At 37.7% G+C, this 117523-nt stretch overlaps 5 protein-coding genes, 1 long non-coding RNA gene and 2 pseudogenes across 10 annotated transcripts; 5 read left to right on the top strand and 3 right to left on the bottom strand.

The window, feature by feature from the left end:
• The first annotated feature begins 6004 nt into the window (after positions 1-6004).
• On the top strand, positions 6005-11020 carry LOC140935475 (uncharacterized). The gene is made up of 3 exons (XR_012165212.1): positions 6005-6200; positions 9200-9332; positions 10909-11020. It is a non-coding gene; the product is annotated as an uncharacterized lncRNA (long non-coding RNA).
• Positions 11021-14787: 3767 nt separating this feature from the next.
• Positions 14788-25996, top strand: LOC140945826 (von Willebrand factor A domain-containing protein 7-like; annotated as a pseudogene).
• A 4080-nt stretch (positions 25997-30076) lies between these two features.
• On the bottom strand, positions 30077-46146 carry LOC140945810 (solute carrier family 2, facilitated glucose transporter member 3-like). Of its 2 annotated transcripts, none has more exons than XM_073394865.1 (12): positions 45877-46146; positions 41859-41989; positions 41618-41742; positions 40827-40960; positions 37625-37769; positions 36914-36969; positions 36035-36166; positions 34858-34962; positions 33771-33872; positions 33402-33474; positions 32334-32461; positions 30077-32262 (listed from the first exon to the last, which is right to left on the bottom strand). In XM_073394865.1, exons 1-12 carry the CDS (start codon positions 46066-46068, stop codon positions 32077-32079), a joined length of 1509 nt encoding a protein of 502 aa, XP_073250966.1. In that variant the 5' UTR covers positions 46069-46146; the 3' UTR covers positions 30077-32076. The 2 variants fall into 2 exon arrangements, with proteins under 2 accessions (XP_073250966.1, XP_073250973.1); XM_073394872.1 differs by having other exon boundaries at positions 32039-32258.
• A 91-nt stretch (positions 46147-46237) lies between these two features.
• LOC140945801 (F-box only protein 42-like) lies at positions 46238-50286 on the top strand. Its single transcript, XM_073394854.1, has 4 exons — positions 46238-46896; positions 48436-48532; positions 48836-48892; positions 49703-50286. The coding sequence occupies exons 1-4, from the start codon at positions 46310-46312 to the stop codon at positions 50156-50158; spliced, it is 1197 nt and encodes a 398-aa protein (XP_073250955.1). The 5' UTR covers positions 46238-46309; the 3' UTR covers positions 50159-50286.
• A 1234-nt stretch (positions 50287-51520) lies between these two features.
• LOC140952481 (transmembrane protein 26-like) lies at positions 51521-56580 on the bottom strand. Its single transcript, XM_073401935.1, has 5 exons — positions 56574-56580; positions 56213-56310; positions 55826-56011; positions 54260-54394; positions 51521-51991 (listed from the first exon to the last, which is right to left on the bottom strand). The coding sequence occupies exons 1-5, from the start codon at positions 56578-56580 to the stop codon at positions 51521-51523; spliced, it is 897 nt and encodes a 298-aa protein (XP_073258036.1).
• Positions 56581-63965: 7385 nt separating this feature from the next.
• Positions 63966-65556, top strand: LOC140945791 (tetraspanin-33 pseudogene; annotated as a pseudogene).
• Positions 65557-67629: 2073 nt separating this feature from the next.
• Positions 67630-98228, bottom strand: LOC140945759 (ubiquitin conjugation factor E4 B-like). 3 transcript variants are annotated; one of them, XM_073394806.1, is made up of 28 exons: positions 98097-98228; positions 94674-94979; positions 93243-93311; positions 92874-92949; positions 91005-91303; positions 90182-90282; positions 89914-90034; positions 86486-86569; positions 84436-84498; positions 83616-83735; positions 80127-80216; positions 79516-79629; positions 79296-79385; positions 77929-78034; positions 76842-77077; positions 75525-75652; positions 74597-74695; positions 74059-74176; positions 73530-73647; positions 72210-72336; positions 71471-71612; positions 71256-71390; positions 70716-70793; positions 69624-69737; positions 69468-69536; positions 68735-68840; positions 68397-68546; positions 67630-68207 (listed from the first exon to the last, which is right to left on the bottom strand). In XM_073394806.1, the coding sequence occupies exons 1-28, from the start codon at positions 98118-98120 to the stop codon at positions 68146-68148; spliced, it is 3345 nt and encodes a 1114-aa protein (XP_073250907.1). In that variant the 5' UTR covers positions 98121-98228; the 3' UTR covers positions 67630-68145. The 3 variants fall into 3 exon arrangements, with proteins under 3 accessions (XP_073250907.1, XP_073250922.1, XP_073250913.1); XM_073394821.1 differs by lacking the exon at positions 79296-79385; XM_073394812.1 differs by lacking the exon at positions 93243-93311.
• A 97-nt stretch (positions 98229-98325) lies between these two features.
• On the top strand, positions 98326-112015 carry LOC140945726 (serine/arginine-rich splicing factor 6-like). 2 transcript variants are annotated; one of them, XM_073394783.1, is made up of 8 exons: positions 98326-98504; positions 104039-104109; positions 105368-105481; positions 106198-106267; positions 109539-109612; positions 110382-110475; positions 110668-110720; positions 111298-112015. In XM_073394783.1, exons 1-8 carry the CDS (start codon positions 98370-98372, stop codon positions 111428-111430), a joined length of 744 nt encoding a protein of 247 aa, XP_073250884.1. In that variant the 5' UTR covers positions 98326-98369; the 3' UTR covers positions 111431-112015. The 2 variants fall into 2 exon arrangements, with proteins under 2 accessions (XP_073250884.1, XP_073250876.1); XM_073394775.1 differs by having other exon boundaries at positions 111295-112015.
• The last annotated feature ends 5508 nt before the right edge of the window (positions 112016-117523 follow it).

The following is a 117523-nucleotide window of genomic DNA, read 5'->3' as shown; positions in this document are numbered from 1 at the left end:
TCACCATGTGCGAAACCTTCAAATCGATTAAGCTGCTGGTGGTTGAATGTTAGAAGGATGGTCTACAGATTCCTGTAAAAATGTCTTTGGGCAAATGATTAATAGCGACGCGAGAGCTTTACAAAATCTGTTAAAAATCCAGGTATTTGACCTTCAGTGGTCAACTTTGAAGTTGCGAGTCGGACGTAAATTTAGTCCCTTCTCTTGTCTAAACCCACATTAAGTTAAAATAAGCAGATAGAAAGCCGTTTCGAAATGTTTTTACCTTATTATGAGCAGTAAAGAACCGGTCCAAAGATGATTTTAGCACCATTTTCCGGTCGTTCGTCGCTTGACCTCTGGTTTGTAACGTCTGCAATTTACACCTCACACCCGACACACCGCGTCAACTTTCGACGTCTTCAAAGGTCGAATACCAATCTTTGATCAGTTTTAGGCGAATTTTATCACGATTGCATCTTCTTCGACGGCTTAGCCGTTTTTTAAACAATGCTTTACACTGCAAGAAAGTATATATCTGACCGGTGCTACAACGGGCACAATAATGTCGACGCTGCTCGTCACGCAATACTGTCATGTGCATTTTCACGGGGGAGGAGTGGTGGTGCTTGAAAGTACATGTAGTACACCTGGAAACCCTTTATACACGACTAAAGAGTTTTTTTAAAGCCGATTTATCAACGAATACTACGCATTTGCACGATGGCGTTACTTTACTACTACGACCAGAATCCTTTTCGTTTTTTACTTTCATATATTTTTTTTAAATCTAGTAATCCCAGCAAGATCAAAAGTCCTGATTTGTACAAGAAAGCGAAACCCTGAGGATTCTGGTCGTAGCGGTAAATTGGTGTCATCGTGCCAATGGCCTTTTTCTTCTTTCTTGCTTGCTTCATATTTGCTAAAGTCTAGTTTCTACTGTAACCACTCTGGCACTCTACAATCTAGCGCTGTTGTTAGTTACGACATCATAATAAACATCGACAAAAAACTAAACCTGTTCGCACTGCGACAAAAAAAAGAGTTTGGCCTTTGCAAAAAATTGGAAAATTTTGACTTGAAAGATGCCTAGAGCTTTTTGTCAGGCGACAAAATCCTCTGTTCCTTTTATTTTGTCAGGTATCCTTCGTTGGGTCATCTTATTTCGCGAACGTTATAAATTAACGTTATTGGTTACACTAACAACTCGCGTGTCTCATTTGCGAACAGGGTTTCAAAAATGAAAAAGAAGCAAGAATCATTGTTGCAGGCGGTAATCAAAAGGGATATGCTGGTAGTTGCGACCTGTTGTACACGAATTTTTGTGAGCGTAATCAGTTCTTGTTTTGTATAAAAAGGTTATGAAAGTTTTCTGTACAGATTCTTCGAGACATGTGCCTTTTATTCGTTAAAACAGTGGTTGTTATAAAACAACTCTATAAACAAGAGTACCGAAGTCCCATTAAACACTTTACACAAATGTATAGTGATTGTGGCCCGGGAGGGTGGGGGGGGGGGGTAATCCCTTATATCTGCTATATAGGTGTGTGCAGCGCCAAAGAGTATGGTTTTTTTATCTTTTTTGGTCTAAAAAAGGGTATCAATTTCGACCAGTTTGGTCTGGGTATGTTTTTTTAGAAGAAGCTTCTTCTTCATAATTAGGCGATAAGACCATTTCCCTTTGGGTTTTAGGCCAACCGGGTACGTTCCGTAACAGTACAGTTTTGTACAGTTTTGTATCCTACTTAATCAAAGCGTATCAACATTGCCTTTAACATTGGTCTGACCTAGGGAACTGATTATAAGGCAGGTCTGAAATAGGGTATTGATTAAGGATCAGCTCTGAAATAGGGGAGGAAAAATCTCAGATTTTGGTCTGAAATAGGGTAAAGGTTTCAGGAGGCGTGCCGCACAACCCCGCCCAGTTTTTCTAGAAGTACCCCTCCCCCCGCCCCCCCACCCGCCGGGGATTGCGTGAATAGCGCGCGCACTGCAAAAGATGGTGACGTCACAGCTCATGCAAACCCGACTTTTGGATGGGCTGATTTAGCTACAGAACGCGAACGTCAGTTGACGACGGGAAAGCGCGCGGAAAGGACTAAACGCGACTTTCGTTGCTAATGTGCCGCTCTGTTGTTTGATTTGCGCGCGCCGTCGTCAACTGACGCTCCCTTTCTGTTGCTAAATCAGCCTAGAGTTGTGTTTGCAACAGAGTTTGTAGTAATGACGTCACGATCTTTCACGGGACGCGCGCTATTTACGTGCTATCACTTTGCTCTTTATCTTCGAGATTATCCTCGTCATCAATAAGCAGACCGTCCCATTCCTCTTGTATTCCTATTATTTAAAAAAGTTATGAGGAGTAGAGGGAGGGCGCTTATTCGATAGGGGCGCTTGTTTGATATTATGACCAACGGGGTGAGCGCTTATTCGGGGACAGGCGCTTATTAGAGCATGGGCCCTTACCGAGGAAATACGGTACACAGATACGTAATAGGTTAAATCAAAAAGAGTTAAAATGAACGCACAGGACAGGCCACCAAACGCGTTAAGATGTATTTATACAAAATAGAAATACCGTTTGTTGAAAGGAAAAGTTAACAAGTGCCTCCCTTATTAAGCGCCCTTCTTCCAGTATAAACACCTCTCCTTTTAGCCGAGCTTGGGCGCTTGTTCGAGGAAATACGGTAGTTACATAGCTTGCAAACTATAACGAAGTTTTAAAGAGCTGTCTCGTAACATCACCACTACTATGATTCTAAGAGAAGGGTTGGGAAATGACCTTAATGTCAGAGGTCCCTAGACTGTGACTGCATGCATGCTTATGTTAGAGTTTGTTCTACAGAATTGCAGCTGCAGACTTGTACTAAATTCTTTAACAACTCCAAGTACGGCTTCTATCGGCAGGTTATGGCGCTGATAACGGTCCTGATACCGTTTAATAAAGTCACCTAGTCTGGGAGCTGACGACCAAAATTGTGAATAAACAAAATGACCAGTATTTGGATCTTAACAGGGAAAGACCGTGTCTAAGGGTATCACTATCTTAAGCTATAGATTGTCTTCAGTCACTCCTATACCGGAGAGCTTTTGTGCAGGCACAAAAAGAAAGCATACCCGATAGGGCTTCTGTTCACGCAAAGAAGGGTGATTTCGGTCCGAAAAAGCCCCGGGGGGTTACTTGGGTCAATTTTTGCTAGGTATGTGCCGCTGGCCTCTCAGAGCCCCTACCCCATTGTGGCCAATTATAGACCCCATCTTAGTCACTTTTGAGCAAATATGTAATTTTCGCCATCCCAACTTTCACTTTCACTTTCTATTTTCATGAATTGACCCATTTTTTTAGATTGAATGAGACCACTTTACTTTCCGTCTGCAGTAAAAACATTCTGGTACGTTTGCTAACCGTAAATATGACGAACAGTCTTACCCCCAAAAATCCGAAAATGTGTGACCCCATTCTAGTAACTCTATTGAAAATGCGACCCCATTATGGTCAATCCAGTCGTAAAAATGCAACTCCATCCTGCGGCACATCCCCATTAGCCTCTTATAAGGCAGTACCTCCCCCCCTCCCCCCGGGGGAAACGCAAAGCTGCAACGCGCCGATCTCTAAACAGGAGAGTCACATACCGGATAGGTGTTCATACTTTACCGGATAGCTTTTTGTGTCTGCACGAAAAGTTATCCAGTATAGTGATCAGCCTTAATTATTGCTGTTGTTCTCGTTGTGGCTGTTTGCTACTTCACCCTTCTCCACCCCGCTAAATTGGATTGCGTGACTTACAAACGGCTGCCTGCAATTCAAGATGTGAGCACCGGCATTTCTGTGTCATTCTGTTGTAGCAGTCAGATGTAGTATCTGCGCGGTAATATTTTCAGATACTACATTCTAAGCAATGTTTAACAAATGATCGAGCCGTCGAAAAGATGAAGTCGTAATGAAAAGCCCCGAAAGTTGATCAAATAATTGTATTTGTCTTGTGAATACGTTGACAGTTGCGCGGTGTACAATTACACGTTACAAGACAAAGATCAAACGACTCAATAATCGGGCTAAAATGGCCTTTTGACTCGTCTTTTACAGCAGATTTTAAGGTAAGAACATTTCAAAAGGGTTTCCTATCCGTTTATTATAATCTACTGCGAGTTTAGACAAGTGACGGGACGAAATTTTGTCCGACTCGCAACTTCAAAGTTCGGCCACGGAAGGTCAAATATCTGCATTTTTAACAGATTTTGTAAAGCTCTCGCGTCGCTATTAATCATTTGCCCAAAGACATTTTTACAGGAATCTGTAGACCATCCTTCTAACATTCAACCACCAGCAGCTCAATCAATTTGAAGGTTTCGCACATGGTGAAAATTACGTTTTTTCACGAATTACTTTTACTGAAGTAAATTGTATGCCTTCGAAATTAAATTATATTGTATACAAAGAACAGAGCACTATCTCCCCAAATCATTTTAACAGATATTTAGAAGTTGTAAAAGAAGGCTGTGATGTTTTAAAGACGGTAGAGTAATCGGTTTTTGCACGCGAGGCTTTCAAACCCATGTAATAATTGAGCGACTCAAATGACGATTTTAACGGATTTTGCTTATTTGCATTTATCTCTGAAACAAAAGGATATTTCACCGAAAGAACTATACAGTGATTTTAGTAATACCCTAGCCTATGTAACATTAAAATATGAAAGAAATCGAATTTTCCACCCTTGCCGCGAAATTTTGAATTCGTCTGATTTTTACAGACAGGCGCTCTTAAAAACATAGACATATTTTTAAAAATGTAGAATCCGTTAGTAGCTGTATATTTTCTGCATGCTTAATGAGTAGTGAATTCCCACGCGAAAGCTAAGAGTAACGAAATTTCTACGTGCTCAGTTTTGTTACTCCAAAGTTGACTTCTTCAATTCATAGCAACTTTATTCCTTCAGAAATATTTCCATCTAAAAAAAAATACTGCGAAGTTGTACTCAAAAATACACTATTTATTATGCATGGGGAAATGCAGATTAGAATCACCCTTCATTCCTTTTTTAATAACCAATTCATTCAAAAAAGTCTGTGGGGGTAGGATTGGCCAGGAGTGACTTTAACAGAAAAAGAGATATTCAGTTTTACGGCAACAAGCAGTTTCAATTAAATGTTCGCGTTTGTTTTCCTTCTGCATTTGAAAAATATAAGCAGCAATTGACCTACAAACAAATTTAACAACCCTACTGAAAAAAGAAGAATAGTATTCTCTGAAACCTGTGTTATAGAAGTACCTATTTCGCCGTAGACTTTTCTCGCATGATTTTTTGTAATTAAAAACGAAATGAATTCGATTTAATTGATTTAAATGGCAACAAAACCAAACACTTCAGAAGATTCTCTAGGGTTTTGATTGACCTTTGCCAGTTTCAATACGTTTTGAATGTTCTCCAAAATCTTCTCCGAAATCTGTTTGTATAATTTTTACAAGAAAAGTGTACTTCATGGCATTAAAAAAATAACAAAATATTCTCAAAAATGAAAAGGGGCGTCAAAAAGGGCAAAGATTTGTTTAAAAATTTATTAACCATTTAAGCAATCGCAAATGGTTTTTTTATCATGTAACACCTGACATTCTAGCGAAAATTAGTACAAAGTTTTCTAACATAAAAATCCCAATCGGTCTGTAAAATGTCGATGAAACAGTTTCCCACTCTTTTCTACCGGAACAGTCAACATTAATCAGTTAAGTAATTTGAAAGCATATTATTTGTTGTATTTAGTTGAAGCTATGAGGCATCACATACAAAAATTCACGATAAAAATGTTTGCGAACCACTGTGCCGATAACGACGTCATGCCGTGCTGCCAACCAGGGGACCTGCAGACTTCCCCTAAAATCACTTCACCAACTGTTCAAACTCATCAATTTTTATTGTCATAGAGCAATATTTCCAATGAAATCAAAACAATAACCAAAACCTACAATTAACAGAAACCTCAGAAACTGATTCATCCGATCAGATTTAAACCTATCAGGTTGTTCATTTCTAGGCATTCCTTCCATCTTGGCATTGTAAGCAGAAGTCAAAAGGTATAGAAGATTTTAAGCGTGCACCCCAAAAAGTTGATAATCATGAAGGTAGTTATTGTATTCTTTGCAGTGTTAGTAGTATGTACTGCTTTCGATTTCAATTTTGAAGATTTTGATGACAAAGACGAATTTGAGGACTTGAATAGATGTGAGTAGAAAATTTGTATTTCTCGATTAGTTTTTGTTTTTGCACAGAGAAGAATATAACAAGGAGGAGGAGATTTAAGAGTTTATGGCAACAACAACATCGGACGTAAATTTCTTAGAGAATTTAGAAAGTCAAACATTAACTGGATTAAGAAAAACGGTCGATGGATACTATCGAGAGAAAAAAGTGTTCCTCACTGTAGCCAAATATACCTGGCAAGCACCTCTTCACTTGCAATCCTCTACTTCGAAATCTACCTAAATAATAAATGTCAAACCAAAAAATTGCACGCATGTTGCAAGAAAGACACACACTCAAACTGAAAAAGAAGAAAATGTAGACGTAAAGTAAGAAAATGTAGCTATCCTTGTACATAATTTGAAACAAAATTACGCAGATAAATCTGACCAAGTTACATAAGACAATATACAAATAAGATCAGGACTTTGCGCTTATGAGAAAAAAAGAGAAGAAAAAATGTTTTTCAGTTCCTTTTTTAAATGAAAAAAACCTGGTTACCTCGAGTGTCGATGTATTAGCAAGAAAGAACTAATTTTTTTCCGAAATGGTACAGCCGCAGTTCTACTTGGTCCGGCACCTGAAACACGAGAAGCTGGAGCCGTTTTGAGAGCAAAGGCGGTACCTTATTCAGTCAAGAACCTCAGTCATCAAGTATTGGTCCGCTCAAGGAATCCAACCCGGAACATTCCGCTCTTAACAGACCACCGCTGTACCAACTAAGCTAATAAACCTCTTAAGCTTTTTTTTCTTCTCAATGCAAATATTGTGATGATGCTCTAGAAAACTGTTTTTTTTTTCTTAATTTCGTCTTATTCACCCGAACATGTGTGCCTAATTTATATGAAAAAAAAAAAAAACATGAGGAGGAATTACTTGAGACTAATACATTAAAGAAACCAAAACATACAAGCCTAAGAGATCCACTATTCTGCTGCTCTTGAACATAAACTGACAGCCTGTATGGGTTGTTATTAGTGTGACTACAAATTGTAGAGAGGGTGTTTGCCAGGGCTAGTAATCCTTCATTTAAAATATTTCCAAGGTTTTTAACATCCTTACCTTCTCGTAGATTGTCTTCGAAACATTCGCTTGTTCCTCGGCAGCTGCAGAGTTTGAACAGATATGTTTTTCTTGCAGATACTCATCAAACAGCGGTTAAAATCTGTGGATACTTTCCACTTATTTCCTGCACGAACAAATATACAAACGTAATTATATAGACGTACTTTTTGGTAGAAGATTTCAGGGTCCAAAATTTGTCAGTTCACTAAATCGTAATTAATATGAAAAGTGCTGCTACTATTTCTCTTTTTAATTCTAGATTAAAAGCATTTCTCCTTAGCTGATTCTCCACATTTAGCGTTTTTTTGCTTGCTTTTTATCCTTACATTTATTTGAAAATGATTTCGCCGCTAATTTGTTGTATTTATACTGTGAAGTTGGGGAAGGGGGGGGGGGGAGCTCATAGTAATAACCCCTACGGTCCGTCAATTTGAGCTTCCTCGCCAGAAAAATATTTTTAATTCTTTTACTTACCTCATTAATGGAAATTAGATCGTCATGAAATTAATGCGAATTTTAAAAATTCCCAATTCTCGACACCTTTCTGGAATTCTTGACACCTAAGAAAGAGGAATATTTTATCGAGGGGAAGATCCACCAGTAATAGTGAAGTTGTGAAGAACCTTCAAAGTGGCCAGATTTGTTCGCCAGGAACTGGTACCACCAAAAAAGTTTGCATTTACTTCGGCTTATACCTTAAACTTTGTTCCTTTGTCTCAACAAGTTTTGTTTCTTTGGTTTCTTTGTGAAAGTCGCGTACATTTCCTCCATTTTAAAATTTTCCCCTCTCTGTCGCGACCTCTGTCCTTTGTTCGAAAGTCTTATTCTACTTTTAATAAACAATTATTGGATGAGGTTGAGCATGATATCATGAATTATCAAAACCGAGGTCTGTGTTATCTGCCGAAGCCGAAGGCTGAGGCAGATAATACAGACACGAGGTTTTGATAATTCATGATATCATGCGAAAACCGAATTCAATAATTGTTTTATTATACATTTTTTAAACAATAGGCAAAAGAAGACATTCAGCCATTCTGTTTCTGGAGGGCTTGGTAACCAGGCAGACGTTGAATTTGACATGATAAATGCAATATCTGCAGCAGATATTGCATTTATCATGTCAAGTTCACAAGCTATTGTGAATTGATTGAATGCTCTCGACCAAGATTTTTCATAGCGAGTCTGATGTATAATAATGGGGTTTCAAATTTGTTTAGCGCCAGCTGTTTATGAGGACTTGACCGAGAGATAAGGTCCATCAGAAATGAATACGTATTTTGAATTAATAATAATCCCTTTACTCTTTTGAAAAAATGTGTCTGATTTGCTTTAATCCCTTGGCTGATTTTTTATAACCAACTGACGCTCACAAAATTTGAACCATATCTGTAGTTATTCCATCACTGACGTGAGGCCACTAACGTCAGTGATGGTATAACTGCAAAGTATCTACGATTAACCTCACGTAATAGGCCATTTTACAGTTGTGAGCTTAATATCCTGGCTAGTTTTTGAGTGGACGAGAGGCTGAGGCTGACCTTGGTTTGATACAATCCTCTTTTAATTATTTTTCGTATGGAAATTACGCTTAAAAATTCGTAGTTCGCACAACAAAAACATCATTTACATAATAAAGCAGAAGGGTTGTGTCAAAACAAGGTCAGCTCAACCCTCGTTTTCACCTGTAACTTTAAAATGGGCTATTCTGCAACTGCTGAATAACAACCGAGGTAAACACTTTGAAGAGATTCTGCATGGAAGTGAAATTGTAATTTTTTTGTAATGTGGGTAGAATTGGCAGATCTCAGAGATTATTCACCTCGGCCTCAACCTCATCGACTTGTATAATTTCGTTCATAACATATTCAACCTCGTCATTAATATTATTAACCATTAACTTCCTTGTTCCACAGTAATTCGAGAAACCCGTTCCTGTCGCGGCAAACCTCTCCACAGAATCTGTTTCAAATTTACTAAATTTAGTAAATTGCCCCGGAGAAAAAGACTTTGCAATCTCTGCGAAAAATTTTGCGGGATGAAATGCTGGTAAGTAATAAATTAACAACGAAGTTGAAAGTCCAAGCTTTTTTAGTCCATGAATGGCACAATCTTCTTAATCATCGGATTTTTTATACTTAAGCGGTTAACCCTGACTCAGTAATCTGACGGTTAATACTGTTTGTTTGGGTTTTATTATTGGTTTGCACAAATTTACCATAGGACCTAATAATCTCATTCAAGTGATCACCTTTTTTAGCATTGTACCTTTTCAATAAGGTAAAAACAAGAAGGATATTTTGTTTATCGCACTTAATCCTAACAGGTTAAATTTGCTTAAGTTAACAATCCATTAAGAATTACAAGGAATTCAGAAAAGTTGCCATTAATGTTGAGAGGTCGCAAGAATTGACGCTATTTGCGTGACTGAGTTATTGTTAATAATTACATCAGACAATTTCTCCGTTCTCCCTTAAAGATTTTAGGAACAACAATGCTAAGCTCTCTCTTTTGAAGTCTCTCAATGTCACCTTACAGAAAACGGTGGTAATAAGTTGTGAAAAAATTCGCTAATGTATTTAATTTTTAATTTCCTACCTCCTTTCCTTTTCGTTTATTATCATTCTAAACAACCACGGGCCTAACTTAGTCCCCTGGGGTACGCCTGCCGGAATGTCTCCTAATGTTTTATTTTCACCGTTCGTTTACCATTGGTTAGGAAATCTAAAATCCGACGAATAATGGATTTAGGGAACCTTTAGTTGAAAGTTTCTCATCCACAATGTGGTGGTCTAAGGTGTTGCTACGAGGTCAACTCTAGCAAAACCTCCACCATCATCGGTGCGCTCTGACTAGGAAGCATGACTTAGGTAGCGTTCTAAATCGTCCATCATTAACCCTCTTCAATACAGCGGATTTTTAACATATCTTTTAACCACAAAATCCTCCGAGGCTTTAGATACTACTGCTGTACGAAAAATGCAAATGCAAATGCTCATTTAAAACATTAACTGGAAATGTTTTCGGTATGGGCAAAATGTCCGCCCTTTTCCAGGCCTGAGGAAGGCGACCTTCGCGGTAACAGAGGTTAAGATTTCGGCAGTTGGCCTAGCTAGTGAATCGGAGTCACGTGTGCTTTGTGGAAGTTTCTTGTACACTGACTTAATTGCGACGCTAGGTGGGAACTTAGTGGCGCAACTTTAAGTACGATCTTCCATTACATCAGCTGAAAGGGGATCAAAAAAACTTATGGGGGAGAGGAAGGCCTTATTTTGGAGAATCATTTGCTACTTCGATGTTTTTTAATGACTTGAAAATGCCTCGGCTTCCATGAAAATACCGCTTGTGTTATTTCGGTGTTAAGCTCCCCAGTGTCTCTTCATATAAATGCTATCGGTAAGGTCAGTCAATGGGTACACGAAGAGTCAAACTTATAAACTTCAGACCAGAAGACTCTCGCGTACGAGCTGGTATATTATTTTGTATAACGCTCGGACGTCTCACCTGATTCTTTCTTACGTACGGTAATCGTATATCACGTGACCTTATTGTCTCCTACTCAAGGTGTCTGAGATGTTGGTGATGTTATTGTGCACTCATTAAGGATTTTTTTAACCTTTTGCAGATACATGTCGAGAAGAACCTTATAATGACGATCAAGTTATCTTAATGCACTGAATATCAAATGTGCTTTTAACTTATTTGCCAGTTCTAGTAAACTATTATTACGTACTCAAGTTTGCTTGGCTTTTAAAAGACACTTTTGTAAGAGTAACATGTAAACAAATAGTGATGATCAGAAACGTCTCTCCTACACCCGATGCATATCCATATTAAAACGAATGTAAGGCCCGGGTTGTTTAAAGCAGGGATATGATAACCCAGGGATAAGGCAAAATTTGACCTCAGAACTGAATGTATTCAAAGCAAATTCCTGTAAATTTTATTAGCTTACAGTCTGATGTCTGAATGCCCTACAGAACTTGATAAAATAATTGAAAGTGGAATAAGTACAGAAAATGGTTTCGAACAAAGAAACGGCAACCTCGATTGAACTTTACCCCGGGTTACCTTCTTATTGTCTGATCTATCCTTTTTCTGTTATCATAACTGAATTTCGGAATAAACGATTAAAAAGACTAAAAAATTCCAAGTACATATCTGTAGACAAGAAAACAGGGCTTAAAATTTGGCATACCCCTAGATTAAATTTGACCATCTATCAGGGAACCGACAAGGCTACTATCTTCATGCGTTTTACTCCCATATGAAAGCGACAGGGATGCTCTTCTTCTGAGTTAGAAATTGCAGATTTTGGTCTCACTATAAAAAAACTTTCCAGGGCGGAAAGTCAATTTTTTTTATCCAGAAAAAAATCACTTATGGTTGAGGAACCAGCGCTGTCGGCATACTAGGTTTTGACCCGTTGCATGTGGCAAAATATGGTCTTTCATGAAAAAAAAATGCGGCAATGCTTGTCGCCTTTACATTAACCCGCCTAACGCAAAGCGGATACTGAAGGTGGTTTTCCACTGTCAGCAGGACTGTGGCGTGCGTGCGTACGTGCGTACGGGCGTGTGCGACACTTCATATATTGCTTCTGTTTTATTTACGTGCGTAGGCACGAAAAAATTGTTTTTAGCAATTTTTCCACTTGCTGGGAAGAGTCCCAGAAGTCTTTGCTACAGTTAACTCGACCCAGTTTCCTTCTCGTATCTAAAGTGGCGAATAGATGATATACGCTATCCATATAAAAGTCAATTAATTAACAATAAATGAATGAGGCTGAGTATCTTAAGGAGAATTATGGAGATCGAGGAGAATGTTACGGCCTCGACGGATAACACCCTCCGATATCTCTATAATTCTTCATATGATACAAAAGCCGAATTCAATAATTGTTTTATTATTCATTCAAAAGAATTCCCAGTTTAAAAAAATAGCTCAAACATGCTTACTTCCTTCGATGTTAAGTTCATCTTCTAAAGTGCACGTTTAGGGTTGTTCAGCGCCGCAAATATTCTCCAAATAGCAGATGTCGCCCTTCGAGTTGTCTTCTTGCTGTTCTTGCTATGTTTTTAGCTATTATTTCGCCCGGTCCTTACTCTTGAAACGAGTTAAATGTTCGCCATTTTTGTTTTCACAACCAAAACAACTCAACCTCGTCCCCAGGTCTTCTCGGTTAACGGTGCATTAACCTGCGCGGAAGCTGCACTTTTGACGTCATCGGTTGATTAATCGCAAAATTCTTCCAAATTTTGTCTTCATTAGCTAGGTTTGGTGAATTATGCGTGTGCTTTTAGCCAATCAGAATCGGGAAAATATTTTCAGTGAATAATAACAGCTATTACAATATGGTGTGATGTCATTGAACTTGGGTATACCAGGCAGACAATGCGAACAGCTGCATTGAGAATCCTCTGCAACCGATCTTGTTGGTGTTTTTGGATACTATAGAGCAGGGAGTTGCAGTAGCCGAGATTAGATGTCACAATGGCGTCTATGACGACCTTCTTGACTATACTGAATAGCTTTTGCACCGACACGAACACCATACCGGGCAGGGCTTCTGTTCACACACATAAAGGACGGTGATTCCGACCCAACTTCTGTAACGACATGAAGCAGCGCCGCGCCGATCTCTAAGGTGGAGTGTCACACATCGGAAGGTGTTCATACTTTAGCGGGTAGCTTTTCGTGCTGGTACGAAAAGCTGTCCGATTTAGTGTGAACATAGATACATCTTTTTAATGGAATACAGGACTACGTTCACCCGGACGCTTTTCTTCCCGAGGGCTTTGAAAGTGGTATAACTTTTGGCGATTTCTAAACGGCGGCTAAGGCATGAATGCAGCATTTCACTTTTCGCCAGTTTTCTCGAAAAAGAGAATTCTTTGGTAACTTTGACTGTGATTTTCGAAAATGTTTCACCAAACGGTTTTTTTCGGACTGAACATGAAGAATTTTGAAATTTCAGTTTTGACAACCACTTCTCGATATTTACAGACAGCCGCTCTCAATGTACCAGATTCGATAATTTACTATTCAGTGATATAAACCTGTTTCAAACCTGTTCCCTGGAGGCATTTAACGAGCAGAATGAAAAAGGTGAGTGCGTTGTAGGCAGGGCCACTAACTGAACAGCTAGAACTGGCTACAGTTAAACCTGTATTAGGTGTCAGGTGGAAACAAGTACATCCAAAAAACAATGATTCATATAATGTCACATGTCTGTAGTGGATATGAATTGAGTAAAAATAACAAGGGTCCTTCAATGACTGTCTTTAGGTGCAGCAAAACCTGCACAAAACCTGGAGCAAAATCCAAAATCTGGAGCAAAACCTTAAATAACAGAAACTGGCTTGTGTGACTAAGTACTAAAAAATTGCCGAGCATCTTAGGGACAGTCCTAAGATTGACTCCCTTGTATGGTGTGATCCAAATCATGCGCAGGTGTGGATCCTCAGGGTACCGGCGATGCAGGGAAGTCTGTCTGTCATCTGGTTCACTAGAAACTTATTATTTTCCCCTTTCAATAGGCCACTTTACTAATGACAGCTAACTAAATTCTTCGGTTTGTTATTTTCTTGGGGCGAAAACGGCGGCACTATACATATGCTGCCACAAAACCGTGGAAGGGCTTGTTGCGTAAATAATGAAAATGATAATAGTAATGATAATGATAATATGATAATAGTAATAATAATAATAATAATAATAATAATAATAATAATAATAATAATAATAATAATAATAATAATAATAATAATAATAATAACAATACTTATGATAACAGTCGCCGAGAAATACTATTTAAAAGTGGACAATGTAAAAGCACTTTGCCATGATAAATGTATTTGTTCTTTATGTATGGAACCAGTCTGAACTACAATGGTTCAGTTCATTAAATATATAAAAATATCACTGAACAATACCATTTCTAACATGATGGTGGAATTTTTTTTTCTCGTACTCTGAGACTAACTAGGCATTCTCAAGTGAATAAATTTATTGTAAAAGCTTTTTTTGCCAAGGGCAAGAAAAAAAAACGTAAATCATTCATGATACCCCTAATGAAAACAGAACTTAAGTGGGATCACTGACCAGTGTTTGGGCGGTCATAGAAAAAGATTTTTTCGCTTTAATTTCATCGCTAACAATGGGTTTTCAACAGGTGGTTGTAGAAGACATGAGATTTACATTGCAAACAAGAAATTCAAATCATACAAACATTGAGACTCAAGCTAGATTAATTGGGAAGGAGTGGTAAAGAATAGTGTACTGTAATGTAATATGGTTTTTAAGGATCATATGAAAGGATGCAAGAAAATAAATTCTGAAACAAATTTTAGAGGTTAGCGTCTTTTTAAGGCTTTGTTTTTACCACAGGATAATATCTTATTCAATTATAACTTGAACCCCACTGATCCTCATATCTTCAATAAAACCGTGTTACATTTCGTTTGTGCTTCACTACTCTTTACCAAATTACTTATTTATAGTTTATTTTCAGTTTCAGAAGCAATCGCTATAAATATTCAATTATCCTCTGGCGTTTTGGAGACAAAGAATTAAAAACAAAACACAATACAATCGTGTTGGATTTGTCATGTATCCTATTAACTCTGTGTACCCCAACAGCTGCCCCTTTTCTTAAACCTTGTTATCTCCAACGGCTCTTCACAAAACCTAACGCGTTACATGGCGCTTCATCGTGCGTTTGTGGTTTTCCTGTCGTTCTTTTGCTCTTCTGAAGCATTTTTGTCGTCTTCTCTGCTAACACTTGACAATGTAACTGCGCTTAAAACTCGCGACCATGGCATAATCACAACAATCGGCCTCTTACAAAGTACGGTAGAATATTTAAAGAAGAATCCCCAATATGTCGAACAAGGAAGTGAATCAGCATTGGGAGATTTCTCAGAGTTTTTAATCTCGGCCGATAAACCAACCCAGGTAGAAATGTTTTTTGGGCTAATGAAGTCAAGAATGCGTGTACAAAATGTCATTGCAGAGATACAAAGTTCAAATGTGGAAGTGAATTCAGCGCCTTTGAGGAACATCGCTGCCGTTCATTTTAGCGGAGAACAGTTTAAGGAAGGATCAAAGCGTCTCCAACAATTAAAATCAGGTGATTTTAACATTGTTAAAAGGCGTTAAGTTTGAACACGCTCGCCAGCTTGCTGGTCGATATTTGCACACTTTGCAAGATTTCTACAGTCACTCGAACTGGATCGAACTCGGATATCGTCTCAGCAGAGATAACAATATTCCTTTAGAATCAGTCACTTCTAACGGAAATGAAGCTACTTGTATTCCCTGTTCAATAGCGGCTATGGAATCAAACGATGACTGTAACGAGAGGTTGATAACAGAGAAACTTACAAGTGGATATCAGGAAGGACAAAACATTTTAAAGCCAGCAAACGCTAGCAAATGTGACCATGGTGGTTTTATAGACAGTAGAACCGCCACAAGGGGCGGAATAAATAAAGATACGGCGTCAAGGCTGTGGTCACCTCACTATAAGTAAGTAACGAAAAGTAATTTGATATGTTTTCAAATGTATTGAAACGGCGGTATATTTTTTACGAAAGAAAATTTTGACTTATAAATACAGTATTAAATTTACCTGTTTGATTCTCTTATTGTTCAAGGATATAGCAGCGTGAAATGTAAATAATAAACTTGCATTTTTTATTTACTAAAAACTAAGTCTTCTTAATCTATTTGCACACACTTCTCAATCGTGAATTAATATATTTACACTCCTCTCATTCCAAGACCAGTTGATACTTGATAGCCGCTCTGACTACTTAACATGATCAAAAGTGATAAAGAATCAAAAAAGCGAGGATCACCAACTTAGCTAATTCAGATAGCTAAGAGCACATTAATAATTAAGAACGAACGCTGCGTCTGCAATTTTACATCTCACCTTTTTCTCCGGACACAAAAATAAAAAAAATAAAAAAAAGGAGGGGAACACTGAAATTGCAAGTGAAATTTTCTTGACTCAAAAAATATTTTGTGACAGGACTTCAAGAAAAATCTGGAAACAAACAATATAATGGTCTATATTTTACACTTAATGTTTGTTTCTTGCGGCAATTATTTTTCTAGTAGGCTTCTACAGATGTATTGCAGCTGTAACAAGGGTATCTTACTATTATTTTACAAGAAAATTTTTGAACTGAGTCGATGACACTACTCGGAATAGCCCACGTTCGATACATTAAAATTCTAACACGACTCCGAGGCTTTCTGGTTTTTTTTTCTTATTATATTGGGATTAGTTTTCTTTGTGCTCAATTCTCTTCTGGGAATTGAGAGACAATGGAGTCGGTCAAAATTTGCAATTTTCACCCTAAAGCCTCATGTTAGAATTTTAATGCATCGAACGTGGGCTATTAATTATCCAATGCCTGCGGCGCTTTCTCAATCATGATTGAAAAAGCCCAAAGAATACATTAGCAATTCAAATTACAGAGATAAAACAACAATGTTTAAAAAAGTGAGCCGTAGGCTTATTTTCAAATGAATAAAATTAGATATTAAATTCATGTTAACATCGAATTATCCACGAAGGCAGCAAAATTTTGGAAGTGCAAATTTATGCTCTAAAACGAATAAACAATTGTGTCATTTGACAACTCCTATCAGTCATCACTTTGTAAACTCTGTATGTATCATTAAGTTGTTCTAAAGACCAGCCAAACTCATCAGTTAATTTTTAAAATTTATAAAGAGGGAAGTACTAAAAGTTGATTTAATTGCAAAAAAAAAAAAAATGATGATGATAATAATAATAATAATAATAATAATAATAATAATAATAATAATAATAATAATAATAATCATAATAATAACAAATTAAAGTAAAAAAAAGATGTATTTGATTGAGTAAACCTATCTTATTTTATAATTAAATTGCGTGATAACTTTGCGAACACCAATGCCACACTTACCTAGCCTGCGAGCAAGCTTTCCTAGGGACCCACCCCATGAAGGCTTGCTCGCCGGCTAACACTTTCCTTTCACTTTCCATTACCAGACTTCACGCGATTGCCGCAGAAGTTGCCATTGAAGCAACAAAGGTGTTCTTCGAAGATGTACGAAATGTGGTTGGTGACGAAATATTTGCACGCTTTTTAGATCTTCTGGCGGTACGAACATTGGTGCTTGTCATAGATGATACTGCCAGCATGGGAGGTATGTCTGTTAATTTACTATATTCACACTGCTTGATCAGTTGTAAAATGGTTGCAGTCAAAATGGTTTCAGTAACAAATAAATCTGTAACTAAATAACTAACCAAAAAGGAGAGAAAGAAAGAAAGAAATGTGGAAGAAGTGCTTCGAATGAGAATGATGTATCCATCTTAGAGATGCGTAGTTCGCTTTTCAAAACATGTAGTTAGCTTTCTTACAAACGAATTAGAAAGTAAGCCTGAAAGGAAAAAAAACTCACAATGTTTACGCTTTTTGTCACCAGAGGAGATCAAGTCAGTAAGGAAATTATCTACTGAGTTTGTGCGCAGCAGTAACAATTCTTCGTCCAATACTGGCTTTGTCTATATTCTCGTACCATTTAACGAGCCAGGTACGTAAAATGTTTCTCCCTTTTTTTCATATTGTAAGAAACTAAAAAATAAATAGTCTCAGTAACTTATACAGAGGAAAAAAAAGCCGCTCACTTGAAACTGTATACTAAGCGAGGTCTTGTCTTTGAAGAAGGGCCGGCCAGGAAGTTGTTTCTCGTTATATTAAAATTAAGTATTCTCATCTGACGTATTGAAATGTTGTTGATTGCTCTCATAGACGTGGGTCCAGTAACGGTAACTAGTGTCCCGGATGAAGTGATAGAAGCTGTCAATTCTCTCAAAACCAACAGAGGAGGAGACTGTCCTGAACTAGGCATGACCGGATTATACAAGGCACTTCTTCAAAGTCTCCACGATTCTGTGATATATTACTTCTCTGATGCTGATGCAAAAGATGTTAACTTGGCACCAGTCGTTCTGATATTGGCAAAACAAAAGAGAGTGAAATTGAATTTTATATTGACTGGACAGTGCTCGTTTAATCGTAAAAGAAGATCTACCGGTGACAGTCCTCAACTAGGGTCACAGGCTCTGTATACCAGCTTAGCTGCAGCCACTGGTGGACAAGTACTTAAGATTCAAAAGAGCAAGGTCAGGGTGTTTGTGGATATCATTGGATCGAAAATTTCAGACAGAGATTCTAACGATCTAATCGAGGTAAGAATTGTACTATTCTCTCTTGCTTTTTATTTTTCAGTGATGTACAGTCGACTCCCGATAACTCGAACCTTCGAGGGAAATCGAAAAAAAAGTCGAGTTATCAGAAGTTCGAAGCAAATAACCAGAAGTAAGAAAATAAGCGCGAGGTTTGAGTTATTGGGAGTCGACTGTACCACTCTACGATGCCTGGTCATTTGAGCTGTCTGTAAAGTTTTCGACATATCCTTCGAAGCTGAAGGCGAATTTGCTAGGAGTTTTTCTAGTTCTCCATAACATACGAAAGCAGAATTCAATAATTGTTATATTATTCGTTAAAATATTTCCAAGCTAAAACATCCATACCACTGCATAAAATGTCCTCGAAACATTTGCCAGTTTCTCAGAACTTTCAGAATATGATCAGATGTCCTCGTCTTACAAAGTATTCTTTAAAAGTCAGTTGTCATTCTTCAAGTGGCATACTTGTGTCGATTTGTGCAGTTTTGTAAACTTTTTTCTTGATGGATCACTTGTTAAGCCGCCGTGCCGAAAGGGTCGGTAACACTCTCCTTTCAGCATATTTTTGATATCATATCAGGGGTTATCCTATAATTTATAATCAAACAGATTGTGGAAGGTGTTTTCTGCGCGTTTCGCAAAGTCAATTACTGGAAAAGGTCACTAAAGGCTTGTGTCATAGTTTGATGCGAGATTTGTCTTTTGTAATCACTCATTTGAATCGTTTCAGGTAGTGTTACTGCATGCGAGTAGCGAGTCAAAAGAAGAAGTCCGAGGTATATCATATTTCATTGAGGTGGACGATACTTTAAAAGATATTCTTATAGTACTTTCTGCTGAAGGAGATCCCAGCGTAACACTGATCAACCCATCAGGTAAGATGACTCAGTACCCTCAGTGTAGTCATCAGTGAAATGTAATTATTACACCTCATCAAATCAACTCATGTTGAAGTGTGTGTCCCCAGTTTTAAACACGGTTGGTGATTCTTTCCTCAGTAGGGAGAACTTTTTTCTAACGACTTAGATTATTGCTTTGTCAGAGAATTGTTTCCTCTACGGCTGATCCAGCCATGATTCTGATGTGAAACTACAAAAGTTATGGAAGGAGCGCGTCCTTGCAGCGTACAAATTTTGCAGCTTATAATAAATAATATTACGCTGACTATATCTTTATCCCTGTACAAACTTGTACCATACAGATACAGCTTTAGAGAAAGGTAACTAAATCAGTACTTTCTTTAGTTGGGGAACATGGTGTAAACTAAACCGTAATCGCAAACCAACTCTTCACCTCTATGACTACCCGCCGGTAGTAACCAATATACCTAAAGAATGAATGATAAATCATGGAGGTATCATAAACCTGAAGTCTGAACACTATTTGAGAAATAAAACAGCACCAAAAATTGCAGCCATTTGACTAAAGAAGAGGCCAAAATAACAAGTTTGTTCCATCCAATAAAACCCGAAAGAGGAAAAAAGCGCAAACTAGAGAAAGCGAAAAGGGAAGGAGGGGAGAAGAAAAAAAAGCAACCCTTGCACTATCATTTTTGTTTAACGAAAAAACATACTTGACGGAAGAGGTCTATTTTGACGTTTTACTTAAAAAATTCAGCTAGTTCTCATTTGCTTAATTCATTTCCTCCTAAACGAAATACGACTGACGTCAAAAATAGGCTTACGTTGCTGCGAAACGAATACCATCGCATACTTTCATGAAACTCCAGGTTCTGATGTTACTTTCATGTCGGGCAGGACTCCACAGATCTGACAGATTAGTCTTTTTGTTGTTTCCTGGTAACCAATTAGTTTCAGCTTTATTTGTAAAAAAAGTCCAAAGTTTGAATAGTTGACAGTCGATTAGAGCTATCGGCAATCCTTGTGAGACAAGCTTTGTTCATGAATAAAATCGAACTTTTCTTCTAGCTGACCAGCCAATAAAAGTAAAGACGAATCCTTTCGAACGCGTGCATGTGACTGAAGTTGGAAGTTTTAAGGGCGGCCCCTTGGAGGTTCGTGTGCAGTGTACTGGGCCTTTTAGTCTACAAGTGACTGGCCGCAGTGCCCTGGACTTCAGTTATCAGCTGACCACGGTACATGACACAGATTAAGCCCAAACTAAGCGTCTACTTGGTAGCCCTGTAAAAGGTAACGCCCCGTCTTTGCCTTAAAATTGTCTTTGATTTGGTTACCTAACTTTTTTTTGTCTCAGTATCATTCGAGTTTTTGTTGCTGTGATATTGCTAAACCAGGCTTTCAGAGACTTGATGACAAAATTGATTGGATTGTTTTAGTGATACTTTGGCTTAGCTTTGATTCTGACTGTCATTTACTGATATAAACGCTATGAACTCCTCACTGACTTTACAGGACAATTATTTTGCAACAATCAAAGGGAAAAAAAGCGTAGTTATGTACCCTAAATGAATTCTTAATCGTTACTCAGTGCGCTGTGTGCTGAATTGTTTAAAGAAACGTAAACAAAAGCGGGATATATTCTCATTGTTTCTCTCTTTGGTTTGACTGGACTGAATTGTTTTTTTGCTGTGTACTTTACAGGTCAAACATTGCTGATTAACATGGCTTTTACACATCCAGAGCTTGTGAATGAAGTGAATTCGCTGTCATTAGTGAATGTGAATGGTACAGTTATGGAGACGTTTACTGTGAAGAAAGGTCAAGGAATGTACAGCGGTTCATTTTATGCTCTGTTCACTCCATCTGTTGAAAGATTTCGCTTCCAACTGACTGGAAGAACAACACATGGAAAATTACTGAAGAGAGTAAAACCAACTGAAATCAAAATAGAGACAGTTGAACTTGGCTTTGATGGCCTTCAACTGCTTGATAACTTGAGCAGAATTTACCCTGGCGTGAGAAGCAAAATTCCACTAAAGATAACAAACATAGGATCCGCCCAGAACTTTACTTTAAAGGCTGTTGATGACTTAGGATTTGTTAAGTCTCTGGTACCTAGTAATTGTCTTGTTCCTAAGAATGAGACAGTTGATTTTTCATTATTCGTGGAAGCACCAAGTAATGCTTCACAAGGAGAGACCAGTACTATTGCCATTTATGCAACACCAAAAAGCAGCCATCAGCCGTCCAACTACATCTTGTTTTATGTTGGTGTCACAGTTCAGGTGAGAAAGAGGCTAACCACGTCATATCTGTAGATAGAGCATGATATCGGGGGTTTCATAAGGATTCAAAAGATTGACTTTTGCTTTCTAGTTAAACAGAAGTCCAAGCTAAGACACAACAGAGCTAGAGTTCTCGATAAGTGCGTAATGTTGAGACAACATACGTGTACACCAACTCAAGCTATTGCCAATTACAATTTTAACCATCAATATCACAAGTTAGGTTCGTACAATGGTGATATACAGGGACCGCGGAGCAAGGTGAAAAGTGGCAGGGCTGACAATTGAAAATAATTTTTTCATATTGAAAATCGAAAAAACGAATAAAATCATAGTATTTGATTTGTTTCTGTCGCGTGACTTTGCATACTTTATCCAGTGTATTTGTTGCTCTTTATAGGTCGGCCAACTTACACGGTCAGTTCAGATTCAATGCAAGAAAAGACGCGATTACAATTTTAGTATAGAAAATACTACACTGAAGTGATCTGAAAAATTTCTAACTATGGCCGTTCACTGTTCAAGTAATGTTATTCTTCTTGCCATCGAATATTTCATTCGAAAGGAGAAACTGACAAAAGATAAAACTTTTATCAACTCAAAACAACTACTCACCTTCGTTTGGCTTGAAAAAGCTGGTAATTTTCTTCATTTCGTCTGATAAAACTGATAAAAAACTCTGCCGGAGCTGGAAATACAAAACACGCTGCCGAAAGAAGCGAAGGAGTGACCAAGGCATGGCGTTTGATCAAGGGGCAAGTCGGCCCCAGAGCACAATTACCGCGAAAAGCACAGGAGCCCCACAAAATGCCTGGCGTTTGAAATTAAAGAAAATACAGAGAATATAGCGGAATATAGACGGAAAAAAACTTGTTTCAAGTCTTTTTTTTATTTTAATTATTTTTCTTTTTAGCGCCAAAAGTGGGGGCGGGGACGCAAAAAAGTGGTGGGGCCGCGGCCCTACCAGCCCCTCCCCCTCCGCGGTCCCTGATATATCAAGCACTTGAGCAAAGAGGATGAAACAGCGATATGGAACATTACACGTCTCAGGTTGCTGGGCCGTTTACCGCTCCATGGGTAAAACAACAAAGAAGTCGTCAATGACGAAAGACAAATAGCCCGCGAGCCGAAGCTCTCGACGGGCAAAGAAAGAGGAGGGAAGTTCCTTCACCATTGCCCCCTCCGAGAGTTTGCACGCAGGTTACAAATCAGACACCGTCTCGTTTTTGTTTTTTCTTTTTTAGGAAAATGACATCTTTCCACCAATATGCGAAGTTGTAAGCCGAGAAGAAGAAAATTGTGATGCTATATACAGCCTATCAAATTGTTCAAGTAGGACTTGGAATGCATCCATAAAAGTTTCTGACACGGGAAAAGGATTACTCAAAGTAACGGCTAAGGGCTCCAACACTGGAAATTTAAACGGTATGGCTTTGAGTTTGTCTAAGAAAACATAGTAGTTGTCTGAAAAATACAAGTTGTGACATATACAGGGTGTCCCAAAAGTTCGTTCCTCTACTGTATAAGTCTGTAATGCCGTACGGTTGGACTTATTAAGCAAATCGTTTCAACAAAAGTTATGTGTCTTTCAATATAATGTATTATTTCATCCTTTTTGTACCATTTTTTAACTTGTATATACGATTTGTGTACTTTCGCGCCCAAGGCGCGCGTGCGCGAGTATATTTTCCTGCCGCATCTTTTTTTGTATTTTAAAGCGCGAATTTCTCGAACTCCCTCCTTGTTTTTTGCAAATATCATGAAAGACAAAACCCTCTTAACGCAAATACTTCACTCTAAGTCTGGAGCATGTTCATGAAAAGCGAAGGTTGGAGGCCCCTGAGATGGCAAATATAAAAACTGCTCACGAGGTTGAAAAGCTCATTTTCCATGACATTATCACTGCAGTAGTATTGGACAACATTTGCTTCCAATACATATCCATCACAAGACTGGCAAAATAAATTTTTCATTTCTTTGCCAACAGTTACACCATTTGAGGAGGGGAACCCCAACTCGTCTGTGACAGCAATCTATACGTCTACTTGTTGCCATCCCACAGCCAATATCATAGCAGTTGATGTAGTCGGTAACACAGGTTCGTGCAAATTAAGTGCAGTAACGCGGGTTTTAAAGATTCAAGCCCAGACCAAGTACACAGAACTAAACCTCATGCCAGGAGAAACAACCAGACTTGAGTTTAAAATTAAAAACTTAGGTACCAAAGGGTCTTTTACCACACGCGCGTCTGAAAGCAAACATTTTACTGGCTATGTTATTCCACTCAAGTTTGATAACTTAGATCATAAACAGGAAGCAAGAGGTGAAATTGTTATAACTGGTCAGAAAGACACAGGATCTAAGAAGGCAAGTCTTGTGATTAACGCTGAACCGCTGATAAAAACGACGAATGTTACACGCGTGCAGTTATTTGAAATTACTGTGATTGTGGGAGCAAAAGAAGAGAGAACGCCGCAATTCACACTGAACAAGGATGCTGTTCTCAAGAGCGTGGTACCTAACAGAAAGGTGAACATCAAGGCTGGAGCTAACGTGACAATCAACTTTACTGTTATAAATGAAGGTGCGGAGAATAATTTCACCCTCAAGGTAAGATCGATACTGAACCTTAAAACTACCGCCTTGAACCTCCATTAAATGGCCATCCTCAGGGTACCAGCAAGCGGCAACTAGTCAATCAATAAAGGGTCGTCATAAATAATAGTGATCTTTAGCAGAAACATCACTTTATTTTGAAACAAGCAAGAGACGGGAGCGGCATCACTGGTTCACAACCAGTCCTTACCTTCTATCTCGGACTTTATCTTGGTTACTCATGATATTTTAGTCATAAAGCTAAACTAAGGGCTTGTTTACATGGAGGTGGGGGATCCCAGGTAGGTGAGGGAACCCGCGACGAGTCACCCCACCTATCATGTAAATGTGATCAAATTAAAATAGTAGATTATATGGACAGGCGGGTTACCTCACCTACCTGAGGTCCTCCACCTCCATGTAACCAGGTCCTAAGTGTATCAAGCGCTCGGTGACCGCTTAACAGAAGCTAACAGAGATGACAACTATAGGAGAACTGTCTACAGGTCGGCCAAAAGGTGGCAGTGTTTAAAAGACGTTTCATTTACAATTCTTTCTTTCATCTTTTCCGGGACTTTGAGTTCCTGCCGCTTAATGTAGGCTCAAAAATAGATCAGTTAATACACCTTTAAAGGTACTTCAATCACAGCAAATGATTTCTTATTTGATACCAAGTATCGCAGCTTATATTGCAGGGCTGGTATATCGATTACACAACCACGAATAACAGTTTGAAACAAACACAAATTTTGGCGTTATATCCTTACTTCCAGGTTTCAAGTCATGTTTTCCTGAAATGTAACGTAACTCCAAAGTCAGCCTACTTACAGCAAAACCAGAGTATTTTAGGACATCTAACGGTCAAGGCGTTACTTTCTGCAGAGCCTCAGAGCAGCAGGCGAGTCACTGTGTCAGCGGTATCTTCAACAGAAAATACAGAAAAGGTTATATTCACTCTTGAAGTAACTATTCAAGAGAACAGAATTGTAGAAAATGAGAAGGAAAGAGAGAAGGAAATGGCGGAGGCGGAGAAGGAAATGGGATTTTTCCTAATAATTGGAATTGTACTCGGAGTTTTAATATTGCTTGCTTTGATTTTGTTCGTGATGTGTCTACGAAATAAGAGAAAACGAGGATCCTGGACTGTCTGGAAGTCAAAATCTACAGACTTGCAAAAAGAAAGGGTGAGAGTGGAGATCTCAAAGTCAGAAAAAAGTGTTGGTAAACCTGAAATAGTCTGAATTTTTCAATGAAGTACGTTAACTTACTGCTGCCGCCATGTTAAATCTGTTGATCAAACTGTCGTATCATCTTCAAATGGTCAAGCGTGAAGGCAATCCAACTGACACGAAGTAACTTCATTGGTTTAGCAAATGGAGGAAAAACAGCCGCACAGAGGTTGCTAAAGATACGACATGCAGCCAAAGCAAAAGTGAGCTGAAAAGCTATTGAGTGCTATCTTTTCGAGACCACACATTTTTTATCTGTGGCTAAATTGTTCAAACATCACAGCGATAGCCACCCCTATAGAGTTTCTAACCCTGAGAAAGCGAAGAGCTTATTTTGAGAGTCGTTTAACAAAAATACAGAAACTAACAGTCCGGCGAACACTCTCTCAAGATCCTGATTCGGAAGTGGCGTTGTCTGACTGCACAGTTAGCCGATATCGTCGTCCTTTCTTATATATTTTAGTTGTAATCTCATTTAAACATTTGTACAAGTAAAAAAAAGCTTTAAGTATTCTGGTTCAATTGTTCTAGTGCCCAATTATTTAGTATAACCATTTTTGGCTCTCGGAAGTGGTCCAGCCGAAAATCATGCTTTTAGGGCCGATCATATCAACAAACCTTATTTTGGCGTGTTGATAAGATTTTAAGGTGACATTTGGCAAGGAATGCAAACCACGTTGCAATGTTTAAGGAGCAAAAGGAACAGAGTTCAAACGGCCTATTTGTATGAATGATGTGATCCGGAGCCAGCCTGCAGGTGAACTGGCCTCATGCCTTGTTTCCTCATAAAACTTGCATTGTTTTTATATGAGAAGGCGGGCTGACCCGCTTGCCGAGATTTTTTTTGTTCGATCCTTTTTTCTCGCTCTCTGTTTTCCCTTTGCCTTTCTCTTTTTATATCCAGTTTTGGTGCCCATTCTATCGTCTTTCTTTCCCATGGAATTGTGGCTGGTTATTTTTTAGGAAAGGGACAAATTTAATCTGGTCGCAAAGGGTAGTAGGTGAATAGCGAAACTGGCAGTGGATTTTCCCCAAAAATGTTACTAGGTTTTGTGTGGGTAATTTTGTCGGGATTGGTCAGAATCGGCTCCACTAAAAAAAACGAGATATCGTTGCAAAGATCTCTTTGCTAACGTCGCTGCTTACCACGCTAATAGCTTAAACTGAAAGCTCAATGGGTTCAGGAAGGAAAATATACATTGTCATGGGAACAAAACGACGAAAGCGCTCTTCAAAGGGTTAATTGACACGTCAAGTGCTAATTGGTACTCCGAGCGGCGCGATCGCCTCTGCGAAAAAAGCTTTGATTTCAAAGCGAAGTACATTGAATACTACAGAAATTCAGTGTTTCTGAAACGATTTTCTTCACTTGCTTTCTTATTATCTTACCATCTATTACTGAAAGGCTGGAAGAATTTATTTACGCTGTTAAGGGCGTTGGTTAGTCGACTGAACAACTGGACGGAATGTATGTCCAGACAAGTGAAATGCGAAGTTTTGAATAACCTGGCTTGTGGTTCTTCTTCTGGTTTGAGTTTTTTGATATCCTTAGTTGTTTTACACAGTAACTGCCTCTTAGCACTCGACAGTGGTCATAGCTTCTAAAGCAGTTTTCTGTTTTAATAATGAGCTCTTCCTCCCTTTCTGTATAACTTCGTCGAAATTTCTTCAACTGTGAATAGTCTGTAACACTGGACGCTAAAATCACGTAGAAAAAACAAACACATCTCATAAAGTCAACTGGGGGGTAGGGGGGAGGAGTCTGTTCTCTAATCCATGTTAGATACTGAATGACTAGTTGAAAGTGTACGAAAAAGGCACCATATTAATATCACGACCAGGCTGCAGACAAGGGAGCCTACCTAGAAACATACTAAAAATCCGTTCGGTAGAACATGTCAAAATTAAGCGTTAAACATTTTGAGCTTTAACACAGGGCACCCACGTTAGTTGATATTATACATTCAAACAAAAAATGCACAAAATGTGTTTGTTACTTCTATGGAAAAGTGAAAGAAGAAAGAATAACTTTTTTCAAAAAGGATAAATATTAAACAGGTTTGGCTTTTGCACAGGAAGCCCATGCTTTATTCAAGGAACCCCAAAATAACAGGAGGCTTACAGAGTAATAGAATGAACTGTTGGCTGTAGATCAACAACAAACTTAGTCGTAAGGCTTTATATCTGAAAAATGAAAGCCGTTACTTAATCATTAGCTTTTAAAATAAATCCTTTTTTATCAGATTTCTGTTAGGCGCAAGGGGAAAAAATATGTATCAGAGCTGGATTTTTGAATAACGTTACAGCCAAAATAGAGCTCTCCCCTCAAACAGTTTTTTTCTTTTCTTTCAAAAAAACCAAGGAAGTCAACATAAAAACTAAGAGTGCAACCATTGCTTTTTTTCCCCTTCTCCTCCTTTCTTTCTCCTCCCTCTTTCTATTTTCCCTTTCCTCGTTCTTTTCTAGGAGGATTTTCGGGCTCATTTTGCCTTCGCTTTTGGTCTTTTTCCCAGTCAAAAGACTGCAAATTTCGTTCGGCACGTTTTCAAAAATCCGGCAAGATAGTGCTTTGGCTTTTACGGTTACCAATGTTTTACAGTTACCTATACTTCAATCTTCGTTAACGTACCGACGTCCTCAAATATATGTTTCACTTTTTTGAAGCTTTTCGTTTTCTCTTTTTGTTAAATTTGAATTGGAGAGGAGGGGAGCATAGTTTTACTAATTGTCTACGATGCACAACAATGCAGAGTTTTTGAGCAGGTTAAGCTCCAATGCCTATGAATTTGATAAGAGGGAATGCGTTTTCATTTAAGGAAAAGTGCTGTTACCTTCGCCCCCCCCCCCCCCCAAAAAAAAAAAAATTATATAGGTTAACGGAACATTCATCGCATAAGAACTTTGGTTCCAGCAAACGTTTGTTTCAACGAAACGAAATAGTATAATAGGGAATCGAAGCTGGTTTTTAAGGGAAAGATTAACTCTGATTAGCCAAACAATGCGTATGTAAAAATATCTTGTAAGAGTCTATGGAGTAATGGAAATTCCCCACGCAGAGCGTAATTCACACAACTCAGTCAGAAGGTTAACATGTAGTAAGGGACTGTGCAACAATTACCCGGAGGTGGGGCTGGGAAATGGGTGAAAAATGCTCCAAAACTAAGTCATACCCCCCCTCTCATTAAGCAAAAATTAATTTCAACCCCCCCCCCCCCAACATAATGGTAATATTAAGGCTTCCCCTTCCCACTTTGAAAAAAGTCTCCTCCCATTGATTCCCTCATACCTAGTTTACTTGTTGGATTTCTTCCTCCGGTACAAGCATCACTTCAAATGACTCTTCGACGTATGTTGAAGGGTCATTTGAAGATGAAGAGTCATCAGAATCACTGGAATCTGAGCTTGTGTCGTCTTCGCATGAATTGGGAGATTCCTCATCTTCTACAGCATCTCTGGCACTAAGGTTTCCGCGTGCGTCGGTGAGAACTCAGGAATTCCTGTCTGATGGAGCTTTTTTTGAAGCTCAATTTAATCATACTGTGTTTTATTTACCATACTTTAATTTTGTATTGCTATTAAAATTTCAACAGTTGGGTTTTTCATTCTGCTAAATTATGATGCCTTGTGTGCTAACATTGGCATCTTTCTTTTTCATTGAATAACATTATACTACTACGTTTACAACTTTTAATTAAAGTTTCCTGTTTTATTAAATCCTAGTGCAAATAAAGAAGCACTGTTTTAACATACATAACAGAGGCATTCCTTTCCCACTGCATGACAGATAGGAAAACAACAGTTCATAGATCAGAACACCTTAGAGTTGATAAATTTGTCAGTTTTATTCCAATTTTAGTATTCATATTTATTCTATCTAATAACTCTTCCATTACTTTTCCAGTTTGCAAAAAGAAATGAAAAAGTAATGCCCCCCTTTATGTATCAAATTTTATATCCAACCCCCCTTCTCTCTTAATGCATTTTCTCCTATACCCCCCCCCTCTAATTTTCCAACCAACCCCGCCCCCCTCCAGGTAATTATTGCACAGTCCCCAAGTTGAAGTGTTACACAACGCTCATCCGAAGAGAAACATAGGTTCCCCAAAAAGAGGTAAGCCATTAGACGCTAAGTCAGGCAAGCCCATTAATGTCGTACATATGTCCAGCACTTTCGCGCCTTCATTGACCACTGCAATTATTTTCAGACGTATACGATCCCATGATCGTTATAGAAAAAGAGGTCTTCATTTGCCAATGGACGACAAAAACTGGTCAAGGTTCAGGGTTGTTCTCAAAACGAAACGCAAGGAAGGAAAATAAACGCTTTTAGACCTCAAAGCGATTAATCTACTTATTCATCTTACCAAGAAACGAAGAGCTGCGACAGAAAATAGAAACTGAACACACAGATACAGTTAAATAAATCTGAGACTCGCTACAAGAAGAAGATAAAGAAGAGCTATCACGCTGCGCTTGGTTTTCTGGATTTCCCCTACAACAGATTAGGCCGCATGTAATGAAAAGCGCAGAGCGTCACGATCTAGCAAAAACCAAATAGACCGAGTCCTTAGCAGAATATTTATTCACTCACATTATAAAGTACGGTGTCATAATCCTAAGGGAGGCTGCACATGTCGCGAGAAAAAATAAGAATGCCTGATTTCCATCACACATATTGTGTCCAAGGTTTGAACATAACTACCTCACAAAACTCGATTACAGAATACGGGAGTAGGTTAAACAGTTTGTACTGATACAAAGCTATCGTCCGTTGCACACATTTAGTCGCACGTATCCTGCAGCATGGATGCAAATTTAGCAGGATATAAAAAATTACAAGCCCGTAAAACTGCTACAATTCTTACTACATTTCTGATATTGCGCAAAAAAATTAATTATTAATATTTTTAACACAGACTGACTAATAATTTCCCTTTAAATACCGTCATAGAAAAAAAAAATAAAGCTTGGAAAACAGAATGTGAAGACAGACGAGTGGCTGGGTAACCTGTGCAAAGCAGTCAAGGAGAAACACTGACCTACCTGTAGGTGTTTCTCACACATTTAGTCGGCGTTTTTAGCGATCGATGTTGTATCGAAAATTCTCGAGGAAGCAAAAAAAAAACAATTATCAGATGTTTTGTCTGAATTTGCGATCTTCCTGAAATTGCGTTTCCTGCGGTGAAAGTTGAAAATCTTTATTGCCAATTTATCTCATGTGTCACCGAACCGATTTTGGCGGATTTTTGGTATGTTGTTAAACAGCCATCCAACGATTAAAATGGCGTTGAAAAAAATCCTGTTGCAATTTGTTGATGCTAAACCACAATTTGACTGGACTATACCAATTGCTGACATTTATGTCGCAGTAATTTATTTAGGTCATCCTATTCGTTTACAATCACACATCATTCACTTTAACAATGATTATCATTAAGTTAAACTCTGTCATATAATTTCTTTTTTTTAAAAAAATACTATCCTAGTACATTCTTAAGAATTACTTAGCTAAGCCTTCTCACCCTTGATTTCCTAGGGATGGAAGTGTTTAAAGATAACATGTTTTTAACATATGCACCGATCACATGAACACAACATGCAAATAATTTATTACTACATGGCGAATACCATTCATAATTTATGATACCAACGACCACCTTAACATGCCTAGCTTTGGTAAATACCACAAAAAAATGGTCTTACTTGTTAGTAAACAATGGACGTTTTATCTGACTCAAGTAGAACTTTCATTTATGTCTTTATTCACTCGTTCGTTCATTCATTTATTCATTAATTCAAGAGTCTCAGTACAATGACAGAAATTTCACTTCTCACAAAACAAGTATTGGCATTACAGCTATTTTCTTCAGAATATGTAAGTAATGTATGCATTTTAGATAGTGTGACGGTTTGGAATTCTAACGTACAGAACTGTAGCAAGTACCACCAAAAAATATAGATATTTTCCACCATTAGCGGCAAAAGGTGACAAAATTGTCTGAAAATATCACTTAATTCAACTCTCAGCCAATTGAAGTATCGGAGTGTAGCTGCCGTAGTGACAGATGAAGGCAGCCATCTTCTTAGCACCTAGGAGGTCACCATGGCAACTCGGCCAAAGTCTACCTCCAGTCACTTGAGAAACCAGTGTGTGAAATCAACACTTCACTTTTAACAGCAGTTTTGGAAAAAAGAGTGGACTTCCTCCAATTTATTATTGCTAAGATTTACTGTTGTGTTAACTAGCTATTGTCATTATTATAAATTATATTTTCTTTATAGAAACAACCATTCAGGATGCGAAGAGAAATGTGCTTTAGAATAACTGCTATCAGCACATAATTAGTTTATAAATAATTTGGAATTGTTTCATGTCCACAGAAATCATGTACAGATGGTTAATTATCACATAAATAAACTTTGGATTAAAATTATTCATACACTTGACCCTTCCTGTACAACACCTCGTGTAACTGAGCCAACACCAACTTCTTAGTATTAAGGTTGTTGCCTAAGGAAGGTTCGATTGTTCTTTCGCACTTCATTATTTCAAAAGCTGTCTGTTTAGTTATTATGATCTCTTTCATAGATGACGTGAACCCCATTCGGTTCTTCTGAGTCGGCCTTGAAATGACTTGTTATTTGCTCAATAGTTCTTCCTTTTGTTTCCGGTACATAAATTAGAGTAAAGACAAAGAAAAACGCCACAAGCACCATGAAAACCAGGAAGGTATAAGGCGTCAAGGCTGCCTAAACAAAACATTAAAGACACTGTTAATAACACTTTACAATAAGGAACAAAGTTCAACCTGAATACTGACCTGCATTGAGGGAAACACAAGTCCAACGATAAAGTTTGCGAGCCAGTTAACCACCCCTGCCATAGCAACCGCGGCGGGCCTGGGACCCTGGGAGAAGAGTTCAGCTGTGATGAACCATGGGATTGGACCTACAGACAAATAAACAAAACAAAAGGATTCATTCACAAATACAACGACAAAAACGTGCAAGTTACTTAACCCATTCACCCCTGAACCGCTCGTAACCGCCCGTGCCGATCCACTTCCCTTCTACCTCTTGTGATATCACCAGTTTTAACGGTTAAGGAGAAGTTTGTCCGCTAACATGTGCAGGGTGAAGAGATCTTTCAAACCATGACAGAATAAGCACAATTCAGTCTAGGATAACGGAGAAAAAGGGAAAAACCCTGTAACATTGACCCGAAAATTTCCATGAAAATCTACTTCCACTCCCCACCTACCTTTCCTTTCAACCAATCCCAAGATCCTAAAAGAATTTCCAAAAACTTCTCGCACCGAAATAAAGCCTACTAAGTGACCAGAAAAAGGAAAAAATGAGGCGAGAAAATCGAAAGAAGGGGGGAGGAAAGAAAGCGAAAAGAAAACGTCAAATATCTCAAAACTTTACTTTCTGTGCATGCCCGATCTTCGCAAGCTAATAGTTTGCATCTGGATCAGAAGGCCGCGAATGTACGACCTGTAAACGGCTTTGTGTTTAGCTTTAGCTCCTTATAGCCAGACAGTGACTACAAAACCGCCCAACTATGCGTTTTTCGGCAAAATTCACGAGGGCGAATGGGTTAAAAACGCGTACTTTGTGATTTGATTTTGAAGGCATGACAATTAAGGTGATGCTTGGAAATCTTGTTTCAAGCTTCAGTGCACTTTCACCCTCATTAGTCATTTCAACTCATTCTCCACAAAAAGTTTACTAAGTTTACGAAATAAACGTCAATGATTTATTAAATAATTAATTAAATAACTGTCAATCGTATTCCCGTCCTAATCTCCAAGGTTTCCCATACCACAGGATTACTAACATTACGGCGAGAAGACGATCTACAAGTAAAACAGTCCTGGCAACTTTACCTGGACCAAGTTGGAAAAAGGTCACAGTCAACAACGTTGCTACCACTGACACGTAATTCATTCCGGATAAATCCTGCAATCACCAAGAGCAACAAACATCATTTACAGTTTAAATTGCACTAGAATTTACCTCAACTCATCGCACTGCATAACAATGTATATTACAACAAATTTAGCGGCTGCGGTCGTTGTAGACAGTACCAAACCGTACATTCATTCAGACAGAAGCCGTCCACTGAATTTAGTATCTTCAAACATGATCTTTCATCACAGTCTTACTCAGTTTACAATCATGTTCAGCTTGAACGCTCAAATGCCATCTTTTTCTAGCAAAAAGACTATAAAAGTATCCCTTGAGATGAGTCTTACCTCAAAACGGAAGGATATTGTCATCACTGCATAAAACACAAACATGCCAGCTTGACCAAACAGCAGTAATGATCGCCGTCCCATAACTTCTACTACTTTTACCTGCAGTTTTAACAAAATCGTGAGAGTACTCTAAGATCAAACAACAAGACACATACAAGACTGATACGACAAAAACAAACACAAAAAAAAAACATTTGGCCTCAGCAGGATCCAATATAGTACAGATATGTTGTTTCAGGGATAGGTTATTTGCAACCTTTAGTTACCCTCGGCAGTAATGAGTATTTATAGCACAAATGCTAGTTTGGCCAAGGAAGTGGCCTGAACAGATAAATCAAACAAAGTAACGTAACAAGCTAAAGAAACTGAACTAACAGGAGGCAAACCAGTAAGCTATTTACAAGTGTGCTGGGCCGTGGGGTTGAATTCAGTAGTACTGTGAACAAATCCTTGAAAGGTTTTTCTTGAGTCTCTAACTTGCATAAGTACCTGGCAGGATTAGAGGATTGGGAACCAGTAAAACGGATTTTCCCTGGCGGCTCCACCGTTTGCTTTGAGTGACAGCATCGCCATCAAGTAAGTATCCCCGAAGTAATAATCCCGCCAGCTCACTAGGAGAGGACTATATAGCAGTAAAGGCAAACCACCCTCTATTGATGTGAGGCATTGTTGTTACTGAAACTGAGCATCGACCTATGGTATTTAACAAATAGGAATGAACATTTCCGCGGTTTCAATTTGTTCCATAATATAAAGTTTAGGAGGAAAATAGTTTTTCAGCTTTATTTTGCATTTGGCGGTGGAAAAAGATCGCACAAATTGACGCTTGAGATAACAAAATATATGAATTACGTCAGTCAGTCAGTAATGACAATAAACTTGTGGCCTTCGGAAAACAAGTTGAAGACACTTTAAATGATACATTTACAGTGAAATTTGTATTTTGGAGCAAATAGAGCCGCCATAATGTTTCTTTCTAATAATTTTCTTCTATACAGGTACAGTATAGATCGATGCTCAGCTTCCAATGACAACAGCAGCCACATGAATATGGGATGGTCTGCCCGTGCAATGAGCAACTTACAGTAACAGCAGTCATGACCAAACTAGTAACACCAACAAACACAGATGCTACACGGCCCTCTTTCACACCAGCTGATGCAAATATTGATGTTGAATAATAAAATACCTACAAGAAAATGAAAATTGCTTGATGGTTTATCATTCCTCTTAGATCATCTAACATCAGTCATACCAGCATGATAGTGACAAGAATTGGAGACTTGTCACACTCTTTGTTGAATCGAATCCATGTGAAAAAATATTAGCTATGGATAACACATAACTCTGCTAAGTAATTATACGGGAGAGAGAGAGAGTGTGTGTCTGAGTCTGCCTTTATATCTGCATACTGTTCATTAGTGACATTTTCAGTAGGCAGTAATGATGAACTTACTGTACCGAGTTTACATGTACAGACCATAATGCGTAATTAAGATGTTAACGAGGCAGATCAGGCAAAACGGATTTAATTATGTTGAATTCTTGACTGCTTTCTTTTTGCTGAGGGAGGTAATATAGATAAGGCGGTAAGATCTCACACGAATGGCTTGGAAACCTTTGAAAAGCCAAAACAAGGCCCCTGTACCCCAAAGCAAAGGTACAGTTGAGGTAACAATTTGGTGAAAGCAAAATCTCTTGTCCAAATTTCTGAGATCTTTGTATAGATCCTTCTGTTTACTCAACAAATATTATAAGTGCTCTTTAGTGGGGTTGCCACTTCTTTTTAGAGCAACAAATGGCCAAAAATGTGAGTCTGAAAGAGTTCTAGAGGATACAAACACCTACAAACAGTATGTTAAATGTTTTTTGTGATTTACAAAATCATTTATTGATACCAGCCACACTTTTTTTGCCTTTTATCTTGTGTTTACTAGCAATTAAATTACCATAGCTTGTAGCACAGGTATATTTTGGGGCATGCAAAAGCAGTTTATTTATGTTTTTGCTACCGTGGCTACCATGTCTATCAATGATGAGAACATTGATAGACAAAGTAGATGTTAGGGTTAAAGTAACAGAAGGGGAGAGGGGAGGGGAGAAGAAAACATGTTTTTTCTCTTTTCTCTCCCAGTCCCACTTCCCCACCCCCTTTTGGTGGACTTTTGCAGACCCGAAGAAGATGCATGTTATGCAGGCACCTTCCATTTACTTTACAACATGGCACAAACTTAATAATGTATCAGGATGTATTAACATACAGCATTAATTCCGCTGAACTGCTGGGCCAGCTGTAACACCACACTTATCACAAGAGGTTTCCTTAGTTCTTTGATTTGAACCAATCTTAACACACTGACTTTTTCTTCTCTCAGATGATTCTCCTGCTCACCCTGTTGAAATAACAGTAATATGTGCTAACAGTCTTCATACCTGTACTCATGGTTTTGGAACACTATTCACAATGGCTACTAGTGAACCAAATACTGTATGCACAGGCTACCCAAGCTCAATGGAGTTCAGTGGTTCACTTTGTGTGGTGCTTTACGTGTTACAACACATCACAACCAATTCAATTTTAGAAGTAAAATTATTGTTCATTATTATAATTAATTTAATACGTTAAGGTATTTGCACTGATCTTTTAAAATCAAATTGGTAATGATCCCATACAAACCTTCACAACCTTTAAACTGATCTTTGGAAAACAACGACTCACACATGCCATGTGCATTCTACGCTCAATTGAGCTTGGGCTACCTGTCCTGTAGATTACACACTTTCTTCATAGGTCACCCCTCAAATGTCACAAGTACCACATCATGCATCAGTTAAAGGATACATTTACTCAAAGAAACCCAGCAAGAGGAACAGTCATGTACACAAATTATCACATTCATTTTATAAAATAGTAATAAAAAAGGATGGAGAGGAAATCTGTTAAAAAGTGAGCATGAGTGGTATCATCTCTTAACCTTATTTACTATTTAGTGATGATTGTAAGTTGGCGAGACTGTCAAGAGTTGCAGTACTCTTTTGGTACCTCCAATATTCTTATAATGACCAAACAATTAAGTCAAGCTATTACCACACTGCCTCTTAAAATTAGTTGCAAAATAAATGTTTGATGAGAAACATACCCTCATTTCTTCAATGTCCTCACTCACATCGGAAGTTCCCCTTAGTTTTATCAAGGCTGTGTCAAAACAATTAATGAGTTCACCTTAATTACCACTAAGTAAATTTACTTTCATTAATGCACTGAATATTTTCAAGTATAACAGTACTGTGAGTGTGCAAAAAAAAGAAAACCTGCCTGTCATTATACAAGTACTTATCAACTGACACCAGAAATGACCATTAAATGAGTTAAGTAGGTAGGTAATGCATACTCCTCAACACTTTTTAGGCAAAAAAATATGACTTTCACACATACAGGACAGGACAAAACAAAAAAGAAAAATGAAAAGCGAAAGCAAATGAATAGAGATAAAGGGAGTAAAAAAAAAAAACAAAGCATCATTCAACATTACTGTAACATACAGGATAGCAGAATTGCCTGACTGCATGTAGATATCTATTTTCAAAGTAAGTGTTTTTTGTTGGGGGATATATATATATATATATATTTAAATAAATTGGAAAATGGTTGACCATATTTGCCCGAATGGGGACCCAGGCCTGTCGACGACAGTGTTTGACTGACTAAGGGAAATTAGATGAAGGCTCGAATTTTCAGAAGTTCTGGGAAATAGGGTGTTAAGAAAAATCAGAATTCTACTGTAGGTACATCAATGTTCTTTTTATCAAGGCAATGTCAAATGCAAAATAAGCAAAATAAAGTATATTACCTTCTACAGTTTCAGGTTCTTTGTTTAGCTTAAGTAACAAATAACGTGGGCTTCTTGGACAAAATGGCAGGGTAATCAGTTGAAGCATGGCAACAAGAAATCCAAATCCAAGTAAGTAAGGCCAGCCTGTGTCTGTACCAAGAACCTGCCACCGGTAAAACAAAATCATAAAGTTCACACAACATCCATTACATTAACAAAGCCACAAATTAGGGCACAATCAGAAATTAATGCCTGGATGTTTACAATGACTTACGCCTACAGTATAAAGTTGTCATCCACTAATTCGTTTCACAGTCTTAAAGTAATATGCACCAGCTTTTATAATTCAATGCCAAAGCATTAATTTCAGATGTTATACAATGTATTACTGAATTGTTTGGCAAAGACATTTAAGCCAAAACATAAGGAATGGGGAGTACATGCACATACAGATGAAAGACCCTGGTTAGAGACACAATTTAAAGATGTGACAATTAGTGGCATAATTTATGCTCTCATGCCCGACCAGACATGACACAACACAATGGTTTAAACAAGCCACAAAATGACAAATTTTATATAAAATTCTATCTTTAGGTGCATAGTTTCATAAGGATATGGCCTCCAGAGCAGGCATTCTTTTAAATAAAAGCTTAAAGGTACATTGATTGCGGCCACCATCTTGAAAGCAATTGAAAAACTTAAAGGGAGGAGGGGAACTGGAGGCAACCTCTCCCTCTCTGTCAGTTTCCACATCCAATATGGCAGGAGAATATAAGTATAGTATCATGATCATAACTATAGTATTATCCTTTGCACTGCAAAATAGCCTAAAGCACTTTGTACGCTAAAAGGACATTACAATGTCAGTATGTCAGTCAAAAATTAGACACATTGACTTACAAAAATAATAAATAGCAACAATAATAACAAATCAAAGTAGACAGACTGCAAATTATATTAGTTGCTAAAAAAAATATATCTACGTGTCGCAACTGCATGTTCATCAGTAGGATGCCTAAAATGCGTGCAATTTCACAATTGGTTTCAGCTCCATTAAATCCTATACCAATTGCAGAAATGGTGTTTAGAAAAACTAAACTTTTCTTAAATGTACAAACTGTAAGTATTTATGTATTTTCAATCCTTCACTTGTCACAATGCTGTCAGTGAATTTCAGGATCTTCTCTTTGCTTTTGCATATATCTGATATCTGCTGCAAGATTGATTTTAAACTGAGTGCAGCCTAAATTTGTTCCTTTTTTGCCTTTCTCCAAATGTGAAATAGATAAACAATAAGCAAACAATTATTGTTTGCTTATCTTTTATCAATAGAATGGACCACTTTTATTGCATAGACAAGGCCGTGATTTGAGTTTATGATAGATTGTTCTTGTGTTTACATAACAAACACAGAATCAAGCATGACATTCCCTTAATAGCAAAATAATTGAGCCAATCAGAATGCAGCTGAATGCATCAGATAATTGTCCACCTCTTGTCGCTCATGCTTTTTAAAAGCGAACCAGATTAAATCACTGTTTCAAACACATGTTTGGAAGGGTAATTGAGCTTTTAATCAATTCAATTTTTCAATATCACATCTTATTAACATTTATGAAAAAAACAGGACCAGGGAAACAAGTCTGGATAATCAAAAAGTCCAGATAACCGAGCTCCGGATAATCGAGGTTCGACTGTACTAGAAATTATTTGTAAAAACTACTTGAAACTTTCCTTCAGTATATTAAACACTCTCAAAAATCGACTATCAAACCACCACAAATGGGTGATTCCAGAAAATATCCATACCATACCACGGGCGGCATCTTGGAATTCCGAGGGAGAGGGGGGGTTTCTTGGACTGGAATTCCGAAGACGTGGGGGGGTAACGCAGTTTGGAATTCCAAAGGCATGGGGGGGTGTTTCAGCTCTGAATTCAGTGAATTTCCAGAGGAAAGACGGCGAAAGCTCCGCTTGAAATCGCTGACCTGTTAACATTCCCAGTTTGTAAATGAAGCACGAACCGACCACGGAATAAGTATGTGTTCATGCAGATGGGATAAGCAGATGGGTTGTGCAGCAAGCTCCACATGGAAGAGGCCTTAAAGTTGAGGAATTAGTCAACTGATTAATAAAAATATAACCAAGTCGGTGTTTCTCGCCGATTGTTGATCGACGATGTGTTGTTGCGTGCTGTGCTGAAAACTCGTACCAGTCTCTCGTTTCCAAATAGAACGCCTGACAGATTTTGTATTTCACGCCGATTTCCACGCCAACATGTAGGTAGTAAAATCCGACAGCGTGCCTTTTGATGCGCTGTTTAATTCAAAACTGTTTAAATTTTCAATATGGCGGGTGACGGAATATCGATCGTAAACTTTACTCTTGTCAGCGTCCACTGGTATCAATACGATCTACTCCTGAAAATATGACGGTATTGAATGGAAAACAAAAAGTTCTATTAGGTGGTAAGCAGCTTAAAGATAATGCTTAGAAGGAATAGCTACGGTGTACTAACGTTAACAAACTTGAGTTGCTTGATCGTCTGAGTAAAAATTGTGAACAGAATTCTTTTGCAGAGGGAAAAAGTGCAAGTTTCTCGTTCGTTTGAAGATTTAGGCAGACGAACAGGAATTCCAAAGGGTCTGAAACAAAAGTGGAAAATTCCGGAGGAGAGGGGGGGTTAGCGATTTTGGAATTCGGAGGGCAAGGGGGGGATAAGCATTTTGGAATTTCCGTGGGCAAGGGGGGGTTAAAATACTCATGCCACCCGTGGTAGGGTATGGATATTTTCTGGAATCACCCAATACATCTTAAGTGCACTGTAGTCTAAAAATAATACAAGAACAGGCTCAGCTTGCTAGGTCAATTGAATGGACTTTCATAGGTGATTCAATTTTCTAAATTTCAAGTGAGTGACCATATTAACAGGTTGAAATTATAAAAGATTCTACTGTTTAGGATTTTTAGATAGGGCCTTTGGCCGTATTAACGGGTGACCATATTAACAAGGGTTTTTTTTATAAGAAAAGGTATGGCTGTTTTGCTGACCTGAAAAAATGTGACAATATTACGAAGTGACTGTATTACCTAATGGTAGTAAGACAGGGTTCCACCGTAATTTTTTTCATTTATAAACTTTGTTATGTTAATGATTATTTTTTTTTAAAACTGAAGTTTGATGATCTAAGGATATTTAAAAGCTTGAGCAACATACTTCTTTAAGCCCCAAAATATAGCCTACAAGCATTCCTGTGACTATTCCAAACTGATTGAGTACCCCAAGAGCACCTCGTATTCTGATGGGAGCTATTTCTGATAAGTATACTGGAGCAACGGCAGTGTTTATACCTAAAGTAAACCAAAAATCAAAATCAATACAATAATACATATTAAAAGATTGTCTTGCCAAATTTATAAAGCTTGAAATTGATTTAAATTTACTATTCTGAAGATACAATCACACCAGCAAAAACATAGTTTAATAAATAAGTAAGCAAATAACTTAATAGATAAATATAATATAAATAAATAAAAATGAATAATGATAATAAGATAAAATTAAAATAATAATAATAAATTGTACTGATCAAAACAATATTACTACACTGTATCTTATCTAACCTGTGTTAATACACCCTGTATATATATCAACTTTACCAAGTCAAAAACTAAAGACCTAGATGAGTTGAGAGAGCAAATAATGTCCAACTCCTAAGATATTAATATTTTACAGTGTACAGCATGTATCTGTAATTTTCAAAGGAGGATCTTGAACAGGTCTAGGGTGTCCTGCTATTCTTTTATTGTACAATGTATCTGCTGTGTAAGCATTATTTTAAAACAAAGAAAAACAAAAAAGAGCAAATTGGAAAAAAAGTTAATTAAATCAATAGATGAATGCTTTATGGAACTCTTTATATTGTCAACTTATTTGGTGCTGTAGCAAAATCACAACTACAAGCATCATAACGAAAATGAACAACATAGATGCAGCAAAACCCTTACCATTATTAAATCCAAAAATAAGTCGTCCAATAATGAGTAAGGCTGGTCCTTTAGCATAGTATGAAGAAAATATCATCAAGGAGCCAATAATTGCTGGTATATTGTTTAGCAACAGGGTTCTTTTACTGTCATGGAAAATCAGAAAAAAAATATTTTAGAAATGTGTCAAGAAAATAATTTTAGACTAGAGGAAAGAGACTTGTTTTTGCAATGCTTGATAACACGAAAATTGACCATGTACCTTCCTAGGAAATTAGCTATGATTTGACCAATAACTGAACCAAACATTCCACCAACTGCAAATATGGCCACTGCTGTTGACCACATCAGTTCAGTAAATGTTCCATGCTTTCTGAAATAATCTTTAATGTTCTGTTATGAGAGAAAAACACAATCAAATTTAATCTTTAAAAACCCTTCACATACACCAGACAATATAACTAAACAAACAAAATGCAGGAAGAGTTGTAGGGATCAACACGCACTCAAATATTGTATATCTTTCCTTAATGAACACTAGTAATTTTATGTATTTCAATACCACATGAATTGATTCGCGTACAGAGGTCAATCGGGCTCCAATCTCTGGCAAACTGCCTTCTATAACTGACCAAAAATTAAAAACCTACACGTATGTCCACTCATGAATAATATTATATTGCTCAATAGTTTAGCAAGTCTATAATTCAGTCCCACAAAAGTTTTGCATTTAAGAACTAGGACTTAATAGTAACTCGCGATCGGGGATTAAAGTGCGGTCGCGATGTGAATTATTTGTGTGTTGAAGAGGAGGGACTAAAAATTAATGTGTTGATAAAAATAATTTTTATCAACACAGTTTACTATAATTATTATAGTAAACTGTGAGAATTATGTTTTGTATGTAGTTGAAAAGAGTGCAAAGAGTGTTTATTTTTAGAGGGTTGTGTGAAGAACACCCACAGTTGCCTTGAGATGGACCCCAACTGGAAAGAGGATTGATTGATTGATTGCTGAATTACAACCACACAAAGATGAATTTCAATAGTATTGAAATTTATCTCCTCGTCATATAAAGCAAATTTCCAACTTGACAAAATGAGTGTAAATTTCCTTATTAACCCATTCGTTCCTGGAGATTTTGCCGAAAAATGCGTTTTGAAGCTAGTCGAGTGGTTTTCTGGTCACTGTCGTGCTATAAAGAGCCAAAACTTACCACAAACCGGTTTGCAGGTCGTACACTTTGCGGCCTTCTGATCCAGATGCAAAATATCAGCTTGCGAAGTTCGGGCACGCGCAGAAAGCACAATTTCGAGTTTTTGGGTTTAAAAGTGACACAGCAGTCTTGACTTTTACTTTTCGCTTTCTCTCCTCCCTTCTTTTTTTGCTTTTCTTGCCTCATTTTTTTTCTCTCTTGCTGGGCATTTAGTAGGCTTCATTTTGGTGGGAATAGTTATTAGGAAAGCTTTTAGGATCTTAGGATTAGGTGAAAGGAAAGGTAGGTGAGTAATAGAACAAGATTTTTATGGAGATTTTCGGGTCAGTGTCACGTGGTTTTTTGCTTCTTTCTCCGGTGTCCTCGACTGAATTGTGCTCATTCTGGTATGGTTTGAAAGATCTCTTCATTCTGCACAAGTTAGCGAAGAAAGTTGTCCTTGACCGTTAAAACTGATGACGTCACAAAGGGTAGTAAGGACCTGGATCTGCACGGGCAGTTACGGGCGGTTCAGGGGCGAATGGGTTAATTCTGTGGCCATTCCATTTGTTTCTGTGAGCTTTGCATCTTATGATTAGGACCCTGGCCTAACTAACATTTGTATCATTGTAAATTATACCTCAATTAACGTTGATATTAATGAAAACATGCTAAAGGTGGCATGTTATATGTCTTTTACGTTCACTTCATTTACAAATGAAGTTGAACCAAACATTTTAGACATGCAGTTTTGCATTTTGGACAATCAAAATTTCTATGATGGTTGTCCAAAGAACAAGTAGATTACAAAATTTTTCTCTTACTCTGAAAACTTGGTAGACTGTTGGCCTACTGTCGACTGAAAGTTGACCAACAGTTGACTAACAGTAGGTTCACTGTTGACCAACTGTCGGCTGACTATTGCTGACAGTTGATTGATTGTCAGTCAACTGTTGGTTGTTTGTATGTTAAGGGGTACTGTTCTTCACAATTACATATATTTGGAGGTACGTGGAAAGTAACTGTTGTACATAGTAATTAATTTTAGGCTATTTTCCCTCAGTATTACCCTGCTAGCAGAGTCGCTTTGATCTTTCCTAGATAAGTCAGGAAAGAGAAAGCGACTCTGCCGACATCTTCAAATTCCTTTGATTTGCTGATCATTCTGCAATTTGGATGAGTCAGACAAGTTTCTTACTGGATAAACCAGTTTTCTCTGTGCACGCACGCGTATTCTGGAGTATTGCTGACTCTTTCTGCACTCATGCTCTATAACAAAACAAACAGCTGCCGCTTTAATTTCATGCAGGAATTTTGAAAAAATTATAGATCGAACATTCAGTTTTAGAAAAATTGGAAAATGCACCCCGATTTGAGATGGATTTTGTTTTGCATTCAATCAAGAGCTTAGCCAATTTTACTTGCATGAGCGGATCCACAATCTGGTAAGAGTTACACAAAGTTCTTGGCAGGATAAACTAATGGGTTCTGACTAAAAATACAGTTTAAGAAACAATATCTATGCCTATTCTCTTGTGTTTGCTTATTTATAACATTAATTCAAAATAAGATCATGAGGCTGAAGAATCCAAGTTGCATTTAAATGATCGATGCTTTTACAGCTGGATAACACACCACCTGTGATGTAAAAAACGTCTTTGAATTTTGGGTTTTTCTGCAACGTCAATCAAAATCTGAAGAATTGGCGCCTTTATATCTTAGCAAACCTCTTAGGAAACAAAAGGTCATGGTTTGTGATTGGTGGATTTCGATGATCTGTTTTGTGTGTTTCTGTGTTTTAAGGCTCGTTGCTTTTGAACCTCAGTGTTCGGTCGCATGTTTTTGAAAAGCACAGTAATTATTACCTTAGGTCTTAGTTTTATTGTCTTCTTTATACTGAAACATGGCAAGTTTAGACTCCCAGAGGAAACACAGATACTGTCAGGGCTGTCAATAAGGGCCAGTAGCTGGCCAAAGCCACTGGCTAGTTAGTCATCCTTAGCCGACTACTTTCATCCCCTTTTACCATAACTGCTAACAAAAAATAAGCACCATCGAATAAAATTGTAAAGCATTCGTGTTCCAGTTTTGAATGACATTGAACGCATATTTGAACAGGTTTAGATCTGTGAAACGCTCGAGCCGTGTGATGTCGTGGAATGCCTGCTACATTTTGATGGCATTGTTCCCAGTGTTGTGAGTGTAGTGACGAAACAACATAGCATCTGCATTGGAAAATTCCTCTTGAAAACCCCTGGAAATGCCATTTCTAAGACTCCAGATTTCAAAATGTCCCTAGATGCCTCGGCCCTCAAGAACTTGTGCCTTTGGTGCGAGTTCCAAAGCCGCCTACCATTCATTATCAGCCTGCTACATGAAAACTTTTTGACAGCCCTGGATACTGAAGGGTGAAAATGAACCGGTATGTTCCCACTAACATTTGGTAATGGTTTGATTGACGTTGCATAAAAATTTGAATTTGGAGCATGCTCAATATGAATTGTTGAGGAAGTCAGCAGAGGTTCCTTCCTCTTTCTGACTTATCTAGGAAGATCGAAGGAGGCACTGTTTGCAGGGTACCTCAGCATTTGCATTCCACTGCCTTGAAAAGTACCCAGCCTCGCTCAGGAAGAGAGCAAACTGGTTGCACTAGGGCTCAAGTATAGGAACACACTAACTAAGTGAGGTAGGCCCAAGTTTCTACCAAAATCTTTTTCACACATATTTATGTAGGGTTTAGAAACCATGCAAATCCTCAGATTTGGGAAGTTATTACGCAACAGTCGGTGAACATTTGGGCTACCTGTGACTGGGTTGCTAGCGTTTCGTTGGGCAATATTATACTAAATTAAATTTGCAAGTACCTGCTTTGTCTAGGGTTACGGTTCTAGGTTTACTTTTCATTCACATTAAAAAGACAGTTGACTCGGTTAGTTATAAATTTCATCTAAAGCTAAATTTTGTCACGGGATCGGATTAACACAATTACAGCCCAAATGGAGAACGTGCGGCTTCACAATTCAAGCAAGCACCGATTTCTTTAACTCGAAGGCCACTAAATAAAACCATAAATTTCAGAGTTTACCTTCTCTGGCGCATTCATACAGGTCGTGCCGAATCCAAATTGGAAAGAGGATCCAAGCACAACCACAGCTGTCGTATAAACCAACCAAAACGTCCATGCTGACCTGGTCGAGGAATATTTTGAACGGCTTGGAAGAAGCTCATCTTTCTCTGAATTCAGCAAAGATTCTGAACTACTTCCCTTGTCGTTCATTTTTACAAGCTTTCTCACTTTTCTAATACAATAATAATAATATATTATTGCCACTATAGAATTTGTGCTCTCATCATCTCCTTTCGAGTCAATGAAAACGTTCTTCGTTTATGTGTTAACGAAATGTACCTCATCCCAGTCCACGCGCAAGACGCATTTCAATATGGCGGATGGACCAACTTGCGTCAAACAAACAGAATGCCATTTTTCTCGTATCCCTGTCGAGATTGTGGAGAAAATCATGTCTTATTTGTCACCGTATGGAGACTTTTTTGACGCTAAGTGTGTCTGTCGTCTGTGGTATCGTTTGATTGTAAGAATTTGCAAGCAACGGTTACAAAATTTTCATGCTGCTGTGAGAACTGGTAATTTGCGGATTCGAACCTTGACTACAAAATCAAGAATATCACCTTTACCTCGATTCTCGCACGGCTGCTGTATTATAGGAGAAAAAATGTACGTACACGGAGGTTGTTCGTCGTCAAATACAGCTTTTAATGATCTTTATTTCCTGGATCTAAGAGAACAACGTTGGATTAGGCCCAGAACATCTGGTTCCCCTCCACCCCCTAAAGAATGTGCCACAGCTGTGGTTTATGACAACAGAGATATCGTGATATTCGGTGGCTGGTGTCAACCGAGCAGAACTGGAATTAATTCTGTGGCGAAATTCTTTGATGATCTTTATATTTTCAATATTGTTAACTTGTCATGGAGAAGTCCTGCGGTTAATAGGGATTTGCCTAGACCCTGCAAGAGAGCTGGACACGGTGCATGTGTTTTGGGCCATAAAATGATAGTGTTTGGAGGCGCTCAAAGAGAGCTAAGGTTAGGTTTGTTGAACATCAGACAAATTCTCCACTTTGGGAAACTACATACATGTATATGTTGTAGTTTAATTTTACTTTATTAGCATACATTACCATACCCAAAAACAAAAAACAAAAAATTACCTGAGAAAAAAAGTTACCTATAACTTATATATGAATCCCTCAACAGTACATAATTTTAAGGGTGAGATAAATATTATTTAGAGTTCCTGTTTGGGCAAGCTGTTGCTGAAGGTGCAGGGAGAGGGGAAGCTAAGTACCATTTATTTATCCTTAACACGCTTCCTTGAGGGGTCACTCCACTAGCCCAGAGCTCTTGGAAAACACTTTTGCTGCACCATGTTTTCTACCAATATGCATGCAAATCAGAATGGGCGTACTATCTTAGTTATTTTATAACGTGTAAATATGAAGAACCTTAAATTTATCCTGCTTTACTCATGGAAATCATGTTGGCCAATTATGCTTGTTTCATAAGTCCCTATGAAATGAAAAGCCTAAGAAAAGAAGAAGGGTTGTATCCAACCATTGTCAATTTAATCCTGGCTTATTCACAACTCAGATCTGGTAACTAAGTTTCATCATGATTGATTGGTTAAGATGGTTTGCTCAGGGTATATTACCATGATGGTCCTATACTTTGACTGAGAGCTTAAACCATGTCTTTGAATGTGTTAAACTATGACTATGGCCTCGGCAGGATTTTAAAATTATCCAAAAATTCAGTACAAAAAGAGAGAAAAATGTGTTAAAAAATGTTTCACTGAAAGATGAGTCAGAGATAGGTCAATAATATAATAGGCCACTTGCACTAAGAAGTCACGTGACCAATGCTTGCTTTAAACAATGAGTTGGAATCTTGCTGATGCCAATAATTGACAGAGCACATAAAAATTATCTTACACCTGAAATTTGAGAGGAAAGGCATTTAAGGGAGATATTTTATGGTGCTTTGATTTTTCAACAAAGTAGTATGATTTGTATTGGCCACCATGTTGAAGGGTATACTCTTGCCCTCCAACATGGCTACCAAAACTACTTTTTGCTTATATCTTGTTAAACTACGCTCAGATGTGCTGTAAACATTACCACATCATCTTTTAAACATTTTCCTTGACGTTTAAGTGCAAAATTTGTGTTCAGAAAGAGGTAATTCATAATTTTAAAAATCAAATTTTGGTCACATGACCAGCTACAAACTTACTCATTTTAAGAAAATGGTGCGGGTTTGAAAAACCAAATCACTATTATTTTGTTTAAGATATGACCCACTAATCGTTTTTCCAAAGCAAAATCATATAACTTTCATTTTCATAAAAACAATGTCACATGACCTCTTAGTGCAAATGGCCTATTATCTCCTTTGGCCACATTAAGTGTTTTTGCTTGTCCAAAGGGAAATTTGGAGATTTTCTGGGACAAATGACTGTTGCAGATCATACTTCCTCTTTGCCTGACTGTAAAGGACACTTCAAAGGCATATTTGGTCTGTGTTATTCTGGCTTCCTTTTGAAAGTTGCTTGAAATATTGTTTCAGGTTCAATGATGTATGGGTATTGGACATGATAGAAATGACTTGGAGTTGCCCCAACATTAGAGGCAAGAAACCTTCTGGGAGATTTGGTCATTCTCAGGTATTTGGATTTAGGTCTTACCCTTAATTTTTGTTGTTTGCCATTATTTTAATCATTGCAAGTTGCTACAAAGGATATGGTGTCATGTGAAAATGTCATAATGTCTTGAAGCCATTTTTTGTCAGTATGTTACATGTATACAAAATTTTATTTGAATTTAGAAAATTATGATAACGATGGAGTACATTATATTTCATCCAACACTTCATTTTCTCTCGCCTCCCATATTCAGAAAAATTAAAGAAGCACCTTAGGTGCTAATTTAGCAGTAATTAACATAGCTTATTATGTATTATGTTTTAGATGGCAATAGATGATCATTCAGTACTGATACTTGGAGGATGTGGTGGACCAAACTTGGTAAGCATGATCTCCTTATTCCTTTATCTTAGGGAACCAAGGTTGGTACAGAGGTGTGAACAATCACCTCCCACAAATGTGGCCAGTGTTCTTCATATCTCAGCATCGATGCCATACATGGGTTGGGTTCGTTTTTGGTTCTCTCCCTTGCTCTGAGAGGTTTTTCTCTCACTGGGTACTCTGGTTTTCCCATCTTCTCTTCTTATTCTCTCTTCTTATTGTTACCAATTATCGGGAGGCTTGAAAAATGGGGGTTGCAACTACAGTGTTTGACTCTAACAACAACAACAACAACAACAACAACAAATTTTGCCCTAACAACAACGAGGAAAGTTAGCTTTGGTTTAAATTATTGGAGAATTTCTAAAAACCAAGGGTTAGGAAATGGGAATTTTGCTGTGGGCATGCACGTATGTACTAACCTAAAATTGGCCAATTGCATAATTTGACGTCAGTCAAACCCTGCTTTATGGACACCTGCTTAATAGGGACACCTCATTAATACATTGTATGTACAGTTTGCTTTGTCCCTGGGGAAAGAAAGCCCTTACGTTTTCTCTTAACTAAACCCACTTAATTCGGACACCCCTTTTAATACAAACTCTTTCTTTGGCCCTATCAGTGTCTGATTAACAGGGTTTGATTGTACATCAAAAATCAAATGTTGTAAATTTATTTTAGGTGTACATGTAAGATACATGTAGCATGATTTCATGTGGTGGGCCTATTTTGAATGGCACACTGTCCCTTGTATAATTTTTCAATCCCCAATAAGTTCAACAAATGAAGACACTACTCTCTCTGTTGAAGTTGTTTGGAGATGTGTGGATCCTGGATACAAATGAATGGATCTGGCAGGAACTAGAAGTAAAGAACCGTCAATGGGAAGCACCTCAACTGTGGTGCCATCCAGCTGTCCGCATCAATGATATGATTGTTGTGTTTAGTGTACCACGCAATCAAGCACATGTACTAACTCCTTCATCTAATGAACAACAAGGAATTGGACACCAGCGTCCTGGGCTAGATGGCTTGCTGCCCATGCAGATATTCATACTAGACTGCAGTCAAATCCGATCTCATTTCTCATGTTCGTGGAATCCTCCCCCCATTACTCAGGGATCCTCCCCTGCCACCTCACTGCATTCTGTTGTGGTAGCCAGGGGGGAGATTCTCATTTTTGGTGGCATGTTTGCAAGATGGACAGAATCGAGTCCAGAAACAAGTAGTAATCTTGTAGCTATTTCATCAAACATTTTAGAATAAACATTTTATAAAATCCCACAACAAAAATATCTGAACATGTGCATTATCCGTACTTCATCACTGCATAAAGACTTCAATGTATCAGAGAGTAACATACATATATTTCATTTTATTATAAGATTATAGGTAACAGGATATTTAAAGTAGATGCATAAACAGAAAGTTACTAAGTTGAGATCCCGAAAATTACATTTTCCCCAAAGTGACTAAGATGGGGTCTATATTTGGCCACAGAATAGACTATAATGGGGTAGGGGCTCTGACATGCCAGCGGCAGATACCCAGCAAATATTAACCCAAGTACCCCCTCCCCCCCCCACCAGGTTCCAGTAAGATGCCTGCACACGCATTACTTCATATTCAAACTTTATACATTTCACGACATCGTGGAAGTTCGTTGGATGAAAAATTTGTGTTATTGGACTATATATTCCGAAATTAACGCGGAAATTTTTAGTATTATCTTTCCGTTGAAAGCCTATTGTGATTTATTTGCGTCTCTACATGAAATAAAGTGGGCTTTTAAATTTAGCTAAAAATCGTCACCTTTGTTATTGTAAAGCACTCAGTCAGTTTGAATAGAAGAGAGTTGGACTTCTTGTTAGCTTGCAGAATACGTGTTGTATTTTGTATTTTTCAAGCACGCAAAGGCAAGCGCGAAGAAAGAGCCCTGGTGCATGAAAAACGCAACTCTTTCTATTCAAATTGAGTGCTTTAACATGACAAAGGTGACGAAAACACCTCACTGGCAGGAGGCAACCAGTTGGCTATTTACATTTTAGTAAAATCCAACTAGTGGTCTATTATCAATGCTGCGTTCTGATTGGTTGAGCTACTACTAGGCTATATGTTATAGCCCACTAGTAGAGTAGCAAAAAGCGCGCGCTCTTTGATGGCAAAAAAGGACTAGAGTCTAGCTTTAACTGGCTAAAATTTTATTATTCTCGATATTTTTGACCAACTAGTTGGATTTTACTAAAACAATTATTCCTCTCGCCCTCATGGCCTCTGAGTCAATAACCCATTCGGCCTTCGGCCTTTTGGGCTATTGACTCAGAGCCCATTCGGGCTCGAGGAATAATTGTTAAACAAGCGTGGTCTGCAAGTTGACCACTAAGCAAATTCAGCCGTTGTGGTCAAAGCAGGACTCGAGCCTGGGCGGTTCTGAAGCGCTGACCACTCGGCCATGCTGCCCTCATATTAATTTCCTGTCATGAAACTCTTCGAAACCTCTTATACATACTAATAATTGCTTGTTGTGTCCTGCTTAATAAAATGTGTATTTAAAGGCTCGCTTTATTGCCACCTGTGTGACCGGCTTTCCTGCTCTGAGCCTAGTGAAAGTTTTGTCTGTATTTTTTTCTACTTGCTCAGTTTTGGTGAAAAAAGGCCTTGTTTGCGAACACCATTCCTTTTGCTGTTTTTGGTTGACTTGAATCTCCGAGCTCCAATTAATGCGAATGAAAGACCCCGAAATCCGTTTGGTTTTTCAATAATGATTTCCTTGTCCTTTGCGTGAAAGTGAATAACATAAAGGCGATATATCATCAACATAAGAGAAATTATGTTCTTTCCGATATAAAAAAGAAACGTTGATTTGAAGAAGTCGTAGGTAAACACAAGATAAAGTCGGAGAATCAAGAAGGGAACATCTTGCATAAACATGGCTGCAATGATCCCATATCGGTCTCCTTGCAGCTCTAACTTTCTCATTTCTTTTTCGGCTTCCTCGTTTTCAAATTGTAGCTGGCGAAGCTTTTGTTTTTGCTTTTCCTTAGCTTCGACAGCTTTTCGGAGATATTTTCTGGATAAGCCAGAAACTTCCACTCCTACCTGAAAGTCAGAAAAAAAAAGATGATAAGTATTGGAAGAGAGTCGGGCGCCAGTAGAACTTCGACTCAGTTCGGGTGTCAGTGTCCATTGTACTTTTGTTTCATTTTGTGTTTGACTGTTTTTGTAAGGGGAAAACAACAGAAAATGAAAACAAGAACAATAAGCTCCGACCTCTGCCCCAAGTCGGTATTTTACTGACACTCAGGAGAGCTCATCAGCTTATGGGATGGCTTTTGGACTCTAACCACTTCACCCATGAATTATCGGTGTGTCAATAATGCGACAAAACAACAACGAAACAAACAAACAAAAAATACAAAAGATCCCATTCCTGTTAAGTGATCATCAAATATGAAGTTAATAGGTGGGGCAAGCCTGCGAATACAGCCGTTTCTCCTACCTCCTCGCCACCAGGGACGCCTGGCGAAACATCGTTAGTGGCGAGGAGCAAGGAGAAAGCCTGTATTCGCAGGCTATAGGTGGGGCCGGCCGGGCTAACCATATCCCGTTTTTAACATGGTTTGCAGCTTTGGAAGCTTACAGAATAGGGCAGTTTCGAATCAAAATTCATACTTGGCTTCGAGGTTGAGGGAATACAACAAAAGTAATGAATTATTGATCACTGATTCTCAATGCGATTCTTTTGTTTTATGCCCTTCAGCCTCGGTGCCAAGTGGGTATTGTAATAGTTGGAAACTGGTCTATTGTTTCATCACACTCCTAATGTATTGCTGTTTTTTAAGCCTTTCCCTCTCATGGGCACCCAACGACGGTTTTCTGTAAAATATCTGTTCGGAGAAGCAAATGCTGCCAAGAATGTTCTAACACCTTTTGCCCTTAATTACCAGGAAATAAATTTCCGTTAGCATCAAAATGTCAGTCGATATAATGAATGTGTAATCAGTGCAGAAAAATGAACAATCGCTTTAATTATTTGTGAGATCAATAAAGCATTTTAGATAGGCATGAACATTCATTAATGCCAATATAGTTTCAACTCGATGAAAATAACAATCTTTTAGAAAAAATAATCAAACATTTGTGGCATCTTAATGTTCTTTAACAAGAAAAAAAATTCATTACCAGAAAAGATATAGTGTTTTTTAACAATCAAGTTCATTTATCCTTCAATGTTTTCGCCGTTCAAACATCGCGGGATATAGATCTGCACAGGTATATACAGACTTATACATATTGGTCTGTATGGGTCTAAACCACGCAGCAAATTTTCTGGCCATTATTATTTATCCTCCTGCTCCCTGATTTTGTACATGTATTGACTAAGCATTGTACACATTGCGTGTTTGTTTGTGGAAGCACAGCAGCAAATTACAGTATGTAGATACATGTACACTGTACAAGCCTAACGAAATGACCCCCACTTCTGCAATACTAGTGTTAGGTATATAAAATCCGCGCGAATTAAAGGATACCTCCAAATGTAACGCAATATTGGTAAGATAATGCTCGTAATAATAATAATTGTTATTGATATTCTATTCTCATAAACGAACATCCACCTAATGAAAATGAAACTTCATTCGCACTAAAGAATGATATTTTTGATAAAATGGTATAGAAATTAGCCTTAATGATTGTTCTTCTTGATGTAAAAATCTTTAATGACTATGCTGCAAACTTAAATGTCTGCTTCCTTGGCTAAATTGTTTGTACCTTAGTTAAAGGAATAATATTTTAGCGTTAATAGAAACTTATTTCCCGGTAATGAAGGGCAAAAGGTGTATTTGAGGACAGCTAAAAATTTCTAGATGACCGTTCCATTCATGGACAATTTTCGAAGCTTATCTAATAATTAAAATTCCTTACGATTTTCTGAAGTTTAATATTTTACATTTCACTCCCTAGGTCGGGCTCTTTTTGGTACAAAAAAGGAAACCTAAAATTTTCGGATTCAATAATGTGATGGAGAGAGGAATCAGAAAAATTCTTCATTTTCGTAATACGTTAAATTGCATCTAAAATTTTCGGGAAAATAATAATTCTATAAATTAGACTCTAATAAGACTCAAGCTCCCCTAGGATGACCGAACAGATACAAATTTTATAGCACCGCTTAAAATGCAATTCTAGAGATCTAAAAGCACTCTGGATAGTCTAAAAAGTATTTTTAATGTATTTAGGAGGAAACCGTCGTTGGGTGCCCCTTGGGTGCCCCTGCCCTCTGCTTTTGATGCCTGTCACGCTGGCTTGTTTTATGCGGCGAGTAAGAAAATAAGAAAAAATTCAACGTTTTGTGTTCGTTTTCACCTTTTCTTCTTCTATGTCAGCCTCGTCTTGTTGGCTTTTATCGCTACCCAATGACGTGGTAACCAGGGTGAATTGCAAAAGACTCCATGTAAACACTCCAAGTGTAAACAATGTTATCTCTCTATTGTTCGAAACCTGAAATCAATCATAGCTTTAATAAGCGTTCTCATGTCAAATCAATGAACATTTAAGGCAAGCCTAAAAGCGAAGCTCTTGATTCACAACATTGGTTCACAAGACCATAACGATCATCGTGCATTTACATTAGTATCTTACCAACTACTAGAGTGATGACGGCCCTCATCGACTATAAGAGTCACTGCTCAATTAAGTTGAACTATGTCGACTAGAGCAGAATAACATTAGACTGATGGCCGTGGGGTTGCCGGATGATTGCTTCGCAAGAAGCATGAAACTGTGAGTAGCAATAAATGTTCAAGACTTTATCCAGTTTCATCAGTCTACCTTCATTAGTATTCTATGTGCATGTGTCTCTGCCTTAAAGGTGGCTGAACACAGTTTTGGCAGTTTGTGAGTATATGTCATTCGCCAAAACATGGCAAGAGAAAGGTAGTTCACAAACTTTGCAAGTGAAAAATATACCGATGAAAGATCTTGATTGACAGGTAAAACTGACGTTTTCCTAGTTTCCATGGCAACAAGAACCTTTTAATACAACCTTCAAATTTCACTTTTGCTCAGTTTACATAAAATTCACCCATCAGATTTGGCTATAAACTTGCACACAGAATACTATAATTAGTCATTACCATTTGAAACTTCATGACCAAATTTTAACAGACGGGCCTTTATAGATAATCAATAATATAATTGTACTGTATTTATTTAATGTGTCTCAAAATTCGTCCGTTCAACTTCCATTTAAAGTTCTAATTATTTAGAATACGATAAAAGTAAAAATTCTGCCAAATATCACAAAATTTTAATGAGTAGATTTTGAGAAATCGTCTTCTGTGTACCATTGCTTTTTCCATGTTTGTTTGTCTAAGTTAAACAAGAACGCTCTGGAAGAGTTGAAGTCTCGCTTGCTTGGAGATAGAAAAGAATTGAGGAGGCGATTTATTCTACCCAAAACAGGATTTCCTTGCTAAAAGGTTTTCACTTCCTTGACGATGATTGAGTCGTGTTTTAATAAACGAAAATCGAGAGAAATTACATCATTGCAAGAGAGAAAAAATAGTCCTTTGGGAGGACATGAACTTACTGGTAATGAATAGTCTGCAAGAAGAAAAGGGCAAAGTGTGCGAAGCATAAACGTTTAACGTCGTGTGCTACGAGAACAATTATTTTCCAAAGAGAAAATTTAAATTATGGTGGAAGGAGCGCTACGTCCGCCCTAGGTTTGCTGGTCAGATGATCACAATTTTGAACCACCTTATCACGAATGATAAGGTCTTTTAATAGGCCACTGCGTGGTTAGAGAGCTGACTGAGTCACAATCGTCGGCCTGACATTCCTTTAGTTCATTTCAACATAGAATGGCCATTGGATTTGTTTTCACTGAAGCGAATGATTTATTAAAAAAAGCAATATACAGATAAATACCTGTTCGTCTTCAAAAGCTTCAAACAACTCCAGAATATCAGCAGCAATGGCTACGTACTCGAGGAGCAACAGGGACAGCTGATCGCGCGTGATGGAGCCACGAGGAAGCAACCAACGGCTTAAAATAATGATCAGCATAAGCCCAATCTCACATAACTTTTTTAATTCTTCTTGACTGACACGGATCTGGGAAATTAATGTAGAAAGCAAGTAGGTTTGTCGACCTTCAAATAGGTTTGTCTACCTTTAAATATTTACGTTTATCCTCCCTTGGTGAAATATATGTATAAACAGTGAAAAAATCCGCTTCCACAGACTAACTTCCACTCAATGCCCCCTACCCTAACCTCATGCGACACCACTTTGGTGAATTATTTCCGTTCTTACCCCTCCCGGCATGGTTTTCTTTGCGTCCATAGTTTCATTGTTGAGTCTGCCTTCCAAAAGTCGAAGCTCCGCAGTCCATGTAATGGGCACAAGTGTTCCTAAATAGAAGAAACAACTTGGCCAGAAGCTGAAACAAATTAAGAGAAGGTGTTATGGTAAGCTTATAATATATTTAGCTGATTGTTTTAAAACGAACCTATTGTAGCGAAATTTGAAGCCATTTGAGTGGAAAAGGGCCAAACGGCTGATATTTTTTTGGGGGGAGGGGGAGGGGTGTATGGAATAAGCTCGAAAATCACACCAGCGAAAAAAAGGACCCGTTTTCAGACCAGACCTCTAAAATCCACACCCGAATTCAGACCTGGCATGTTGGCAGAAATTATGTCATCATTACTTGTTATCCTTTTTCTTCAAATCCATTTAGAATTCTCTTATTTCTCTTTCTTTCTTACCTATCTTGCTCCTACTTATTTGGAAATGAAAGGATAAAAACGTTCATACACTCCTGTAGTTCCCTCGAAAACCATACGCGATTCCAGACCAAAATGGGCAAAATCTAGACCCGGTTTCAGAACAAAAAGGCGCAAAAACCCTATCCAATGGGGTGGCACATTCCTATATAGCTTATATAAGGGAATAACCCCCCCGGGCATCAAAAAATACACCAAGAGACTTGGTCGATTGTCTGAGTATGAAGAGAGCAATCAGTTCGTAGGCATTTCCTTTGGTTCCCTATGAATTTAGTTTGGATAATAAAATATAGTGGTTGACTGTGTCAAATGCTTTTTTTAGATCTGAAAAGACAACGGCGTTAACGTAGCCACGATCTATTTTAAACGCCCAATTACCAGTGGCTTCCAGTAAAGCGGTCACAGTTGAGTGAAGGGATCGAAACCAGATTGATATTTTGACATAATATTACTTTCCGATAAATAGAAAGAAAGTTCATTATAAACTATTTTCACAAAGACTTTTGCTATTGCTGAAATCACTGAAACTGGGCGATAATTATTCATGTCACTTCTATCACCCTGTTTGAATATAGGGGTAACTTTGGCTAATTTCAAGTCATCAAGGAATACGAGGTCATATCATGCCGGTAGTTAAACCCCGCAGCTAAACAGCAATTAAAAATAATCGAATGATATGGCGAAATAAGGTCAGCGCATTCTCGAATAAGCTGACTTGATATTTTATCGAGACCAGCCCCTTTAGTTTATTGAGTTTGTTCAGTACCTTATTATAGGAAATTAACGCTCCATGAAATTAACGCGAATCATTAAAATTCGCGTTAATTTAAGTCGCGTTAATTTTGTTGAGCGTTAATTTCCGCGAAGTTAATTAAGTGCAGCGTTAATTTCCGCGCTCTTAATCTCCAGTATTTTAACCCCAATTTTGGAACCTGCCCAGACATTCTTGACACCTAAAAAACATTAACTACAAGCTTTCTTTCTTTCCATTTACCCTTTAGTTTTCGTCTTTCACAAAAGCTAGGGCGAAGGTCTACAATATTTCGAGTTCATCTTCATCTTTGTCGCTGTCAGAAGTAATGTCAATATCTTCTCCTTTTATTTCGGCCACCAACTGTGTCTTAATCGCGTTAATTTCCTTTATTATGAAATTCTACCTCCTTTTTCGCGTTAATTTTCTCTATTCGAAAGTCGTTTTCCATTAAATTCGCGTTAATTTAAGTTGCGTCAATTTCCAATACCTTAATTTCATGGAGCGTTAATTTCCTATAATCTGGGTAGCTACTATAGAGCGTTTTCACATGACGTCACGGCGGCCATATTGGTGTTCCAAAACGATGAAACGGCGGCCATGTTGGTGTACCAAGACAATCCTGTGGGAGTTGAACTCTTTTCTTATGCAAACGCTTTCTTTTCTTCCAATGAGTGAAAACGCTCTATTAGTAGGGCGGAATTCGAATCTATTATCAATGCCTTTGACATATTCCAGATGACAGGTGTCATTGCTATTAGACAATGGGGTGTTAGGTCCTATGGATGAGAAATGATCATTGACAGCATATGACAAGTCGGGTTGTTCAGTTAAAGGAATATCATTCAGTTTTATTTCTCTAATCGATGAACTGGCGGCTTTTCAAGAGGTCAGGTCGTTGATGACTTGCTCCGTTTTTAATCGGGTCGCCATTGGTTTCGATAAACCTATTACTGTAAAATAGTATAGCAGCTTTAATTTCAGTATTGATTTTATTACGCATTCTTTTGAATTTGGCCCAACCAAGCAGATCATTCGAGTTGATTGCTGTAATCTTGAATGTGTCACGATTATGCATACGTTCTTTTAAATCAGCAGTAATATTTATGGAGAATTTTTAAATCCAACGCGCTTAGTGCGAATCGGAGCATGTTTGTCAACAATTTGTAGAAATTTGGTTTTCCACTCTCTCCAGATTTGGTTGGGATTAACAGCTAAATTTAAAACTTCCCAGTTAAAGTTTCTGTTGACTTTGAGTAATTTCTCTGAGTATATCGAGATATCGTATAATGAAACTCTTCAGCGTTAATAAAAAAATAGCCTTGTCCAGACACCGAACCAAGACTGAGGTTTTCAATGAAACTTACGACCCAACCAAAGCCGTTTAGAGGGTACCTTATAGGGTTCTTTAATCCCGCCATCCCGATCAAAATTTCCCTTTCATCCCGAAATCCCGAACGTTTTCAGCGGCCATTCCCGATCCCGGTCATATCTATTGATCATATTACGTCACAGCAAGATGTCCAAATCTCCACGTCAATTACAATTACAAATGGTTAAGAAGAAGCCTTGAAAAATTAAAATGATTTTTTTAACCTGGGGATAGATTTTAGACATCGATTTGCAGCGTTATTACAGAGGTCTTGGCAAGAGCTGATTTAGGTCTTTATATGCAGCACTAGCTTACAAACTTGTCACGCCGCGAATTTCATTTCAGCTACGTGCAAATCAAGATCTTCTCTCCCTCCGCCACCCCTCCCCCGAAGAAAAGTATAGTTTTAAAAAGCCTTTTTGACAAAAGCCGGTCTAAAACATTAAGTTATATAATACTGCTGAGGAAGCACCTCCCAATAATGGACTTTGTAAACCCTAAAATCAGTCTGCATATCAAGAAAAATCTCAACTTAGAGCGTGTTAGAGTGAAACGGCCAAGTAAAAACTCTCTTTGAATGAAAGATTTAAGACTTCCAGGTAATCAAGTTGTGTTTTGATTTATTCTGCACGTGCCTAACACACTGGCGTTGTATGTTTTTGATAGCGAGTGTAAAACATTGCACACCTGTAACCCAGTAAGAAGAGATCGGAGACTCGCTAAGCCTGTAGCTAAGGCCCAACACATTCTTTCTAGAGGCCATAGCGGAACCTACTATGAATTTGTCCCGTCTTAGTTGATGGCCTTGCTTTTTGGAATTTAGGCCTGGTTTCAGACGCCGATGGCTTTTCATGAACCGAACCTAATACACTGAATTAAGTACATGAAAAGTTCGGCGTCTGAATCAATTAGGAACGCCTATTTCAATTTGGAACGGATCATCCGTTCTTCACGCCTAGGACGGCCGGAAATTTCAACTTTGCAACGGCTTTGATTCAGACGCCGAACTTTTCATGTACCGAACCTAATGCATAAATTATAATAACGTATTTGCAAGCAGTTTAACCAAAATGAAGATTTTTCTTCTTTTGAATTTTGTTCGGCTGGAATTAAGATCAGCGCCTGAATCAATTCAGGCGGTCTAAATAGCTTGGGTCGGCTTTATGCGAATTAAGTTCGGCTCATTAAAAGTTCGGCGTCCGAACCGGGCCTATTACGCAACTTTAATCAGAGGGGAAACTGGGAAAATGCAGAAACACTTAAAGTGGTATCATGACGTTAGCAAGTGGAGCCAGACAGCATAATGCATAGCATATTGAAAATGTTGTCATAAGATCTTTTGAACGCCAATGCTTCAGTATTTTCTTTGTGCAAGCTCCCAGAGAAACATACGTTCAAACGACTGAGAAGTATAGAATCTAGTCTCTAAGAAAATAGGCGAGGAGCAACAACATCCAAGCCTTAAAAATTATTAACTCATATAGAACGAATACTTACTATTTATATTCTACACCCTTGCGGAAGATAACAGTGTATATAGACTCCAAAAACAGGCATCCCAAACCAATACAGAAAGGCCAGAATATCGTCTGGTTAGGATTGAGCTGTACAAGAAGCCACAAGGCAAGAATACTGTGACCTGAGAATAGAATTCGTGGCAAAATAGCAGCTATGTACTCTAAAACGGTCGCCATCGAAATTAACGATAACAACCAAACTTTGCAATACATTATATTGAATAAGGCTTTTATAATTGATTTGTATTCATCTAGTTCTTCCCAAGGGATAAACCTTTCATTGAAAGAAAGAAAAGAACGTTTGATGTGAACTTATGGAAATCTATTGTTATTCAAAATTTGGGACTAATTAATAGAGTGAAGTTTTGAAAAATATACGTTTGTCAATTGTTACTTGAGACAATCGAGACTTAACAAATGTTTTGCTTCATTTAGTTTCGGTGTGGTCACAGTATTCTTCATTGAATCTGCTGTTGTTTTCCTGAATTTAAGAATCGTCGTTGTCCGCCTATCTTAAGCTGTGAAATGAGACTCTTGCCTAATTTCTGTTAGTAAATACGTGTTTTAATTGTTTAATTTAGTAGGAAAGCTGTGGATGTACAAATTTTTCCGCGCTCCAGATCGACATTGAAGCCGTAACCTGAATGTTAATGTTCCGGGTTCAGTAGCCAGTAGGGACTTTTAGCATCGACAAAGGTGACGGCAGCGAAAACGTCACTTTTAAAAATAATTGGCGTTTTTTCAACTTTGTCACGTTTATTTCAATTCGCTGAAAATAGCTAATGTAGACCAATTTCCCTGGTGTTTATTTCTTTAGACAGAGAAAGAAAAGTTTGTCGTCGCTTGTTTACGTCCTCCATAAAGCGTGAAACTAGGTATTTTCACGTCGTGGTCGTGGAGTAACGGCAAAGAAATGTACAAAAAAGCGTGATGCACGTGCAAACTAGTTGTTTTGCTCAATAAACCTATTGCTTTTTTGACGTTCTCGTTGCCGTCGCCGTCATCGTTGCTAAAACTCCGTAGTGTCTCGGTCTTGGACGGGTTTGCGCTAATACACCATCAACTGAGAATTCATTTAGTTACTATATAGAGTGTTTTTCACTTGACGTCACCTCCACCACATTGGTGTTCCAAAACAATCAAACGGCGGCCATGTTGGAGTTCCAAACCATTCCTGCGAGAGCCAGCCAACCTTTATCTTTTGTAAAAACTTTAACTTACATACATGCTGGCCACGGGAGTGAAAACTCTTTAACAACGATAAATGCCGCGGTTTTTTCCGTAATTCAAGGTGTCACAATGATATGTTTCAGTGCCGGATTCAGACCTCGCGGGGGTTGGGGGGGGGGGGGGGCGTTGCGGTCATCCAGACCCTGAGATAAGGGCGGTCATCCAGACCCTGAGGGGGGCGGCGGTCTCCAAAATTTTTTTCGTCCCTTCGGGCCTCAGTTAGCCTGTTTCAGGCTCTCAGATACTGGGGAAGACGCGAAAGAAAAAGGCACGCGAAAAGTTGCACTTTCTCAATTCAGTGGACCCGATTATCTCGGAGCCTGGAACAGGCTAGGCCTCAGTTTGGTCTAAAAATAAAGGGAGTGCCCGGGCCCCCCGGGCCCCTCTCCTGGATCCACCACTGTTTTTAAATGGGTTTGTTACCCCCAGTTGATAATGGTAAAATTAAAACTAAGCGGAGACCCGATTCGGTCTAGAATCTTATCACACGGCTGAGTAAAAGAAAATTTCGCCGTTCATTCAACAAGACGAAGCACCGTTACCAATTAATCATAACTAAGCAAAGTTTCAGATAAAAATTTCTTATTAATGATTTATCATGTAAGGTATCTGGATTCCGGCGCTCCGGGAAAGTTTTTGCTTCCCGGGATAATTTTGCTAGTGAATTCCGGCATGCTGCGTTTGGGATCCTGAATCCCGCTAAATTTAAGAATCTAGAACCCAAGTTCAAACAAAGGCTGGAATCCGGTACCTCGAATCCGGAATCCACGGCCTGGAATCCAGAGTCTAAGACTGTATTAGATTCTCTTGCAAAGGGCGAATTGCGTGGCACATTCAAAGTACTGTAAAGGAAATGTTTATCAAAAAATAAAATGCGAACAAAAATGCCGTGTTTATATGAGTTAAATTTCTAAATTTTGATCTGTAACAGTCTTTTTTAAAAGACTGTTACATATGGTGCTCTGAAGTATCACCAGTTTATTCATTTTAGCCATTAGAAACTGTGCAATAAAAGCCACAGATAGTATGACCCTGATGCCGTAAAGGGGTCTAAAGGTAAAGGCTGACTTTACAGCGTTAACTTGTTGTATCTCGGGGTCTATTAGTTATAGGAGTTTTCTTGAAAAAGCTACTGGATTTATACTAGAAACAGTCAAACGTATATAAACTGCGATATAACCGTTGGATACTCGAACTCTTGACCCGTTCTGTTCTTTAGAGATTGAGATGCTAATTCAGTTATTAAAATAGAAACTGAAGAAAAAATTACTTTTGACAAATAAGTCGCTTGATATAGTCTCTCACTGTGGTCGGTTGTTCGGTTATCAAAACAGGGCGCAGTCTCATTAGTGTCCATTGATGTGACTACTACATGTTTAAAACATCCTTGTATTTACTATTTTGGAGGCTCCAAAGCCAGGGAAAAGCGCCCTGGGACGAGGTTGAAATTCGGTTATTATCATGATTTCCCTACGATCATTCTACAAAAGTATTTGAAGAATTGAAAACAATAAAAATGTCTGAAAACGACGGAAGCTAGAAATTCGACAGGTGCTGTACAATGATTTGTATTATGTGGCTAAAGAAGAACTAAGGGAAAAGTATAGTAATTTTCTTCCATACACAGTCAGTGAAATCTATTTATAGTGTTTTATGTGAAATATTTGTTTTTGTCGTCGAGGAAATAACACAATAAAAGATAAACGTCAATGTGCTTGAGTGCTCTGGGCTGAAATATAAGATGTGTAGTTGAGTTGTGTATAAACATCTTGTAGATTTTTCCAAGATTTTCACTTTATATCTTTTTTCAGCTGCATCCTTTTTTTTCCTTTTATTGGCATTCATTACAAACGAACAAATCTCTTCTGATGACAATCACTTAACGTTTCCTGCTGTATAAATTTGAATGCGGTAAATGACTAAGAATGAGGGAGATCGAGCGTGCCATGACGTAATAATGACATAGTAAACAAAACAAAAAATACACAGAATAAGTTTTGTTGCCATGTAATGAATCTGTAGTATTCACTTGTTATGCAAATTTAGCGCAGTACTATTGAGGCATCATTATATCTTTTCGTGTCTGTTTCTCGTATTTCGGAGTCTTTTTTTCCCCGTTACTCATCAAAGGTAATACTTCATGTATAAATTCGTGCAGTATTTAGTCGAATCGAAATCGTGAGTAAGTTCACGGAACTTTTTAAGATTTAAGCGTTAATCCTATATCAATTTTCCATTTTTTCGATTTCCAACATAGCCATAATCAAACAATTTCCATTTTTTTGTAGGTCTTAAAATCGCTTGTATCTTATTGAACTGGTCCCTTTCGTGTGTGGGAAATTTCTGATAGGCAACGGCAACGGCAAACGACGATCACAGCCAAGTGAAAAGAGTAGAAGGCCCTCATCAGTACTTGTCAGCTACGTGACCTATACTAAACACTCGTGAGAGAGACAGAAAAGCAACATCAGTTATCACAGTATGCAGAATAAACGTCGAGTTGGCCCAAGACCAGCTTCCCCAGAGGATCCATCAAAATGCATAAAGTACACGCTGTTTTTCATGAATGTCTTCTTCTGGTTGGCCGCAGTGTTAATTCTTGCTGTTGGTGTTTACATCATGGTTGAGAAGAAAGACGCTTACCAGAATTTAAGTGATCTATCGTTTGATCCTGCAGTACTTTTCGTGATTCTTGGTGGAACTCTGTTTTTAATTACCTTCTTGGGCTGCCTTGGTGCTTTGCGAGAGAATACACGCATGCTTTGCTGTTACGCTAGCATAATAGGCATACTCCTGCTCATTGAAGTCGCTTGCGGAGTGCTAGGTTTTGTGTTCCGTAATATGTTGCAGACCAGGATTGAAGACAAGTTGAAGAAGGCGATTGTTTTGTACCGCGACAACCCCGACTTACAGTTAGTTATAGAAACGACCCAAACAGAGTTCGAATGTTGCGGAATTAATTCCTATACGGATTGGCAGGCAAATATTTATTTCAACTGCTCTTCGAAGGGACCTGAAGCCTGCGGAGTTCCTCGAACGTGCTGCAAAACAGAGGAGGAGAGGATAAACAGCCAGTGCGGATTTGGAGTTGGAAAAATGGAGGATATCGAACCAGACAAAAAGATCTATACAAAAGGCTGTCTTACCACTGCTGTGGAATGGTTTCAGAATAATTTGATCACCATTGGCGTTGTTTCATTTGGAATCCTGTTTTTACAGATCTTAACGATTTGGTTGGCCACGACACTGCGAGGCCAGGTGGCCGATATTAAGGCGACCTTCAACGATCCTCGATACAACAGACGATAATATCGTCGCCCAGCTTGTACTTAACTTGGTTTATTTCGTAATCTTCTTGTTTTCACTAGATTTTGGCGTTGGTGAAATTCGGAAGCACCTGACCAAAGATGTTTCGAAGAACTTTACAAGGTGTACACTTGCAGTGAAATTTCTTCTTTGTTAGAATAGTTCAGTTTTAAATGTTTAGAACAGAGAAAAATATCTTGCAACAAAACAGGAAATATCCAAAGATGTATTATAAGCACGGAAAAATTATGAAAAAACACCGCCAAAACTGAGGCTACAAAGCACACGCGAGGTTTCGCATTTTACACTTCGCTATTTATCAAAAATGATAAATCCAGCTGACATAATCAGTATTGCTAGAATATGTCGATTATGATTAAAACAGTACGTATTTGGAAATTAGTCTCTCCTGGGATGTGATCAAAAGTTTAGACTTGAATGAAATGTGAATGAATTCCCTCCGTGGTACCCGTAGCCAAGGAGCGCTATCGCCTTTTGATACACAGTGTTATGTCAGATATAAAATGTACTTGTTTAGGCAAGTCACGAAAAGGACGCCTTGGGAGAAAATGTTAATACAATTGTAACTAAACTGCACAAATTCAATACACTCAGCAGGTTAAATGTACAATGTTGAAACAACAATATTTAAATATGTTTGGAAGAAATATATTGCTAATAAAGCGTTTCAATTTGTATACCGTGATCTCCAATTAAATCATGTTAAATGACTCGTCGATTGCAAATAACCACACAGGCGGACATAGATGACTAAAACGCTTACGTGGTTTCCATAAAGTAAAGGTACCGCAAGTCGGTGGTGGTAGCGTCGAACAAAGGAACGTCCAGAGGAGTTGTAAGTTCAAACGGCCAAACTGAATGACGGAATAAGTGAAGTAAATGAACTATTCTCCCAAATGACGGGATAAATATGCAGCGGGGAAGTATCCTCACACTAGCCAAGCTTGAGGGAGAACGAAAGTTGTGTCATCACGGACTGCCGGAAGACGGAGTAGACGCCTTGGCTTCTCCTTTGTCTGTCATTTTCAATTTAGCTATTGGCCAACAAAACGTGATCCCGGAGAAATGGAAAAAGGCGAAGGTGACCCCTCCCTGGTATGCCGCGAAAGGCTTCCGTGGTTTAAGAACTATTTTTTCGGGAAGAAAGCAGTTCATGTGCATTGATTCTCAATCTTCTGCATGAAGGGCTTGTCGTTACTTCTGGGGTGCCGCAGGGGTCCATCCAAGGACTTCTGTTGTTCATTGTATAGATCAATGACCTACCACGTTGAGTAGAACACTGTTCAGTTAATATGTTCGCTGACGACACAGTATTATATCTTAGTGGTTCAACTGTACTCACTTTAAGCAAGGGTGAACAGGGTGCACTCGCCCCCCGCCAATGTGGCCCGGGTTCGAATCCTGGTGTCGACGTCATATGTGGGTTGAAATTGTTGTTGGGTTTCTCCAGTCCTTTGCCTCAAGGGGTTTAATTTCTTGTACTTCGGTTTTTCCCTCTCCTTAAAAACCAACACTTTCAAATTTCAATAAGATCTGGAACGCCAGGACACGTTTCAACGAGTTCTTAAGAACTCCTTACCGTAGGTAAACAAATTACATTTTTTTAAAATATTAATCAAGATCTTCAGTGTTTAACCCTTTCCCTCCCAGAGTAAAAGTTGGAGAACTGAAAAGTGGTCCTAATCTTTGAGTCTGTGGTCAAAATGCTGTGTAAACATTCAAATTGAACCTCTTTGTCGGTACCCTCACAAGGTATTTGAAAAATTAAATTTTGACTTCGGCAACTTTTGGGAATTAAAGGTTCACTGAATGGTTAGAGGCAAGAGAGGATAGGTTTTATCTTCTCTTGTTAAAGGACAATGATCTTGTTTTAAATGTTTCAAAAACTAAGTACTTATTATTTACATGTCATAGGCATAAAAAGCGCGATTGTAATTTCAGTCTGAATCTTCTCGGAAAGGCGATATCTTGCGTAACTACCCTCAAATACGTAGGCGTAGTGTTTGACAACTTTATGATTTGGAAAGCTCACGCGGAATGTGTGTGTAAGAAGGTGGCGACAACAGTTGGAATCCTGGGCCATATTAGAAGTTTCGCGACAGAAGAGGCAGCGATACTTGTTTAAAACATAATAATTGTCCCATTATTTGATTACTGCGACATTTCCTGGAGCAGTTTGCTATAACAAGATATGGATAGACTATAGCACCTACAAAATAGAGCAGCCCCTTCGGATAATCACAGGTTGTGCACGCTCTTCTGAAGCTATACACTGTAAGGTATTTGCAATGGCCGATTCTTTCTGGCAGACGCTCCTACCACAAGGCTAACCTTGACAGTTTTCTATGACTGTCTTAATTCATTTATTCCACGCAATTTTTTTAATCATATTTTTCTTGATTTGCTAACATTCATACCTACTATACAACGAGACAGAAAATTAGACTATCCTTACCAAACTTCTTTTTCGTGACGCGAAATTTTTTATTGAACTCGAGAGAGTACAGAATTTCTGCCGCAGAGCAAGAAAATTTTTCTTATCGTAATTAGCTTCGTTTTCTTTGAATCTAATAATATTTGAGGCTTTTTTAAAATGTAATTTTTTGTATTGTCTTGTATTGTTGTTTAGGGTTTTTAAAGGCAGTTTTAATTGCTACCATTGTATTTTTAGGCTGAGCTTTTTAAAATGTACTAATTATAAATTCTTAACGTAAATTAGTTTTTTAAGGCTCAGGGACCCTATGGAGACCAGCCTCCGAGCTGAATGGACCACCCTGTCGAAATAAGTTTTCCTTTACTTTTTGTACTTTACTTCGTGGTTTAAACAGCTTTACTAGACTTACTAGTCAACAACTGAATCAACTACGAAGTTAAAGAACCAAAACATAGTCACCTTTAATAATGCACTTTTTAGGGTAGTTAGTCTTGTTTGTGGTAAATTGTAGCTCAAATAGTTTCTTTTTTCAAACTGCAATTATACCTTGCAGCTCGAATAAAATAACTTTTTAAAAACTTTGGTAAGAGTCACAACCTTTTACAGCAGTCTGTAGGACTGGCTAATTATAGACATTTTCTCCATCAATCAATAACTAAAGCTGTCTCAACAACAAAACACGGCATCTGTTGGTGAGAAAAAAAAATGAAAAGCGACTTCAAGAAAAGAAATAATTATTGCAAGTAAGCAAAGGCTAAAACAGGGGACCTGCCCTTTAATAAATTCCACTGTTTTGTTCTAACGTTTCCTTCATTCCAAAATTGTTTTCTAATCACTTTGCCTTGCTTCTTCTTGATTTCAGCCATTTCTCTATTTGCATCTTGAGTTCAGTAGCTGCAAACGAACAAAATCAATGTTAAACAGGTAAGGGCTGCATCTTATACAGAAAATTCTTTTTGACAGAATGCCATTGTGTATTTACTGAAGTAGAAAACGGCAAAGGAGCAATTGTGCATTATCACAAAAATATCTTGATAGAATAAAAACAACTGGAAAGAAAGAAAAAGGTAAATCCATACTGACCTGGTTTCAGCATATCAGTGGTAAGTGGTTGTCTGTTAAATGGATCAGTGTCGGAGTTTAGTAAGTGCCGTGTAATAACTGGACGATCCATGATTTTTCCGCTGGTTGGTAGGATTACAGGCTCTTGCATGAGAGTCATCATCAACGGATCTGTCGCAAAACAGGGACACAAATAACTGTCGCACCTCAAAGAAATATCTTAATCAATGATGCAGAAGTTGTACTGCTACTGATGCTGAGGCTCCATGGTAAGCCGCTGGCGGATCACTTGGGTACAGGTTTACAACGCTAATTTGATTTAACCAGATTTTCAGGGTGGCAATAGATAACAAACTCACCTTTAAACTCGTCCGGTGCATCGTCATAATCCTCTTCTAAGACAGCGTTTTCTGCCACTTTTCTTTCCACTTTAGCCGCAAAAGCCTTGAAACGACAAATTTCTGACTGGAAAATGCAAATGAAAAATACACTGTTAATTTTTGCGATACAACTTGTGACTGAGAAATACTGAAGAATATTAAACTCAACTCAAACTAGTAGCAAAAGTGCTCGCTGTGAGACATTCCCGATAAAGCGCCGGGTGAAATAGACGAAATCTGATTACAGCGACGAATCAAATTCCTTCAAACTGGTCTGCTTTGGGCCACGGATAGCGGAAGCAAAATGTTTCACATTTTGCCAGTCGCATTTACCTTCTCGTCTGCGCATCAGGCGTTCTTTTTTCGCGTTTTCTTGGCGAGCAAAGGCAAGCACAAGACGCTGGGAGTGGAGCGCGCCTCTCTAGCTCCCCACGCTCGACTCGCGCTGGCTTTTGCTCGCCTGAAAAACGCAAATAATAAAAGCCTGTCCTGCAGGCTCAGGTTGTCTATCTCTGCTACAAAATCGTAATTTATATACTTACAGGACTGAAAAGTATTTTACCCTAATGATCAGACTTCACCCTCGGGTATTGTGGCAGCATCATACTAGTCGCTGCAACATGTCTTCGAGTGTGTAGCGAGGTTTTAAGATGTGAACCTAGTACCACCTAAAAAATAAGATCTTACTAGTACTATACAGAGTGAAACTTACCTCTGTCTTGAGTAACGTTTTTTGAAGATGTTTTGCGGCGTCGTCAAACAATTCTTTTTTGTAAGATCGCTAAACGAAACAATGAAACAGAATGCAATGTAAAAGCTGAAACGTCCGCAGTGGACGAAAAGAAAATGTTGGTTTTGTTTTTTTTACCTGATCGCCGGCAACAGCCTGCGCAAATTCTTCTGAATCAAGATTCACATAAAGTTGTGTCAGTCTATCAAGCAGATTCTTAGGCTCAAATCCATACTTTTCAGGATTTTTTACCTGCAAACACAAAAACAACCACACGCCAACGATCGCTCAGTACTGCATTAACAATCATAACCAGAAGAAGCTATTTTTCCTGGACAAAATGACTAATCGGTGGTGATTAGTATTTTGGAATGCCAAATTTTGCCAAAAGCCGATAACATAAGTTCGGAAATTTTTTCAGGCTTCTACGCAATTGTATAAATTGCGTTCACAATTGCGAGGATCATTCTTCATTTGATTTCATTTCCGCAGTTCTTATATGATTTATTCCATATACATCTATCACATTCATCTCTTTCACGGGAGCATATGAACACATAACCTCAGTTGGTTAGAGCAACGCACCGGTATCGCGAGGTCACGTGTTCAAACTCCGTTAAGTCCTGAAATTTTTTTCAGGCTTCTTACGCAACTGCATAAATTGCGTTCACAACTGAAAGGATCATTCTTCATTTGATACGTTATACTGTCAATCACAAATGGCTGTTCTTCTCATTCTTTTCATGTAAAAACAAAGAAAGCTACAGTATGCTCCTAAAGCTTCCAACCACCACCTTCTTCCAATTCAGTCCATTCTACTAGTTTGCATTAATTTTTCTAGGGTAGATTAATTTGCAGCATACGCTTATAGCCTTCGAATTGCCTGTTGGAATTTTCATTATTTGTGAGGTTAAAAACAATGAAAATCCCAACAGGCAATTGCCAAGGCTATATCCCTGAGAGTTACCCATATGCTATAAATGAATCAAAGCTATATATCATTTAAACAAAGAACACCTCTGACAATGTTTCTTTAACAGATACAAAAAAATGGTTCTTTTAGCTCAATTGATGAAATTATAAGGCTGCCGTACAGAGGCTCAAAGCGGACGTTTCAAACGCTAGCCCTTTGTCGCATTCGCTCTTTACGGTTGCCAATTTATTTGATTATCCCAGTCAATAAAACTACGACGATTATTAATAAAAGTGAAAAAAGAAGTTGCACAGTACCTTCAGATTTCTGCATTTTGGTCCACAAAGTTGCTGAAGGTTAAAATTTAACATAGCCGCTATACGATCGATCAGTTCCTGCAAGAAAGGTTACACTTATCAACTGACCACTATCATCATCATCATCATCATCATCATCATCACTACTGTATCATTATAATCACCCATCACAACCACCACCACCACCACTATCATCATCATCACTTACACTATCGTCACCCATCAAAAGCACCGCAGCCACCGCCTTCATTATCATTACATTATTTTCAGGTGAACTCCGTGTAGATTCTGAATACAGTCAAAAACCGCCTTATGAATACCTCATTATGATGGACAGTTTGCTTTGTCCCTGAGGAAAGAAAGCCCTTACTTTTTCTCTATTAAAATTCAACCGGCTTAATACGGACACCTTCTATGGCCCACTCAGCGTCTGCATATACATTGTACTACTGAATAATCGCAGGCAGCTTGCCATTGGAGAGTAGGCGATAAGTATGCTCAAGTATGTCAAGTGATTAGGCGATAAACACTGATACTCACAGGTCTGAGGAAAGGTCCTTGTACATGTCTAGTAAGGTAAAACATCATTTCCAAAGTTTCAGTAGCAAGAGTTAGGTATGAGCGACACTGACGTTCATCTGTTGCTAGCTGCCTCAGCCGAGAAGTACGCACTTCCTATGACAGCAAAATACTGTTGTTACTACGGAAAATCGCAAGTTTTTACAATGCCTAACGCTGATCATCAAGACACTTACTCTTGGTTGTCCTTCCCACTCGGCCACATTAGCCATCATCTGTTGAGTTTCATTGATACTCTTCAGTGAATCTAGTGATTCATCCAACAGGAACGTCGTGTCATTGATCAACATGTTCACAAAACGAACGAACTGATCCGTCCTACGACAAACAAGCGTTGATTTACCAAACATCACTATACGCATAATGCTTTGAATATAGGCTCAAGAAGAAAGCAGACTCTTTTGATAGTAACCCGTGCAAAATGGTAAAAAGACGCTTTCATGGCATAAATTCATAAATTTAGTCTTCGCGAAGCACTCGAAGCCTTCGTCAATTCAGTTTAAGGAAACTCTGTACGCATGAACACTGAAAAAATGAACCGTAACTCGACTTAAGCTGCCGACTGACCTTTGAGGAAGAGAATTTTTCCAACATCCACAACGATGGACGATTTTTCCTTATTTTTTAGTGCAACTGTACGACAATTAACGCCACGCAATAATTTTTAACGTTCCATGTCTGTTTACAGGACACTCTTTCCAGAAATCACCCACTGCTCCATAGAAAGTCAATTTCTCAGTCTCTCAATAGAGTTGCTGTGCGTGGTGCTCACGCGTACATAATTTTGCTGAATTAAATGAGCCTGCGGTCACACAAAGACATAGCGCAGACCAATTGGCGAATTTAGGCTTTGACCCGAGTTATACAGAAGTTCAACATCAAAAGCCATAAGCAAGGTTTGACAGCTTAACTGACCTGCTTTGCTTCATAATTGCCTGCCTATGAGTCAAATTGTCCCATAAACTTTTCATTATGATAGAGATGTGATATCGTATGCTGAATTTATCGTAAAACTCATTTGAGCTGCCAGTTGTTTCGACATCTGTAAAGAAGAAATTAAGTGGAAATTATCAGTTCACGAAGTGAGAGCAAATCATTAACATGTATATCACCTAATATGATAAGACGTGGATAGAGATTTAGGCAATGGGCAATGATTTCCGACTTTTTACTTAACCGATGCCAGGATGGAAAACAGCTTATAGCCGACAATGATAAACTGTGTAAATGTAACTACAATGACCACCAGTTTGTGGGTCTTTCAAGGACACATATGGTGTCCTGGAAATGGCAATGTTAATACCCACACTATCTTAGTAAGCAACCAAGCGAGCATATAGGAAGGCCGGTGGGAAGGTAATTAGGTAGGTAGGTAAGAGTGTAAGTAGGTTGGTAGGAGGATTAGGTAGGTTAAAGTCGGTCTGTCGGTAGGGTAGGTAAGCAGGTACGTAGTTAGGTAGGTAGGAAGGTAAGTAGGTAGGTAGGTAGATAAGTAGCTAGGTAGGTAGATAAGTAGGTAAGTAGTTAGGTAGGTAGGTAGGTAGGTAGGCAGGCAGGTAAGCAAGTAGGTAGGTGAGTAGATTGGTAGGTAGGTAGTTACGTTAGGTAGGTAGGCAGGCAGGCAGGTAAGTTTGGTAGAGAAGTAGGTAGGTAGGTAAGTAGGTTGTTAGGTAGGTAGGTAGGTAGGTAGGTAGGTAGGTAGGTAGACAGGCAGCTAAGTAGGTAGGTAAGTAGGTAGGTAGACAGGCAGCTAAGTAGGTAGGTAGGTAGGTAGGTAGGTAGGTAAGTAGGTAGGTACGTAAGTAGTTAGGTAGGTAGGTAGGTAAGTAGGTAGGTAGGTAGGTAGGTAAGTAGGTAAGTAGTTAGTTACGTAGATAGGTAGGCAGGCAGGTACGTAATATGGTTGGTAGGTAGTTAGTTAGGTTAGGTAGGTAGGCAAGCAGGCAGGTAAGTAAATAGGTAGGTGGGTAGGTAGGTGGGAAGGTAGGTAAAGTATGAGTATGAGTCAAGTAACCAATCAACCTTTATTTTGACATAATAAGACGTTTAGCTGAAAGTCTGTGTGGTCATGCATGACCAACTACATTGCATTTAATTTAAGCCCATTATAGTCCGAGACAAAAGAGAGATCCACAGTGGAAAATTGATGAAAATATTACATTTAATATTCTTCAACCTTCTAGCGATGGGATGTGTAAATTGACAACGAGTTATGAAAGCTGAGTACCCACATACCTGTGTAAAAATTCATTAGCGCTGGAGCCAAGTTGTCCATGGCCAGTGGATGAGAGAGGATCATCTCATGAATCTTCAAAGCAGCTGGTTGAATATTCGGATTCATAACAAACAAAACCTGAAACATTATTCAAAACAGTGAAAATATCCCACTCTGCAGGCTTGGAAGAGGCTGGGGTTAGGTTGGTGAATATATTACACGACTGAACGCTTTTCGTCAAATTTAGCACAATCTCAAAGTTTACAGACTAGGGCGAAATATTGGTTTAAAAAAATGAAACTTGCTGAAGCCGCAGGCAGCGCTACAAAAACTACTGAAACAAATTAAAATTAATTTTGACATTCATGAGAGCTTTTTTTATCTAAGAGCGAAGGAACAATAGTATGCCTGTATTCAATCAAAATAGAAGTACCACAACCCCTGATCTATCATATCGTTAATCAGAGTCTCACTGACTGCTATCATGGTCGGTCAAGTGAAGGTTGCCGGTGTTAAAAAGGAAATGAATTGTAAATCAATCTTACATACCTCAACAATTTTTGCCACAAGATAAGGATTGGAAATGTAGTTTGGTGAACACACAAACACCAGAAGGAAAGTAACAATGTCATTCATAACAGGATCCTCAAGGACTGAAAAGGCATGCCTAATAAACAACAAACAATACATTCAGTTGTGGTTATTAACAACAATACTTATCTACATTGTGTAAGCATTGAGAGGAATAGCTTAAAAGTGTACTTCAGTATATTCAAACGATAAAAGTAGTCTTCCATTTGCTAAGCTGATAGGTCTTCATGAACAATATTCTCTTAAAACTTTTCCCCTTAATACGTTTAGCAGTTCTAACATTTTATCTGGGGTCAATTTAATAAAACATTTACAAGTATAGCTATTGTTTTCAGACCCTTAAACAATGGCTACACTAGTTAAAGTTTTATTACATTGACCCCTGGTTTAGTGTCTACTTTGGTAAGTTGTTGAACAATATAATGTATAGACAGTACTATCACAGCTTTAATTATTCTGTAAAGAAGAGTAAACAAAGGAATAATAATGTACTTACATGTTGACAAATAGAAGAAACTCTGCCACATCACTAACATAGTAATCAGGAAGCGATGCAAGTTCCATTGCAATGTTTTGTGGAAGAGGAAGTCTGAGCCTGATCAATGAACAGAGACATAAATAAAAACTGCTGTAGTCTGCCATGTAAATACTTTATTTGCTTATTCATGAGAACAGATACAGGTATGACGGTAAAACAAAAAGCAATACACAAAAATTTTCCTGGTGATCATAAAAATTGTTTTCTTGTGATTTCGGTGTTCCCGGCATAGTTCATTTTCCGTTATTTGAAGTACCCTAGCAACCGTGCCTTAATGAAGGAAGGTATTGCAAGCAAACCCCCCTCCACCTACGCATTTTAAAGGTCTTCACAACATATTATTTTGGAAAAGAAGTCCTTGAAAAAATGATTTTAGTCCTTGGAAAGTCCTTGAAAAGTCCTCGATTTTTTCCCAAAAAATTCAGTATAAACCATGAGTCACCTTTAACATATTGTAAAGCGCACCCGAATATATTCATATAGAGGTTTGCGCTACATAAATGTAAATTATTGTTATTATTATTATTATTATTATTATTATTATTATTATTACTATTATTATTATTATTATAAGTAGAGAGAACAGACACCATAGGAAAGCCACAAAAATAATTTAGCAGGAAGAAACTTACTGAAGTTAAGAATTCTTAAAAACCTTTTACAGTTCAGTAGTATAAACATGCTAAATTAAAAGGGGAATTATTACCACCATATAACATAATTTGGAGTGTGGGTGAGAGCAGCAGAAAACACCATCCTGATACACATATTAACAAAATCAATCTTTTTCCCAAAAACGGACAACAAAACAGAACTCTGATCTAAACTAACACACGTGGTTTCAGGCTTTATACCTGTCTATCTGCTATTGATGCAATGAACTTACTCATTTTTACTCGGGTTGAGGAGCTTTAAAATCCAAGTAACCAAAAATGAATAGAATTTTAAACAACCACGCAAAAGTTCTTCATCTAGGAGAACAACATCCGAACAGGCCTTGCCATTCTCAATTTTCTGCAAAAAATACAACATAGTTTGGAAACAATAGTTTTATTCGCTAAACAACAGAGTAGTCATGGTCCAAAGAAACCCTTTCCTTTTAGGGTATCCCTGTTTTTAATATGTGGTTCTCAGCTTAACCCAAGCCAGTCTGACTCGTTCAGCTCTTAATGGCTACCGCTCTAGCAGGAATAGCCTCCCTCGCAGCCGTTTTTGGCGTGACGGGACAAAAATCGTTGTGAGGGAGACTACGACAGGGCTCTCATTAGTGGGAGGGGGCGTTAGCAACGACAACGGTGACAGAAGCGAAAACGTTAGTGTTAAAACATCTTCGCATTTTTTCAAATTTTGTCGCAAATATTTCAGCTCACTTAAAACGTCGAATGTTGGTAAATTTTCCTGGAACTGAATTATCGGAAACCAAACACAAATTTAGAAGGAGAAAGAAAAGAGTGATTCGTCGTGGTGACCATGTGTTTACGTTCTCCAAAAAAACTAAAGCTCCCTATAACGTTTGGAAGCAGCTGTAGAAAATGAAGACTCATCTGTTACATCTCTCCGAAAATTTATAGTGTTATTTTTAGCTTTCCGTTCTGAGCACCTGTAACATCAAGTGAGCTTAGCCGTAGCAGGTGTATTTAAGAGGAACCTTACGAAACTAGGGGCGCTTTCCAAAAGTCAGAACTGGCTGGCCAGACCAGTCATTTTGATAATGAAAACTACTTTTTTCCAAGAGTTTTTGTGCATGCTATTTGGGATCTGACTGATCTGACTGGATTGTTTTGGTTAAAAGTGAAATTCTCATTATGACTGGAATGGTCCTGGCCGGTCAGTTCTGACAAATGAAAAGCACCCTGAGACGGTGACCTCAACGGGAAGGTCAATGAGGAAAGCAACAACACTGCACATATATTACGCTTTTCTCTAAATTTCTTTGCCGACGTGAAATGACCAAATTTTAAGTTCACCTTAGAATGCGAACAGCTCTGCCGTTTATGACCATGCACAATAATCGTCTTAAAAGACAACTTTATTTTAAGGTAAAACTTTACTTGTGTGTAAAGTAAAACTATAATTTTGTCTCGTCGATATCTGAACTAATCATTGAAAAACATGGAAATGGAAATCCTCCTTAGACTTTTAGTTAAATACTTAAATAGGAAATAAAAATACATTCAGTTCAGAAAACGAAACCTGGAAGTACCTTGATTTGTTCTCTCCATTTTTTCAACAAGCTTTTATTTCGAGAAGCCATCGGCGTTTCCATCCATTCACTCTCATGTGATTCTAGATGCTCAATCATGCGTGTTAAGTCACGGTGAGCTCTCTGCCTGCGTGAATGTCTTCTACATGCTGGCAACAGAGCCAAATGATGTGCTTCAATCGCCATAAAGAAACATTCTGTAGGAAATTTGGGCTCCAACCATGAATTTTTTTTGGCTGTTGATATTGAATATAACCTCTGTGAGTTACAAATGTTTATTCTGGGTGACTAGCTACCCAAGTATGGGTCCAGGATATAAGTACAGGATCAAGAGTAGTGTGTTTTCCGCTGTACTACAAACAATCTAGTGTATTTTTTTTCCGAATTAAGTGAAGTGGTATTGGAAAAATGTGAGCAGCAAGAGGCCATGAAGCCGTAGGACATGAGAAGCTAAGAGAGGGCACCAGCACAAGGAAAAACGCTAAATTATCTCCTTTTTGTAACTCAACAAGCATTGTGCCCTCAGTTGCATTTCAAGGATTTTTTCTAATTGGCCAATAAAAGCCATATGGACGCTCTTGTTAAGTTATACAGGGCCCTTTTTAAAGAAACAGGGCCAAAATACATCAATTTTTTTTGGTATTACTTGGTTTGAAACAGGGCCAAACTATTTGACCTTTTTTATACCACTCGGTTTGAAATTCGTTTTCTTGTTTGACCTACTCCCTTTTTCTAGTATTTGTTGAATTATCATTGTGCTCATGTTCAACATCCCTGCTATTTGACTTCTGGGAAAGTTCTGGCCATTCCTTTGGTTAACTGTATTTGGTTACATTATTTTCAACACAACGAACGGTTCAGACGTAAGGTTGCATAATTATCGAAAAACAAATCCACCCAGAATTATGTTTCCTTGTAAAGGGTAGGGTATCTCCTTTCCACCACACCTAAGATAAAGTCAATTCCAAATTTATGCACTTAAAACAAAACCATATTATTGGGTAGCATTCTCCATATCGGCCAAGCCGGCCATTTATCAGGACATGTGTCAACAGGTTTGTTGATAACCTATCTTGGGTGTCCCTACCTAATTCTTGTTTCCAATCTGCAACTTGTTGTGATGTAAGTTTTAGTCTTGTTTCCTGTGTAACATCTATTCTTGACTTAGGATGATGGAGATACAGACTGTCTACCTGTTTACAAACAAAACAAAACAAGTTCTAAGTGTTTAAGTACTAGACATTCTGCTGCAAGATATCATTTAAGTAATATATCAAGCATGAGACGCAGGGTTTCATCACCAGATGAAACACCAAGAAGAGAGTTGGAAATACGACGTGCAGCGGAGTATTTTTGACGAACATCTGTTGATGAAACACTGTGTCAAATGCTTGATATTACTTCTCAAACAAAGATTTTAGAAGGAGAAATCAAGGATGCAAAAATGAGCAGTTTTTCATCTGATTTCCAAACACTCATTAAACATTAACTTCCTTTGTATTTTCTTTATGAATTATTAATGAGTTCGAGAAGTAAAGAAGTAAAAATGACAATATACGATTCCCTGAGGTAAATAACAGAATGTTGAGGTCACTGAAACAAGCAAATGAAGCAAACAAATTGCATGACATAAATACTGCACTCTCACTACTCCATGAGAAAATAACAGCTAGTATTAAGGTAAAAAAACAAAGTGTCATCAATAAGACTGGAGAATAGAGGGGAAGGTACCGTAAAATTCCGAAAATAAGCCCCTCCATGTATAAGCTCCTCCAAAAATAAGCCCCCCAAACCGGTAACGCAAAAAACCCTCCGTTAAATCGCCCCTGCAAATATAAGCCCCCCGGGGGCTTGTACTTGGAAAATTACCCTTAAATACAAAGTAAAACAAAGCCAAAACGGTAAATTACTTTCAACTATAAGGCTAGCCCAATCGATTTTGAAACACAAATTTTCCTCCGTAGATAAGCCCCTCCGAATATCAGCCCCTCAAAAAGGGCCTGTGAAAAATATAAGCCCCAGGGATTATTTTCGGAATTTTACGGTATTTCATGTGTTTCGAGTCCTATATATCTACTTAGTTTAGGCCATGAGACACACACGGGTGCCCTTTAGCCCAGGTCTCTAACCACAAAGGACCTATGAATATTACTACCCCACCCCCACCCCCCCCCCGCCTCCAGAAGGGATGCTAGTCCATTGCAGGGTTACCCCTGGTAGTATATCGCCAATAGCCATTTATAAACCCAGATGAATAGGGACAGAGTGGAGTAAAGTTTTTAATCTAGGGAAAAAACACAGCAGTGAGGGTCGAACTCTGACCTGGAGCTGTTAACCACACTCAGTTCACAAAAAATGTAGTAGTTTCCAAGCTACTTATTCCCTTCCTAACCCAGGACAAAATGCAGAAAACATCCTTTCTAGCAAACACCAGGTTAGGTTTTCAAGACTTACTTTTTCAATTTTAACCTTTCCACAAAGCTGCTGTAAGACTGTCATAAAATTCAGCATAAATCCATCAGAAGCAACTTGTCTATCATCAACCTGAACCAAACATACATGGACAAAGAAAGACAATTCTTATTTTAGTTGACTTGTACAGGGATAGCACTATCTGCTGTAATATCACTGCAATATCTATTCACAAAAATTGTAAATAAAAATTTTGACTGACCTGCATTTGTGCTTTGCGGTGATTTCTTTGTAAAACTGCTCCCATGAACGTTAAACAAGAATCACGACTCTCCATTGACACTAACATGCTATGAATAATCTTGAACACTTCTGTCTGTAAACAAGTTGGCATAATAAACTAAAAATGGCAAATGCAACAATGATGATGCAAATCTTATGGTAGAGAGGCTAATTGCCACATTGCTAGGAAATTTTTGATCTCAGAGTCAGGGCTACCAACTGATGCATGTTCAAACCTGTTATTCAATAAATAATTATATAAGTGTACATTGGCAAGTTTCATTACTGCAGTAGACAAATGCAAATGTATATGATAATATTGATTTGTGAACATTATTCCAAGGATTAATTTTCCATTCTGAGCCCTGAATGAGAGAAGACAAGCCATGTATTAACTGTGCATATATGTAAGCACACTTTTGCATGGACTTACAATCAAATTATTGTTGATTATAATTTTTGATTAGCACATCACCAGAAACTAAGAAAAAAAACAGTTATGACGAGACCAGTAAACTTATTTCTGTACCATTTCTTATGAATAACCTAAAATAAATAAGAAAAATTAATTTTAAGTCATAATATACTTACTCTAACTAAAAGAAGGGCACTCCTCAGAGTCACATTCACGAGCTTTACACTGTCAGAGCACTCAGAAAAGTAGCGCTCCACAATCTGGGGCTGTAGAATAACCACAACATAAACATCACTAAGTAAACATGGATGTGTCATGGACAGCTTGCTAGCTAGCAGGCTACAAATTGCATTGTTGTTCTTACTGCACTTTTCAACATGCAACCTCTCAAGTCAAGGATTTAAACAAGTTAGTTTTTCAATTCTGTCAATCATGATTATGCCATACTCAATTAACTTAACTTTAACTTTATTGAATTCGTTGCATGTTATTAATTTCATTAATATGAACATAAAAATACGTACATAAATGAAATATAAAATACCTCAGTTAGAGAAAAAAAAAACAGGTAAATTAATATATATGAATATTGCAACTAGAGCAGGAGACAGAATATTGTCCCAGCTGATATCTTGCCCCAAGAACCAAATGGAATAAAACCATAGATAATGGAACCCCCCACTGCCCCCCAACATTAACCACCTTTTGCTCCCCTTCCCATTAAAAACAGACACATATTAAGTATCGATATCAGCAGCCTATACCCCACTGGCTGCAGGGAGGACACAAGATAGAGTATTGCAAGTGTAAATATCTAAAATCCTTTTTCTTAAAACTAGAAAGTGACTGATTTGTGCTTTTGATGTTTACAGGTAGCTAGACCCAAGTAGCTGTCGATCTATAATAAAATGAGTGTTTTAAATAATTTTATTTTGCATAGGGTAAATGGTATTGTTAAACTTGCATGCAATGGTGTATTTCAGTTTGACGAAAAAAGTCTTGATGGCTACTGAGATCTACTTGGCCTGCTTTGGTTTTAAAAATAAGGACTAGGTCTTTCAAATCCCTTCTATACTCCAGCGGCAACAGGTTAAGTTTGACGAACAGATCCTTGCTTGTAAGACATGTCTTTCGGTTAATTCAAAATAACCTTCACAGCTCTGTGCTGGACATTTTCTAGCTAAAGTAACTGTTTGTCCTTACAAGTGTAAGGGGACCAAAGTTCACTAGCATATTCTAATTTGGGGCGAACAATTGAACAGTATAAAATTTTCCTGGAGTAAGTGTCACTGATGTCTCTGCAGATTTGGCAAATAAGGCCAAAAGTACGGTTTGCTTGCAGGAAGATCTGACGTATGTCTGTAGACCACAGGGTCCAGAGGAGAAGTGTTTGTTGTTAGAACATCAAAACCCGTCGAAAACCTCTGAAAAAATGGGTTATTTTGATCGTGTTACCGTTTCGTTACACATTCTATTGACCGCAAACCAAGAGACTGAGGGCTCGCAAGATCAGCTTACAGTCGGGCGACGTTCCGTGCGCCAGCGAGGATATGGCTTGCGGTTATTGATTTTCAAAATGGCGAACAACAAAGTCAACCTGGGTCAGATAAGAAGCGAAGAAATTGTTTACAGTAGATTCATTAAGATCCCATTGGCATAATTAATCGTGCTAAGCGACAGTTATAGACATTTTTCAAGGTGGGACTTTAAATAAGTAATTCATTTATTCACACAAAACTCCTCTGGACCCTGTGTGTAGACCACTGAAGTTGTCTGTAATGGTTATGCCCAAGTTGATGGTTTCACTAGCTGTGGCTAGTAGGGTCCCATCTAGGTGGTATTCTCTGTTTGACAGCAATTTTTTCCTGGAGATGTTTAGGGTCTTGCACTTAAGTGTGCTGAGGCTCATTGCCCGGCCAGGTGTGACTCCAGTTGGAGAGCTGAGTCAAGTCTTGCTGAAGAGAGATCTTATCAGATAGCTTCAAAATTATCTTGTATCATTCAATTTGGAGTCATCAGTGAAAATTGTTATTTTAGACTCATGTTGGATGCAGAATATCGTTGATATAGGTGAGAAAGAGTAGTGGGCCCAATATGGCCTTGAGGTACTCCAGAAGTAACTTGTAGCCAGTTGGAATGGGTACCGTGCATAGTAGCACTACTCACTGAGATCTGTTGGAGAGAGAGCTTTGGAACCATTGTCTCAACTGGTCGGATACACCAAAGCGAGACAACTTGTTGATCAAGGCTGAGTGGGGGACTTTGTCGACTGCTTCGGCAAAGTCTAAATAAATCACATCAATCTCTTTGCCTTCAGTTAAGGCATTAATGACTTTGTGATGATAGACTTGAAGAAGGTGAGTGACAGTGGACCTTCCTCTGAGAAGTCTGTGTTGCAGGTGATATAGCTGAGACAAAATGTGTGGATAACAATGATTGAAAACACGTCTTTCAAAGCATTTGGACAAGATGGATAATAAGAAATCGGATGATAGTTTTTGGCTTGCGCTGAGTCACCTTTTTTGAATACAGGACAAACACTTGCCAGTTTCCACTGATCTGGGAATTTGCCCAGTGACAGCAAAGGTTGAACAGGTGGTACAGAGAGACTGTAATTTAGGGCACAGTTTCCTTTTAATTAGTAATCTACCTGGAATGTTGTCTGGACCAGGCACTTTGGCTGGATTGATGTTATTCAAAACTTTTGCCACCTCAGATGATGATAAAATAAGTTCACTTAGATGGTCAGTAAGTATAGCAGTTGTCACCTGGGGGCATTCAATTGTTCCACTGTTTGCAGTAAAGACTGATTGAAAAAAGCAGTTTAATAAGTCTGCTTTGTTTTTATATTAGAGACAAAACGTTTGAGGGTTTCTTGTGATGCAAAGGTCAAGGCAAAATTTAATAAGTTTGTGGTCTGAGTCCAAAATATCATAAAATTCTTTGATGTCAACAATCTTATCAGAAATGTTTGTAAGGACCAATTAATGCAGTAAACTCTCCTGTCATGTTGGAAAATCGACAACTTGCCAGAAAAAGTGATCCTTGATTGACTTGGTGAAGATGTTATATTATATGTTGCTATGGGTAGAAGAGGTCATAATGGACCAGTCAATTGATCAAAGTCTAACAATTAAAACCTACAAATGTGACCTTTTGAACCCACTGTAGAAAATTAAGGTTTCCTGAGAGGTCAATAAGGGTGATTGATGGCTGGACAGCCAAAAATGTAAAATTTAATGTTGGATAAAAATTTAATACTTTGGAGGTTGCAGATTAGTGAAAAGCACAATAATCTGCTGGGAATAATTAATATTGGTGTAGGATTTCTGCAATATTATGAATTTACAAACAAGAGCATATTACTGAGGCCACAACTCTTAGGGAGGAATATATGTCCCTAATGTGAATTTCAAAACCGTGTTTTGCGTATTGAGGGCTAAGTTAATCCTAATCCCTGTTGGTATTTTATTATTGTATTTGTGCTTCTCTTCATTGCTGTTGCAGTTATAACCCATCTTTGTATTGTTGGCCACCATTTCAGTTTTCTTATGTCCCTGTTTCATGGCCATGTGCCCATGTTGAAATTTAGCCTAGTTAACAGGGCTTCATTACTAGCCTGATCTGTACAGTGAGTGTACTGTAATTAAATTTCAAAAACTTACACAGTCTTCAGAAAACACAGACAAGCTAAGAAAAGGACCAAGGAGTGAGAGTTTTTCAATCTCCTTCCCTTCAGCTCTTGATAATGGAGATGGCATCCACAGATCAGGCAAAGTCACCATCTAATAAGGAAAGCATTTCAACAAATTCAAACTTACACAATTTTAACTTTAGGTTATTGGTCTAATCATTTTTAAAAAGGAATAATATTTTACTAGAAAACCAGTTGTGCTCTCAGGGTTATTGATTTAACTTACTGAGCAAATAAAACAAAAAAATAACATAACCCCCCACATTATGCCTAAGTATGAGCCAGGTTTTTAAGACCTTCCCTGTAAATATAAAAATTTACTTGGAATTATTTTTGAAAAAAGTAAAATATTAATTCCGTGAAATTCCGGTAACATCCTCACCAGCAGACAAATACTGTAATGCTAAACTCCCCCCCCCCTCTCCCGCTCATCTACGCAATGGACTACAAGGTATATGTTGTAGTTAATTTTTTATCTCACATAACTTTTCTTTTTCTTTTGTTTCAACTTCATTTAATAGCATACATTACCATACCCAAAAACAAAAGAAAAGAAAAATTACCCGAGAAAAATATTAACTAGACATATACATTATCGCTAGACAACAAGGGCATGGAAAAATGTGGTTTTTTTTGTAAGTTCTACTGTGTGTTTTCTAATCAACTTACAATATTTCTGGGTAATAAGGCCTTAAACCATTATGAAGTTCAAGTTGTATCAACCCAGGGTTAGTGAGGAGAATTAATATCAAGACTTCAAGAGATAAGAAATAGGGGTCTCATCATCATACCAGATTACAGATGGGTCTAACAGAAGCTGTTCCAAGACGGATATCACACAACCTGGAAAGTGCCTGGTTCCATAGGAAAATGAAAAAAATAGCAATATAAAATAATATTGTTCACAGTCATATACAAACAAACCTTCCATAAAATATTTATGTATAACAATGTATTGCCTAGGCAACTAGAATGAGAAAGATTTCATATGTCATGAAAAGAGTATCATAAAATTTTTCACTCTTCTTTATATATTTCCTGCAAGTGCAAACAGTGCTTAACATACGGCAATAACTGTTGTTATATATCACTGCTACAAAAGCTGCTAGAGAGGACTACTGAAAACAACTGCTGCAATACTGACAAAGTAGCAGTGCTCTGTATATGTAAGCCTTTACCAGGAGCATTGACCAGAAGATGTCACTAAGCTCATCACAGTCAGCTACATTAGAGGTGTACTGTAGAAAAAGTGCGGGTAGAGCTGTCAATCACCTTTGGTTATGACTATGAAATGAGCTTGGATGGAAGTTCTGCGAGGAATTCTCACCTCAGTCAGGGAGATGAACAACAATGACGTGCATGCCCATGCCCACAAAGTGATTTGTATATACACAAAGCAAAATATGGTAATCAAGAAAAGTATCACCCATCCATTAAAGAAAGAAGTCAAGACCTTTTTACAGAGTTTTAAATTTTTCCATGGAAAGTATTTTTCTTGATATATTTATTTGGCCTTTTGATAAAGTTTGGTTCACAGGCATGGACATCATTGTCATTTGTCCTAGTGGCTGAGGTACGCTTGTGCTCATTTCATAGTCGTAAACAAACTAAGATTCCTGGCAGTTCTACCTGAGTTCTGGTACAAGGTAACAATTTTATAATCCAACAACTAGCCAAAAGTCTTGTACTTTTTAAACTATATTATAACAACATCTATCCAGTTTTATGCAAATAAATATATATTTTCTTTTAAAGTTCTACCTTTAAAAAAAAAATCCAGTTTATGTGAGTGTCAATGTATTTAGCACAAAACTACACTGTACTAATTGAGGACACTATTTTTACGTCTGCTACTGGAGATGGGACCACCATTTTATGTGGTCATCTGAGTCAGGTGAAGGTTTGGCCATTTGCAGGGCAAAGGCAGTACCTTCATTTCTCAGTTGTTTTAAGACCCTGAGTATTGGTCCGGCTCCAGGAATTGAAACCGCGACCTCCCGCTCTCCAGTCAAGCCCTCTACCGACTGAGCTAATCCTGCCCAGTCTACCTTTGTTCAAATCTTGAAGTTAGTTTTAATAGTTAGTAATGTAGCATAGAAGAGCCATTTTTATGGAATACTAATAAACCATTATTATTATTATTATTATTATTATTAATCCCAATACCTATTTTTCATTGGAAGCAAAGCACAGCAGCAAAAGCCAATGAAGATGCTTTGTAATACATTAAAATGTATGTAACAGGAGTTTCAGCCAAAATCAAAAAATATTGAGGAAAAATTCATTTGACTTCACAGCAAGGTTTGGAGCAATTATTCATAGTGTTTCTAAAACTAGAGAGTTCCTCTTAAAGAATAGCACAGAATAAGCCTTGGTCATAAGAATTAGCAAATTAGAATTACTTGCGTTGAAAATTCAAATTAGTGGCTTGTTCTTCCTCAGAGCAATTCGTTATCAAAATTCAAAAATGATTTCACCATTAAATTTTAAAGGCTTGCTAGTTTCGCACTTCTGCTCCAGCGACTTCTCTGAAGTCGATACGAGAAATTTCAGTCAAGAATATCAGCAAAATTTTTTACTAGACATGATTTTCTTTGAAAAGTACAGTCCACTTAGGGGCTAATTTTGTAAAAAATATTTACCACCAGTAATTCATATTATTGCTGAATGATATCTGTACGTAGTTCTTTCCAAAGTTTTGTAGCCATCGCATTAAAATCAACAAAGTTATGACAAAAAGTTCATCATAGCTTAACACCCCTGTATTAATGACAGAGCCACCTCAACATTATGTTATATAAAAAAAATAAAATAAAAAATAAAAAAATTAAATGTACTTACTTGTAAGGGAGCCTTGTATTCATCACTTGCTAAATGCTGCTTTTGCATTTCACGATTCAAACCCAACAACACTGGTACAAACACCTAATGATGATAAAAGAGCAACAACTAAAGGGTTCAACAATGATATTATTTAATTCTTTAAGTCCCAATATCCACATACAAATTGTTCAAAGTGATCTCCATACAATTGCTTAAAAAATAAGTGGAGACAATTGGATAAAAGATCAAAGCCTTTGGTGAGCATTTACACAAAACAAACATAACACAATAATAATATTATACACAACTAATTTATGTAAAAAGTGTTACAATCAGTTAACGAGGGAACAAGTCATTAATTTTTTAGAAAAAGAATTAGAAACTTTAAGGTTGATCATATCTTTTAATTAGAACATGACTTGCCTAAACCCTCGCTTATTGTGCAAGGAAGCTTTTTAAGATTAGCTGCCTGGCAGGAAAATCTACTAGTCCTGGACCGACTACTGCACAGGACTTTTCTAAAGCTTCGAGAAAGCCTGAAATTTCCAATAAAATGTTTCCTTTGCTGGGATCAGGGGCCCATTTCTCGAAAGTCCCGGTAACTTTCCGGGCCCGAAATCAAATATTCAAATCAAAATATAAAGAATAAGAGTGCGGGTCCTGGCTAGCAAACTACTCCATTTTGTTTTACTAACTGATAGTTTTATCATGTTAGATGTAAAACCTACTGAAATCTCTATCTTGCACGTAAAGAACAACAGCTTTACGGGCCCGTTAGTTACCAGGGCTTTCGAGAAAGGGGCCCCAGTACACTAAAAAAATGACGCAGTTGCCTGTGTGTCATTAGATAAATGTAAAAGAGAGCTGTAAAAACTACAAACAACCCTTTTTATCTGTGTAAGAAGCCCTATACTGTGATTATCAGGGGACAAAAAAATCACTTACATGTATATGGAGCTTTATTAATTGCAATAATAATTATCAGCCACAAAAATAAAAAAAACATAGGCACGTTCAACGTGCATGAGCTATTTTGAATGCTTCAGTGTAACTATAATACTTCGGTGTAACCTTACCAAGAGTGATGAATCTACCTTTTTCATCCTAAATGTAGATTTGGTTTTTGCGCGAAATTGGGTATTGCGCTACATAAATGAAAATGCGAAACGCTCAGCTGAGTCGATCCTCAACCTATGTATTCACTTTCCTCTGTCTTTCCCAGTTACATCTGGTGCAAGTTAAACAAATTGCTAAAGTAAAATAAATTTCTACTCACCAAACGTTGATTAGAAGGAAAACTCTAAGGTTTGCTCGGAGTTTCTTAAGCCAAAATGTGACTCATCGAATACTGAATAGTTACGAAATACCAGGATTTTTATCATTGAGGTAGATGGTTGCGTCATCATAATTCACGAGGTTTTCACGTGCAATTCTACTCAGTGAAACAGTCTTTAACTCCGACAACTTATTTCTTCATGTTTTAAAAGCTATTGCTTCTTAAAAGGCAAGAGCCTTTTTTAAGGCATTGGTTACAAAACGAAACAGGTCTTCATACGTCCAAGTTACTATTTATCATTGTGAAAAGCCAATCTGCATGAGATGTACAGTCACACAGCTGACACGTGAAAGTGTTGGACTTTGTCCCCTTTCGTGGTTCGTACGTGAGGGAATTCGAGTTATCACACATAAACTAGTAAACAGAATTATAAAAATAACTCTTGCACACAATTTGCACGTGAAGATGTTGGTCTTTGGCCCTTTTACAATTCGCACGTTAAAAAAAAGGCAAATTGTTTACTACAAAATTTTCTCAAGCAATTTTAAGAAATCACCTCGGCTTCATTACAACATCTGCAATTAAATTATGTTTCATGCAACGTCAAGGTTGATAACCTAACATTTATTAACATTTGTGAGACAGTCTTTAACTCCGACAACTTATTTCTTCATGTTTTAAAAGCTATTGCTTCTTAAAAGACAAGAGCCTTTTTTAGGGCATTGGTTACTAAACGAAACAGGTCTTTATACGTTCAAGTCACTATTACTATTGTGAAAAGCCAATCTGCACGAGATGTACAGTAACACAGATGGCACGTGAAAGTGTTGGACTTTGCCCCCTTCCGTGGTTCGTACGTGAGGGAATTCGAGTTATCACACAGTAATCGAGTAAACAGAATTATAAAAATAACTCATGCACATGATTTGCATGTGAAGATGTTGGTCTTTGGCCCTTTTACAATTCGTACATAAAAAAAACCCAAATTGTTTACTACAAAATTTTCTCAAGTGATTTTAAGAAATCACCTCGGCCTTATTACAACATCTGCAATTAAATTATGTTTCAAGCAACGTCAAGGTTGATAGCCTAACATTTATTAACTTCCAAGAAAATTATCAAACTGCCGAAATATATTTCTGCTCATATCATGTTACTCCACTCAATAAAGCAGTACCTAATTATTGTGTCAACTAGCTTCTTCCAATTTTATTCCCTAATGCTACTGTTTCTACTTAAGTTTATACGCATCTTTACTAAATAAAATACGTTTCAATAACTATAATGCTTAGTATGCAGGAAGGATGTATCATGTTGTTCACTTATTATTCCTTTTTGTTGTTGTTTTGCCGGAAAGAAAAAGGTCTGTTGAACTTTGTAAGTGAGAGAGTAATATTTCTACAGCTTGTTTACAGGATTAACAATACTCGGTACAGCTTTTAAAAAAATAAGCTGCTTTTCAAACTTCTAAAACCACATTTTATAGGCCGCATACTTTCGAATTAAAGTCCATATCTAAATATCAATAATTATTTCTTCACTGGAAGAGCTTTGAAAATATATGATCGTTTATGCTCTACCTTGAAGCAGGTGAAACACAACTCATAAATACGTGCGTGGTACCGTTCGCGATAGCCGAATTCGGTCAGAAATGTCTTGAAGTAGCATCCACACTAAAATATGAACCCTTAAACAGCTGCATCACTGTACACAGCGTTTGAATCATGAAGATATTTAATATAATGTTTCCAAACACCTGTAGCCGTAATAAAAGAGGAACAAATTGTAAAGAATCAAGATGGCGGTCTTAAAGTGCCCTTGTTCGACCTTTAGCAATGTGATTTTTAAGTAGATGCCAAGATCTCATTGGTTCCTTAGCATCAACTCATAGTACCTTCAACCTTATTGGCTCTTGCAACAAACATCCGAACATACAAAGTTACAAAGATACAAAGTTACAAAGTTACAAAGATACAAAGCCACAAAGATACATACGCTCACACCACTGACATATGAGCTATTTTTTCAAAATAGCTCAAAAAAGGAAAACACAAGCCAGGAAGAATTTTATCGCTTAAGATTAAAGTTACCACTGTGGCCTTAAAGTGGACTGCCGGCTAACGTAAAAAAGGTAAGTAAGCAATGAAAAAGTTTTGTTTACAAAGTTTACCTGTTTTAGAGTATCAGAGTCCTTTGCAGCCAAAGCAACAAGATCCACCAAAAACAACCAGGGAAGGTCACATTCTTCACTGATAAGCAGATGCACCAGTGGAGATTTCTTTATCACAGATCTATAAATTAAAGTAAAAAGGTTCACAAAAATCTCTGGTTCATTGTTGTTTCCAATTCAGTTCTTTACAATCAGTACCCAGTAATAAGATTGTATTAATCCAGCAAGAGAATTTTCACAAGTCAGCAGCCTGGTTAATTAATGTTACCTCTGTTGAGAGAAGTATCCCTGAAGAATACATAATGAAAATGAAACACATTGACGTCGAGCTTGGGTTATGGCAGTCACCCATCTCTCTTCCTGGGATCGCTAAAGCAAATAAAGTCAAATAAGTTAATATATATAAAAACTGCAATCCTTTGTACTTGTTAGGTGCTATGATGACTTGTAATAAGTATTTAATAATAAGATATATGACTAGATTAATTGGTACCGGTATTATTAAAATAATATTTTATTAAACTTGCAGAATTCAATAGTCAAATGTTTTTATGAGAAGTGGCACCCTACAAGATCAGTCTTTCTAGTTCCCTTAATTCAAGCGTCAAATCAAATGCCTTCCTCTGTCTAAGAACCTGTTTGCATTGTTGTTTCAAAGTTGAGCACTTTTTCCCTTATTTTTCATGCCTTTTTTGTGTGATTACCATGCCTGATAAGCCTTCAGCCCTCCTTTGAGGTCACTTTTGTGTCTTCGCTTAATTCTTTTGTATGCCAGAGTCATAAGGACCTCCATTTAAGACATGCCTGAAGTCCCAAATGATCTATGATAAACTACCAGTTTCTCTTATTCAATTTTCCTTGTATATTCTTGTAATTCAGAGGGAGAATTTGACACTGGAGCATGGGTCACTTAGGACCTTGTTCCATGCACCTATGAGATCAATAATATATATTATAATTATTATATAGGTACATGTATCCACTGTTATTTAATGGTAAAAAATAACATAAGTGTGAACAGGGCTTATTTCACACATTGTATTAAACACAATCATTTCAAACTATTTTATTGCAATGCCAGTAAAAATCACCTTTGTAAAATTCTTTTCTTCATTCATTGTGCGGTTATAACTGTCAGCCAAAAACTTGAGTTGCTTTGTTTGACACATGAATGGTGTCTCTCTTAAGGCAAGAAAATCAGTTTTTTCTTCTGTCAGCAAACTGCTACATTCTGAAGATCTGCTCTCTGATGATCCATCATCAATGGCCATTTGAGAAGTCTCTTCAGCAATAGTAAGTGTTGCACTCAAACTTGTTTGGCCTTCACTACTAACATGTGATTGCGTTAGTCTCTCCGTGATCAGTTCACTTATAAGATTGACAACAGTTTCTAGGAATAATTTAAATATACAGGATTTTTATCATAAAAGTAAGAAAATTGAAACCAAATGACTTGTGTCAGTGTGGCATTAATGTTAGGAAGAGCTTTTAGAAAAAAATACAGTTACAAGTAAAACATAGATCTGTCCAGTTTAATTTTGTAAGTAAATTGAAGCCAAAAAGTGAGCTTATACAGTGTTGTTTTTGTTCTACATTGTGTACGGTCATTTATCAAACATAACCGAATTGTAAAAGACATAGATCTCAGCAGTTCACATTAATACATCTCACAATACGTTTAATTTTGAATTTGTTTGAGTGAAACAGCCCTGCGACCATTTACAGCAACAAGCCAAAGCTGGGTGGAATAACAATGCGACAAAAGCGTGCAAATTGTGACAGCAAGAAATGTGAAATGAGACATTGAGCCATTTCTGAGGACAGAAAAAAGGAGACTTTATTTGTACCCTTTTCTTTTGCTTTTCTTGCCCCATTTTTTTACTGACCAATTTACTAGGCTTCACTTTGGTAGGAAAAGTTTTGGGCAAAATGTTTAGGATCATAGGATTACATGGAAGGAAGTGTAGGTGGGTTTGTAGTGGGACAAGATTTTCAGTAAAACTTCCACGTCAACTTTACACAAAACAAAACACAATACCTTATTTAGGAGGGCAGTCTTATTTAATTTAAAAAAGATTATGGTATCATTACTCCATAAAGAACTGGAATACAAAGTGGAAAAGCTCAAGTACAAGAAGTTGGAGGTCATCATGCAGCCAAGGATCAAAAACAAATCTGAACTTCCAGTTGGTGAATAAACCGTCCTGGATCGGTCCACACAAAGTCCCACATGAAGTTTTACAGTCACAATCGATTAATACAGTCTATCATTTATTCAGGAAGAATAATTAGGGGAGAGGAGGGGGGCTTAAAAGAGAGGGGGCTTATTAACAGGGGAGGGCTTATCAGAGAGGGGGAACTTAATAAAGGATTTACATAATAATATATTGTTAGGCATTAAAACTAAATTTAGTTAAAAGTTTTAAAGATGGAATCCACCAGGAAATTGATTAATTTTAATTTTCAGGGAACAAAAACCTTGTACCAGAATAATTTAAAGAATATATTGCATTCTTTTTTTACATTTTTCAAGGGCTATAGATGTAATAATAATATTATTAGTTATCATTAATATTACCAAAGAAAATTTCTTATGGGAGCCCAAGAAAATAAATGTCAAATTTCACAATTGTGAAAACACAGGTAAAATTCTGAAAATTTGTGAAGTTTGACATTCATTTTCTCGGGCTCCCATAAGAAATTTTCTTTGATGTTATTACACATAACTATTTTCACCTGTAAGAGTGTCCACTGAAAATTAAAATTAGTCAATTTCCTGATGGATTCTGTCTTATAATGTTTTAAGCACAAAGTACATGTAGGCTGATTCCCAAAATCCCTTGTCTCCTAGCCCTTATTCATTAATATTCAGGGCTACAGGAGTCAAAGAAAATTCAGAATCAACCTCCATTTCACCTGAATTACACTGTTACTAGTGTAACTGCTACAAATTCCAATACCTGAGGTAAGATTCATTCTTGCAAGATCCTTTGCTAATGAAGGCAAGTAAACTGTTTCTGGAGATAGTTCATTATTCTAAAAGCAAAAAGAATGACGTACATAATTTGGTAAGTTCATATAAATTGAAATAAAAACACAGACAACCTGAGTGTAAAACTCATCTCCTCTTTGATTGCCTTTCTTTGTACCTTTTTTCAAACAAACAAACAAATATACATTCATATTCATGCAGTCCAGCAAATAACAAGACACATCCTGTGAATTTCAAGCATTGAGTGAAAAGGTTCAATAAAAATAATACTCATTTAACTATCACTTTTATATAATATAGTACATTACAATATTATTATGTTGATAACAAACATCACCTTCAACGAAACTTTAAATATGTTACAAAGGCTTTTTACAATTTGTTCATCGGTTACATATACATGTACCTGCAAGAGCAAGAATAGAAAATACTTTTAATTTAATTCCACCATTTCCACCATCAAATAACTTCCTGACACTAAATAATATTATTCCAGTTAAAATTTAAAATCACAACATCTGTTGCTTCTAAGAGCAGCACCCTTCCCTGCCACAATGACCTCCATAAACACAATAATAAACCCACTTCAATACAGTGAACCTCTATGTCTATTCAAGGAAGTCCTCTGTACAACAAATGACATTCTTTGCTCCAGTAATATTAGTAAAATTTTATAGGGAACAGAACCTCCACGACAAAACCTTATTATACTGAACATATTTTGCCACTCTCTTGGCTCTTCAACAAAGGTTGATTCCACTAGTACTGTATGTGCTGTATCATAATTATGATTATATTTAAATAATACAATCTTACATGTATTATTTATTCAAATATTTCTGCATAATTTTCTCATTGGCTCAAATCCCCTGACCAATTCTAAATAACCAGCTATTGTTGAACAAATTTGGAGGTGAGATGTACAGATACATAAAGGGTCTGACTGCAGAAGGCAAGAGCTGTAGATAATGGGAGAAGATTTCACATGTTATGTGAAGAAGAAATAGCTGCCTAAAATCATAGAAAAAGAAGCAAAAATACAGCAGTGTACTCAACAGATAATTGCTAGCATGAACAGCCCCTCATAATCTTAAACTGCCTGGAAACAGGCAGTTTGAGTTTTAAGTTGGAAATATTTTGTATGGATAATAATGATAATAATAATAATAATAATAATAATAATAATAATAATAATAATAATAATAATAATAAAAAGCAATATAATATTGGATTCAGTTTTGTATCATTATGATGAATTACGCAGAGGGTGTTACAGTGCAGGCCATGGGAATGGCAGCATTTACACATGTGGTGGATTAACACACAAAATACAGGCAAATAAAGTTTGACACAAACAATATTACAAGAACAAGACGCTTGTATTTACTGTAGGAAAACTTCCTTTTACTTTTACATGCACGTTGTATGTATTTTTTTTTTAACGGCATATCTAAAAGAAATTGTAAGATGCTGATCAATCACAGTCTCTTCACATTTTCGATTTCAGTAAGAACTGACGCATCAAAAAGGAAACTTTTTATAACTTAGAACTGAAAAGTTGAAGTCTACTTTATACACTTAGTCAGCAGTTACACTGTGTGTTTTCTTTTAGTTTGTTATTGTATGACCATTTTGCTCCACCAAATCAAACCAAAGCCAAATGTTTACCAGATAGTCATTCCACAACATAGTAAGCATAAACCATGACAAATAATGTCAAGTAAACCATGAAAAATACAGCTTACATTGGATAACTCTATAAACTCACCCCTGCATGATTAGCACCATGTTTGTCAAATCCATCCCTTGTTTTCTTGAATTTAAAACCTTCTGAAGGAGAAGACAAACTAGTTGGTGACGTACGCTTGCCATATTTATCCCCTGTCTCTTGGGAGTTATCATCAAACTCAAAGGATTGTGGCAAAGAACCATAGCCACTGTCTTGAGTATTAACTGCTGAATCTTCTGCATCCACAGGTTTCAGGCTAGTTCTCATTGGAATGGTTTGGCCATCTGATGTCGGGGATGTGGACAAGGCACCTTGGTTCAATCTGGCCAGGCGACGACGCCTGATCTGAAAATCCACAATACATCAGTAATGAATTAAATCAACAGTACTATACCAATAGCTATGCTCATTACTGTGTAATTTAGTTTTTAGAGAGAGCACTGTACACAAAATGGTAAATGGTAATTTACAGAATCAAAGATTTTTCATGTAAGACATGGATAAAATCATTTTAGCACCACAAACAAGTTACAGTTTTACTATGAGACACCTTGTTTTTTAAAATGTCCAAAGTACATACCAATTCACAAAGTTAAGTATTAGCAGGTTTTCCACCGGCCATTGACATTCAGTAATTGACTTTAACAATCACTTGCAGGGCTGTCATTAAGAGGCAGAGACAGGGATTTCCCCTGGCTACTATGAACATGGCCCGCAGGTACTTTCAAAGGAAAATAGAAGAAAAATAGAACCAAAAGAAATCCCTAGCTGTTTGATTCCCTGCCTACTTGTTGTATTTACCCAGTAAGTTGAAATGTTAGTGATAATGTAACCCTGACTTGGAAATACAGTCTATTATGTAATTGTTAGTCAGCTATTATTGTTTCTCACTCATTAGAACACATCATTTTTCGCAATTACTAATTCAACCAATACATACATGTATCAGTCATGAACTGTCCTGAAGTAAATTGGTTCCAAGATAAGCTCTAATAAAGCCATATACTAGCATGGAAACATGATACATTTCAATGCTTTTTGCATTTGGGTACGAAGGTCTCATATTTACCAGTTTCAAACTTCGATTAATTTACAGAATAAGCTAACTACAGTACATAAATATATTCTTCAAAACCAAAACCTGTAAAATATACAGCATGCAATAATTATTATATTATGATTTACCTCATCTTTATTATCAGGAATTATTAATATTAACCCATTCACCCCTGGAAATTTTACCGAAAAATGCGTTTTGAAGCTAGTCGAGCAGTTTTCTGGTCACCGTCGCGCTACATTTAAATAAAGAGCTAAAACTTACTATGAAGCCATTTGCAGGTCAAAAACTTTGCGGCCTTCTGATCCAGATGCAAAATATTACCTTGTGAAAGGCAAGGTAGGTGGGTAGTGGAACAAGATTTTCATGGAAATTTTCAGGTCAATGTTACGTGTTTTTTTTTTGGCCTTTTTCTCCGGTGTCCTTGACTGAATTGTGCTCATTCTGGTATGGTTTGAAATGTGGTTAAATGTAATTTAAGCTAAGTTAAACGCGAAACAATGCTGGTCTGGGGTTTCCCTTGCCCGGTCATGCGCAGTGGTGGGGGATCTGCAGGGGGTCGCGTGGTTTTACAGCTCGGGTTTTGAGGTCATCTCATTTGCACGTGCTCTTTTGCCTTTTCGACGGTGCTTGGCGACTTTACTCCCCGCCCTTCCCTCCCCCTTTTCCGGTAAGTATGTGGTAAGTATCATGGTTCCACTGTCTTCTGTCAGTGTGACGGTGCCTGGTGGTTGCCGCTCACAGGGTTGTCATGGTTACCCTACGCGCTCGGCTCCGGTGCTCGAGGCCCCACCATCTTTCCAGGCACCTTCCTTAAGGTCATCTATTGTTGATGAGTTTAAAGATCTCTTCACCCTGCACAAGTTAGTGGACAAACTAGTCCTTGACCATTAAAACTGATGATGTCACAAGCAGTAGAAGGGACGCCTATCTGCATGGACGGTTAAGGGTGAATCAGGGGTGAATGGGTTAAACAATAATAATAATATTATTATTATTATTGTTTAATACATGTAAGTTATATTATAACATGTATTATCATTGATATTTTCAATATTAGTGAAATTTACTCTCATGTGACTGTATTATGTATCGGTCAATTGAAGCTTCAACATGGCCCCCCGGGCATACCCCAGGCATTTGACACCTTTACTGTCCCTGGGAGGAGGGAATTTGATCATCAGAGTCTTCCAGGGGGTGGGGAATTTGATCCCCATGCTTTAGGGTTGAGGAATTTGAACTGCACCCTGGATTTCATGTAAAATCTTTGGCATGGCGAGCTATCATGGGGGACACGGTGTTAGAGGATTTTCGTGGAAAAGATTGTGCCTTTGTGGCCAATTGGTTGCGAGGAAAGGGCTTAAACAAGCTTTGTGCCGTATTTGAAGTATTTAAATTTTAAAATTTTTAATATTGGATTCAGGCTTTGAATGTATGAATGTATTTCATTGTTGTGTTTACAATGAAATACAATACCAATATCGGCGATTCAATACAACAACATAAAAGGGGTGGGGGCATTTGATCACCTGAATGGACCCTAGTGTGGGGCATTTGAAAGGCATTTTGTCCTGGCTAGGGGGGAATTTGAACAATAATTTTCAAAAAAGGCAAATGCCCAGGGGGTTGCCCGGGGGGGGGGGGGGGCATGTTGAAGCTTCGACTTGACCAATACATTACTACAAGCAAGATATGCTCAGATCCACTTGATAAGCTATTTAAAATTAATAAACTTATTTAAACTGTAAATTACCCAAATTAAAAAAAGGTCTGAGATTATGTTCTGTCCATAAAGTAGTTAATTGTAAGTATAATGTGTAACAATATTATCTTATTTAAGGCTTTGGCTTAGCCTCTGTCCCAAGGAACAAACTCTTCACTCATTATAATGATGTCATGGTAATTAATACAGCTGGACAAGCTACAATGTATACTAGGAAAGAAAATGGAAAAATTTACTCATTGAATCTAGCAAGAGATTGAGTGTTCCATTGGGAAGCAGTTAGATGAATTATCAAGGATCTGAATGAAATGAAATGAATGAAATATATGAATGAAGTCATTCACAAAAGCTCTCAAAACGTAAGCGACATGTATAAAAGTTTAAGAACTCTTCACCAGCTAGTGTAGGGTTGGGCATTACGAACAAAACAATATTAAATGTAGCCGAATCTGAGATTTCCCAGCCAACAACACTTCAAAATTCACTGCCTGATAGAGTTCACGATGAATTTAAACCAAAGTGGACAGTATAAATATAAAGCTTACAATAAATGGCTCCATTCATGTGTACGTGTGGATCGATACATTGGTACGTAAAAGCATCTTTTTTTGTTCTGTTTTCCTGTCGAGATCTTGCGTTGATAAAAAGTTTGTTGACTTATTGTGTAACTAGTGATTCCTACCTCATCAGGTGTTAAGTCGCTCATTCTAGCAAATCTTTATGTTTTTCCACCATCGTTACATAAAGTATATTTTTCCACAAAGAGAATCAACAACTTTTTGAAGCAAGTTTTTCTTGTCCCGGAGCCCGCGATCATAGGCTTTGATTATGCGCCACGTCATGCGCGATAAGTAATAAGGCCTCATGGGATAGCATCCTTGCCCTTGCATTTGTCCACCATCTTACTGTGTTGGTTGTCGTGTCCTCTCGTTTCCTGCAGTTTGTCACAAAAATCATGAGCAGAGACAGAGCTCCTAGAGTGTTCCTAGGACGATTACCTAGAGATGCAAGAGAAAGAGACGTTGAGAAGTTTTTTCGTGGTTTTGGGCGTATTAGGGAGATAAATTTAAAGAACGGATTCGGTTTTGTGGTAAGTACTGAATTCGAAAGCGTGCTAAAAAGCTTAAATTGCACATTAATTTGAAATGGAAATCTGTTGTAAAAGGGTACCTTTGGAAGCATACTGTTTTTCTTCGCCTGTCTGTTGGCTAAAAAGGTAACAAATGAATTTTGTGTCTTACTTCAGACACTTTCGTAGAGAATTAATCGAACGCACGTTTAATTCCTCCATCTGAAAAAGCAAGCTGTACTCTTACGGTTTACATTGAAGTTGCCCAAATTCGCCTGTCTCGAAACAATTTTCACACTTTTCCCCAATATGTCTATGCAGTGACTGCCCTCCAGCTTTTACTCCTTAACTTTTTAAAAGCATGAAATTAACTTCTTCCTTTTTACTGCCCACTTGGTTCCTAAATTTTTGAAAATTGTGGCTAGCTTGAAAAAAAATGTGTCATCAGGCTGCAGTTGTTCAAAAGGTGGATAGGGCAGCACTCTCCAGAGGGTAATGGAATGATAGCCTGGTTTTCCACTTATCCTTTGGTAATTGGTGGACAGTTTGAAGCTCTGGAAAAGCTAGGCAGGTCAAGCTGGCTTTTTTTACTCAACTGTACCTTCAATATTACCCTATATCTTTGTTTTCTTTGTTTTTGTACAGGCCACGGGCATTGCAGCACTTACACGCACGTAAATTGCGTGCAATATGGCGGATTTCCATGAAAAATTGACGCAAAAAACTCGCGTGTAAATTTTTACACGAGCTTTTACACACAGACTTTTTACACGCAAATTTGAGTGTACTCTTATGGTGACTGATTTTGCTTACAAAAATACATGCAAGTTGCATGTATTTCTTTACAGCAAAATGTGGCTGATGTAAAATTAGAAACTGACATTGTGGAAAAACGTCTTTTCGCAGTTAAAGAGAAAACAACTTGCTATACACCTTCTCTTACTACGATCATGCTACGATTGCGAACGTCATTTTTTGTAATCAACAATTTCCTTGGTTGTTGGCTAAAGCGCTATTTTACCTGTAAACTTGGATGCATGTTACTTGCCACCACTTTTGTTTTGAAATAAGTGCAATGTTTTAGTTTGCGTAGCAGGCACTCAGACTTGAGAGAAATTGACGTGACTTGAGTTAGCCTGCGTGGCCGGCGTTGTGATGTTCGAGTTAGCGAGGGTTCAAAGAATCGGGATGATTAGTGGGTTTGATTTCACACAATCGGCACTAAATTTTACAGACCACACAAGGTTTCTCTTTTACATACACTGTATGCCTTTTTCTAACATTGAATTAGCGTCGAGCTTCACGATATGTCCTTACTTGTTGCTTAAAAATTTCAATGCGTTACTAAACTTGGATACAATTTCACTCCGAATTAGCACATTATTTGTGATGCGCCATCTGTTAAAAATAGGCAACATTTAAAGTAATTCAATCCCATGCATTTTGTTGAATTAGAAGCTTGTGTAAACTATAAAAATGCAGCGTGTTATTTTGTTTGCCCTTGACAAGGATTAAACACTCTTTGCTGAAAACATAAACCTTAAAAGAAAACCTTTCCTCGGCAGGTAAAACTAAAACCCAGGAACTAAAATTAGTTCTTTCAGTAGCGCCGGAATGTTTGCTTAAACGTAGACAGACGATGCAACTGAGTGACGCTGGTGTTACGAGCTAAAAGAAACTTTAAAAATTCTTGCCAAAACAACAAGTCTTTCTTATCTCGGACCTACATTGCACGAAAGACAGAGGAGAAAGGAGATTGCTGCCCGAGAAAATAACTCAAAGCAGCGAGCTTAATAAGAGTAGGAGATGAAATGCTGTAAACAAAATACATGTAGAAGCGACTCTTCACCAAAACAGAGTAGTTGGTCCATCAAAATAGTCGCAAATTGATGACTGAAACTGGTTTAAGTTGAAAGCTTTTTATAACCTCTGTGAAGTCTACAAATAAAGATTCAAGCGAAGAACGTGTAAGTATTTAAAAACAATGTTCATTCAACCCTCAAAGTAAAAATTTTTGTTCAGTGGCCATTTGGCGATCAGCTCTTTGGGTTTAGTCGCCGGGGGGAATTTTTAGGCACCAAATTATATTAATAAATTAATATATCAAAATTGTCCTTAACAAAAGCAGTTAGTAAGTTTAACTTAAAATGCAGCACTGTCTATAATAAACTCGTTTATTGTGCAAGGCATTAGTTACTGATAGTCTGAGAATAAGGTTTACAGATTCATCTCCTTGAATCAATACTGAAACGGAATTGTAAAGACAATTACCATTTCCAGTTGTCTTTAGGGCCTTCAATCCTTCTGTATAATCCCCAGTTGGTATATGAGAGCAGAACTTAACTCATCCTCTGTTAATGTGTTCAAAATTTCCCAGTTGCAACTTGATTGGCGACCTATTTTTTTTCTGATATTTGCTTCGCATATCTTTTGCGACTTTTGTTGATGATGAACTTGTTACCCCAACTAACAAATATTTTTGGAGATTTAAAAGGGCGTTTTTAATATCGCTAGACATTGCGAAAGCCTGACAAAGGCAGGAGAGTATAGGAAGATCGACAAGTTTTCTAAATCAAATCATTGATTTATAGAGATAATGTCGCGCATGTGAAAATATTTCGCATCGAGTTGTACTGGGAAAAAATGATTTTCCCAATCAATTGAAAGGAACCCAAACAAAAATGCCGCTTTCGAAATAATAAATTTTCTTTTTCCTTTATCATCGCTACAGGTGTTTAAAAAAAAAACATTTTTTGCAACAACCATAAGCTGTCAGTTTTGCGATGTTTAGTTTCGCTTACAATTATCGCTTTTGTTTACAAAACCGCGATTCAACTCGCAGCACGGCTCACATGTTACAGTTATCACATAATGTTCTGTGTTGAATTTGCACCAATTTAGCTCTCCCTCTTCATGTTATTAGATTGTTTCAGTATTGATTCAAAAATATTAATAATATGTAGTCCAGTTAAAAAACCACCGAGCTTGGCTAGACAAGCATTCCTAAGATATTGGAGAAATCGTCACTGTCGACAAGCAAGGCGCTTCGATTGCGTGCCATTTGTCACGTGTCAAAAGTTAAAATGTCACGTACAAGGCAACAGACTGAAGGCGATTAGGCGAACGAATGCAAGTCAAGTTTCATTTATGTTCCTTTTCAAAACGCTTAGCTCTGGGACTTTTTTAAGTTTTTAGTTTATTATATAGAATGTTTTTCAACGGAAAAGTAAAAAAGTAATGTAATTCAAATCAGCTAGAATAAATGTTCTTCATATTTCAGTAGAAGTGATTACCATTTCTGTTTCTATACGCCACAACACGAACCTATTCTTCACGGTCGCCAGCTTGGCAACTATTCTCCAAATCAAGTCGCCAGTTCCAAAATTTTAGGCACCATGGCGACTAAAATGGTCGCAACTTGGAGGGTTGTCATTTGGTCAAAAAACTTGGATCACTTTAAGCCCAGATAACATTAAATACTAACATTTGATTGGGCCTCGAAAGTTTGATTTATGCTAACAAATTAAAGCCACTGCACAAGTACAACTGCACTCACTCAGCCAGCGATGTAAGAACTCAAGTAAACCAAATACACGCAAATTATAATAACCTGTGTGTAAAGTCTTACACGCAAATTTTCCTAATTTGCATGCATTTTCTTGTGTATTTTTGCGTGTATTTTTTTACAAGTGTGTTTTTCTCTTGGAATTTGTGTGTAATATGGTGGATTTCCATGCATGAAACACGTGTGTAATGCTGCAATGCCCGTGGCCTGTACTGTAAGCTCTTTTTCACCTGGTGAGATTAGCAAGCAGCCAGCTCATCCCTCTATCAAACCTTTTAGGCCATCCTCCTTTTTTTCTCTGTTGAGCATCGTCAGACCAACCCAAATTTCAGCATTTTCAAAAAGAAAAGTAATGACGCAGTTAAACCGTTTTTCACTTTTCCTTTTTTTCTCGGGAAAGTTATGTTATAAAAGCAATAGAAAACGTTTTTCCTGTGTTTGCATATCCTGATATAAACACTCGAGGGGTTGGGAGAATTCTCGACAGTTACGCAAACCCTTGACTTTGTCTCCAGTATGCATAACTGTCTTGCATTCTCCCAACCCCTCTTGTGTTTATATCAGGCAATGCAAGCACAGAAAGCGTTTTCTATTGCTTAAAAACTACCCTTTCCAAATAAAATATTTGTGACCGGGCACAGGATTTTGTACACTAACGCTTTACCGCCTAATGGAAAAATTTGTTAACTGTCCATCTACCATCCGTTTAAAACAGATCATGAAAGCTTCTAAAAGCTTTGCTCATTTGCTTACTAGAAGCCTGAATCCATTTGATGCTTTAGACAAACTGTTTAAAAAAATTTGCATCTGTTTAATGTTTTGGAGAAAATGTTTAAACACTTAGCTTATCTGTTTCTGCATGACGTGCTTGACTACACTCTGCAGTACTTATCACCATCGTCCCATCATACAGAGCAACATGGTTTAAAGTTTCCCATTCTTCAAGAAGTATTCAATGGCAAAACATTTTGCTACTGGTTTGTTTATTGTTTACTGTTCCTGTGTCCAACGCTGGGTTGGAGAGGTTCTTCAGCAATTTGGCCTATGTAAAGAGTGTGAAAAGAGCTTTGCTCTCCCCAGCAAACTCTTGAAGATATCCTGAGGATCTAGGATCACCAATGCTATGACTCATGACCCTACCAGTGCTATCAAGGAGTGGGAAAGGGCAAAAAGAGGACGGCCAAATCAGAAAAGAAGGAAATACCACAAACAAACGGTCACATAAAAAAGCCATCACTCTTAAATAGACTCTCATGAGGAACTTTCAGCAGAAGAATCTCCTCAGGAGAATGTCTGACTGTTCTCTGTTAAAGCAGTGAAATTAAAAAGGTTGTTTTGTGAATTTTTCTTTTGTTTTTGTCCGACCAGGCTGCCTCCTTGTCAGGTTAGGTGTGGTCTCTCTGACAAATGACCGACTTATTTTAAAAATCATTTTTACACTTCAGATCTATCTCAGTTAAAGAAAATTGCTTCTTTCAACTCTTGGTGAACTTTATCATCATCTCAGTTTTCTAGTCCCCCTGTCATGATTGACATCCAAAAAATGACAGGCCTTGCAAATGAAAGTACTTAGTTTTCCTGACCTCTATGTGTTCATTACTAATCTGTGTCATGTTGGGAACCTCATGCACTTTGATCTTAATCCCATTCCCCCCTGCATAGGAAAAACTTGAAATTTGTCAATGTCCCTTAACTTGCCATCCTTTGCTTGTTGTCCAAAAGTGTAATTTCAATCCAGTCCCTCCTTTCCCTTTTCAAACCCACCATTTGAACAGCTCCAATAGTAATAAAGGATTTATAGCATCCTGTAATGCAACCCTTATGTGCATATATCTCTATCTAGTCTTATAAAATATATGCAATCTAGACAATAAATATTATTATTATTATTAATACACCAGACTTACATGTAAAGGTGGTTGTTAAGCATTGGGCACACTAGCTAATTCTTACATGCAAGTTTCTTGAAACGTACTTCTTTCCTTGCCAGGAATTTGATGACTACAAGGATGCTGATGATGCTGTTTATGAACTGAATCACAAAGAGTTTCTGGGAGAAAGGTACACGATACGTAACTAGACACATGAGTGTATGTGAAGTTGGCCTGTGGTCTTGGCCCTATCTTGCAATATAAAGTTACCTTTCAAGTGTAGCAGGCATCTGATACAATGAAGGTGCAAATAAGAATGGTGACACTGACCAGGACAACCCTCCAAGTTGCTAACATTTTGCTCGCCATTGTGCCCAAGATTTTGGAGCTGGTGGCTTGATTTGTGAAAACTCTCCTTAAACCAAAAGAGTTGGTTGCCAAATGGCAACTGAGCAAAAACTCTAACTTGGAGGGTTGCAGGATGGTGAAGGATACGTGTGGGGGGAGAGGATGCACCTATCCAAGAAACCTTAAAAAATCATTTATAACCCCTCTACCATACTGTTACCGGTCAATAATTGTTATTATGTGAGATAAAACACACCTTGTGTTTGAAAAAACAAAACACAGCAGACAATTTGTTAGCCGGGTAAACAGGCTACATGCTGTGGTTCTTTGAGGTACATGTATGTGACAGTTAAACTTACAACTCCTAAGTAAAGGTTTATGTATGCAAGTTAATTAAATACTGAATGGGTCAAGTATTAGTTACATGTACTGTATCTGCTGCTTGTACATTGTATAATAGTTATACAATTATTATTATTATAATAAAGAAACCTCATTTTTTAATGCTTCACTACATGCCATCCACATTTGGCTGGGCTTTACAGGAGTAAGCCTTCTGTCTGTTTCAAATGTAAACAGAATAATTATTTCATTCACACAGTTGCAAATTTAGGAAAGTACATTGTATTAACATTCAATCGTAATGACCAACAATAATCTATTTACCAAGAGCCTCATTTTAGTTATCTGTTAAAGAAAAAAGAAAAAAAAGACAAAAGGTTTCAAATGTTTTTACATCTGTAGATCATAGGACCTGTTTCTCTGGTTGCCATACATATGCATTACCTTTTCTCTTTTGGGATGTTGTTGGCTAACAGAAATTCTCTGCTCACTCCGAAAGTAGAACAGTCTATTTTTGTATAATTTATGCCTTTTGGGCAGGTGTTACCCTCTCCTTTTTGTGTCCTTCTCATGTAACATCACTTACCTTGCACCCATTACTTATTTTGCTTGTGACCCTTATTTCCTTTTTGCCCACACAAAAATTATTTACCTTGCTTATTTACCTTGTTTTGGCATTTAGTTCATTCTCTCTTTTTTGGATTTCCACCTGACTTGTTAAAGTCATCTGTCTAAGTTCACTGCCTTTTGCCCCTTAGGATAACAGTGGAACATGCTCGTCCAACATCAAGAAGTGGAAGTAGTGGTGGGGGTGGAGGAGGAGGAGGAGGAAGTGGAATGAGAAGAGGTGGTGGATTTAGATTTCGAGACAGGTTTGTAGGATAGGAAGCATCTCGTATAATCTCCTTTCCTGTACAGCAGTGGGATTCAGTTTACATGTACATCCAGTCCTGCAAGAAAGAAGAGTGCAGTGTTGCATTATAGTACACAGTATATCTGTACAGCTAGTATTGTTGCATTGTTCATTTACAACATGAGTACATTTCCAGGGTAAGAATGAGCAAAAACAAATTTGATGGCTGCAAGCAACTTTTGAAGGAAAATACCAGAGTGCAGAAATTACAGATTTCTTGCCATAAAACATTGTGGCAGTGCTCCAAGCTGCGACCAACTTAGCTGCTACAGAGAATAGATAGAAACTGTGGCAATTAAAATTGGTGAGGTGTTTAAAGCGGTCATGTTCCAAGCTATACTAATTGTCATTAACATTGTGTTACCATACACAAAAACAAAGAAAAGTAATAAACCACAACATATGAACCCTTTTTGAATGGTCATTTAGTGTCATGGAAAACTATTGCCTATCCATCATAGTCTTAAATCAATTCTCTGCGATGCAATTTTACATTGTGTATATTTTCTTTAACACTTCTCAAAAACTTTCGTAGATTGTACATGTAGCTTTTATGGGATTGTTTTGTATAGCACTGTAGACTTCTGTGATGGTTTTTGTCATTCATGCTTTTTTGATCTCTTGCTTTGGTCTTGTAATATGTGGTTGTTGTGTTCACTTGTGCATGCTTGGTAGATATGGTGCACCATACAACACAGAGTGGAAGGTAACTGTGGATAATCTATCATCCCGTGCAAGTTGGCAGGTGAGAATTCCAAACAATCTGATAAATGTACAGTACGCTGTGACTGTTTTGTTGTTAGGCTATAATATGCAGTACAGTAATAATAGTATTTACCTTTTCACTTGCATTTAGTGTTTTTTATTCTAGCAAAGTTGTAGCTTCTTCGAGTGTGTTTGCTAATACTTGCACTTGCAGTGTAACATTATTGTTAATTGGTTTGATCAGAAAGCCAGAAAGCTGTTTAGTTCTACTGTAGTCTGTTTGTCCTTCATTACTTTTCCTCTCTGTTATGTGCTAATAAACTTCTTGTTATGACCAAAATATTTATATGCATTTATTGGGAAAAGCAAATAGCAGTGCTACAGCAGCCTTGCCTGCTCCTTTTGTGGTGCACCAAAATAAAATGTTTGGGGAAAATGAAAGTCAAGTCAGTGGATTTTTTTAAGAGGAAACATGTGTGTAATCATTTAATTTACTAGACGTACATGTATGTTAACAAAATTTCAAAACCCCACCATTACTTCATAAATAACGTTCAGGGTACGAAAAGAACAGTTGTCCAGTTGCCCCAGACAACCATGAGCCTGTGTTGCTGTGCTATGCATGTAAACGTATATATACATTATAGCCTGTTGATTCTTTGTGCAGTTGTAAAATACAAAATGTACGAGCCTCCTTCACTACTTCAATTTGGAATCCATAGCTACAGCACAGTAGGGGTGCAAGAATTTGAAAGCTTGGGAAAAGTGTTCATTATCAGACATTTTAAGAGTCAGGGAGGACTACGTAGTAAGGGGCGCAAGGAAAAACAGGGTGCTCGAGAGAGTTCTTTTTGCATACACTGTATTCTTCCAAGCAAGGACTATGCTGTCGTGGCTGTAATTTGTTGCAAAAGAAAACAGTTTGTTTTGTAGTTATCACAGACGGTTTTCGAAAGATAAATCCCCATTTGGAAGCCAAAAAGGCAGCAACTGTTTTCGCCTTGAGGGATAAAAGAAAAAAAACATGAAACAAGTGAGGCACATCAATTTTTTATTGTGAAAAACAGTCACTAATAAAACTCTTAATAACTTGAGCTACCTCAATGTTATGTTTTCTTGGATTGGGCTTGGCTAAGAGGTTGACTTGGAAAACCAAAATATTCCTTGGCCAACCAAACCAAGTCTTGTGGTTGCCTCAGGGGCAACTGGACATAAAAGTAAATTTCAAACCCTGTATTTTGTCAGAATGTGTCATTTTTTATATTCACAAGTAAGCTACCTCTGAGATAGGGTGTAAGTTAGACTGACAGAATATATTTAAGAGAACAAGTGGTTGCAGTTTTTACTGGTAATGTCTAAAGCACATTGCAGGGCTAAGGTTTTGTTTTTTTAATTGACATTTGTGTCTAGGTTTTTTTTTCGCTGTATGCTCTTTGTAGATTGCACATGCACTGTGGAAATTTGTTGAAAGTGCACATTTTGTACATCTTTTTGAGGCAGAAACCAACCAATTCCCATGCACATGGCTAGAAATTGAGCTGAAAAAAAAAATGAAGGCATCTATACTGTTGACTGTTTATTTACTGAAACAAAATGGCCCCTCGTTTGAATAAACTACTCCTAACTGTAAGATTTCACAGACTTGATGTTGTTTCCAACTAAAATACACATAGCCCTTACCCAAATATTGTATTTGACTTTCAAGTGAGACGCTTTAAATAGGCTCGATTTTATTTTAAACCGTCATCACTTCTATTTCCAATCATGGGTTGAACAATTCATAATTATTTTTTGTTATTCAAAGATTTGCACATATCTCAAGTTAAATTCATTATTGAGGTTTTGTGAGAGGTTCATTGTTTACCTGAATGTACACTAAAAACTTTTACATTCCTTTGATTATGTCTAACCAAAATGCAATATCAGTAAATTATCACCTTGATCATAACAATGTTTTCCCAGTTGGAAGATTTTAATGCAGGGTATTTACATTTTTTTCCTGCTTCTTCAGTTTTGAATTGTAGCTATGATTTTTACTGGCACCAAATTGTACAGAATATTGTAATTTTCCTTCTGACATTTGTTAGCATCATCATGTTGGTGTCATGACAGTAATAGTGGGAGGATACATTAATAGAATGATAGTAGCCATGTGGAGTTACATACCAAGCCTATGTTTATTGTTTAGTCTTTGGAGCTTTGCTGAGGCTGTTACTTACAGATCATTAGACCAGTGGATTTATTTTAGTAACTTCTTCCTTGCATTTCTCTCACCTTTAGCTACAGTAGTGGTAAAATACTTTATGGGAGATGGTTTAGTGAGATTTCAATTCCTGGTCTGTAATCTGGTCTGTACGTTAAAAGGGGGAAATTATTGGCTGTGGCAAAAATTTGGCACTTGGCCTTCCGCCTTTAAGATTGTGTTGATCATCATTGATCATTCGATTCCTGGTCTGGTAACTTGGTGAGTGGCCCTGTTTACCTTGGTGCTACTGGTGCTGTTTTGCAAGCTGAACTGAGATTCTCAGCTGTCATGGCATGAACGCCTTGGTTATCCACTGGGTAAAAATCCCCATGCAATTTTCATAAAGCATCTTTGGTCTTGGTCTTAATAGCTAGTTGTACAAAGGTAAGGTTTATGTAACTTAATACAGACTTCCTTCCGGTGTCTTATAATCATGGTATTTTCAGTATGTACTGTACTTTCTTATTATTAGAACGTTGTTGTCAGAGATACCGTTATTTTGTAAGCCAGCATATGCTTTGAAACATTTCAATTTAGTTATCTTCAATTTAGTTTCTGTTTATGTTAAAGGAGCTGTGTCACCAAATTTGTCAATTGAAATTCAAACAGTAAGAACGACCATCAAACTGGGTGAAATATAAAAATACTTGCAGAAAACATTCAAAGAAGGTCTAAATAACAGCAAATTCAAAAGGAGGCACAGATGGACAAAAAGTTGATGAAGATTGAAAAGGATTGCAGTTGTGGTTTTTGAAAACTTGTCAGCCTAAGAGTTTTTCAAAGTTCAGTTTTGTTGTTTGTAACATTTAATATATTGCTTGGGAGACATATTTGTTTGAGGAGAAACAGTGATTTTGTCATTCACTGGTAATTTCTCAAGTTCCTTACTACCGTTATTAGCGAATAAGGACAGGTAATTGGTATTGTGTACAAAATGAACCAGACAGCCCGCTGCTGTCACACAGCCCCTTCAACATACACATTTGAAACTATCCACTTACTACCATTGTGTGGTAAGATGGCTTGTGTTGTAAAGATTAATGATTCATGAGTTGTTCTTTTACAGGATTTGAAAGATTACATGCGACAGGCAGGAGAAGTGACCTTTGTTCAGTGCCACAGAGATAGAGTAGGAGAAGGGTAGGTTGGCTTTCAAGATTCAGTCCAACTTGTGGTGTAAGATAATAACTATTACTACACTGTGCAAAAGGCAATCTTAAACCCTTTGAGTAAATGATCATGGAGTCTTGCAAGGTGCCTTTAACTTCTGAGTGCACGGATGATTTGACATTTCAAATGAAACCCCTTTGCCAGTCTGTACTGTTTCATGATAATTAATGTTTTAAAAGAAAAATTTTAAAAATGTTGAAAAAATTTTTAAAAATGTTGAAAATAATATTGGCCACTTTTGAAAGGATTTCAGTAGTGTCTTGCTAATGTAATTATGTCCTCATCAGGGTTTAGAATAACTTGTTCAACGATTTTCCCATTTCTGTAAACTTAAAACAAGTGTCAATATCGAAACATGCAGGCACAATTTGTCTTTGAATTTACCACTAAAAGTTGTATCACAACGTACATAGATATAGAGGATAGTATATGGCGGCAAGGAGATATGAAATGTCTCTTCTCATGTTAAAAAATACTTTTCAACACTCAAAGAGATATTTTGTATCCCCAAGCGACCATGTAATGTCCCTTTTTATATAACCACCAATGAAATATCAAACCATTTCACTTAAATTTATTTTGCACGTGTGAAGATGACATGTCCTTTTCACGAAAGAATATTATTAATTATTAAGTTTTCTTGCAAAAGATCACCTTCCTTTTCATTGGTGTTTATATATTTCATACTTATGTAAAATGTAGTTTTGTTTATTCCTTTTCTTTCTTTTTTTATTCTTAGGGTTGTTGAGTTTGCATCAATGAATGACATGCAAAGAGCTATTAAACGCTTGGATGGCACAGAGTTAATGGGAAAGCGTCTTCGGCTTACTGAGGTTTGTTGGCAGACTGAAGTGCAGGGTAGCTCATTGCCTTGTCTGAGATATTTTAGTTGTTAAATGTTTAATAAAAGTTTCTTTGGTTTTCTCTTATCTCCCTTCCTTGCTTCTGTTTGTGTGTGTTTGGTTTTTAGTATAAACAGAACATCAGCACAATCAATCTTTTTTATTTTTCTTTATGTCTTACAGAGAGGTCGACCACGAAGATCGTCTCGCTCATTATCACCACGCCGCCGTGCAAGGTAAACATTCATTGACTCGGTACTGTAGAGCTGTACAGTCACTTGATTCCGAGTCAAATTGTTCCATGGTAGCGAATATAAAGAGCGAGAAATACTTGGGCACCAACGCAAGTAGGGTTCATTAACAGATGTGGCAGTTAATTTAACCGACATACTTGGTTTCTCTGGTACATACTTACTTGCCATGAACTGAGTGATTCTTATAGACCGTTTTCACATGACGGCCATATTGGTGTACAAACCAATGGAACAGCGGCCATGTTGGTGTACAGAAAAAATCCTGAGGGTATTAAAACTTTCTTGGTCCAACTAATTTGCATAGTTGATGACCACGTGAGTGAAAACGATCTATACTTGGTTTTTCTGACACTCGTCCACATCTCAAGAACTGGTCGTTACATTCGTTTTTCTGACCCTCGCTTCTGATTTTTATGGGGAACAAGCAGGCTCTCGCATACAACAATGCGACGATAATATGGAACGAAATGACCATGGAACAAAGTGTCCGGATGGCATTGTAAAGTGATTTTATGCACTGCAGGGAAGTCTAACTGTAAACTCTGTGTTTCTAAAGCAGGTCCAGATCTCGCTCACCTAGAAGGTCCCGCTCACCTGTTAGACGTCACTCACGCTCTCCTTTGGCAGGACGTGGACGCTCTCTGTCACCACGCCCAGGGGACAGTCCAGGAAGACGGCCATACTCCAACTAAACTCCCCAATCAATATTAACAATCTTAATACAAATGTTTTGTTCAGGAAGTTTAGCTTTCCATATCCTATGACCTAAATTTTCCCAAATAGTATGTACTTTTAGAAAATTAGCAATTTAAGTGAAACGTGTAACCACCTGTTTAGCGTCCCGTTAGATCAGAAAAGGCTCGAACTGTATCAGCCATCTATCCTTTAGTTTTCCACTATATGAAAAGCTTGTTAGGGTAACCGAAGCTTGTTTAGCTATCCAGGACCGTTTTGTGTAAATTGGCCTTTATTCAAGCTCGGCAACAACACTTTTAAATAAAGGCCAACGGCGTTGCATTACTCACAACATAAGTGCATTCATGTGCGCACTAATCTGAAAATATACTGGGCTTGCTTACCAAATCCATTTGTGTGACTTTTCCTTTTTTTGTTTTAGAACATGAGGGGCCTATTTTGATCAGGTCATTTTAGCATTTTAGGAACTGTACTTGTTTCAAAGCCTGTACTCTCTTTGCAAAAAATACAGTACGTTCATAGAAGAAAAACAAAACTGTAACTCGTTTACTTGTTTTAATAAACTGGAGTCGTCTAGTTGAGTTTGTTTACCAGAACTGTTTTGACTTCGGAGGATGCTTCTCCATTTACCTGTGTCCACAACGAGTAGGTTTGAGTTTGTAGACACATACAGTCGTATTACTTCCGTCCACACGTGAGCGTTTTAAGCATGGGTACAGCCGTGGACCCATCAGTGTGTGTGTGCGTGTACAAATGTAGACGGACTCGTTTCGGACATAACACGCGTGTCGTTTCTTAGGGCAACTGGGTCCAAAACAACCTGCTAACAAATCGGGTAATGGATACAGTTGACCATAAATAACTCCAACCTTCCAAAAAGAGTTCGAAGCAAATAACCAGAAATAGGGAAGTGGCATGGGGAAGGAATGCAGGTATTATGCGCACTTCATGATCACATTGATTTTTGAAACAGGAAGGCATGGTTCTTTTGAATTTAAAAATGCAATATTTCGGACTGCGGCACAATTTTTTTTTTTCGACTTGTCGTGTGCTTAAAATGTGGTTCGAGTTATCGAGGGTAAAATTATATAGAAATGATCTGAAGGGAAACAAAAATTACAGTTAGCGGAAGGTTCCAGTTACCGAGGGTAAAAGTGCAGTAAATGTATGAAGGAAATCAAGGCGAAATCGATTTTGGTTCGAGTTAGCGAGGGTTCGAGTTATCGGGACTGTCGACTGTCGACGCCTTTTCATAAAAAGTTTAAAGTGTTCTTTGGAACCGTATGAGAATTAGATCATATCAGAAACTCATAAGGGGTTTCTGATAATATTCATATGCTAGTTTGGATCCAGAGTTGGTTGTTGGTCCTCTATTTGCGTCGAGAGTTTTAGTTTTTAATGAGCCGGGGTCACATTTGTGGAAGGGTCGACCCTTGCATCTCTCCAGCAGAAAAAAGAGATGTGTGAAAGTCGGCGAATTACGCAAGAAGGAAAAGTTATGTCCTCGCCAACTTAAAATTACAAATTGTTTCTTTTCTAATAATTGGAATACCAGTGGAGAAGGCGGAAGAGGGAGGGAGATGGAGGTGTTGATGTTAGAGGATATTGAAAAAGACGCATGAAAGACAAGAATAGCGGTCATTTGGTTTCCAAAGCTATTTTGCCCGTCCGAAAGGAAGAAAAAATTGTTTCGGTAGATCGAAGTCACTCTATTACGATGGAAAAATTGTGTGACTATAGATCTCGTTTGGGGGAGTAGCGTCCATATGCGCTTTTACGACCGTGTGAACAAATGAAATCTGACAACATTTCTTTTACTTCGTTGGCGAAAACCTTTGTATCATGAAATCGGGTTCTGCGAGGTTCAACTGCTACGTTTACGAGCGAAAAAAATAGAGACACTGTATGGCAGGCTACGCGTAAACGTAAAAGTTGCACGTCGCTCAACTTTTAGTAATTTACGTCTTCGCGTAGCCTTTCATACACTGCCTCTTTTTCATTTAAGCACGTAAATTTTACCCGCGTGCATTCGCATGGAAAAATTATGCGACAGTGGAAATCAACCCATAGTTTGAAGGGTAGACGCCTTTCCCTTTGCTTGTAACCTACTTGATACTGTTTCCCCTTTTTACCTGTAAACACTGCACCTTACCCATATATAACACTAGAAATGGGTAAAATAAACAACCAACTACTACATTTCCCTTCGTATTCATGGCATTTCCGAAATCCTTAACTTAGAAATTTTCTGGGAGAGCATGCCACCAGAACCCCCTAATTTAAAACGCCTTCGGCGGTCTAACTTTTCGTCCCGTGCATACACCTTCGAAAGCTCACGCTACCCCCCCCCCCCCCCCCCCCACCCCTATGTCGTTATAAAGTGTACAATGGATGGATGGGTTAAAGAAACGATGATGCTGCGTCGGTTAAGGAGTGAATCCGGTAAAGTACATTTAGTGCATTTACGTCATCAATTGTGCAATGCAATTTGTTCTCAGCGCCCTTCGAATGCGTTAGAACACTTATAAAGGATTAAGGAAGCCCTTGAAAGATGAAAAGCCGCTCGTTTTGGGGGGTTATTTCTTCTGCCATGAGCTTATTTGTTTTTTCTTCTACGTTGGTGATTTTAGAATGGGTTACTACTTCCTAAGCGCTGGATTCCGAGCTATTCCGGATCCTTCCTGCTGCGGTGTTTCTTGGGCAAAACACATTAGAGATGGAAACTTAGCGAGGGAGGGGAAATGTCAAAAACAATATTCCTATGAGGGAAAATCAACTGAAAACAAAATTCATACACGCCAAGTAACCCTAAAAAATATTCATGCACTGGCCTAAAAAAATCACACAAAGGAAATGTTAAGCTGCTTGTTTTGGGGGGTTATTTTCTTCTGCCATGACTTATTTGTTTTTTCTTCTACGTTGGTACTTTTAGGATGGGTTACTACTTGCTAAGCGCTGGATTCCGGATCCTTCCTGCTGCGGTGTTTCTTGAGCAAAACACATTAGAGATGGAAACTTAGCAAGGGGGGGGGGGGGGGGGGGACGACAAAAACAATATTCCTATGAGGGAAAATCAACTGAAAACAAAATTCATACACGCCAAGTAACCCTAAAAAATATTCATGCACTGGCCTAAAAAAATAACACAAAGGAAATGTTAAGCTGCTTGTTTTGGGGGGTTATTTTCTTCTGCCATGACTTATTTGTTTTTTCTTCTACGTTGGTACTTTTAGGATGGGTTACTACTTGCTAAGCGCTGGATTCCGGATCTTTCCTGCTGCGGTGTTTCTTGAGCAAAACACATTAGAGATGGAAACTTAGCAAGGGGGAGGGGACGACAAAAACAATGTTCCTATGAGGGAAAATCAACTGAAAACAAACAAAATTCATGAACGCCATTTAACCCTATAAAATATTCATGCACTGGCCTAAAAAAATTCACACAAGGAAAATGTTAAGGACCCGCCCCCATAACTTTTCTAATGTTCCGACCGCGCGTCCCTTTTCACCAGGGCTGGGCCGGGAACTGGTTACCGAGAGGGTAACCAAGCCGCGAAAGACTAAAATTCCGCCTAGCGGAGAGGGTGGGGGGAGGTATTTAAAAAAAAATCTAGTGGCTTTACAGAAACGGAAATTGAGATAAACTCTGACCTAATAGGCCACGCAGCCTTAGTAACCTTTATTTCTTATACATATGCAAATAAATGTCATATTTGATATATAAATATTGCTATCATATAGTTTATCTAGCCGATTTTTTGAACACGAACCTAGCGAAATTTGCAGCCATTTGACTGAAGAAGGGCCAAAAGGCAAGGTTTCTTGCGTCCGATAAGCTCCATAATCACACCAGCGAAGGAAATGGAAGGGAAAAATAGAAAGAGCCAGGAGGAGAAGAGAATCGGAAAAAGCAGTACGTGGTTGCAGCCTTCGTTTTTATATTGGCAACGGGCATAACATTGACCGAAAAAAAACTGATTGATGAAAGAGGTCTATTTGACGGTAACGTTTTCAAAAATCAGGCTAGATATACCCATTATAATATACTGATATACATTCAAATTTGTTGGTTAAACACTGAAATGTGCTTTTTTAAAGCTCAGCACAAAGTTTTAAAGTATCGATTATAATTTATAAATGTAGTTTGTAACCAACTGGTCAAAATTTCTTATATAATTGACACTCTATTATGCTTATACCTACAATTATTGACGACTGGCTTTCATCTCACCCAGCCGTTACTAACTAAAATGTAGGTTAATTTGGAAGAGTAAACAGCGGTTTGAGAGATGATATCAGTCGTTTAATATTGTCATATACAGCTATTTCAATTCACGTTGCGACGATGTGGCATAGCCAAAAAATTTACCCAACTCCGCCAAGAAGCAAATCGTTTGTCATAAAAGTGTAAACGTTTATGACGTTTTTAACCATTCTGTGTTACTGAAGGCAAAGTTATGACCGAGGTAAAAGGCCTCGGCTACTCACATGATTTTGGCTAGGATTCAAATGATTAATCATTGCTCTCTGAAAGACTTACTACTTCTTAAGTGTCATTGTCATCATCATTATCATCATCATCATCATCATCATCATCATCATTATCGCCACCATCAGACTTGTCATCATCATCACGTGGGAAGGGGCGTGGCGTTAATGCCAAAAAACCTTCTACCTGTAGCAGTACTAGTGCAGATAAGAGCCTACTCTTACATTATAAAATAGTATAAGAAAATGAGTTTTTGTTTCTTTTTCTTTGCATATACATTCTGTGAATGTGGATTCTCTGAGGTCCATATTACTGTTAACAGTGTTAGTACTGTGCGGTTAACACTGAGACTGAAAAATACTTCAAATAACAACATTTTAACAGTTACTAATATTTATACTCTTTAGAGTGAATGCTCATGAACTTAAAATATAAATATACTAACTAAATATAAGTCCGGGGCCCGGTTTTTCAAACGTTGGATAGCGCCATCCATCGGATAAATCGATAACAATTATTCACTGAAGTGGAGGTGGCTAGAGAGCATTATCCACCTATTGAACAACAGGGGTCCGATGAAAACTTTAAAATAAGTTTAAAGCATGTATCAGTTCAATATTTCCTTAATGTTGTCTTTTCTAAACAAAGCATCTGATTTTGGGCTTAGTGAACTTTGCACTTGTTAAAATGTTCAGTTGAATCGAAATCACATCCCTTCTAAGAGAAGGTTGAATTAATATAAATGTTATAAAGAGCATAAATCACCTGGGGCTGAATTGACATAGCCATATTAAACTAAGATGTATCTCAAGTATTGTCTCAACACAATGGGCCGTTGTAAAGAAACAAAACTTGGCAGCAATTATTGTAGGACGTCTTCGCAAATGTGACTCTAGGATTCTATTCATTCACAATGTCTTCTTCTCTGATTGCTTTAAATTTCTTAGCTTATTGGTAATAACGGTCAATAAGGAGCTAACGTTGGCCAAAAAAGAAAAGTTTACTGGATTCGTCGCCTAGTGTTTAATATTTGGTCGATTGACATCATTTTTGCCGTAGCATCTATTGGACGAGTGACGTCGTGCAACAGTCAGCGGTGGTTTTGTGCATGGTTGGCAGTGCAGAGCCAGAGCGCGAGAAAATGGACGGATGATTTTAAACGCTTAGCAAGGACAAAATAGCCAAATTATAGAATTAACTAAAAAATATATAGCGAGAGGTCACAAAAGTCTCTCGAAAAAATTTCGCAAAACTGCTGACGGACTGGATAAAAATGTTTGAGAAAAAAATTCTACTCAAAGGTAAGAATGATGTCAGTTTGGAAATACTTTGAACAAATGTTTGAATAGTTATTGAATTTGAATTCGCATGATATTGAAGAACAACTGATGCAGGTGTCGCAGGACGTTTAGCCGTCTCAATCTCCGGCTTTAGTAGATTTTCCTTCCTTGCAGCTTGAAAAATTCTCCTTCATACCATATACTCAGTATTGTCAAATACTATTGTTGCTTGTATATAATAGACCATAATACGATTAGTACGGTTGCCTCTAAAGACCTCCATATTCTCTAAGACTATAACAGTGACAGTTTTTTTTGAA

The sequence above is a fragment of the Porites lutea genome, chromosome 1 (assembly GCF_958299795.1).
Source record: "Porites lutea chromosome 1, jaPorLute2.1, whole genome shotgun sequence".
NCBI classification, from domain to species: domain Eukaryota; kingdom Metazoa; phylum Cnidaria; class Anthozoa; order Scleractinia; family Poritidae; genus Porites; species Porites lutea.
The sequence above is the reverse complement of the archived record's forward strand: the minus strand, read 5'-3'. Positions and strand labels throughout refer to the sequence as shown.

Excerpts from the sequence above, each read along its gene's own strand:
- LOC140952481 (XM_073401935.1), bottom strand. Across the intron at positions 54,395-55,825 it reads AAGCTTTTGAAGACGAACAG|GTTTCGAACAATAGAGAGAT; the intron begins GTATTTATCTGT and ends GATTGATTTCAG. Across the intron at positions 51,992-54,259 it reads CTGACATAGAAGAAGAAAAG|GTAGGAGTGGAAGTTTCTGG; the intron begins GTGAAAACGAAC and ends TCTGACTTTCAG.
- LOC140945801 (XM_073394854.1), top strand. The coding sequence starts at position 46,310 with ATGTCTTATTTGTCACCGTATGGAGACTTTTTTGACGCTAAGTGTGTC. Across the intron at positions 46,897-48,435 it reads GGCGCTCAAAGAGAGCTAAG|GTTCAATGATGTATGGGTAT; the intron begins GTTAGGTTTGTT and ends ATATTGTTTCAG. Across the intron at positions 48,893-49,702 it reads GATGTGGTGGACCAAACTTG|TTGTTTGGAGATGTGTGGAT; the intron begins GTAAGCATGATC and ends TCTCTGTTGAAG.
- LOC140945759 (XM_073394806.1), bottom strand. The coding sequence starts at position 98,120 with ATGAGCGACTTAACACCTGATGAG. Across the intron at positions 94,980-98,096 it reads GCGACTTAACACCTGATGAG|ATCAGGCGTCGTCGCCTGGC; the intron begins GTAGGAATCACT and ends GTGGATTTTCAG. Across the intron at positions 71,391-71,470 it reads AGTGGGAAGGACAACCAAGA|GAAGTGCGTACTTCTCGGCT; the intron begins GTAAGTGTCTTG and ends TTGCTGTCATAG.
- LOC140945810 (XM_073394865.1), bottom strand. The coding sequence starts at position 46,068 with ATGAACGACAAGGGAAGTAGTTCAGAATCTTTGCTGAATTCAGAGAAA. Across the intron at positions 41,743-41,858 it reads ATAGCTAATTTCCTAGGAAG|TAAAAGAACCCTGTTGCTAA; the intron begins GTACATGGTCAA and ends TTTCCATGACAG. Across the intron at positions 37,770-40,826 it reads ATATTTTGGGGCTTAAAGAA|GTTCTTGGTACAGACACAGG; the intron begins GTATGTTGCTCA and ends TACCGGTGGCAG.
- LOC140945726 (XM_073394775.1), top strand. The coding sequence starts at position 98,370 with ATGAGCAGAGACAGAGCTCCTAGAGTGTTCCTAGGACGATTACCTAGA. Across the intron at positions 106,268-109,538 it reads CATCCCGTGCAAGTTGGCAG|GATTTGAAAGATTACATGCG; the intron begins GTGAGAATTCCA and ends GTTCTTTTACAG. Across the intron at positions 109,613-110,381 it reads AGAGATAGAGTAGGAGAAGG|GGTTGTTGAGTTTGCATCAA; the intron begins GTAGGTTGGCTT and ends TTTTATTCTTAG.